This window comes from Echeneis naucrates, chromosome 8, assembly GCF_900963305.1.
Source record: "Echeneis naucrates chromosome 8, fEcheNa1.1, whole genome shotgun sequence".
NCBI lineage: Eukaryota > Metazoa > Chordata > Actinopteri > Carangiformes > Echeneidae > Echeneis > Echeneis naucrates.
In genome coordinates this window covers 19,332,222-19,476,400 of record NC_042518.1, presented here as the reverse complement: position 1 = coordinate 19,476,400, position 144,179 = coordinate 19,332,222, and the positions used below count along the sequence as shown (strand labels likewise).

Here is a 144,179-nt window from a genome sequence, read left to right as displayed (position 1 = left end):
AAAAAGTAGACTCCATGTCACAGTTTAATGTGACTTTCACAACACAATACCGTTATATAATGGCCGTGAAATACAAGCTAATCTTTTATTTAATTTAGTTTACTGGCCTCAGCCCAAGCTCCCCCTTCCCCACCATCGGCGAGCACGCGCCGACACTGTGATGGAGGAACAAACGTTTGTCTCAACGGTGAGTAATCAACCAAGGAGTTTTGTTTAAAGTTGCTGCATTTAGTTTTCACAATTAAATTGTACTCGAGTAACATTTTTACTCAAGTAGCAACAGAATACAGCTTTTGTAACGTGACGCATTTCAGAAGAAAAATCAGCTGTTTTTGTGTTGTCACATTTCAAAACATAGTGTGCTGTCTCATCTTTCTTATTTTAATTTGGCGTTATTTCCATCTGTCAATGTGTTTTGAGCACAATGGCCGGTGTTTTGCTAATCCCAATTTAACCGGCTCTCACCGAGGCTCTCCATTAACGTTACATTAATTACATTCAGGTGGCACGAACGGCCTTTCTTGGTTTTTTCCTCAGTTTTCAAGCACGTGTAAATTTTGATTGTTTAAGTTACTGCTAATATGTTCCTTGTTGTGTGTGTGTTTGTTAATTAAATACTGATATGAATTTATTTCCAGATACATGAAGAATCTGAGTAAACCTTCCTCTTGTGATCGCTTTCTGTTACCATCTCTTATGTTAACGGGTCGGTTTTGACCCGTGTCTTAAATCAGCTGTAAAATACACTAAAAACAATTAGCTATCATCCAATTTGTTTCTCATCTCTTGGTTACCTTGTTAGGCTTCCATATCCATGAAAATATTGGTTTTAACATTTTTGGTGTGGGCCTCTGGACCTTTTTTTTGTCAGTATACGCCTCGATTTCAATTTTAAAAAATGGTAAAATGAACCTCAACAGAATCATATAAATAAATAAAAGGTTGTTGTGTTACCTGACTATTACTAAGCGCTATTAGAACACATCTCTTAAATAAATTTGTTTTATTTATTTTTTCATTTTAATATTATTAACTATAGTAACATCTATGGTGTTACGGGTCATTTTCGACCCATATATATTTACTTCAAGAAAAAGGCAAAAAAGCATTTTTTTCAGCAATAGAACTTTAATATAAACACAAAATGAAAAGCAGAACAGGTCATAGCACAAAATATAGATTTGCAAGGTCAAACAAACAACAACCAATCCAGCAAATCAAACCAAAATACGAAATCAGAGTAAAAGTCTCTGTGTGCAAGAACATGCATGTGTGTGTGTGTGTGTGTTTAGCTGCATGTGTGGCAAAAGGTGACACTTTTAGTGTGTTCTTTGCAGAGATATTTCTTGCACTTGAAGCACAATACGTTTGTCTTTCTGTCCTTACTGCTTGGGCAGACTTGACACCTCTTTCTTTTAGAATCAGGTGGCCTGAGTGGGGTTGTGGCTGTGGCTGTGGCTGTTCTGGTTGGTGTTGAGGCAGGGCTGGCTGAGGAGGATGCTGTTGCGGATGCTCTTTGTGTTGCTGATGGCATGGATGGAGTGCAAGGTGAGCTCTGCAGCTGTCTGACCAAGGCGGCAGCGTCTGGGTCTCTGGGCAACTTTTCCTTCGCTCAATGTGTGGCTTGACAAGTTTCCCAGCTCCTCAAGAAACATTCTCCGCTTGGCTTTTTTGATTGAGTTCCACCCTTGGTGGATGTGGGTCCACAACACAAATGCGTTACATGCAGACACATCAAGGATGTTGTAAAACACAACCATTGGCCATCTCCTGGTCATTCGCTGGCAAGTGTAGGTGGCAGTCAGCTTGTCCAGGTTGTCCACTCCTCCTTTGTTTTTGTTGTAGTCGAGGATGATTGTGGGCTTTTTGTCACTTCCTGATGACACAGCTGCATCTTTGTGAAGAGTCGACATAAGTATCACATTCCGTTTTCTTTTTGGACAATATGAGACAACAGAGGTGGTGTCTGTAAAAGCAAACTTTGAGGAAAGTGGAGCCCTATCCTTCACCTGCAAGATTTCAGCAGGTAGCTCAGGTTTATTTTTCTTCACTGTGCCCACCATGGTAAGTTTCCTCCTGAGAAGTTCTTGTCCAAGGTCATAGCTGGTAAAAAAATTGTCACAAGTGATATTGTGACCCTGCAGTCCAGCAGTCATATCGAGGACCACACGTTTTCCTTGGTTCTTCTCAGGGATGCCACTCGCAGCTTTGCCTGTGTAGATCTGTAGTTTCCAGGCATAGCTGGTTTTTGCATCGCAGGCTGCCCAGATTTTTATGCCGTACTTCCCTGGCTTACTGGGTATGTATTGCCAGAAGGGGCATTTTCCTCGGAAAGGGACAAGACGTTCATCCACTGTCACCTCTGGCCCTGGGTTGAACATCAGTGGAAGGAGCTGCGTCCATCTCTCCCAGACATCCCTGATGGGGGCAAGCTTGTCAGATCTTGCTCTGGTATCTCTGTTGTCAAATCTGAGGACTCTTGATATCATGCGAAAGGTCTGAAGTGACATTGTTGCTCGGAAAATATTTCTGCCTGTCGATGAGTCCCAAAGACTATCAGTGGCCTCATTGCAGGATCTGTACACTCCAGCAAGAAGAAGAACACCAATATAGGCATCCAGGTATTCCTCATCAATGTCTTTCCACATGTCGCCATGGACTTTTTTTCCTTCCAGGTTTGTCATAGCAATGATGACTCTTTTTAGTGACAATGGCATAAATAGCTCAAAACATGTCTTGATGTCACTGACTCTTGTCACAGCAAACCTTGTGATTCCAGGGGTCATTTTGATGACATTTGCAGCAGCTGCCCTGCCATGTTCATCATGAGGTACTGAGCTCCAAAAGATCTTACCATTTTTGGACTTGAATCTTTCAGCGGGAGCAGCTTCACCACCGGTGACCTCCTCATCAGACTCATCAGATGTGTCTGTGTCTTCTGGATGATACTCCACATTGTCTTCCTCCTCAGAAACCTGCTCATCCGTATCGCTATGCTGCTCTGTGTCCTCTCCCTCATTTTCACCAAAAAGACTATCCAGAACTTGGGTCACTGTAAGTCTTCTTCTCATTTTTGCATGCTGCAAATTGGAGATGTGCACTCTGTAAGTCAAATGACCACTCAAATGAGTGAATTGACGTAACATGTCTGGACATGCCCATCTTTGTTTTGTTTTTGTGCAGGCATACTGGAAAACAAGGCAAAATGAGAACCCCCTAAAGCTCACATGATTGGGAGAGGAGCTGGCTGTCAGTGTTTTGGCTGACAGTGCACTTATGATTTAAGTTTTGGTTCTAATTATTGCTTTATAATCTTGCTTTTATAACTGGGTCGAAAACCGACCCAAACAACACAAAGGTCATAATTTCAACCAGAGCATTTTATAATTTAGTGAAAAAAATTTTTTTTTGTTTTATTTTGTTGAAATAGAGGTTCTTGACAAAGTCAAAAAGCCTTGACGCAATAAACTAATTTACGTGTTTTTTAATGCATTTAAAACTTGAAAACGGGTCGGTGCCAACCCGAACACCAGAGAAAGGTAAAAGTTCTGAACAGGTATGTATCACATCTACATTATGCGTAATATACCATATGCTGTGATGCCATATTTCACATACAGTACATGTTTTATAAAGGTTTGTACACCATTTGTATTGCAGTAGAAAATGATAACTATTTTTCTATCAACTACAGTTTAAATTGTTAGTGATGTTCAAAACCTGTAGTTATAACCTGAATTTGAGATTAAAGCAGCAGAAAATATAGAAATACTGATCACAGATTTCTCATACAGTTAAGTTAAGTTAATGGTTCGTACATACTTTTCCACACCTGTAACACTAATTAATCATGTTTTCATGATTGTAATAATGTGACAGCAAAAAAGTTTATTGTGGACATTCTTAAAGGAATAGTTCAGTTTTTTTAGAGCAGTACATTGCAAAGCATCTGTGCCAGTATAACTGTCTGTTTCTCCACAGTGGGGACACGAAGATCGCAATCTACTGCACGTAAAACACTAACTATGGATAAATACCTCATACAGTCCCACTTAAAAAAATGTAACTATCCCTTTAAGATGTCAGACAAAAATATGAAACAAAATTTAAGGTAATATGCACATCAACAAATGCCAAACAATAAATATTAAGACCAAAGGTGCCCAGTCTTTTACATTTAATGGTATATATATAGGGCTGAACGATTTTCAAAAAAATTATCTAATTGTGATTATGTTTTCAGTGATATTGCAATTGCGATATGATTTGCAGTGTCAGAGGGAATTATAATTTTGTATCATTGTTCTAATTTTCATTGAAAAACATTAAAATGATTATGGTATGATTTTTGCAGGGATCTGTAACAATATGATGTGTAGGCCAGGACATCTCTGCAGCATAACATTTAATTTAAAATTATTTTTGACACTATTGTGCCTCCTGTCATTTGAAAAAAACAGTAGGCTGTATTGCGATTTTGATAATATTTTGAGTACATTATTTAATTACTAGATCTATTCGTGGTGTAGGCTACTAGTTATATACTAAGTAAAACAGACCTTTTTTTCTTATTACCTTAGGTTCTGGCCTATGGGATTGCAGTGCAAAATCTGAAAGTTTTTGTCCGCTACAAAGGGGAATCTATTAAAACATTACAGACTACAACATGCAACATTTGGTTGTGGGCAAACCCAGCCATGTCTATATGACAGTTGCCCTTGCACATTTAAAACACAGGGTGCCCTTCGCACACATTTGTGCAGGTATCATACAGTTAAAAGCAGAGACGATTCCTGGCTGTAGACTGTCTTCAAGTGTTTAGTTTGCGGTACTAGTTGTTCTACAGAGAAGGACTACTTTCAGCATATTGGAAATCATCTGAAGAGCCACAAAACTGTCTTTTGTGTATTTGAAGGATGCAGTTTTCGGACAAATATATACAATACATTTCTGAAACACAAAGTAGAAGACACAAATCCTATTCTTCGAGTGATTTTAAGCAGGCGTGTATGAGAGTCACCACAATCAGACTGTTGACCATTCTGATTTATTAGAGGCCAGTGATGATGAGGGCACTAGTTTAGATTGTGATAAGGAAAGTGCATCATACATCAAAGAATCGGCTTACTTCTGCTGAAGCTAGAAAGTGTCTATAATGCCTCAGTGAAGTGCATTGATGCCTTGGTTGAAGACCTTCAGTTCATTTCATCTTCAGCATCTGTTGAAGTTGTTAGAAATGTACTTGATTCAACATTGAAGTTAAATAAGTGCATTCTTGACCAGGCCATCGTAACTTGGCAGAACAGTCGTGCAACTTCCATCCCATTAGTACAGCACTTGCTGCAGGTGGTCCACTTGGTTCAGCTTTTAACAGAAGAAGGTATTTTAAGGAACATTTCCAGTGTGTTTATCCTGTTGAATATATCCTTGATTCCCAAAAGAACAAGACCTTTCAATATGTGCCTATTCTCGGGACTTTGCAGAAAGTCTTGAAGAACAAAGACATTGCAGAGGGAATCTCATCCAGACATTCAAACAGTGCTGGAGAGGAGACAAGACTCTATAAAATCCTTTATGTCGATGACTTTGAGGTGTGCAACCCACTAGGAACTTCAAGAAAAAAACACAAAATCACAGCCGTTTATTGGATTTTGGCATATGTACCGTTCCAGTTGCAATCTGCATTAACATCAATATACTTAGCTTTACATTGCAAATCTGTTGATGTCAAACAGTTTGAATACAAAGCAGTTTTGGAACCCCTCTTGAAAGATCTTGCCACTCTAGAACAGGACGGGATTTTCATTTCCAGTGTTAGAAAAAGTGTTAAAGGAACTGTACACTGTTGTAGCCGATAATCTCATTCTCATTCTCATCACATTCGATCAGTGGACTAGTTGAAAGTTTCACGGGGCCGTACATCTGTAGATTTTGTCTTGGACGTTCTTCAGAGTACCAGACACATGAAGTGCGGACTGGAGTGTTTCCACCTCGGACAAAGAAGGACCATAGTTTGCATGTGCAAACTGTGAGAGAATATCCAAATTTAACCCATTGCTTTGGTGTTAAGTGGTCGTGTCCATTGACTGATAAAATGAATCACTTTCATTGTGTATTTGGGTACCAGATGCACTACATGACCTTTTTGAAGGCATAGTCCCAAGAGAACTAGCATTGTGTTTTCAGACTTTCACCAAGAAGAAGTACTTTAATTTGACTGAACTCAATGAGTTAATCACTATAAGGGCTCAGACAAAGCCAACAGCCCTCAAGCAGTCCCTCAAAACTATGTTCATTGCAGAACTATAGGTGGTAATGCCCATGAAAATTGGACCTGAGGATTGGTGGTTGCCCCTGTTCATACAGTTGAAAGTATTGCATACCTTGACTTTAAAATATCTGAGCATCGTGACAGATTCAGAACATTACCCTGCATTGATTGAAGAGTACTGTGGAGGAGCTGCAAACTATTGTGAAGGAGACCTTTTTGGATTTTTTTTTAGTTCGGTCTTCAGTATTTGGACTTGGAATTTGAAGATTACTTTACTCTTCACAACAGTGACGTTATCAAACACAAAGACATCATAAAGGTTGTTTGCACTGCTCCAATTCTTCTGAACTTGTATCCAGTTGATGAAAGTTTGAACAGTTCCTTTGTTCAACAGTCAACTGACTGTGACTCTGCATTTAATGCAGTTGACTCTGGATTTGATGCAGTTGACTACGCAAACGATGCAGAGTTATCTGCTGGAACATCTTCTTCACAGGACATTATACTGTCTAGGCGAAGTACCACAGAACGTTGTCAGCCACGGCCAAAACAGTTCCCCATTCCACAGTTTGTATACGAAACTGAGATGTACCTTTAAAGAGCCAATGAGGACTCCAAGAAGAATGGAACACTTCTGACTACCTCTAAGACCAAGCCAGACATACTTGAGAAGCTGGCTGAAACTGTATATGTATATACAGCCTATCCATCAGGTTCACAGATAAGTGATGTTGCTGAAGCACTTGTCAATAAATATCCTTGTCTCAAGCCAGCATGGAGGACATCAAAGCCAGATGGCCCGCTCTATTTGAGACATCTCATGTGAGTTACTAGTGCATGCTAATTAGCCCGAATCGATTGTGAAGGATTGCACTTGTTATTTTCTATTTAGCTCTTAGATACAAAATGTGTTATGTTACTGTCATCTATTTTCTAGATCAAATTTTAGAATTATATAGTTTTTGTTGCATTACATGGTTATACAGTTTCTAATAGGAATCATTTTAAATAATAGAGGAACTACTTATTTTAGTTAGTAATCTAACCCAAATATTTTATTAAAAGGGTCATATTATACCCAGTTTGATATTGTCATATCTGTGATATATTTACAAACAGCATGTTTTTATGATCAAAAAGCTCCTAGTTACAGCTGAACAAGCCATGGATACAGGCCCTCTGTCTCACTGAGCCTGAAGCCCCCCCTTCCAAAAAGCTCACTCTGCTGTGATTGGCCAGCTTCTTAGAGAGTGTCGGAAGTGTCACACTTCTTACCATAATCAGAGTTCAGCTACCTAGCAAGCCATGGCATGGAGAAAGATGCAGCCGCAGTGACAAATTTTATGAAGCCCCTTGTGACATTAAATGGAGCCACAAATCTGAATGGCTCTGTTAACCACATGAGTACAGAGCAATCAGCCCACATTAAACTGACAGTTGCAATTTCAGGAGGCATATCAGAGACCCAAATAAAAAAAGTTTTTTTGTTTTTTTTTTTTTCATAATATGACCCATTTAACATGCTGTAGAGTCTAACCCAGAAGGTAAACAATTGACTAACATGGAGGTTGTAAAATGATGTGGAAATGATGGTCTGAAGTAGGTTGCTTCTTCCTTTTGAAAAATGTAAGAACAGTATGTACGTTTGTAATATTTGAGGCTTTAAAACTGGTTTCATGATTTGTCTTTCAGATCCAGGATGAGTTTCACAGAATCACAATGGTGCATCTTGAATCGAAGTTCATGTTTAAATTTAAATTTGTCAGTAGTTTAAGTAATCTTTTTCCTAAGAATGCTTTACCTAACAGCTGTATTTTTAGTCTTATGTTTTTTTTAAAGTCTTTATAATTTGTCCCTAAAAGCTAGCTAAGAAATGTTGGCATGCTTTGTGAATACAAAGACATTTTTACAGAGAGACTGAGGCAACTTCTTAAATAAGCAAAGGAGAGCAGAGTTGAACCAGTTGCTGTGGAAGACTTCAAGCTACAGTACAGTACGGATCGGTATGGTAATGGTTCAGATCGGAAACATAGCTTTGTGGTTTCACTGTATAGGGGACCCTTACAGTAGTAGGTGGAGTGTGGACTACTGAAGAGGTACAGGCACTGTGCCATCGAGCTCCTGCTGCACGATGATACAGAGCAGTGCCTGTACCTCTTCAGCAGTCCACACTCCGTTGTTAGCAGGTTCCAATATTTTCCTCTTGAGAAAATACAAACAGAAGATAGAAGCGGCAGGTACCCCAACCAAAAGGGCTACAAATATGGTAATGTGTTACCATGAAAAGGTAATCGTTCCATGGTAATGGAAACACTAAAATAAGCGTGGTTATAGAGGTTGGTTGACAGGTGACCAGCCTGTCCTAGCAAATGTAGAATAAGATATTCAGTGACAGAAAGAAATTATGTAGTAATGGATTGATTTCTCTTCAGAAATTTCATTTACAACTGTAACTCTGTTCAGCCCATCATCATGTGATTGAATTGTTTTGATTTGTTGGTGAACTGATTGGATCATTTTCAATTTACCTGGTGTGAAAATATGCTTTCATGTACCTTTTTTTTTTTTTTTTGTAAGTTTTCTCTCAAATTTGTCTAAAACACTGACATAAATAGAGTGCATTACAAGCAACGGTTATGACAAACTCCATATTCTTTTGTCCTAACAGTTGGAAGCAATTTGGGAAATCGGACCTTCTCTTTTGGCTGCACTGTTAGATATGCACAATGTTCTTGCTATTACAGGATGCTGATGAAGACTGTGTGTCGCAAGACCTTGCTGTTCAAAGCCTGAAGATCTACAAATTCAAAGCTAACACGTCAGAGGATCCAGACAACATCGGTATTGTTTTTTTCTGTGTTGTAAAAAGCTTCCATGCCATTGGATGGCATCACCCATTCAAGAACCACCCTTTCTAAAGGACAGACCCATTGTTGTCATATGTGGTAATGTGGCCTGTTACATGGCTTTGCATCTGTTAAGGTTGAGGTACATTCGTGTCTGTCACAAGACCCTTGTTGTGACATTTTGTGGACGGTCCATGCAGGCTTCACCACTGAAGGGTGAAGATCTGCAGGCTGCAAAACTTTGGTGTGTTATAATATATCATTTGCACTTCATATAATCTGTTTTTTGTTGAGTTGTGTCTTTCAACTTATTGTTAGAATAGGAAAATAAGCGTCATGGAGTCAAGGGCCCCAATACAGCAACATCATGTAGCATAAAAATACAACAAAAGAAAATAGAAGTTTTTAATGCAACATGGGTCTTGCCCGTCTCTCACATTTTGTCATGCAGAATGGCTGAGGTGTTTTCCCCAGTTAATCTTACATGCATACCTGTTCTGTGCTCTGCGTGCCTTTTAAACATAAAGTGTACTTTTATATGATTGATAAAAATTGTTGAAGCATTCTTAACTGAGTCCCAGTTAATTGTTGTTCATGTGATTGTTCTAAAAAAATCACATTAACCACACTTTGAGCGGAGTGGCATCATGTTTTTGACTTGATACTGATATATATTGCCCCTTCTCTGTTTTATTGTTGTATGTTGGCATTTTGCACATGCCGGGTGCTGGATAAACATGTTTTAAAAAGTTGCACAAATAAATGTTTATCTGCTGCTGTTTTATGCATTGTAATCTGTTGATGTTTCTTGATGCCACAGTTTACTCAAGTTTGGTCAGGATATTGGATAAATTAGACACAGAAAAATTATGGCAACAAAGTGATATTCAATATTATTGAATAGATTTAAAGTCCTGTGATGCAAACTAAAACTTAAAATTAAACAATTATTTTAGGTACTGATAAATAAGAACAACAGTGTAAATGTGTTGAATTAAGCAACAATGTGCTAGAATATGAGTTGATATAATTTATTTTATTTACTTAATGCAATAATTTTTATGCAGATATTTATGAAAATCAATTTCACACATATAATTAATAAATGGAAGTCAATTTCACAGAGAATATCAGTAAATATTAATTAGTTTCCCCTAGATATTTAGTAAATCTCAATTATTTTTGCTCAGATATAAATCAGCTTTGCTTGTGAAATTGACTACGATTCACTAAATATTTTTTGGCAATATAACTCATCATTTGGCGTGCTATTACTAAATCCAACACATTTCAACTGTTGCTTTTATTAACATGTACTTATTTTTTTTTTTTTTTGTAGTTAAGTTAATGTATTCAATACTTTTTAATCAAAATTGTAGAACTTAAAATCTATTAAGTTATTATGTTATGTTATTATAACATAATATAACATATTATGTTATTCAACTATTCAATGATATTATGTTTCACTTTGTTGCCACAATTTTTTTAAGTAACCATTGGTCATATTTTTCTCAGTGTACATACTGTACACACCACATGGCACTTTACTGCTTATTTCACACATAGTTAGATGCTAAACTGCATTTTGTTTGTCCGGTATTGGTCATTTTAGGTTACTCTAGTCATGTAAGAAACAAGATTCAGGATTGATGACTAATATCTCTAGCTAGCACCACAGTATCATATTGAACCTGATATATATTTTTTTCTAACTCTCAGACATAAATATTGTTTGCTAGCTATCTTTTTTGTCTGGCTTTTATGTAGTGTCTTACTATTATGAATTTATGGCTATCACTCACTCACTCACTCACTCATCTTCATCCACTTTATCTGTATCTGGGTTGCGGGGCTGCTGGAGCCAATCCCACCACACATCGGTACACCCTGGACAGGTTGCCAGTCCATTGCAGGGCCAACACACAAGAGCAAACAGAGACAAACAACCACTCACTCTCGTATTCACACCTACGGTCAATTTAGAGCCTCCAGTTAACCTATACATGCATGTCTTTGGCCCGTGGGAGGAAACCCACATAAGACACGGGGAGAACATGCAAATGTCCACACAGAAAGGACCCAGGCCGGGAACGGAACCCGCAACCTTATTGTGTGTTGACAGCGCTAAGCACTACACCGCTGTGCTGTATGGCTATCACTTTATACTTATTCTATTTATTAATTTAGCCATGTTGAATCCCATTCATTTATGCTAACAACAAATGAACATGCAAGTCTTCAGCTTTCACTGCCTTCTTTCCTCATTTAGGCTAATGGATGTGCCTCTTCGCTGTGGTCTGTGTGCATCTCACTCATGGATATATAAGATCTCACTTTGATGTTGACATCTAAATTACTTTCATTGCAAAGTAGCTAGCTTTGCAAAACTGTTTGAAAAGTCAGAGCTCTGCTCTCTGTGCACATACACAGTATTTTAATAGAGCTGAATTCCTAATGAAGTTTTTCTCATTCACATATTTTCTGTTTCTGCTGTCAGACAATGGAGCAAGTATGAAATACTGAGTGAAACGTGGCCCAGTAAGACTACCTGTTACCCATCGCTAACTCGAACCTCTTGTCATGGTCGCTGCAGCTCTACTGAAACCAGAGATGTATTTCATCTCAGAGCACACAGCCAAAAGTGATGGCACTCCCACTACAGCTCTCTGCTGCTCCTCAGACAGAGAGAGGGAGAAAAACCTAACATTCGATATACAGCGATATAGCAACACTCTTGAACTGAAAGTCGCTAGTTTTGGCGCTTCTTTGGAGAAAATGCTCTAAGGGAATATGCAATTTGATTGGCTGGTAGCGTCACATGGGGCTGGCTAGAAGCAGAGATGAAGCAGGGAAGTGCTACAGCTCAATGTTGCCAATTAAAGGCAGTTGAAAAAGACATACATTCACCCACAAGGCAGAGAGAAGTAGAGGGAGGAAAATTAATTTTCCAGGATAACTCCAGCTTATCCAGCACCTTTAATTTTTTTCTCATTTCCCATGTGTTTTCCATAACTGAAAAAAATGGTCAATCATTTTCCAGGTTTTCCAGGATGTCCTCTGCTTTCAGTCAGCCCCTTGGACTTGGTCTCTCTTGCACACACACGCATGTAACGATAGCGCGGGAACATTAATAAATGCTAAGCTGCTAAACAGCTAATAGACCATTTTCACAGTGAAGTCAGACAACTGAAGTTCTGAAGTGAAGCAGGGTATCGCTACATCCAGTTTGAGCCTTTTAAACTGAAACCCTCCTCTATGTCTCTTGGGAAAGGGTGCATTGGCCATGCTAACATTAGCCAGAAAAAAAAACAAAGCTAAACTAAGTTAACAACCTACATTCTGTACCATAATACTGGTTCTGGCAATAAAACACTATAAATTTTGAAGGTGTGACTGTTCGTGTAGTTACTAACTGTTCATAGTCACCATGTAACAGGTCAGCAAGTAAATAGGTTTGTTAAAATTAGCATGCAACAATTTGTCAGCCCACTTCATAATTAGCTTAACTCGCAAAGACAAGCAAAAACAAATTAACATTACCTTTGAATACCGTGACTGTTGTAGGATCCATACCTGAGAAATCCCTTCCATCTTCATCCATGGTGACATGAGTTTGGAGGATTTGCAAAGGCCAGACAGCAAGGTGGAGGTCAGCGAAAGCTCGTCTAGGCGGCAACTGCAACTGAACTGACTGAACTGATTGTGGCGCATTCCCATTTGGAAGGTACCATGTCATAAAATGGGGGTGGCATACTTGTTGTAAATATTATACAAATGGAGAATATGACTGACATAATCATCATTTGAAATTCGTACAGCATATTCAAAGCTTTATCACTGCAACCGGTCACTCCTATAGAGGCCATTATAAATACTAATTTTAAAAAATCTTAATTCATAAAACGCCCATATTTTTGTAGCTAATGTGAATAAGTACATCAGCAATACCACTTTACTTTCTCCTCGTCCTTTTCAGAGACTACAGAAGAAACTACACTTGTGTATATACGTTTTGAATATAACTTTGTTAATTTTTAATGATTTGGCGGTGTGTTCTCTGCTTCGTTTTCATTACTTTTTCGTTGAAGCTCTTATTGAGCCACATCAATCGAATGCACAGCCGCAGTCCTGATTTCAGATTGCTGTGTGGCATTGACGGATGTACTGAGGTATATCGAGTGTATAACTCATTCTATCATCACGTAAAGAGAAGACACTCCAAACGTCTTCTTCAAAGCACCAGACCAGGAGATGGTAACCATGTAAATGAACCGCTGCAGGAACCGGTGAGTAACTGGTACAATTAGCCCTATTTTCATCCATGATGTTCTGTTAGCTTTAGCAAAGATACTCTTTGGCTTTAGGACCCTCTGACTGACTGATAACACATTTTATTTTTCCAGTGGGCAAAACTAACAGAGGGATCATTTACGATCGGAAGTTTGTCCGGTGTGTTCTATTTTGAAATTTACCGGATGCCCTGTGCGCTCGCCTTCCTGTGTTGGGCGATCTGGGCCGCGTGGAGTCAAACACACAGAGCATTTTCAAAATAAAACACAATGGAAAAGCTTCCGATCATATCATGACTTGTCAACATTAGTTTTACTTGCTGTCACAAACAACCATTGAAATGTTGTCTGGGGGTCCTACAGGTAACAGGACGTCATGAATGGAGAAAAATGTATTATAAATATGCTTGACTTCTATGAAAATATGCTGTTTGGTTTGTGTGAAAATATAAAATTATATTATATTTACATTATTTTATATTAATATAAAAATGAATGATATATACCAGTGAAATTAAGTAAAATGCCAAGTCTTTTTTTTTTTGTGTGGCACAGTACAACATTAAACCTGATTAACTTTCACAGGACTGCATCATCACCAGCTCTCCACTGCTCTGTACAACTGACAAGGATGAAGGGCAAATGGACATTAACCAAGAAAGAGCTGCCATAGTACAACCAGTAAGTCACTCTCCTGGTGAGAGTATACTGAAATTGGCCCTCACAGAATCACAATGAATACTGAGTCCAATAAATTCTCTGCTATTGCATATCAGGTTGAGATCCCACATGTCTGTATTGTTTGTATCAGCATATTATTTGATACCTCATATATGAACAAAAAGACAAAATGTTATGACTGCTTACGGCATCTAGCACGTTTTAGCGAAGATAATTTAACATTTAAAGGAATATGGGCTAATTACACTGTGAATAACATTGTGCTTAAAATGTCACTATGAATGTGGAAATCACATCCCTTCTTTTCAGATAACCCAAATGCATTGCAAATTGTTCTGTAAACAGATGAAATAAAGATTTGTAATCCACTAGGATCCTTCAAAAAATAAGCTGTTGATGGTGTATTACAGGTATCCCTCAGCACTGATTGGAGCATCTTCCACAGCTTAGTTCTAGAAGAAGCCACAACAAATATCATTGATTATATTAACTTTTGTGTATAATGTGGTGGAAAAAAATTAAATCCTACATTTCTCCAATAATAGTCTAACTCTATATAACCAAGGAAATTAAATCATGTATTAATGGAAAAAAAATAGCTTTCAAAAACAGAGAATGAGCAGCTCTTGTGGTGGCTGAGAGAGAGCTCAATCACATGCTGAGGAAAGCAAAGGATAAACACAACACATATGTTGGACACTTGGGTGAAGAGAGGAGTGGCGCCGTCTACTGATCACCATCTGGTGGTGAGTTGGGTTAGGTGGTGGGGGAAGACTCAGGACAGACCTGGCAAGCCCAAACGTGTAGTGAGGGTGAACTGTGAACATCTAGAGGAGGCCTCTGTCCAACAGACCTTGAACTCCCACCTCCGGCTGAGCTTTTCTGGTATCCCTCAAGTGGCGGTAACCCTTGGACACTGTGGTGGTCAACGGTGGTCAGGGAAGCCGTCCAACTGAAGAAGGAGGCCTTCCAGGATATGTTAGCCCGGGAGACTCGTGAGGTGGTAACAAGGTACCGACAGGCCCAATGGGCTGCAGCCTCAGTGGTGAGGGAGGCAAAGCAGCGGGTTCGGGAGGAGTTTTCTGCATCTCAGGAGGGGAAAACGGGGGACCATCCAAGCCATTTATGGTAAGGGTGGGTCACTGTTGACCTCGACTGAGTAGGTAGTCGGACAGTGGAAAGAGCGCTTTGAGGTTCTCCTGAATCCAACTTGCACGTCCCCTGGGATGGAGACAGAGCTGGAGGATGATGGAGGATCAGTGTTGATCTCCCGGGAGGAGGTCACTGAGGTAGTAGAACAACTCCACAGTGGCAAAGCCCCAGGGATTGATGAGATCCGTCCTGAAGGCTCTGGGTGTTGAGGGGCTGTTGTGGTTGACACGCCCCTTCAACATTGCGTGGAAGTCTGGAAAACTGCCAAAGGAGTAACAGACCGGGGTGGTGGTTCCCTTGTTCAACAAGGGGGATGTCTGCCAATTACTGGGGCATCACACTGCTCCACCTCCCTGGGAAAGTCTACTCCAAGGGGCTGGAAAGGAGGTGCTGGAAAGGAGAGTCTGGCCGATTGTTGAACTTCAGATTGAAGAGGAGCAATGCGGATTTGGTCCTGGTCGCGGAACAACAGACCAGATCTTTACTCTTGCACGTATCCTGGAGGGGGTCTGGGAGTATGCCCATCCAGCCTACATATGTTTACGTGCTGGTCGGGGCAGCGAGGTAACTGATGCATTTTATAAATTGTGCTTGGGACTTAAAATATGGTCGTATGGTGTGATGTGATTATACTGTATTAATTATGCTATTTTTCTGAAACTTTTAATGTAGCTTGCAATGATAGATTTGTTTAATACGATTTGATGCTTTTTCTAATTCCAGAAGTGCCAGCCTGGGGAACCTTGCAGGTCCAGAGGTTCACCTCAGCCCAGAATGGCTCAGCAGCAGGATTTTTGTTTTAAATAATAATAACATTCCTTTTGGGATTATCTATCATTCTTTGAATTGTGTTTGAGACGGGACAGATTTTAACCTGTGTTTTTTTTTTTTCAGGAGGAGTGCTTCCCCCTGCTGAACACCCTCCGGTTCAGCAGCTCATACTTGTGTGTGGACCTGAAGTCTTCTCCTGAGCTCAAGACGGTAAGTTACCTGATTCATATTTTATCTGTATAGCACTGAACATTTGCAGCTCTCTCATTTACAAAATACACAGCGAAATTGTTCACAGTTTAATACACTGTTTCATCTCTATGTTATGAGCTGGTTGGATCACCTCTGACCAGATTTTCCTGTGGTTCGCATGAGCCAGAAACCCCCTTCTATTCCCCGCCTGCCAAAGGAGGTTGGAATCCCCTTCAGTAACATGCATCTTCTCACTTCAAGTCTTCCTCTTACTAAAATGTTGCTGTTACAACCTGGCTCTCAGGGGAAAGGGAAGTAACACAAAGAACCCAGGTGTTAGTGGGTATGATGTTGTTTATTGTGACTCAAATTGGAAACTGGTTAACAGGCAAACAAAAGAAACCAAGGAATGGGCCAGTGGGTGCTGCTTTAAATCAAAAACAGAGTCTAACCAAAAGAGGACTCTCTAAGAGCTAAACAGTACCATTACGACTAGTTTCAACATAAAAGGAAAACAAAGACTGGCTACAGCTAGCCAGAAACCAAATTACACAAAACGAGCACCCCTGAGCCTAAAGTACAGAATAAGCCCAATGGCTACAATGGAGACAATTAGCAGGACAGTCAATAACTAAACTAAACCTGGCCTCAACTTCCAAGGTTTCAAATATCAAGTTTCCCACAATCCACACAAGCTATAACGAGGTCTGCTAAGTTGGTTTTTATGAACCACAAACGGAGGGTGGAGCCATCTGGGCAGGCAACTTGGCAACTGAAAAACATTCTCACACACAAGTGGGCAGAGTGGTGCATATGTAACAGCATAAAACATTTAAAATGATGATAATAATAATTGTGATGATAATTGATGGTAGTAATAATGATGAAACTGTCAGTTATAAGAGCAATAAGGCAACAAAATGAAAATGCAAAAGAAAAAAAAACTTACAACATTCCTTCATAAAATAATTTCAGGATTCCTTCATGGTACCAGGCCAGCGCATTCCATTCATGAGGGCAAGTCATTCCCAGGCAGACAACAGATATGGAGATTTTTCTCGTAACAGTCAATGGCATGGCTCTCACTTTTCTGGCCTACCACAATGAAGGGTTGCATCTCGACACAATCTCTCTTGACAGACTGCTTGAACAGAGAAATGCACTCTATGTAGGTATTAAACAGCAGCTTTTGTTGGACAACAAATTCCAAATAGACCATTTAACCTTAGAAGAGATGCCTAAGCAGGTATTCACAGAGAGAAATGTTTACACTGTAAAACATGAACGCGTCAGATCTGATGGTAGGTGACAGAAGACAGTGGTCTATTGTCCCTTGCCAAGAACCTGGAGTGCCTTTCACAAGACGTCTGCCATGCTGTGCTCATAGTAACTCCAGAGTGCTTTGCAGTTTTCCGAGAAAGATATGGACGCTATGGCTTCTTTGATTCGCACTCTAGATCTGAGACAGGTTTGCCTCACCCCAGAGCAACAGCCATTATGCTGACTTTCAGTGACCTGACTGACATGGCCTTGCATGAACTTTTCAAAGAACATGGTCCACATACAAACTATGAGTTGATGCCCGTTTCCTTTGAAAGTGAACATGTTTCCAGACAGACCCCTGGGTGAATGTGAATGTGGATGCCAATGTCCCTATTAGAAAAACAGATGACAGACAACCAGAGAAATTGTACATCAAACAGGCAGTCAAGATCACCCATCATGCTACAACAGCAATTCAAGATTTTTTCAAACTGAGGAAGGAAAGGCGAAAAGCAAGTGTACCACCTTAGGATGATAACACAAGAAGCAGCGAAATTTGGCTGAAAAAAATGCAGGCCAGTAAAATCAAGACTTTCATCATCGAAAAGAAAAGAATACAGGAAGAAACAAAAAGAATACATCACCAGACAATATAACACTGAACCAGCTTTTAAGAGCAGGCAGAAAATGTACCTGTGGGAGATGTACAGCACCGACCAAGACTTTCAGAGCAAGCAGAAAACAATGATGAAAAAGTACCTCAAGGAGAAGTACAGCACTGATCCTGCTATTCAGAGCAGGCAGAAAATTAGAGTAGAGATTAGAAATTAGAGTAGAAAGAGTAGAAATTATCACCACATCCCAGAATACAGGCTGCATCATACACGACGTTGCACTCAAAGCAAAAAGGATAGACTGGCTACAAAAGTTGCTCTTCGCATTTGCAAGTTGCAGTGTGCAGGGAGAATAAAGAGGAAATATAGAGACATTGCAAGCCACTGCCTGGAAACTCCACTGCCTGTGGTTAACCATTCAATGCAAGCTGCTATCACTTCATTTCAGGAAAGGATTCGACATGGGCCCACATGTTTGCACAGTGCGGCACAGAGCTCTCTTCCTGGATCAGGTAAAGTATTGCAAGAGAGACAAATAAATAGCCATTAATTATTACTTTGTTTGTGTGTGGGTGTTTTATTTGGAGTGAATTATCTTGATTGTCAATCAAGAGAAGCATTTACAGTAAGAATTTCCTCCCGTTTGCCGTGCCCCACCTGTCATGTCTCCGTTCCCCACCGGTGGGTCGTGCCCCACACTTTGAGAAGCTGAGAAGCACTGATCTAAAGGATGACGTCGAAATGGCCAAACTCGTCAATTTCATTGACCGTTACATCAGCTGCCAGATGCCTGATGGGAAATCTGACCCTGAACTCCACAAAATAGTATTGGGGGTTCAAGTCCAGAGCTGAAACCACTCAAAAACTTGCAGTAAAATAAAAGGGAAAGTAGATTTGGCTTTCCGAAGCTCCCTGTGGAGAAAACAAGAATCACCACTCCGCCATGGGGTGACTCCATAGTTGAAGATGACGAAGACAAAGATGATGACCAGAAAAAAACAAGCAGATGCATAAGGAATAGATGATGTCAAGAAAAAGAAATGTGGGGAAAGAACCAAACGCAAGTCCAATAAGAAATTTGTTGGAAAGAAACAAAAAGGGGCTAAGGAAAATTTAAAAGCACTGAGAGACTCTCTCATGGATCCAAATGAATCGTTCCAGGATTTGTCCGATTTGCTGGAGAAATGTAAGATGACCCATGAAGAATACGAAGGATATGTCGATGACCTCTCCTGCAGAATGGTCATCATGATGAAGTGTGATCCTAAGGACAGCTGGGTAAATGGATACAACCCTGATCTACTGCTAGCCTGGAATTCCAACATGGACATAATGTAATTTACAACTACAGATGCATCATGTATATGATGTCATAGGTGTCAAAGCCGGAGCATGAGATGAGTACCTCATCATGGTCATTCGCCACATGAAGACATCCAAATTGAAATGAAGCAGATCATGCAAGCTTACGCTAAACACGGGGAGGTCAGCGCTCAGGAAGCAGTGGCACGCGTATGCAGCCTGTCACTTGAAAAGTGCACAGGGTCAGTCATGTTCATACAGACGGACGAAGATGGTATGAAAATGAGTCTCCCAATGAGTAAATTGATGAACATGAATCCAGACAATGAGGACGTGTGGATGCATGAATTTCAATTCATGTGCCTTGCTGAATTTGTGTCGCAGAACAGGCTTCTCTATGGCCTGCAAGTTCTAGGACTAAATGCCATTTACCTTCAGAATGATAAAGGATTTATTCAGAAGAGAACGTCAGTGAAAGCTGCCATTGTCCGATTTACTCAGTACTCAGAAGAGAATCAATCGGAAAAGTGTTATAGATGCCTGCTGAAGCTCTGTTACCTGCACAGAAAAGATGATGAGCCCACATCTTATCTGATCAATGTATCAGGAGTTCTACAAATGCGGCCATAAAGGCTCAGTGCCAGTAAAACGCATTGTACACAAGAAGCATTGCAAAGGACAAGGGAAAAAAATGGCGAAAGCGCTGAAAAAAATTCAAGAGGAAAGACCAATGAACAATGCATGGAACACTTTTGCACAAGAGGTTGAAGTGGATCGTTTCGAGTGCATCACTGAACTCAAAGACATCAACCCCCATGATGCCGGAGAAGAAGACCAGGTTTTCCACATCCAGGGTGATTGCAGCGGAGCGATACACCAGCCACTGAGGTACCGATGCCGACGCCTTATCCCCTGGTGTAGTTGAACACATACCCCCAGGCACTGCCGTCCGACAATTTCCACTCTCTGTGGAGAGCCTTGGGTGCTGGAGTCTGAATCCGACACAAATATGTCACCTACTTCTTCGGAGCTCCTCGTAATTCACACACTCGGGGCAGCAGACTCTGATTTCATGTTGTTTTCAGCCATTTTTCTTACTCTCACAAAAAACAAACCAAAAAACCTCAACCTTTTTTCCTTTCACAACAGCAGTAACACGTCCTAACGCTTCGCTGGTCACCCTCTATATGAATTTGGCGCCATTCTGCTCATATCCGCCGTAAAATGATCTGATTGGTTGTGACCTCATCGCTAGGGGGTGTGGACACACTAGGGGGGTGGTTAAGAGCGGGGAAACCTACCTCTTCTCCAGTCAACCCTGATTTGCAAAGACCCTTCGTAGAGAGAAACACTCTCTTTCCATTTTCTCATGTGAAAATCGTCAATATTCTCTCCTTTCATTACAACAGAGGTTTGAACAACGGACGAAACCTACTTCTTTTCCACTCAGCCCTGATTTACAAAGACTCTACTTTACATTTACAACTTTCAGATTATTTAAAACTCTTTTTTTCTATCGTGTTGTGTGAATATCATTGTATTGTGAATATCCTCCCTCTTCGTAGAGAGAGAGAAACACTCTGTGAATATCATCAATTTTTTTTAAATATATACTCAAGATATAATTCTTACTCTCGCAAAAAACAATCCTCAACACTTTAAGTTTTTCTTTTTCCTTTCAGTGCAACACACATCCAAACTCTTTGCCCGTCGCCCTCTATATGAATCGAGCGCTATTCTGCTCGTCCCTGCCCTCAAATGATCTGATTGGTTGTAACCTCAGAGTATATATATATGTATATATATATGTATTGTACACAACTAAGATAAATGTTCCATAATACATTTTAAGACACGCTTATGATATTCAATAAGTGTAACACAGAAACAAAAAGATTTTTATTTCTGAACACTATAGATACTGCCTTGGACACAGTATATAACTCAACAATGTAGTAAAATGCGGATATAGGCCAACATCTTGAGGATAGCAGGGTGACTTCTTTTTTTTTTTCTATATTTTAGTTCAGCTTTAAACACACTTCAGACACATCTTTTAATTCAGAAACTGAAACAACTTGCTGTCAGCCCCTCAGTTATAAGATTGTATCATTCCTTTTCAACAAACAGAACTAATCTAGTTAAGGTCAATAATGGTGTGTTTCTTAGGTAAAAACCATAAGCATGGGAGCTCCACAGGGGTGGGTCAGCTCACTAGTTCTGTTCACACTGTTCACAAATGAGTGCTCAGCAAGTCACTCACAGAATAATATTTTCAAATACTCTGATGACTCTGCAGGACTGAGCTTACTTTGGGTACATGGCAACACCAATTTATCATTCTGAAGTGAAAAGGTTGAGTGGTGTCAATGATACCAAAAGACGGAGGAGATTATTTTTGATCCCAAGGCAGTCAATGATCACAGCAAAGTTGTCATCCATAAGCAGTCCACAAGTCCAGTCCCATATTCTAAACTCACAGTATGAACTGTTCCCATCAATCAGGCGATACTGAGCTCAGCGGTCCAGATTGTACCGGTACAAGAACTCCTTCGTGCCTCCGTAAGTTGGTGTTCTGCATTGGAGTTTAAACTAGCACTACAACTTCTATGATCTTATTGTGTTTTTTGTAATCATTGTGTGCTTTCTAGTACGTTTTTTATGTGTATGTGGGTATGTGGCTGATAGGTCTGGCATGTCCAGCTGTGCAATGTGCATGTGCAATGTTGCACCATCTCCATAACCAAAATGCTCTTTTCCTCTTGCAGTCGCATTGTTAACATCACTTGGTCGTACAATCTCTTCTTGATCATGATTTTTCTGAACACAATAACAGTAAAATTAAAACCACCCACAAACCTAATGAATATTAAAATGCTTAATTTGCTATTAGAATTATTTATTTCAGTATACTCTTAAGTAGAAGAACTCAAAATAACTTCTTAAGAAGCTTGACAAAACTGCCATACCATTCCATTAAATATGTTCTCCACAACAGCCACATCAATTGGTGCAGAGTCTGGTACTTGTCAATTGTACCTCTGCATCTCCTGAAGAAGCAGTTTTTGTCTTCTACCAGCTTCCTTCGATGGCGGTGGCGAAGCTTGCTGCTGTCTACAGAGACATTAAGAGCAAAAACACAATCTAGATTATCATAATCTAAATGGCAGTTTAAATAATGGACAGTTACAATTCATGAATTGTAAGTACATGCATTTGCATTGTTAAACCCTCTACCATCAGAATGCAATGTTTCTGTTGCCTGACACTAAGGTAAAGTCCCACAATGGACTACTGAAGCTTGGTCTCTGTGGTGCCTTCAGTGGTATGAGGTGTGTTTGATGTCTCTATAGAAATAAAAGTTACAGTAAATTCAATATAAATTTTTGTGGTGACAAAAATAGATATTTTTAGTGGACATCATTCACAGCGTAGCATTATCCACCTCCAACTGAGTGTCCAATAACAGCACGGCTGAGCTCCACAGACTCTCATGCAATTGTTTTAGATTTTCATAATTTTCCTCCTGGTTTTGTGGCTTTGGAGCAAGTCGTGGTTAAACATTATTATCCATGGAAGAACATGGAAGATAGCCTACAGACAACTACATTACATTCAATGATGTTTCCAAAAATCTTGATGATTTTACCTAATTTCAAAACTTTTCTAGAGCTGGAAATTACATTTTAAAATTCCGTGACTTTTCCAGGTTTTCCATGACTGTGGCAATCCTGTCCATAATACGATTTTATTTTTTTTTTTTCTACTGTATGTTTGTATGAAGCTGTTGGCACCATGCACTTTAGGGAGATCGATTGAGTGAAGTTTGAGTTGTGCTTGCATCTACTCATTTGCTATGCTGACATAAACCATTGCTTACCTATAACACAAATGTCAGGATCTGTATTAATTTTATTGTCATTTCCTGTTTTATTTTTAAGTCTTGGTTCTGTTGTGTTGCTGTTTGGTTAACTTCCTGGCTTTTCCTTCCTGTTGATTGTGTTCCCTGCCCTAATGTGGTTCACCTGTGTCTTGTCTAGTTGACTGTGTATTTAGGTCCTGGTTTCGGTTTTGTCTGTGTCAGATCCTTGTCATCTCTCCGATGTCTTTTTTTGGGTTTTTTCGTTAAAAGAATTATTTGTCACCTCAACCTGGTTCTGCGTCTGGTGCATTTGGGTCCTCACACTCCCATACCACCTTGTGACAACAAGACTATCTTTCCCCGCACCTACTAAGTAAAAACCCTATGTGAAACAAATGTAAACAAAAATACATTAATAAACCTACCTCCCTAAACTAAACAAAAACAGGAAGAAAACAGTCAAAAGCAGCTCACTGTAACTTCTCCGTGTTGATATATACAAGTGAAAATGAATCATGTAGATGATATACAACACAGGCAATAAGGCACGGGCAAGTTAGAGGCTAGCTAGGAGGACGATGACAGCTGTCAGACGACACTCCTGGAGTTTGACAGCTTCCAACGCACCCCCTCCGAAGCTCCCAATCAGCACAGGCCAGCACCTGGAGGAACCCGCCAATCGGAGACAGATATATGACATAGGGCAGGCATTCCAAATATGGCCAGAGCCGTAACACTGCAACTTTGGGCAGGTGTTGTCATCATTCCTGCTTGAAAATTCATCAGCAGTTCTCAATGAATGAATGCATGAATCTCTCTCCAACCAGACAAAAAAAGACATCAAAGAAAAGATTGTTAATGATAATAATGATAATTATTATTTTATAGCACTTACACCGTTGCAAAGTGCTTCCCACAACAACAACAACAACAACAAAAAACAAAACATTAACCTGTTCATGCAGAGGCAGTTTTTGGCCTGAGTTTGTATCACTGCAATTAAAGTTTTATTACTACAAAAGTATTAATCCCACAACTCTGGCTGATGGCTTACATGAAAGAAAACATTTGTCCCTTTACATCTGTGGACTTCAAATATTGAATCCAGTTGTTCCATAAAAAATAGGGCTCATGAAAATACAATATTTTTGGGAAAATTAAAAAACTTTTGTGTGAAAACAGTTATATTTCTAAACAGGCTGAACATTTATGGTTCGCACACTCCCTGTCCACTCCCTTGTGTACCAAATTTTAGGTTGATATGTAAAACTACTGAGGAACTATAGAGTTTTTACCAAACAGTACCTCTTGGCAATCTCCAGTCTGCCAAACCTATCCAAAATGGTCCAATTTGGCTAAAATGCACACTTTCTGTGAGATTTTATTTATTTATTTTTTTTAACCAGATAACCTTTTGGGGCCAATCACAAACCTGACTGCTTTTAGGAACACCAGTTACATACGTAAAATCCCCTTTAAAGCATTTATGAGGATGAATATATAGTGTCCAAAACCTATCCAAGCACAAATTTGACCAAATTTTGCCTGTTTTATATTGTTATTTTGAAGTTTAAATGGCTTAAATTAACAAAGAACTTGGAAATATGAATTTATGAAATTTATCTGTCTTTATTTGTTTGATTTATTTGTCTTTTATTATTTTGTTTCATTATTACATTAAAGCTTGAGGGAGTAAAAACACACTTTTTGTGGAGATACCTATTGTTGTACTTGTTGACACCAGGAGGAGAGGCAACAAAGGGACCAGCTGGGTGTAGGTTGTTGTCGTCCTTTTCATCCTCACTTGCCAACACGTTGGTGCAAAAAATGGTAAACTTCCCCATGACAATCACTAAAACGACGGTAAATAGCAATTAAAATCCAAGTAAAAGAGAAATTCTGGCCGACAGCATTGAATGTGTGCATCGACTGCGTGTGTGTCTCATGCACCTCAACCCCGGCAACCCCGGTAGAAAAATTTGCCCAAATCGAGATTGTTATACATCAGAGGATACCTTAGGGTCTCTACTATTTGATGAAAAACCTGTCACCAACAGGAGACCCTACCTGCGCATAGTAGATGCAAAGTTTGACGGACCTTTAAATTAGCATTAGCACAGAGGGGAAAGATGACAAAACGTCCGATTAACTGGACACGATGGATAAAATTGAACCATGGGTTATTGTTGGGCACATCTTCAGCTTTAAAATGAGCTTGTGAATTTATTCAATGTTTTGGTAGGGATTTGATCGAGGGATGTTCGTATTCCAATAGAATGCGTATTCCAATTGCAAAATTTTTGGTGAGCAGGCTTGTTGAAAACTTTATTAGGATACAAACTACATTTTTGTTCTTTGTTTTTGTTTCTATGACAGTATAAATTTTTTTGGTGGAGAAAGAAACGATGTAAAGATGGTACAAATGTTTACACTCCCTTTGTTTTTGACGTGACATCGCTTGTGGGCTTGCCATCGTCTTCTATTGTTCGAGACATTTTCAGTTCTATGATAAACCTAGAAACTTGTGAAACCTAGAAAAATCTTGTGCATGTTGCTGAAAGTGTCTAAAAATGTCTGCGTTGAAATTGTCGTTAAGTCATGCCTACTTTCATTGTACAAAGGACGCCGTTCATACAGTATGTTAATTAGTTTGGGATGGCGGCATCCCAACCACTAGGGGGACTGAGTGAACAGGTTAACCCTCCGGTCGTGTTCACCTCCCGCCCATTACTTTAGTGTTCCCGGTCAAAATTGACCGGTCTGTTTTAACTGCTCTTAAATTAGCACAAAAACCATTTTCCTTTTTAGTCAGCATTCTTTAGCTGTGAACAATATCTCAAAGTAGTGTTTAGCACGAGTTTATAGAATTAGACATAAAATAACTGCAGTGAAAATACAAATAGGCACTGAAAATGTATTACAAAATGAACATTTAATGTAAAAACTAAAAACCAAAGACCAAACTCAACATGAAGTCGGGTGTGTGTGTGTGCGTACGTGTGAATTCATGCACGAGTGGCATGTGACACTCAGGTCAGAGTGGGCCTTGCAAACATAGGCATCACATTTGCAGCATCTCAGGCTCGTTTTGTTGTCTCTAGGGGCACAGAGCTCACAGCGCTTCCTTTTCTGCCCATGTCCTTGTTGGGGGAGAGCAGCCAGGGCAGTGGCTGGGGCTGGGGCTTGCACACTCCTAACTAGACTGGCAGATGCTGGTGTGCGGGGAATGTGTTGGTGCCTTTGAATAAGAGGAGTCACCAAAGCTTTCCCCAGCTCTGTTAGGAAAAGTCTCCTCTTGTCGAGAAAGACAAACAGGGCAGATACTTGATACTTAAAGGCTCCCTAGCGGGTTAAAACATCATGAAGATTTCCTCTAACTAGTGATTTTTCGTTTTTAATGTTTTATAGCTCAGTCTGGTTAGTCTAAGGTTTTCAGAGCCACCGTTTAGTTTCCTCCTTTGGAGTGAATTTTCGTCTTTGTTTATTTTCCCTAGATTAGTTGGCCTCCACCATTGAGGAGTGATTTTTAGTTTAGCTTTATCATATTAGATTAGGTTTTCCTCTGATTGTAGCGTCTTTTGTTTGGTCAGTCAGTTACATAGTTTCCAGCAATTAGGACTGATTTTTAGTTTAGCCTTTTAGATTAGGTTTCCTCCGATTGGAGCGTCTTTTGTTTGGTCAGTCAGTTATGTAGTTTTAGAAAAAATGAATTTAGGCCCAAAATTGATACAAATGATAAAGATACTCTATCTCAATGCATCAGCAATGATGCGAACAAATGCTGACATCTCATCCCCTTTCCCCTTGGCACGCGGCACCTGCCAGGGCTGTCCTCTGCCCCCCCTTCTCTTTTCATTGACGGTAAAGCCGCTCGCAATTGCTATCAGGACCTGTAATAGAGGGCGTTATGGTCGGAGATGAGAAGCACATCATTTCACTTTATGCTGACGACATTTTGCTGTATCTGACTAACGTGGAGACGCCGCTCCCCGCCCTCTGTAGCCTGCTAGAGGAGTATAGCTGTATCTCTGGATATAAGATAAATAAACAGGAAAGGTTGACAATGCCTCTTAACTCAGCTGCTCAAGGTTAACGAGAGTAAACATCACCTTTCATTGGGACCCCAGTAAGCTTTGTTATCTAGGTCTGCAAATACCCAACCAGCTTCATCAGATTTACGCTCTAAATTATGAATCGCTATTTAAAAAAGTCTCACCCTATATCTCTAATTGGAAGAATAAATTGTATTAAAATGAACATTTTACCCAAATTTCTTTACTTGTTTCAAGTACTGTCAACACCAATTCCGAAAACGTTCTTTAAAAACCTGGACAGACTGATATCTAGATTAACCCTAAACCCTCTGTCGACCCACTGAACAGGGAATGCTAAATTTACTTTGACTTTCAGCTATTCTATCTGGCAGCTCAATCGAGAGCTGTCTGGTTACCTGGGACACCCCCCAGCCTGGAAACAGATAGAACAGTCCCACACAGCAGCGCTGTCTAGCATTCCTTTTATTTACTCCTATCACAAGCAAAAAGATGCAACTCTAAATCCAATAATTAAGCATACATCGAAAATCTGGGACAAAATCAGAGCCAAATTCCACAGTGTCCGTGCATTGTACAGCTCCACTCCATTTCATTTTAACCCTGTTCTGCCTGGAGCATTAAGAGATGGCATAACTAGAGACTGGTACGAGAGAGGCATATGCAGTATATGAGCATAATAATCTGAGATCCTTTGAGCAACTGACGCTATCTTTGCCTCAGAGGCTCCCCTCTGCACATTTCTTTAAATATTTACAAGTGAGAGACTATATTAGGGTACAGCAAGGTGGTAAACTTACCCCCTTAGAGGATTTTGAGTTAGATAGTATGATACGAGACAAGCATAACTTGAAAGGTTTCTTATCCTATGCTTACAACAGACTAATGAACCTGGCAGAAAATAAAGCCTTCAATGCAAAACTTAAATGGGAAACAGACACTGATTCTCTCTTCAATGACTCTGAATGGAAGCAGATTTGCAGTAGCTATCAATCATTCTCCTATAACAGCCAGACAAACTATTGCAGTTTAATCTTATACACAGGGTTTACTTGACTCCCCATCGTCTCCATAAGATAAGTAGTAACTACTCTGAATACTATTCTAGGCGTAAGACTGACCCAGGATCCCTCCTCCACATGTTTTAGACGTGTAGATGCTTTAAAGAGTACTGGAGCACTATTTTGGATATTGTTAAAGGAATTGTGTAGCGGGAAATCCCAGTCAATCTATGGCTGACACTTTTGGTAGATTTATTAGTTTTACCAGAGAAAACAAGAATCAACACCCACTTCATCAGATTAGCCCTGATTGCAGCTAATAAATGTATAGCTATCAACTGGAAGAACGAGGACCCCCCGGTGTCTCTCTGTGGCTTTAAGAGCTGTCATCATACTTGCCATCAGAAAAGATCATGTTTAATTTGAGGAAAAAAGCGTCGGTTTTTCACAAATGTTGGGGAGGATTTGTAACTTTTCTTCAGAAAAGAGCTGCTCCTGTGGTTTATGAACAGAACTGAAACAGGACATATAAATATCTATACAGGAAATAGAAGTGTGAGTGAGTACCAGACACTGTTTTTTTATTTGTTTTATTGTTATCCTATTATATTTATTTAATTAATTTTTCTCTCCTGTACACGTGTGCACATATATATATATTTTTTTTTTGTTTGTTTTTTTACTTATTTTTTTTTCTCTCCCACTATAGCCCATGGGAGGGGTGGGGTTCAATACTTAATGTCAACTGTATCAACCCTGAATAGTTGTATGTTGGATTGAAAAATACCAATAAATAAAGTGTTAAAAATATATATGTATACTATTATTTAAAAATGATGTGTTAACAATGTTGCAATAACACTCTCTGATATGATAAACTCAAATGATTGTTGTAGGCCTATGTTTTCCTGTTGAATGTACAATGTGAATTTGGTCTTTTTAATGGGTGTAACATGGGTGAAGAGCCCAAGACAGATTTCCCACTTTGTGGGGCAATAAAGTTAATCTTATCTTTATTCACTGTGTTTTGACAATAACACATCTATAGTTTTCTTTTGCATTAAGTGCTTCGTGTCGGCCTGAACAATGCCCCTTAACTGTGATATAATGAGCACATACCACACATGTTGCTTCAGACAAAATGATACACTGCAAAATTTTTCGCTGTGTATTTACAATAAATAAATGGATAGGTTTTGCAGGACTTTCACAGTAAGGATTACAGCAATATGCTGTGAATTTTCTCACGACAATTTACTGTAATTTCAGATCTGTAATATTACAATTCCTTGTTGTAAAAGCACAACTGAAAAATGTAACTTCAATGACAAAACAATTACTGTGATATTACAGTACATTACTGGGGAATTACAACCTTTTGCTGTATATCATTACAACATAGCCCTGTACTTTCAAAGTGTGTACTGTGAAAGTAATGTACAAAGTGGCCAGTTATTTACTGTGAAAGTAACACAGATTTTCCTTTTACTGTGAATTTGCCATCATTGTACAATTAAAATCAACCCCCCCTACTTCCCGCACCAACACACAACTCGGAGTATAAGTCAATGTTATCTCAATGGCATATTTATTCACAAATAAAATTTACACAACATACACGCAAGAAATTTTAGAATCCAACTTCCTACTCATAACATTTTCAAAAACAACTTAAAATGCAGAAAAATTGTGCAGAAACTTGCAAACTACTCAGCTGTGTCATAATAACATTATGAGGATGAGGCCTACATAGCAAAATAAGAGAGGAAGGGAGAGAGCAATAAAGTGATGTCGTGAAGGGGTTAGGCGCAAACACTGTAAAATCCAAATGCAAATTTAGTAGTGCAAAGTTGTCTTAAAACAAAGTAAAAAAAGAAAACCGAACCTGACAACTGCTGCAGCGAAAATGATGATGCCCACTATGATGCCCACTCAAAATCAATTAATTTCTTCAGAAGTTTGCATACACAAGGGTTCATTGTTGTCCTCCTCCTGTTGGACTTTGAGCTTTACGATTCATGCCCAAGAAGCATGAATCGTCAAGGTGTTCACCTGTACCTTTTCTCATATCACACCTTAATAGACTTATAATCCAAACTTGTTGGATCTTCCTCTCACCATGAAATTATTTTTAGCCAGTCATAGCCAGGGTGCCTCAGGTTACGTTTGCCTTAGGCAAAGTGGTCTGGGCATCGTTAGTTGATTTTCTAACATGAGGGGCTGTATCAACATGTATTTAGGATCTCGTTCAAATGCTTCTTCACACAGTTGGCATTTTCATACATTAAACCAAACCCTGGGAACTGTTTTGTTTGTTTGTTTGTTTTTTTTTTGCTTTTAAAGAAAATCTGTGCTCTACTTCATTCAATGCATTTGCATTTCACAAGACATTTCAAATTGACATAGCCCGCCCCAAAACAAAATAAACAGCTGTGATTGGACTGGTAGGTATTTGTTGGACCGCAGTCAGTGTAACATGCAGATACCCAGACTGCAGAGCAAAATTTAATGATTTTGCAAATCAGGATGGTCTCACCACGCTCAGGTACCTTCTTTGTCAGACTTTTAGACTTCAAGACAATCATTAAGTTGAAGCCTATACTACATGTAATTTACAAGATTAAATTTGATCTTTACACAATACGTTTGAACTCGACGATCCAGCGGCAGGATACTCAAGGTTGAAGATGTAACAGCTGCTGAAGAAAGAAGCTACTTCATGTAAAAACAAAGTGTGTGGGCCCATTACAACATGTCCCTGGATGGATATAAGCCACCCAGAGGGCTTCATCATGTTACCTGAAATGAACAGATACCACACAACGTGTTATGAGCACTTTAAGATCCATTTCTGATGTAAAGTGCCATATAAATGTGATTATTATTATAATTATTTATTGTGGCCATGTAGATTCCTAGAATCAAAACAAAATACTGAGTCAGAAATGGTGATACAAGATTCAAGTAACATTACCTTGAATGATCAAGCAGGGGGTTCTGGGGAGTTCTGCAGTATTAACAGCCAAAGCAGTGGCACAAGGCTGTAGCATAGTAACTCACTATAGCATAGATTTAACGTTAAAGGATAAATATCATTCATTGGTCAGAGGTAAATCAGGTATCAAGGTAATGAATGGCATCTAATTTAATCACTCATTTGGCATTTTAAATATTAAAAAAAAAAAAAAATCTTCCGTCAACTTCAAGCATCATACTCTCCTTCGGCTCTTTAAAGTACAACATTAGGAGCAGCAGGATGCAGGCAGCCATGTCAGAGGCTGAATCATAGCAGGCCAGAACATTGCAGATTCAGATTATGATTATGAGCATGTTGTAAAAGAACATGAAATCTGTACATATTTTCTGTCTATCGCTAGCTAGCTAAGCTAGCTGCCTGGATAGCTGAAAAAGACTGCTATCACTATTGGCAAATACTGTGAGAGAATGTTTCAGGCACTCGCTAACAAAATATGAAGTGTGCCATGTGATAAACGTTCATTTTAAGTAAATATTAATATCACTTAAAATAACAATAACTCACCTTCTCCATTCAGCCCAGAAGAGAAGTTACAACAACTTACTGTAAAATAACACTACTAATTATTGTGAAATGCTGGTAATTTTTAACAGTGTACTGTTATGCTGTTTATACTGTTTCTTGATTTACGGTAATTCAATGTATTTTTTACATTGATATACTATTTTTGATTTTACTATATTTTACTGTTGCTATTTGAAAGTTTTTTACCATAATTGTTAGGGACATTTTTTACAGTGTATCTGATGGTTACAATGCTGTATTCAGTTGTTGTCAAGGTTTAGAAATTCAATAAAACTTCCAATTGAAATACATTAGTTTGGAAAATGTTCTGGCTAGCACTAAAAAATGTGCTGACACACACGAAACAATAGATTAAAAAACATTACAGTTTTGTGATTTCCTGTGAGACTGGGTTGACCTATATATTTAATTGCAAGTCAGTAATACATTGGTGAGTTTTCTGGTTAGGATGCTCAGGTGGCCAGAGATTAAGCACAGTGACAAGGCCACTCATGGACCCTCTGGACAGGTAGATGAGGCAGGCATTGGTAAAACCAGTGGGTAGGGCGATATGGCAACAACTCCTTGATCCTCTTGACAAAATGTTGATGCAACCACTGGTGGGTCCTGTGCATAAGACACTCATATGTTAACTGATTGGCTCTCTGGGCAGGGTGACCAAGTAACCACTGGTGAGCCATGTGGACAGGATGGTGAAATTACCACTGTTGGCATGGAATCATGGCCACCATTAGGTTTGTGATAACTGAGGGTTAACTTGGATGTACAGCATTTCCACTGAATTAGGATCTGAGCGCTCCTGTAACCCTCTATTACTTTTTTTTGTTTTGTTTGTTTGTTTTTTTGTTTTTGTTTTTTTTTGGGGGCCGGGGGGGGGGGGGGGGGGGGGGGGGGTGCAGGGTTGTGGATTTGCTGAAGTGTTTTGGATCAGCAACCTGTAACCTAAACCACTAACTACCAACTAATGATCAATATCAACGTAGTGTATTGATAAATCTTTTGTTCATTAGGAGAGAAAAGTTGTGGAGAGAGAGAAACCTTCATTCTTGTAAGTCCTCTGTTGGACTCTGGTAAGACCAGTGCTAAATGCTAAAAGAATAAATGTACATAAAATGATTATCACAGTATTGCTCTACTTTTACTAACCCTGCAAGAATGCAGAAACTTGTGTTTTTCTTACAGGAACTGAGATCATACCTGCGGAGATAAGCAACGACCTTCGAAGGGGAACATGAAACCAGGCTGAAACCAGATTACTTTGGTTATGAACTAGCTCCTCAATGTGTTCGTGTGTCATGTTTCAGAGGATGAGGATATGATTATTCAACAAGTATCTATTCATCTACTACGTTGCAGCTGTGTATTTCCCCGCCCTTTAGAGCTGCAACGTCCTGTAACTAGGGACCACCCTAAGGAAATAAAGAGGGGAGAATGGAAGAGATACGTCAGAGCAGTTGGATAGTGTAACTGAACATATCTGTCTGTTCTCCTTGCAAGTAAAATGAGTGCTGTTGTCCCTTGTCTTTCTTCCCTGTGTGTTTAATAATGTTCTAGGTGGCTTAAACCTGACATTAACTTGGTCCTTCGAGCCGGATCCCAACAGACCGGAGGGTTCCGGCAGGCGGGTGGATTCCAGGAAAACCGTGGCCACGACAGACTCCATAAACAGTGAGTCCGGAAATAAACCCTTTCCGGGACTGAGTATCGACCCGCCAGCTGGGATCCAAAGGTTGACGGGAGTCCGAGAGAATCTAGGAAAAGGAGTCTTCGAGCAGCTCTTCTTCTTCTTCTTCATCTTCTTCCTCTGCCACCAACAGAAGAAATCGTAAGTCTTTTTTTTTTTTAACTCTTTTTTTAACTTTGTTTTTTTCACATCTAAAACATCTGCCAGTATTTCAAACTGTGTACCTGCATTAACAGGGAAACAGCGAAGCTGCTTCAACTGTGTATAACGCCGTGGGAAATATATATATATATATATTTTTATTTATTTTTTTTTTAGACCATAGGAAGGAGAAGAGGAGATGGCGATACAGAAGAGATAGATCACCATCCTACAGGAGATCACCTTACAGGACTTTTTCACCATACTGCTCGTACACCCGCCGGAGGATTCCGTGCAGACGCCTCGATAGATTCCTTAACAGGTTGTGTGCACTGGCGTATGAGGATGGAATATTCAGGGAGGTCACTGGTGACAAGGAGGAGGAGGAGTCAGGGAGCAAGAAGCATCTGTGTTACATGCAGCCTTTACAGGCAGACACGGATCATAACCAGAAAATAGTCTTTTATGATTTTGAAACCTTCACGAACGAGCAGGGTGTGCACGTGCCATATCTGGTGTGCACAAAAACCGTAGACAGCGTTAGATGGAATGCCCACGGCGTGACATGCGCATTAGAATTTGTCAAACATTTCAGAACGACCTCTTATAAGAAAACCGTCCTTATAGCTCATAATTCTAAAGGTTTTGACAGCTACTTGGTCCTCAACGCCATGATAGAGTTAGGCATAAAGCCATCCGGGGTCATGCAGGATAGCAAAGTGATTTGTTTTTCAGAAAGCGATTATGGTCATAAGTACATAGATTCCCTGACTTTTCTGACCATGCCTCTCTCTGCCATGCCCAAAGCTTTAAGTTTTGCTGATGAAACCAAAGTCTATTTTCTTCACGGTTTTAGCTCTGAGCAGCGTTTGAAATACGTAGGTCCTTACCCTCGGGCTGAGGACTACTGCACCGAGCGCATGACAGCCGCGGGTAAGAACGAGTTTGAGGCGTGGTACGAAAAGGTCAGGGGCGGAGTCTTTAACTTTGAAAAAGAAGCGCTGTTTTATTGTCAAAACAACGTGGACATTCTCTCTGAGGCTTGTACCGTTTTCAGAAACAGTTACATCCAGGAAACGGGTGTGGATCCTTTCAGCAGGTCGACCATAACCTCGGCCTGCATGAAAGTATTTCTCACCAATTTTCTCAGGCCCAGAACCTTAGCCATTCCTCCTCCCGATCATTACACACGTCGGTTTAAATCTTATTCGCACAACAGCATACAGTGGTTAGAATGGGTTTCTAACACCCGCGGCATCTTTATACAGCACGCTTTGAACGCTGGTGAAAAACAGCTGGGAAACTACTTTGTAGATGGTTACGCTGAAGCAGGAGGCATTAAGTACTTCTGGGAGTATCTTGGTTGTTTTTATCATGGTTGCCCTGTGTGTTTTCAGCCTCAAGAACACCGTCCTCTAACGGGGACATCATTTGAGGAGCTCCACTCTAGCACCATGAGGAGACTAGAGAGGTTACGTTCGGTGCACGGTGTAACACGGGTCGTCATGAGGGAGCACAGGTGGGCGGAGATGAAAAAAAACACACGAGGGAGTGAAAGATTTTCTCAGACGTTACGACGCTCCTCAGCATCTGTCACCCCGCGAGGCGTTGTACAGAGGCAGGACATGTGCCGTGAAGCTGAGACACACGGCAGAGCCTGACGAGACCGTCCGCTACGTGGACGTGACCTCCCTGTATCCCTATGTAAATTGCAGTTTCCCTTATCCTCTGGGTCACCCTGAAATAATCATTAAAGATTTTGAACACCCCAGCAGCTACTTTGGGCTAATCAAAGCTGATTAGATGCAGGACAGAGTTCTTTACTTTGACACAGACAACTTCATTTACACCACTAGAAAGGGCCAAAACACACTGCCTCTGGGCAACTACCTGGGAGATTTGACTGATGAATTAGACGGGGACAGCATAGAGGAATTTGCTGCAGCCAGTCCTAAAAACTACGCTTATCAGACCAGGAACAAGAAAAAAGCAGTGCTCAAAGTCAAAGGTATTACGCAGACACACAACAGCTGTCAAAGAGTCAGCTTTGACAGTATCAAACGATTGGTGGAGGGCTATGTGAGACAGCGCAGTGAGAGTGGGGAGGGGAAAGAGTCACACCTTGTTGAAGAAATTGACTTTGATCCTAGATTGGTCCTGCCTTTTTCATGCCAGATTGTGGGACCCAACAGTTGTGGAAAAACTTTTTTTGTAAAAAATGTATTGGAAAATTGTCAACATGTGATGAACCATGTACCTAGAATATTGTATGGATTTATACTTCATATCAAAGCATGTACGAAAAACTGCAAAAGAAAAATAAATATATTACATTTGTCGAAGGACTGCTGGATTCTTTTGAAGACGCTCAATTATTTCCCCCTCAAGAAAACCATCTCATTATATTAGACAACGTGTTATTACAAGCGGCGGATCATCCAGACATGGTAAGAATTTTCACGCAATACAGACAGCATAAAAATATGAGTGTGATGCTGCTGACCCAAAATGTATTTTAAAAAGGTAAATACAGTTGCACCATCAGCTTAAACAGTAATTACCTGGTGCTGTTTAAAAACCCACGGGATAAATTGCAAATCAACATATTGGCTCAACAAATATGTCCAGATAAAAAAACTAGTCTGAAGAGAAAACGAGAGGTTTTGATGAAACAGACCGGAGGTTTTCTTTTGCCTCTGCTCTCTGCCGTGGTACCTATGTTCAGTCAGCTTCTCGGCGATCTGATTCACAAAAACTAAGTCATGAGTCAGAGAGCGAGCCAAAAGATGTTTCTGCTGAACCCTCAACAGCTGAGCTGACAGACGCAGACATCAGGCCCGACGATCATCCTGGGTACGGAAAGTCTGGCTCAAACCATGAGACATGCAGCCGAAAGTGATTTGGATGAAAAAATGAGGGCTGTATTAAACAAGGCAGGTCTAACCCCTTATGAGAAAATTTTAAAATATAACGCCCTGTTGCAAAGATATGTCACCCTCGTCAAACAAGATGACAGAGAGAGAGCAGTGAAGAGACAACCTACAGCTGATGCCGCTGCAGAAGAAGAAGAAGCGGAGCCATTGCTACAACAACAACAACAGCACCAAAAACAGGACGACATGGTCTCTGAAGTACTGCAAAACCTCGCTCCTCGCAATCGTAAAAATGCCTCCTATATCATGAAGAAATTAAGCAAGAGCAACGGTGGATGGACTCCAAACGGTGAATTTGTGTATAAGGTGGTGCTGGTTTTGAAACCGTTCGGAAGAAAATCATCCTATCCCCACGATGGAGCATGCCCTCCAAAGAGAGAAGAGATGATGATGATGAAGAAGAAGAAACACCCCCGGTCGAGAAAAGATATAAATGGATGAAGAAACCTCCGTGGATTGAATTTTAATAAAGTTTATATTTGAAAAGAAAAAAAACACAGGCTTGAGACCGTTTTCTTTTTTGTGTGTGCGTCTTTTATTTCTTATCCAACTTGTGACAATCTTTAAACATTTGTAAAGAGCTGACGGTGTAGTGAGAGTCTTTATGACTCCATGTACAGCTTTGATATTTTTTCACAAAACGAGTCACCGTATCATCATTTTTTAATGCCTCGTCTTCATCATCGTACAAAGATAAAACAATTTCAAAAGTTAAACCGCATAATCTGTGACATAAATAATAAACACAATGCTGGCTGCAGGCCGTAGACAAGGTGTGTTACAGCTGTCTGCCGTGATATGACATGGTTTTGCATGACAGTTTGGCTCAACATGACAGTGCATGCACTGTCATGCACCATTTATTTATTTTTTATTTTTTTTGCGTCAGTTTGACTTGTTTTGTAGTAATCCACCAACACTTGTCACTTGGAATAGATTTCCAAAATAGATTTGTAGCAAGCGTAAACGATCAGGGCGGTGGTATGAGATAACGGTACCCTGAATCTCATTTCCAGCCATAAATTTCCGTTGGAAACAGGGGAGAAGGCGTTGGCGGCCTCGGCGGCATTGAGGTTTAAAAACAAACAGAGAGTAGCCCTGCTCAAATTCTACCCTGTTGATGCTTAGAGGTAAATCTTTCAAGTGTCTCCCTGGGGCGGTAAACATGTTGTAAAACTCTCTGACGGACACACCTCGGTTAAATTGAGGTTGAAAAGCTTTGCCCGGAAATTGTCTCCCATCACGACACAGAGCCAGGTATTCCACGTCGTTGTGGATAAAATTGAACGGAGACAAGTCTCTTCTACCTGTGAAAGCTTTGTGGTGCACCATAGCCAAAACAACATATTTGGGCAAGGTCCCCAGAAATATATTCTCTTGGTTACATATTCGAGAATTCTCCGGGATGGAATAAGGAGGTGTTGGAGGGAAGGGTGATGTAAAAACCCTCGCTATCCGTTCTGTTCATGATTTTTTTTTTGTACAAACGGTACGAGGGAGAAAATGAAGTGTGTACACAGGTGGCTCGTGGGATTTGTTTTATACACTTTTTAGATTGTCGGCTCTGATCCAACTGTTGAATTTTTCAGGCCAATTTTTCCATCGCACCAAGGCTTGCTTTTCACCCCCTACCACCCTCCTGGCTGACACTGTAAATAGCTTGTCTGTAAAGCTTGTATTTTTTCTCAAACTTTCCCCTCAGTCGGGACATTCTCACCATGTCCCCCTGTTTCAAATTCATCTTGAACCTGGCTTTGTATCTGAGAGGAAAAGAACCGTAAAGGTTTTGAAAAACTTCTGGGAGGTATTTTCCTCAGTCACTTGCTGAGGGGTAATTTTTATACTTTTATGGTAGCTGTTGTTATAACTTTTCACCAAATCCTGTAAAACATCCAAGTATCTGTGGGTGTTTTTAGTGGTAAAATACCTCTACATTCTAGTTTTCAGCATACGGTTAAATCTTTCCACCACCGAAGCTTTCAGATTGCTGGCCATGGCAAAATGTTTTAAAAATGTGTTTCTTCATCAGCCTCTGGAAATTCTTGTTGAAAAATTCTTGACCAGAGTCCGTTTATAACTTTTCGGGGGTCCGGCTCTCTTTAAAAACAGATTCAAAAGCCTTTGCAGTCTCTGAGGCGCTTTCATTCTTTAAAACTCTCACGTAAGCCTTTTTGGAAAATACATCTATGACCGTGAAGAGATAACGATAACCGTCATTGAGCTCGGCCAAGGCCTGCATATCGCAGAGATCGGCCTGAAATTGAACCAGCAGTTGTGGCACAAACACTCTATTCCTAGGAAATTTTACTCCGACCGGCTTATGCAGAGTATAAGCATCCTGCTCCGAAGGAACTTCTTTAACTTTTTCCATATTTACTTTTTTACCCGTTTCACCTTGCAAGACCCTGCGGAGTCTGTCCGCTCCTCCAAAGCTGCCTGGGTGAACCGGGTTATAATATGGTTTTTTCATGACACTTTTCTCAGACATGTTAACACCCGCACCTCTCCAGAGTTTATGAAAAATCAGCTCTCGACTCTACTTTTTTTAATACGACTTTTATTTAGCATCAGAAATACATTTAAAATATATTGAAAATATATGATGGTTCAAAATACATTGAAAATATATGAAGGTTCAAAATACATGATGGATTAACACAGACTATAACACATTATAGTATTTAAACATTAAGGCGTACAGGGCAGTCCTCATCACTGAGGCTCCAATGGTGGTTCTAATAACGCAATGCAGCTTCAGCAATTCACTCGAGACATGTGTAGGCACATTGTTTTGTACACGTCGATTTATGACATCTACAATCAAAGCATATATCATAAATAGATGATCCACATTGTCATAATTCATCTCTTATCATTTCATCAAATGCCTCGGGTAATGACCGTTCGTCCGTGAATTGCGAGGCAACCGTGATGAGTAAACCCCACAAGGGTCCTGCGTGACTACGAATTGAGTCCAACCACTTTCTCATTTCATTGACACGATTATCATTTGTTGTGTTTTCAATCATCCCTTGTAAAATAAAGACTAACCAGCCTGTAGTCCAGTGATCCTCCAAATGCGCCATCAATTTTCCACAATAATCCCCCATTTCTTCAACTCTTCTCCGCCGTTCCATAGGGTGAAGGCTTCTTCGATGCTTTTCAACTTGGTGGCATTTTCTTTTTCGACCAGTTTATCATACAGGTCGGCGATTTTCTCCTTCACGCGTCTTGAATTTCAGATCTTCGGGAAAGGCTTCTGCCAGACCTTAGATCCTCTCACCTGACACATGGATGGAGCGATTTTTCAAGGCCGTGGCGATGGCGGGAATAAATGTATCCATCCAAAGTCTCTCGTTCACCTACTCAAAGTACTTCAGGTAGAAGTAGTCCAGCGCGTCCTCCAGACACTCGTGCTCCTTCTGACTGGGGTGGCAGGTGATACAGCCGTAGCAGATTTCCGAACGAAAAACGGAGATGACGTGGTTCAGCAGATGAGACACCACAGCTTTCACCGTGTTCAAAAGAACAGCGGACAGCCGTCCGTCGGTCACATCCTCTCTCTCCAGTGTACTTTCCATTGAAGATTGGCTCGGGCTAACCTGTGGGGAAGGGGGTGTGTCAGGAGAAATCTGCGTAGCTGTCGTGGAGTTTGGCGGCGTTGCAAGATATCCGCTCGACGGATAAGGAGCAATCCGAGTCAGATATCTTTTCCTGCAAGACTGCAAAGTCAGTGGCCTAGGAGGACGAGGACTGAGCCGTTATGGGTATGAAAGACATGATTTTATCTTCTTGTTCTCGTCGTTCTTTTCTATCTTTTTTAAAGTACGGCTGAGAGGAGGCGAAGTTACTCGCACACCAATGTAACAGAACTTTTTCTTCAAGCATGTTGGAATTGGTTGGGAGGAGGAGGAGGACGCAAACAGAGTCTTAATTTTCTCCGCATATTCCTCCATCACTGTCAACCAGTTCTTGAACGGAATGTTGCAAACATCTCTGAAACATTCCACAGTCATTGTTGAAATAGTTCAACACAAACTCGTCCTCACACCCTTCACTCACCCAACAGGTGGCTCTGTAGTACCATCAACCCGACGGGGTGCTCTTGGTCTCCCACACAATGCTGGCTACAATTCTTTTTTTCGGAATTCCTGATGATCCCTCTTCTTCTTCGTCTTTTTTCACACCATTCACTCTTAAATTTGTTACACCCACCAACGTCAGTGCCGACCAGTCTGTTGAGGTGAGTGTCGCTCTTGATCCCGTCGGGCTGTAAACCTGATCTTTTTCCAACTGGTAAAAACACATCTCTTGAGAGGTGTAGTTGAACACATACCCCCAGGCACTGCCGTCCGACAGTTTCCACTCTCTGTGGAGAGCCTTGGGTGCTGGAGTCTGAATCCAACACAAATATGTCACCTACTTCTTCGGAGCTCCTCGTAATTCATGATAACTCGTTACAGGAGTCTCGCCGATCACCACACTAGGGGCAGCAGACTCTGATTTCATGTTGTTTTCAGCCATTTTCTTACTCTCGCAAAAAACAAACCAAAAAACCTCATCCTTTTTTCCTTTCACCGCAGCAGTAACACGTCCTAACGCTTCGCTGGTCACCCTCTATATGAATTTGGCGACATTCTGCTCATATCCGCCGTCAAATGATCTGATTGGTTGTGACCTCATCGCTAGGGGGTGTGGACATACTAGGGGGGTGGTTAAGAGCGGGGAAACCTACCTCTTCTCCAGTCAACCCTGATTTGCAAAGACCCTTCGTAGAGAGAAACACTCTCTTTCCATTTTGTCATGTGAAAATCGTCAATACCCTCTCCTTTCATTACAACAGAGGTTTGAACAACGGACGAAACCTACTTCTTTTCCACTCAGCCCTGATTTACAAAGACCCTACTTTACACTTACAACTTTCAGATTATTTAAAACTCTTTTTTTCTATCATGTTGTGTGAATATCCTCCCTCTTCGTAGAGAGAGAGAAACACTCATGTGAATATCATCGATTTTTTTAAATATATACTCAATATACTCTCACAACCAATCAACCTCTTTGCCTGTCAGCCTGAATTTGGCGCCATTCTGCTCATACTAGGGGGCGTGGACACACTAGGGGAGTGGTTAGGGGCGGAGAAACGCGCTCATTGGTCGAGAGGGGAGGGCTCAAAAGGTCAACTAAGATCAAAGGACCTGTCAAGTTTGACGAGAAGGTGTACATATGACTCTCTCCTGCTGAAGCCATTGCTAGCGGTTCACAGCTGCAGGGGATGAATTTTTGTGCATGAATGTTACCAGCAAACTGCCCAGAGTAGTGCATGTGCATGGGACAGCTACAGCAACGCCATTTGAACAAGAGGTATGCATGAGGGCAAATTATGGAATTCTCTAGCGCAAATGTACTTTACTTTGTTACTGTCCACCACTGATAGGCACAAGAAGGAAAATTTTCTCCAGTTTTTCACGCCCCACCTGTCATATCTTTATGCCCCACCAGTGGGGCGTGCCCCACACTTTGAGTCATAGAGGATGATTTTAAGCCTGACCTTGAAAGCTGCAAGAGAGTCTACCCCTTCAGACTGATAGTGGGAGTTGGTTCCGTACTTAGGTAAATTTAGTTATTTACTGTCTACCACTGTTCAACACTATTAATAATTTCCGGTTGTCGCTTCTTCTGCTAAAAACCTGTTAATATTTCCTAATTCACATTTAGTAATAATTGAAATTAATCACTTTTAGAAAGTGCAGTGCTACACTACAGTTAACGTAGGAGGAAACAAAGGATAGACAAACATGGCAGGATGAACAGGGGAAAGGGAGCAGGCAGTGCTAGTAGTAAATAGTGGGGTGAAGGTTGCTGTATGGGTGTCCAGAGAATTTGTCTGTTGATACTTGGGGAAGTGGGAGTCCAGATAGGAGAAAGTGTCCCAACACAGGAATTAAGTCAAAGAAGAGTAGACAACTTAGCCCATTTTGGCATATTCATCATCATCACACTTTTCTTTCTCCCTCTTTTTCTCTCAACCCAATTGGTCAACGCATATGGCTCCACCCCACCCTTGCCAGTGTCGACAAGTGCTTGCTTGTGGAGGGATTTCCTAGGTCTCTTTAAATAACTCTATAAAGAGGGTAGTCTGGACCTGCTCTATGCATAGTGTCTTGATGTAACTCTTATGATTTGGCACTATGTAAATGATTTGGATTTGATTATTGAGTCTAACCTGTTATGTGTCTGTGATAGTAAAACATATTTTGATGCATTTAAGAGATCAAAATTGACACATCACAATGAATCATTAAATTTAATTTTTCTGATATAAAGGGTTTCAGCTACATTTTACTTGAATATATATTTATCATAAGCTATACAAACGAAGGTATTAATATCGTTTATTTTGCACATGCACACACACGCACAAACAAAAGACTCAAATTTGTCAAGTCATTGATAGGTTTACACAATGAACAATGAACATAGCATGGTATTTTAATATAAAAAAAACCCTATCTGTTTATCTGTTATACCTTTTATATGTGTGTGCACATATTTAAATGGGACATATGTGTGGTGTATTTCAAATAGTTGGAAATAACAATGGCCCAGTACACAGATTTTTTTTCCTGTATGGTGATAAAGTGATTGAAAAAGTATTATGATTGAGGACTGTTCAAATTCTGCAGAGTTAGAGTGGCGTTATCATTGTCTCAGTTCGTGCTTTAGATTTACATCGCAGACTAGACCAGTAATTCACAAACTGTTAGCCACCAGCAAAACAGGGCCCGTAATGTACTTGCTTTTTATCAACGATTTCGTCATTTTCCAGAGCTTAATGACAGAATGGTCTCTGGGATACTTCTGCATTTTTCATTCCTTTCTCACCTTAGAAATGTGGGGCTGTCCAGCACTCTATGAACTTCCCCACTAAAGCATAATGCTATTATTATGTAATCCTACAAGCCAGATTCTATTTGAGCTGGTTATTTCAACATATTCTTATTAGATCAGTGGTTGATCAACTATCAAACCAAACAAAAAACAAAAAGTAATAGTAATAGCGAAAGTGAGGAAAAACTACTACTTGCATCAAAGACATGGTTTTGAGAGACTTTGTGAGAAAGTAAAAATGAGCTGTGTGTATGGAGGGGGTGTTCATTCAGTTGACCAGTTAGACTTTATTTCATGAATAAATGTATAACTAAATGAAAAAATTTCACAAACAAGAATACAACTCAAGAGATAATATTGGGCAGCCATGGAGTGCTCTGGAGCTCCTATTAATGCTTATTGTTAGCATTTCATAATTGTAATGGTTAGCTCTTAAGAATGCTAATATTTTACCCTTGTAGCAGGGATATCTCATGGAGAAGTGGTGTTAAAGGTTGCAGGTGTCATGTTTCCTCTGCTACTGAGGTCTAACTGCAAACAGTGGATGCTGAAGTAGAACAACTTCAGAACAGAGATTGTTTTTATTAAGACATACCTTAAGGTAATCATTGTTTCAGGAAACAGCAGGTATAACTGGCTACTTTGTTTTTTGCTTCATATTTACTGTCCCATAGAAACGGTAAGGAGGGCTGGAAAATGAGGTGGACACTGGCCATGGGTCAACTAGCCCCTTGATTCCAGAGACCTGCAGGAGGACACACAAGATTCTTCTATGAGAGTCCACAACAAATTGCCTGTCTGACTAATTTTCTCTGTATGTACAGGGTTCTGTACTTGAATGAATCCTTTATATATGCTTCTTTTAGGCAATATTATCAGGAAGGAGTGCATCAATTTACACTCTTACGTACATGATACCAAATTATACTGAATATACTCATCACGTCAATGAAGCCAAATGAAACTAATTAGCTAGTCAGACATCCAGCATCCCTTATAAATACCCTGATGATCTGGAATGTTTCACATATAAAATAAAAAACCCTTAAGTTATGTCCTTGGACCTCGAAGTCAGAGAAACATTATCAAATCATCATATCTAACTACCCTGGATGGCATTATCTTAGCCTCCAGTTCCACTCTTAGGAATCTTGGAGTAATTATTGAGTGGGACATTTCCTCTGTTCATCACATAAAGCAAGTCCTTAGGACAGCCTTCCTTCACCTAAACAATATTGCGAAAATCAGAAACATCCTGTCGCAACAAAATGTATTACCGCTTGATTGAACAGGTGTAATTAATTACTTTCTGGATGGCCCGACAATCCTCTGAAAGCCTTCAGAATACTGCTGCACTGATTTTAGCAGGAACGAAAAACGATCACATTTTTTCTGTGCAACTGACTCCCTGTCTAGCTAACTTTTTGATATTATATTTTCTTTATGATGATTTTGATATAAGCCAGTAAGACTTATAAATCACTATCTCTCTGATTGTATGACTTATATGTCATCTGGATGTGGATTCCTACAGGTCCTGAAACTCAATTTGACAACACATGAACTGCAAATAGGCAGCATGGCAGCATGGTGGTTAGCACTGTTGACTCACAAAAAGAAGGTCAGGCCTGGGGCTTTTCTGTGCAGACTTTGCATGTTCTCTCTGTGCTTGTGTAGGTTTCTTTCCACCATCCAAAGACATGCATGTTTAGGGTAATTGGAGACTCTAAATTGCCCATATGTGTGAGTTTGAATGGTTGTTTGTCTTTGTTTCACACTGGTTGTTCATTCAGTGTTTCTTTAGCATATGGTTTATTTTTCTGAAAACTGTTTTTAAATGGGGCATTACTGCAGTATAGTGGTTAGCGCTGTTGCCCCGCAATAAAGCGGTTGCGGGTTCGGTTCTGGGCCTGGGGCCTTTCTGTGTGGAGTTTGCATGTTCTCCCTGTGTCTGCTGTGTACTCTGGTTTACTCTGGTTTCCTTCCACCATTCAAAGACATGCATATTTAGGTTAATTGGTGACTCTAAATTGTCCGTAGGTCTACGTGTGAGTTGTTGTTTGTCTCTGTATGTTGGCCCTGTGGGTGTACCCCACCCTTGCCCATTGTGAGCTGGGATTGGCTCCAGCACCACTGCGACCCAGAAACAGATAAGTGGTTGAAGATGAATGAATATTTTTAATTACATTTTAATATATGTTAAATGCTCTATTTTTTTTTTTTTGAAAATGTACTGCAGGCATCTTTTGTACCCATGAAAAATGAAATTTGCAAGTTGAACTTGTAAAAACATACATTGATCAGCCATCAACCAGTGACCAGTACATTAATAACATTGATTATCTGATGGCCATGGCACCTGTCAGTGGGTGGAGGTGAATCCTGAAGTTGATGTGTTAAAGCAGGAAAAATCAAGTGTTTGGATAAGAGCAAGCTTTGACCAGAGTCAACTGTAATGGCTGGCTGGGTAAGAGCATCTCAAAAACTGCAGCTCGATGGAATATTTCAGATCTGAAGTGTAGAACAGATGGCTGTAAAGTAAATGCTGCACCGTTTGGTCTGATCCAACAGGAGGAGCAGGGGGAACATCAAAGCAGATGACTGATGCTGATGTCAGAGCTGGAGCAGGGAACAAATCAACGTAGGTCAACTGCTTTGACCTAGCCATGGTTCTAGTCCAACTGTTTGACAATACAGTTAGGATAATTGTATGTGTTCTACATGGTGAGCCACAGAGATGGCCCTTTATAAACAACACCTATTGTGGTATTTACAGCTCATGTGTTGTCAACCAAATAAACGTGTTCTAAATATTTGCCCTCTTTATGTTCCTGCTTTATTTAGTTGTTAGTTTTCTTTGGGTTTGACTTCTTTATGTTTTTGTTTACTTCAGTTAAAATGTGATAATTACAGACTATCAAAATAATTTCTTATCTTTCTATTGTCACCAGCCACTTGCTCTTGGAGGGATGTGTTGGGTCTCTTTAACAACTCCATTTTGGGTTGGGTACGGTTTGGTCTTGACCTGCTCTATATGTCAAGTCCCTTGATATAACTTTATTAAGTTATATCAAGGGACTTGACATTAAGTTGATTAACTTAATTTGGTGCTATAGAAAAAGATTTGGTTTGATTTGGTTTGACAATAGAACTTTAAGAGTAGGAAATTCAGGAATAGAGGTGAATTTGTTGCCAACTAACGAGCAGTCTCACGAGTAGCTGGTTTGCTGCTGTCGTCTCCGGGCACTCCTCATCTTCTCAAAACGGGCCTCCATTTCCTCCAGAACCTTCGGAGTATAACGGACCACCAGTTTGACTGAACCCTGGGCAGCCTTCAGCAACTCCACAGCCTTCTCATGGTGCTCCCCCTCAACGCTCTGCATGGGCACCAACACAACAGGAGTCTAAGACTGCATGCAGAGAGGAGCCAGTCACTTCTATGATGACCACACCTACAGCCATAGAGGAGAATTGAGCACCCCATGTTCATGTTAAGTTCAAGTCCACGTTTCTCTCAAATGGCATCTGACATTGAAAATAATAAATTAAAGCTTTCCTCAATATGCTCTGAGTATTAGGAGGTTTTTAGGAATCAAACCACCACACTATTTTTCTGTTGGATTGAACAAGGTATTTCATACATACAACACATCTGATCCATTAATTGGACCAGATGTATTTCACTTGCAGGTGCAGTTCCTCTCAGTAGGTTATCCAGGGCCTGACCCTCTTACCACGCCATTGACTGAAAGCAGTTGGTCTCCTCTCTTTAGCCCTCCTTGGCGGTCAGCCACTCCACCAGGGATCACTCTGGAAATATAGATGGGGGAGTTCTGCTCTTTTCCCCCCATGATGTTAAAGCCCAAGCCCTCTTCTGTCTTGGGCAGCTCAACGACCCTTGGGTGGGCATGGCCTTCGCTGGCTGCAAAGGCTGCCACTGTGGCCTGGTGAGGAAAGAAACTGAAGATAAGTAAATTTCCCCAATGAATCTCACCAAGATTAGAATTGGGCCTATTATAATGTGGCCAAAGCTCCAGTGGCAGGCTGGTATATATTTTCTGTCGGGGCTCGACAGCCTGAAGATGAGAACCTACCTCCAGGAGAAGGTTCAGCCCAAGAGACAGCTAAAGAAGCAGTTGGCATCTTGGTTGAAATTGGTCTGTTAGTCTCAGTCACGGGACTAACAGACTCATGCTCTGTTTCTGCCTTTCTCACAAGGGGAACTTTAATCTTTCTGAATAGTTAGGTACTTTCTGTTTGGGACAAAATGCACAGTCCTTGATTTTTTTGTGGAAGTGCCATGTAAGGTCTTCGTCAAAGCAGAATTAAAGTTCAGTGTTGTTGCCAGTGAAAGTAAGAATTTGACTAAACTAATTTATTTAATCAACTCTGTGGATTTAAATCTGCATCAGGACAACAATTTATTATATCTGAAGCAGGGGGTCAGCCAATTAGTCTGTTTGGATCTATGGATGATTATTAGTGGCTTTACTCTCAGCAGATCAATCAGAGAAAAATCTCATCATCTTACAAAAGGTCAAAGGACCTACAATTAGCAATAATCTACTATCAATTACAGCATTTTTTAATGAGCTGCAAGACCTGTTGTGTATTTGGAATTTTTTTCACCTTTAAATCTATCTGAGCTAGTTTCTATAGTTTCATCATCTAAATCACGAGTCAAACTCAAAGCCCAGTTCCAAATTCAGCCTGTGGGACAATTTTGTTTGGCCCATGAGGTAATGTCTTATGTCTATTATAGCTGGTTCGTCCATACGATCCCACTGAAAATCTAAATCCCAAAATGGACTGCAAATGCATTGCAATTGAGGCCATCAAGTAGGAGCTGTCATACAAAAGGAGCCATCTGTTGTCACACCTGAGATTAAACTTCCTCAAACATGTCAAAGCGAAAGGTGGATTCTGAAAACAGGAACTTTCAAGACAGGCAGAGTAGATGTTTGAGAACTTTGGCAAACCTGTCTGTCTTTGTGTGCAGAGCCGATGTGGCTTTAACTTAAGTGTACAACTTAAGACGAGACTATGAAACGAAATATCTGGACATAAAACACAAGCCCTGAAGGTAGAAAAGTTAAAAAATTATATGGCAATATGCAAACACTGCTGAACACCACAATATGGAACTCAACCTTGCTTTTCACAATTTCAATTCAAAAATAAAAATGGAAAGTCGAAATCTGACTCATATTTTAAAGACCCCAAAATGGATCCAGACAAGAACTATGAACAAAAAATCACAACCTCTGTATCATAAAACATAACAACAACAACAACCAAGCAATAATGTGGCTACATTCATAAAGGGTCTAAAGTCTAGTGTGACAACAGCCACTGTCCATTGGTGCCCCAACCTGGTACTGTTGTCGTGGTACTCTACTCTAGTCTCTGGGTCCCTTGGAGGCAACGCAGGGATCACATGTCTGGAAAAAGGTTTCCACATCACGCCTGCAGACGTTCCAATAGAGTCCCTGTCACATTCTCTTCAATGTTTTGTTTACACCAAAGTGCCCCATCCCCTTCTGGATGCTGGCTCCTTCCAATGTCTCCATAGTACTCCATCTCACACTGCACCAGGCCCTCCCACTGTGACCAAAGGCCCCTCAAGGATGGGCCGGATGCAGCAATCTCTGGCCAATCTGGACGTTTGTTGGCCTCCAGCCACTCTAACTGTGTCCTCAACTCAGGATCCCCAGCTCCTCTCTGGCCCTGTATCATCTAGCCACAGGGCCATACAGAGCTCTGTTTGCTATTCACCGCCTCGCTGTCCCTCACCTCAGCGTGCCCACAGTGCACACAATCGGCTCCACATGGGTGGAACTTGCAACCTGCCCTTCTGGCTCTCGGAATGACATCAACCATCTGAGGAAGGTATGGCCCCAGGCCATCATTGCTTCCATCTATGTCCAACACATACTGTCCCTCCAGATCTGGGGTCGTCAAATCCAGGCCTGATTTCAGTGCATCAAATGCTTGCTGCTGCTCAGGCCCCCCTCAAACCACACATTCTTTCTTTTTAGCTGGTTTAGAAGTGCAGTCACAGTCGAGAACATGGCAATGAAGCGGCAGTAATAAAAGGCTAACCCCAGGAAGGAGTGCACCTCAGAAGTATTCTTTTGAAATGGCCAATTCCGGACTGCGATGATCTTTTTCTCCTCTGTGCTCAACCCCTGCGCACTCAATTTGTGGCCCAGGAAAGTCAGTTCATTCTACATCAGTCTGGATTTCTCAGAGTTCAACTTTAAACCTGCCTGTTGGATCTTGGAGCAGGTCAAGAAAGAGAGAACCTGCAAGGCAGTGTCTGGCTCATGAATCAGAACATCATCAAGATGGACTTGCTTGTCTTCTGATGAAACATCAGAAGACAAGGAGTAACCTTCTTCACCTTTGCTCTCCACCCCGTTTCCCAACAATAGCCTGAAACAATGGTTGTGTCTTTGTTTGTTTGTTTTGCAGTCTAAATAAAATATATAGAAATAATGAAATATGACAGCTTGGTGGCATAGTGGTTAGCGCTGTTGCCCCACAATAAGAAGGTCGCACGTTCGGTTCCCAGCCTGGTGCCTTTCTGTGTTCTCCCTGTGTCTTTGTGGGTACTTTGGTATCCTCCCACTGTCCAAAGACACGCATGTTAGGGTTAACTGGTGACTCTAAATTGTCCGTAGGTCTGAATGTGAGCATGAGTGACCTTCTTATTGTGGGGTGACTAACCAAGCACTAACCACTATGCTGCGGTGCTGCCCGCTGCTTAATATGTTCAAGGTTATGTTTAATGTGGTGTAGATTGGTTAAGGACCACATTGCAGCATTGTCTTCATTGACTTTGTGTTGAATGACTTTGTGGTAAGATAATATTTCATTCCGAGTGAAAAGTATAATAGACAAAAGGAAAATACATAGTTAAAAATGTAAACATTTTGTTAAATGCTAAAACTTGACTAAAAATTCATGAAATTAGATTTGACTTTCTTCCATTTAAAAGGTGGTTAATTCATTTAAAATGTCAATTTAATTGTTAACATTTGTTTCTCTGTCACCAAACGTTTACAACCTAATTTGCTGAACAGCCCAATCAACTGACAAAGTCAAGAAAAAAAAAGTGATTGAATTGGAAATTTTAGTTGTGGAGGAAGAGGAGGACTTGACAAACTGTATACTGAACTTTCTCACTGACAGTTCCCAGTCTGTACGTGTGTGAAGAAACACATCCAGATGAGCCAGCTGCTCTTCACCCTGATGACCCACAACTGCACCTGAATGTTGACAAGACAAAAGACTTATTGTTGACTTTTCCATCTGGTATGACCGCTGCACTGCCTCAAACCGTAAGGCCCTGCAGAGAGTGGTGAAAGCTGCTGAAAGGGTCATCGGCACTCCTCTCAAACCTATCAAGGAGACTGCTCACAGCCACTACCCGTCAAAAGCCACCAAAACCATTGCAGACCCCACCCACCCCAAACAGGGACTGTTCACCTTCCTGCCCTTAGGCAGACAGTACCACTCTGCTCGTAGCAGAACATCCAGTTTCTGCAACAGCTTCTTCCCCACTGCAATAAGACTTTTGAATTCCTAATAACCCCACCCTCCACACTCCTCTCCCCCCGAAAGAAGGAATGTTTACCTGCACTACTGTTAACATCTTTAAAAAACACTTAAAAAAACAAAAAACAAAAAACGGTCAGTGACTGAAAATATTCGGTAAACGTGACCCCTGATTACATAAAAGGGTTTTCAATTCAGTTTTTGTGTAGGAGCCAGTGGCAACGAACATGTACTGCACTCCAGAGGACTGGATACCTTAGCTGTTGCCTGTGCTCGCACCTCTGGTCCTCCAACAATGTCCAGGGTGTCATACAGCTGTTCATACACCTGCAGGAAAACATAAAAGATAAGTGGAGTGAAATGATGGGCACAAAGGACACATAGGAGATAAAAGTGGCATTAGACACTCAAAAACCCAAAACATGGAAGAAACTGTTTTAACATTCCAGTAATTAACCTGTTGTCTATTGCCAGGGGGACCTGGCAGTGCTGTGGTTTGACCTTTCCAATGCATATGTATCAATGCTGGTGGAGCTAACCCTGGATCTACCAACATGGCATCCTGCCTTGTCTCCTGTGGCCACTGCTGATCTATGAAGTCCTAATCACCACTGTAGCACCAGTAGCACCAGTGGTGGTGCTACTGGTGCTAACTGTCCCCTTGAAAGATCGGATGGAGGAAGCTGATGAGCAAAAGGCCAAGTAAGCTGACATAGTGGCTGAGTGTTGGAGGAGTGGATGGCCCACTGAAAGCCCATTGAAGTGGGTTGCGGGGGCTTCGCAGGCCAGTTCCCACATCGAGTCCTGGGACTCCTCAGGATGTGAAGACTGCACAGATGCAGAGCCATGAAGAACACCATGGAAACTGCTGAAAAGGCTTCACATTGGCTCTGTTTGAGGAGGGGGGATGTGTGGCGTAGTACACTACCTGGACACAAGTTGGGGCCTGATCCACCCCGACTGGGTCAACTGGGTGAGGGTGTCTAAGACCTGAAAAACCCCATGACCCAGGTTACATCACTGAAGATGTGTACAGGTTGGACCACAAAGTGTATATCAGTATTTAATTAAGGTGGAAGGTATACATCCTGGTAATGGGACAAGGACACTGATAATTTAAGATTTAATAGCAATTGACAAGACTTCAGCTTGTGCGATTTAATTATTATTATTATTATTTTTTACCTTGTAAATAGCACAGAGGTCAGGACATCTTCTTTGAGAAGGTATTTCAGTGGTATAGTCAAATACTTCAGAAATCTATTATTAAAACGATGCCACACTGGGCTGAACAGTACTGTCATCTGCCTCATGCCACCTTATGACCAGCACAGTTTGGCTCAAAAAGGTTTTTCTAACAGAGACACATTCAGATTTAGTGGTCCAGAAGACTGAAACATTTCTATTAAACCCTTACCTATATCACGCTGAACTTCTGTTCAGTCACTACATAATTTAAAAAAATCAGACCAATTGAAGTTTATGCATAACATTTACAGTCCAAGACTAATACCCTACTGTGTCCCTGTACCTCTCTGATGGCTGCACAGAATTTACTCTGGAGGACTCTCTGCAGGGCCTGCAGTTTGGGAGGTGGCAGCTCACCGCTCCGCTGCAGACGGTCCAGCAGTTCAATTACCCTGCATACATCTGACACACACAAAAAACACAACAGGCTAGATTATTAACTGTATTCCAATCCTCAGAGGGCTATGATCTCTTTTTAAGTTAATAACTGTGAAAAAAAATTATTAATTTGGGTACACCAACAACACATTAATGAATATCTGAAGCAGTTAAAGATGGTGCCTACATGAATATGAGGCCACATCCCATTGTGGGGCCCCACATTAACAAAAGTCAATTAATTTCTTTAAATGGATGTGATAACATTTTAGAAAGTAACTTCCTCTGACTAACTACTAATGCACATTTAGTGAAAGCAGTCATTATTACTCTGTAAATGTTTATGTGGGCAGCACAGCTGCATAGCTAGTGCCTCACAACAAGAAGGACGTGGGTTTACTTCCCAGGACTGGGTTTGCATGTTCTCCCCATGCTTGTGTGGGTTTCCTCCCACCATCAATAGACATGCATGTTTAGCTTAACTGGTGACCATAAATTGCCCGTAGTTAAGAGTGTGAGTGGTTGTTCATCTTGGGGTTAGGGTTAGTTTTTTTTGTATGTTTGTTACATGTCTACTGCATGCCCTGCGATAGTCCAATGTAAAATGGGACTGGCTTCAGCACTCTTCAGCATGTTTTTTCTTGCATTTTTGTGTTCTCTTTCCTCCTGCTCTTGTTCTCACTCCATCCCTCCCTCTCTCTCTGCTTCTCCAATGTGATAGAGCTTACTGATATTTTGCACAAAATTTGTTTGTGTTGGCTTGTTATTTCAAATACAGGAAAATGGTGATAATATTGTTATCTTGCAAATGAGATACCACTGCTATACATGCAGGTTAAGCAGACATGCCAGGGCATGCACCTGCCACTTTCATGCTAACGTTAATGCTTGGTTAAGTCTTTGGACACAGTAAATAAATGGTAATGTAAATGAATTTAACTCTGAAGCTGTTTGAGTTGAGTTATAATGGTTTCTGTTGTTAAAAGAACAACCCAGGCGTCGGATATCATTAGCAAACAGCGGCAGCATAAAGACCAGCAAGGCTGGAGGTTAGCCCATCGGTTAAACGGAAAAAAAAAAAAATAATAATTCCATAATTTCCATTATTATTTATGTCTCTTAATTAAAGTCTTAAAATAACACTGACACACATGTTACTCTTTTGTTTCTGCAATTAATGTTGTCTATTTTGATTTGTAGCACGAGCAATCAGCAATCAGCTCTTATGGTCCTTCAGGTAAGGGAAGTTGGGGAGAAAATGTAAGGTTAAAACTTTCTACAATGTTCATTTATATATATTTTTGATACAGTAATTTTTGAAGTGATTATTTCATGTAAATTTTAACTGTTAATGCCAGTGGTCCATATACCCTCTATCAGCAGCACAGTGAATACTAGCTAAGTAAAAATTTTACATCAATGTCACTGGTCATAACATCATAGTGTTGATTGTTGTTAAGTAACACTGCCCCAGTTCCTACTACATCAAAATGTGTCACAATTTTACACTATTAGAGTTTGAAGTAACACTATTGCATTGTTAATTAATATAAGTTTATCCATATTGGTGTCAATATTTTGCACTATTTTAGTGTTTGAAGAAATACTGTTGTTGTACTAACTAATTTAAATGGATAAATGGACTCGATCACTTCACTCTCTGGGCCAGAGCAAGTAACATCCATGTCATGGATGTCATATCTGAAATTGCTGGCGAAGGATAAGCATAAATATGGTAAAATTGTTATTCATGTCAGCAGTAACGACACCCGATTTCAGCAGTTGCTAGAATGATGTTGGACGCTGTAGTTTTCTCCAGCCCCCTCCCCAAACAGACCTAGTGATGACATGTCGTCATTTAACTGCTGGCTGTCAAGATGGTATCCTGAAAACAATGTTGGCTACTTGGAATACTTTCTGGGGGAGACGTAGTCTGACTAGGAGAGATGATGTCCATCTCACCCTGGGTGGTGCTGCTCTCATATCTAGGAATATGGCCAAGTTTATTAGAAAGCCAAAACCTTAACAACCCCAAGTTGAGACCAGGAGGCAGAGCAGTTTAACACGCTCCTCTGCACCTCAGTCAGAGCAGTTACCTGCTGAGAATAGTATAGTCTCTGTCTATGTTTAGGTCTATAGAAACTGTGTCTGTCCCCCGACCACCAAAATATAGAAAAGTTACTAAACCTAAATTATACAGAAAAGGAGCTAAAAACAAAAACTTAACTGAAATCAAAACAGCCACAAAGTCGGTCTGAAATAACACTGCAATTGAATGTAGATCACTATAATCAAAATCTCTATTGGTTAATGATCTCATAGCTGATCATCATTATGATTTATTTTGTATCACTGAAACCTAGCAGGATGAGTGTGTTAGTCTTAATGAAGCTACACCCGGCACTCATGTTAATTTCCATGGCCCTCGTACCACAGGTGGCTGCGATATTTCAGTCAAGCCTATTAATCAACCCTAGACAAAAATCTGGCTGTAAGGCAGTGATCCCCTTAGCGCTCATTAGTGATTTTATGGGCTTTTTTACAGATAAAATTACATCAGAGAAAGAATTCATCAGCTCTTACCTACATTAGACAATAATCTTCTACTGAATACAGCAACTCCTGAATAAACTGCAACGCCTATTGTACATCTGGAATCATTCTCATCTCTGAAATCTCTCAGACCTAGCTTCTTTTGTCTCAAAATTGACCGGTCTGTTTTAACTGCTCTTAAATTAGCACAAAAACCATTTTTCACCACCAAATTTTTATTCAACATTCTTTAGCTGTGAATAATGTCTCAAAGTTTAACATGAATTTATAGAGTTAGACATAAAATAAAATACAAATAGGCACTGAAAATGTATTACAAAATGAACATGTAATATAAAAACTAAACGGAAAGCCAAAGACCAAACTCAACATGAAGACACTCAGGTCAGAGTGGGCCTTGCAAACATAGGCATCACATTTGCAGCATCTCAGGCTTGTTTTGTTGTCACTAGGGGTACAGAGATCAGAGCACTTCCTTTTCTGCCAATGTCCTTGTTGGGGGAGAGCAGCCAGGGCAGTGGCTGGGGCTGGGGTTTGCACACTCCTAGCCAGACTGGCAGAGGCTGGTGTGCGGGGAATGTGCTGGTGCCTTTGAATAAGAGGAGTCACCAAAGCTTTCCCCAGCTCTGCTAGGAAAAGTCTCCTCTTGAAACTTTTCCCCTAATTCCAGGTTGGGTTGATGGCTGTCCACACCACATATGCGTTGAAAGCAGACACATCAAGGATGTTGTGGAACAGGGCCACAGGCCAAGCAGCCTGCCTTTTGCTTGCAGGTGTATGTACCAGTAAGCTGCAATAAAAGGAACAATAAATAAGAGATTGGGAACAATATTGAATCTGTCATACACAAAATGCTATGATTTACATAAATAAATAGAAAATAAAATGCATGATGGATGAAACTTTACATTACCTTATCAAGGCAGTCAACGCCTCCTTTGTTCCTGTTGTAGTCCTGGAACATAAGGGGCTTCCTGTCCTCTGTGGTGCTGACAGCGGCGTCTTTGTGTAGCGAGCTCATCAGGATGACATTTCTATTCTTCTTGGGAACATATCACATAAGAGTGTGTGTGACAGTGAAAGCAAATTTTGATGAGAGTGCCTCTCTTCCTTTGGTCGATACCAGTGCAGGGGGAAGTTCAGGCTTGTTCTTCCTCACTGTCCCTACAATGGTGAGCTTTCTTTTCAGCAGCTCCTGACCAAGAGCATATGATGATGCCCTTGGAGACTGGTTGTCATGTCGGGCACAACACGCATGCCCTGGTTTTTTTCGGCCCTTCCAGTACTGGGTTTCCTCATATATACCTGCATATTCCAGGCATAGCTGCTCCTGGCGTCACATGCTGCCCAGATCTTTATTCCATATTTCCCTGGTTTGCTTGGAATGTACAGCTTGAAGGAACAGATACCTCTGAAAGGAACCAGGCGCTCATCGACTGTCACGTCAGGGCCTGGATTGTACATAAGTGGTAGGCGCTCCACCCACCTGTCCCAAATGTTCCTGATGGCAGCCAGTTTGTCATTTCGCCAGCGGACGGGTCATGTATCTCTATTATCAAATCGAAAAATTCTTGAAAGGACATGCCCAGAATATAGGCCTCCCAGACTCTGCATCCTACAGACTTTTTGTAGCCTCATTGTTTGAGCGATATACTTCAGCTAAAATCAACAGACCTATGTAGGCTTGGAGGTCTACCAGGTCGATTTCTCTCCAGGTGTCCCCAAACACACGCTTCCCCTCCAGGTTTGTCATCTCGAGTATAATTCCCTCAATGGACTCTGGTAAAAAGAGTTGGTATGCGACATCTCGTGTGGATGACATCAAGTCCAGCTTCCGTGTTGGCCCTGGCATCATCTTTATGGTGTTTGATGTCAGTCTCTTCAAAGTCTGGATCAAAATCTAGGTTGTCTTCCACTTCCAAGACATCCCCCTTTATCTCTGGTTCAATTTCAGTGCCCTCTTGATCATGTCCAAAAAGCTGGACCAGAATCTCTTTGACAGAGAACCGCTTGGTCAATGGCCTACTCATTGTGCTCAGAGTAAAAGGAGTGCAAGGCAAACATCATATATATGGGGTCTGTGTGAAGATGATACATTGATTAGTCTGGAAGGTGCGGTTCACGTGGCGGATAGGCACAAAAGCGTGGGAAAGAGATGGGTTCACATAACAGACAACTGTCTAGTCTGTGTGAAGATATGATACATTGTTTCATCAGGAAGTTGGTTCACATGGGAGGATCGGCACATAAGCGCAGGAAAGAGATGTGTACCCGCAAAAGACATTGTTCAGTCTGAAATGTGTGTATGAGTGAGTGAGTGAGTTGGGGTGGTGAGTATGGTGATGTTTTCTGTCTGATAAATGAATATAGTCTGGATACTCATTAATTTCCTATGGCGGTCACTTTTGACTGGTAACACCACAGGTGTAACAAGTTAAAACACTCAAAATTCAATGAAAGAATTTGAGTGTGCATAGTGTGGAGGATATCATAAGGCCTTGAGGCAATCAGATGTAAAACACAATATTTATGAGTGTTTTAAGTTGTAAATCAGTCACATTTGACCCAAACACAACAGGAGGGTTAATTTGACGTTATTTTTGGATTATGTACCTCAGACTCTTTTTTTTTTTTTTTTGTGATAAATTTTTGATTGGCCATTTTTATTTTTTTAGACATGAAACACAAAAAAACAAACATAAATACTAGACATCAGCATATACACACACCAAACCCCCTTCCCTTCCCCTAACCCTCACAGGACCCATAACTACCCCTGCAACAGCAAAAACAAAATCTGCTCACCCAAACACAAAGAATAGCTTATGAAAAGACTCACAGAAATGACTATTAAGAAAAGACACGCCACATTTCTACAGGTTCAGCACCCGCTTGCATGGCATCAATAAATAAATTCCATGAGCTAACATTTAAACCTTCAGCACCATGCATATGGGCTACTCTCTATGTTAGCCAAGTCCACTGCTGAGGAAGCCCATTTTGAAAAGGACAAGATGTGAGTAGCTTTCCATCTTTGGCCTCGCTGCTGTAAAAAGAATGGTAGCTCAACCAATAACCAGCACCGTTGCCTCATGGACAAATTCAACCCAGAAAAATCATTTACTAACAAAATAACAGGAGAAACAGAAACAGCGATCTCCAACACCATTGACAATCTCCTAGCAACCCTTTCCCAGGGTTAGGGTTAGAGCATTCCCAGACCATATGAAGAAAGGTGCCAGGGGTTCCCAAGGAACACAAATCACAGTTGGGATTTTGAGATAGTTTCATGAGAAAATGTTTCCGGGAAATGCATTATAATCTGTGTTCATAATTACGATTTATTTTTTAATGATTGGAGTTCCTGGAAGACAGAGAAATATTATTTCAGAAGGAATAGAAAGATCTTGACACCAACAATGATGAACTTCAAGGGGTTTATTTGCAGTGTTATTAATAAGTAAAAACTAGAAACTAAGCCCTTAGTGGCTTTAACCATACAAATTTTAAAAGGAGGGCTATTGTCTGTCTTAAGGATTCTGGGGATCCCAAACATAGAAAAGACTTTGTCCATAGCAGGTATGACTGTGTTGGCAGAAGTTGACTTCACAGCCTCAACTACTGGGTTGCGTGTGTATTCATCCACAATGGCGAGCAAATATTATGGGAACTCAGACATCTGTAGTGGCTCTGAATGACTAGCTGGTGTGTTCGTCTGGCATGCTAAACAGTTTTTGACAACAGCCTCCGGTTGCTGGTCTATATTTGGAAACCAGACTTTTGTCCTGAGAAGTGTCTTTGTTTTGACAATGCCCTGGTGTCCCTCGTGTGCAAGCTGTAGGGCTGAAGGAATGACAATTCTTGTGTTTCTTAGTATGATGTTGTTAGTAGATGAGACTGTTAGTTGACTGCTGATTAGTTTGAACTGTTTCAAAATGGGGTCATGTTGTGACTTTGTAGTGTTGTTTCTGATGTGTTCACTGACTTTGTTGTAGGATAGGATCTTTTACAGTCTCCCTACTGAGCTGTGTGAGAGTCATTGCTTTGGGTGTGGCATGATGCGACATGAAGTTGACATATTCTTCTACTACTTTTGGTGCCCGCACAGGATGACGGGATATGTAGTCGGCCGGGTTTGTCAGATCCTTTTCTGTACTCAACTCTGAAGTTGTATTGCTGAAGCCTCAGTCCCCATCTTTCAATTCTGGCAGGTGGTTTGGATCTCGGATTGTTCCAGATTATTTCAAGGGTCTTGTGATAGGTCACTTGTGTGAATGAATGTCCATAGATATACTGTCTGTGAATAACGCCTTTCTACATTGCTGAGAGCATGGCTGACTTATGCAATGGTGCGTCTCTCACCCTTTTCCTTTTTATATAGGATGGAACCGAGTCCCACAGGGCTTGCATCAACGATCATGTCTAGGATCAAAGTATGCCATGCAAGTATGTAAGTATGCAAAGTATACGTAGGATCAAAGTATGACATGGTGGCGTCACTTGTTAGGCCGTCCTTGATGGCTTGTAGTGCTGCTGACGGTTCTGGACCCCACTCCCTCTGTGTGTCTTTCCTTGTGAGCATGCGCAGTGGTGCAGAGATAGAGGCAAAGTCTTTGATGAATCGAGAACAGTAGTTGGCCATCCCAAGCAGACTCCTGATTTCACCAGCATCCTGCAGGTCACTGGCCTGCTGTATTGCTGCTACCGTTTTTGGATCTGCTGAGATCCTGTCAGTAGAGAAGATGAATCCAAAGAATTCCGGCATGGATTTGTTGAATTTGCATATGTTTCTGTTGAGTGTGAGGCCGCTGTCTTTGATCCTCTGGAACACTGCTCCGAGGTTGCCATCATGCTCAGACCGGGAGATGCCATAGACAATGATGTCATTACTCAAATTCTTTACTCCTCTAAGGCCTTGGCGAGTCTGACAGATTGTGTTTTGAAACACTTCTGCAGCTGATGAGATACCAAAGTTCAGATGTCTGTATCGCCTCAAACCAAGGTGAGTAGTGAATGTAGTTACGTATCTGCTGTCAGGGTGGAGTTCTAGCTGGTGATATCCTGCTGTCAAGTCCAGTTTAGAGAACACAGTGGCCCTGTTTAGTTCATGTATGACATCATCTATGGTGGGTGCGATGTGACGTTCACTTTCAATTGCAGTATTTGCTTGGCGCATTACTACACAGACTCTTACTTTATCCGGGTCTTTGGCTTGGGGGGTGTCACAATAGGGGAGACCCATGGTGTGGGGCCTGACACAGTCTCAACTATGTCATCTGTTTCCAGTTTCTGCAATTCACCTTCCACTTTTTTTCTCATGTGGAACGGTACACATCTGTGCGATTGGCATGTGGGTTGGAAATTTTGCCTTTATGTGGAGCTTTACCTGGAAGTTCTTAAGCTTGCCAATCCCTTCAAATAGCTCTGGGTGGCTACTGACAAGTTCATCCACGACAGTCCTGGTGGTTTGTACAAGTGATAGGGAGGTCACTATCTTGATCAGTCCTAACTCTGTGGAGGTATCATAGCTCAGTATAGAGAAGCTGTCCTCTTGAATAACATAAAACTTGGCTTGGGCATGTTTGTCTCCTTTTCTGCTTGTCCATAAACAACAGGCAGAGGGATTTTTGGAGCGGTATGGGTATATTTTTGTCATCGTTGGTCTGAGTTGTGGGCATGCCTCCAGTTTCTTGTAGATTGCTCTGCTGATGATGTTTGCTGTGGCAAATCAGGGCTGGTACACTGAGGTTGTTTATTTTGATATTAGTCTGTGGCAGCTTTGCAGTCTCTGTGTTAACTACAAACACATATGCATCATCACTGCTAGATGACTCTGGCCTGTTGCTTTCGCTGGGTGTAGTGCTGGTTACATGGTGTACTGTTGCTGTCTATTGTCTCTGTAATGTTTAGTGTATTTACCTTTGCATGTTGAGCGACACTGCCTTGCAAAGTGACTTTGTTTGCCACATGCCTTGCATGTCTTGCCCTTAGCTGGGCAGTCCTCATCATGCGGGTATTTGCCTACACAATTCCTGCACTGGTTGTTCGGTTGACCTCTCGTTGTGTATTTATTTCCAGCTTTTCCAGCTTATTTTGTGCTCCCCTGTGTACTGCATTTACTTTAGCAACTGCACCCTGCTCTATGCCTGTAGCTTGCATTTCAGCCAGTTCAAGTGTTCTCCCGTGATCTAGAAGTCCTTTTAATGTCATGTCGGGCTCTCTCAGTGCTTTCCTGCACAGCCTGGATGATGTGCAGCTTTGAATCAGTTTGCTTTGATCTCAGAATCAGTGTTGGTAAAATCACAGTTCTTTCCTAGCATGTGTAGTCTGGTATGATAGCTATCCAGATCTTCTCCTGGTTGCTGTACTGCTTTTCTGAATATGTAGACTTCATACTGCACATTCTTTTAAGGTGAAGAGTATCCTGTGAGTAGTTTCTGTTTAGTATCTGCATACTTGTCTGCCTCTGCTGCCATGGTATCATAGATATCATGCACTCTTTCCCCTGCCACGTGCAACATCAATGCTTTTAGCCTAGCATCTCCGGTAGTATTCATGGCTGTGGTGTAGTTTTCAAACCTTTGTATCCATTTTGTCCAACGTGATCCAATAGAACTGAGATCACTTTCAGGGTAGAAGGGGGTGAGGGCAACACTACCAGTGAGCGACATGATGGCATTTCTCTGGAGGTTGGCTTGTATACTCTTAGCTTAGCTTAGCAACTCACTCGTGTTTTCCTCTTCTGTATTTTTTTTTTCTTTCTGTGGACTCGTCCTTCTGCTTGTGGGTTTAATCCTTTTTGCCAGTGTGATGTTTCATGCTCTTGATGACATCAAAAAACTGATAGACAACAACTGTGTCGAAACGTAGCTTTACTGAAGCTTTGCAGAGGGTACACATACATGGTAGACCGCTTACTGACTGAACTCCTACATGTGACAACTTTGCTGGTGCATATACCATTCTACCAGCAAAGGGCGTAAAACAGACTATAACGCAGTCATAAAGACCATGCCTTACAATGGTCTGATTATGGACATTACAGGATGGGTCTTAAATTCCTCTCTCCAGGGGACCCCATATGCACGTAAAGCACTGCGAAGTTGCAAATAAAAAAAGAAAGCTGCCAGGTAGGTTATGAGAGAGATCCTGGAATGCCCGAATTCCTATTATCCTCCACAATGTCAGAGAGAGTGTGAATGCCTTTATCACTCCATTGATGGAAGGAAATAGGATGATTGAAGAAAATAATGGTATATGAGGATGAAGTGGTGAAGTGGTAAGGTGAGAAATTATAGGTCGAAATTTAGATTTACCAGTCCAGAGTCCAGAAGAATGTTAGAATAAATCACATCTTGAAGCCTGCGAGGACTCACTAACTCCTCCACTGAATGCCAAGACACCTGGGCCTCTGGGTTAAGCCAGGTATGAAGAGCCATAAGTGTAAAGGACCAGAAATAAAATTTAAAATTAGGAATGCCTAGGCCACCTGAACTTTTTTGTCTCTGTAAAACAGACATTAAGGTGTGGGGGTTTTCCTTTCCAAAGATATTTTGTAACAAATGTTTTGCTTTTTTTTTTTTGATGCAAAATTGGTACGAGGCAATAATCGAAAACTGAGCTTGAAATTAATTTGAGATAAGTGACCATTTCTCAAGATCTGACTCCACCTGCTTGAGGACTGAGCTACAATTATTTGTGATGGTGAGATGAAGAGAAGGAAATACATTTAAGCCAAGATATTTAAAAGTGTGGACCAATGGTATTGTTGAAGGAAGTGCAGACTTTCTCATGGCATTGTTCAAAGGAAGAGGAGCAGATTTAGCCCATTTGAATTTGTATCCAGAAATATTGCTGAAGTCTTAAAAAATTGAGAAAATATGTGGAGTTGACTGTGCTGCATCTCCTAGAAAAAGCAATATGTCATCTGCATAAAGAGAAACATAATGATCAATGCTATGTGCTTTAGGAGGGAGTAGGAGGAGACTGGCGCACTGCCTGGGCCAGAGGTTCTAGGAAAAATGCAAATAACAAAGGAAACAAAACACAGCATTGTCCAGAACTTCTGAAAACTGGAAAGGAGGAAAAACATAAGTTCCCGGTCAACACCATTGCCGTAGAAGAGGAATATAAAGTTTGAACCATTTTAATAAACTGAGCTCCAAGCCCAATGTGTCGCAGGACTGACTATAAATAATGCCATTTTAGATGATCAAAAGCTTTCTCTGCATCAAAGAAGAGTACAGCACATGAGGTTTGGCTGCCAGAGGCAGCGTTGATAATATGTAAGAGTCTACAAATATTGTCTGATAATGAGCGGGATTTTATAAAGCCAGTTTGATCAGGGTTTATCATCTTATGCATAAAAGGCTCCAGTCGAAGCGCTAACACAAATAATTTCACATCCGCATTCAAAAGGGAGAGAGGGCAATAATTGGCACAATTACTTGGGTCTACCCCCTTTTTAAGAGGTAAAGTGATAGCTTTGTAGCTTTGTTAACATCTCTAGAAAAAGAACCAGCATTTAATGTGTAGTTAATCATATTAAAAATTAAATGACAAGGTTGAGGCCGGAAAGTTAATAAAAACTTAATAAAAAAAGTTAATAAAAATCCCATGAAATCCTGGTGATTTTCCTTTGTTCATGCTACATAATGCAGCTTCTAACTTATCCAATGTTAGAAGGTCCAAAACATGTATCAGATTTGGAAGAATCATATGCAACCTCTGAGTTATATAACTTTGAGAAAAGCATGTGAAAAGTGGAATTAATTGGTACAGGATCAGACACTAATTCTCCTTGGGGTGTTTTAATAGAAGAAATATTTGCAAAGTTCTTGCAGGCCCAGAGGCTCAAGGCAAGTGATCTACTAAGAAGTTCAGATAGAACTTTTCACTACATCCCATAGGACTCTAGGATCGTCTACAGCAGGGGTGTCAAACTCATTTTAGCTCAGCGGCCACACGGAGGAAAATATATTCTCAAGTGGGCCGGACCCGTAAAATCATGGCAAAAAAACTTGAAAATAACGACAACTTCAGATTGTTTTCTTTGTTTCCTTTGGTCCAAAACAGTACAAGCATATTCTGAAAATGTACACATCACAAACAATCCTCTTGACACAATGATGCTTCAAGTTGGCTAAAAAGCCACTGCAATTTCATTAGCTATAATGTAGCTAGCTTTACTGCAGAATCACTGATTTCTCAGCTACGAGTAAACACAGACTGATGTTTCTTCAGATCCGCCAACAATTCATTCACCTTCTCTCTTCTTTGTTGTCCTTGAAGGTTGTTGTATTTGTCAGCAGGAAGAGTCTCATAGTGGCAACGAACGTCTATATTCTTTCAGCACTGAAACATGCTGTGAGCAAACCAAACACACATCTATCCCATTCACTTCTGTGAATAAATAGGAGGATGACCATTTTTCTTGGAAAACTGCACTCTGCGTTCACTTCTCTTTTTTGAAAGAGACCTTTTGGAGCAATAAGGGTGCCAAAGCATGTAATATTCAAATCGGTCTGGCAGAAAGACAAGCCAGCTCCGGACTTGTTCAGCCCTGGTATAAACAGTTTGCTTGCTTAACACAATTTCTATTGCGACATCCAGTGGACACATTTAGAACAGCAGTTTCATTCATTGAAAAATTGCAGCTAATTTTTATGCTTTGAAAAATCATCTTGCGGGCCATACGTTTGACATCACTGGTCTACAGAATGTTCATTAAATGAGATAAATTCAGCAAAAGCGATTGAAATTGATTAATACAATTACTGTCTTGTAAAAGGGAAGTGTGAATGTGCCAGCGAGGTGCACGGTTAATTTGAGGAGTCAAATTAGCCCAACAAATTATGGCTTTATGGTCTGACAGAACAAGCGGGATCATGTCAATATGAATATTATCAAGATTTCTTGAGGAAAAAATAAAATCAATTCTGAAAAAAAGAATGATGTCCGGATGAAAAAAAAGAAAAATCCTTGACCGATGGATTAAAAATAAGCCATAGGTCGATCACTGCAATATCATCCGCCCATTTCCTCAAAGCTGTGGATACTGCCTTCTGGGCACTGCTCTCTGCAGAAGCCTTCCTATCTAATGAATGTTCCCATACAGCATTAAAATCACCACTAATAATTAAAAAAATATTCTACCAAATTAAGCATCATTTGGGTTAATTGTGTATAGAAATTAATGTCAAATGTGTTAGGGGCATATATGGATCCAAAAGCTATTTCTTATTGGCTATAATGGTTTGAATAAAAGTAATTCTACCCTCTGAATCTCCCCTGTACCTAAATGTCTAAAGTGGAGGTTACGACGAGCTATAATAAGTACACCTTTTGTTTTATTGGAAGAGGAAGAGGATGACACGATAAAGTTTATTCTGCAATCTATGCACATCCTTCTGTACCAAATGGGATTCACTAACCATGGCTACATCCACTTTCTGAGTTACCTGAGCTACCTCATAAATACGCTAGTTTCTTGGATGCTCTTAGTAGGGAGACTCATCAAACCCAGGCTTAAAAAGCAGAATCTTGATACTGATGTTTTGGATAATTACAGATCCATATCGGACCTTCCGTTCATCTCTAAAATCATTGAGAGAGCAGTAACAAACCTATTGCATGACCATCTACATAGGAATGGTTTGCTTGAAAATTTCAGTCAGGATTTAGAGCCCATTACAGTACAGATACAGCACTGGTTAAAGTCTCCAACAATATTCTAATGGCAGAGAATGGATCAGCCTCCGTACTTCTCCCCTTAGATCTCAGTGTTGCATTCGACACCATAGATAATAATATTTTATTACAGAGACTGGAACATGAAACTGGCATGAAAGGAACTTCACTAAGGTGGTTCAAAGCCAGTTATGGAGTCCCACAGGGTTCGGTACTTGGACAATCCTCTTCGCTCTTTATCTGCTTCCTTTAGGCAACATTATCACGAAACACAGCATAAATTTTCACTGTTATGCAGACAATACTCAGCTGTATTTATCAATGAAGCCTAATGAAGTCACTCAGATAGTCAGACTGCAGACGTGTTGAAGACAAAAATTTTGGGTCATCCAAACTTTTATGACTCCTTAATTCTGACAAAACGGAAATTATTGTACTCAGCCCTAAGCACCTTAGAGAAACACTATCTAATCATCAGTCTACTATTACTTTGGCTTCCAGTTCCACTGTAAGAAACTTTGGAGTAACTTTTGACCAGGACATGTTAAAACAAGTCCGCAGGGCAGCTTTCTTCCACCTGAGAAACTTTTGAAAAATCTGAAAGACCCTTGCTCAAGAGGATGCAGAAAAACCAGTCCATTCATCCGTAACTTCTAGACTGGACTATTGTAACTCATTACTATATGGATGTTCAAACAAATCTCTGAAAGGCCTTCAGTTGATTCAGAATGCTGCCGGATGAATATTAAGAAGAACTAGGAAATTCCAGGGAAATTTTGAAGTGCCACGGGGCCTGTTGCCCAGATGAGTAACCCATGTCCCGTTCTGTGTTCAAAAGTTACCCCGATCACATTTTGGTTTGGAGAACTGATTGCATTCGATTCAATTGTTTGCAAGATATGACTCTGACCTGGATGAATGAGAATATGCACAGCATGAAAAAAATGAGTGAATAAATGAGTCTGCTGAACCTACTAGTATGTTTAGTACGGCCCTCCTAGCCCATATATTTGGAACAGACGTTTGATGATCGGTGTTGCCAACTCCTCAGTAAGGAAAGTCAATAAATTTGTATAATTTATTGATGATAGGCATGTCATTGTAATAGACACTGTAGGAGAGAGTCTAACGTTGTGGGAGAGACAAAAAGTGAGTAAAAAACATCTTAAATGTGTTTAGAACTTTAAATAAACCTTCTGTTGATTCTTTCTTATTTTTTGGCAGTGAAACAGGCCATCAGTTTTCTGAATAACTTCATGACATTTATTATTTTGTCCCTTATTGTATAATACGGAGCTATATATAGAGCAACCAAATGTCTTTTCACGGGGAAACTTTGCATTTACATCCAGGGTGGGATCAGATTTGATTCATATGCAGTTTAATCGCTAATGGGGGGGAGCCCCTGAGCACTGTGAGGGCCTTGGGACTTGACTCACTCAACACCTGCTGCTGCTGCTTGTTCAGAGCTGCCGAGCGATGTTTGCTTTCATGTCAGTATGCACCAGAAAAGTCATCAGAAAATTGTTAAATGTAGTGACAAAGACACTAAGTTGGCAACACTGGTGACGCCGATTGTTGAGCTCAGGTTACGGCTTCAGCGGGCGTCTTCACCATGGCAATGGGTCATGTGTAGGCTAATGTAGCCTTCTGCAAGGCTCAAAAATATGATCAATTAATTAATCAATCGATTCAATTCTTTTCTGATAATGAGATACAGATGGTGGTGCGGGACGTTAGCAGGACACTTTTTTAAAATTGACAGTGAGGAAAACGCTTACAGGTATCAGGTCCTCTCCAGTCTACCCATTGACGTGCCTGATAAAATTAAAATAAAGAAATAAAAACAAGGATTTCAACTCGTGATTAAACATTGTATAATGTAGCAGTTACGATTAAAAATGAGTAAGAAATGCAGATAAAAACAATACAGCTTGTGTGCTTACAGAAAGAAAGATACACACATATACATCTTTCTCTTTAGAGTTGGGGGTGGGGGGGTGATGATCTCCTCTCTGCTCTGACTGCCTTTGAGAGGAGGGCTTTGTAACAGGGCTCACAACAGCTGCAGTGCTGCAGAGGTATGTGCAGTTTCGCGTTTATACCATAAAAGTTTCCAATAACACCAGATTCAGTCGATAAATTTATGGACAAAGGCACGAGTTGCCAACATAGACCCACAAAGCACATACACACACACTGACACAGGCTGTGACATCATTTTAATTTCTGAGAAGGGCTCTCATTTCTAGAAACTGTGTACTGTACTGTGATTGTGCAATAACCGTTGTAGCTATCACAAACCTCTGTCTCTGTTTGTGTATATATGCATCTGTTTGTTTGTTTGTGTCTGTATGTGTGTTTCTGTGTGTGTGCGTTTGTATATTTCTCGCTGTGTGTGTGTGAGTGCATCTGTATATTTGTCTCTGTGTGTGTGTTCTGCAGTCTGACAGAAATGTCAGTAGTAACAGTTGATCAGCGGCTCTCATATCATAGGAGTCAGATGACATCATTGCTTAGAGTGGCTGATTACATAATTGATTGCAGCTGTGTGTCAGAGTGAGCGGCTCACCGAAAGAAATTGACCTGTTATCTAACAGGCCTCTGAGAAGGATGATGCATTCCAAACTCAGAGGCAATTTGTGACAAAATTGTAACTCCTATCAGAAAATGGAGCAGTTGCTAGGCGCCACAATAAGGGTGTGAAGCTATGTGTGCATTTTAAAAACCAAAATATCATATTTTACCCAGAAAAACGATAGCGCACCATTTGCAATCAATCCGCACATTTTGACATATACATTGTTGGGCTTTTGAGACGAGTTATGAGTTAAATAATATATATAATAAGTAAGGAAAAGATTAAGTAGATTAAGTAACACTATTTCTGCAGCTATTCTAGCTGTAGAAGTTGTGCTTCTGTGCTGAAGCTCATGGCACTAAACTAGGAAAAGAGACCACATCTCTCCTGTTTTAGCTGCTCTTCACTGGCTGCCAGTAAAATCCAGAATAGAATTTAATCCTTCTGTTAACATATATAGCTCTTAATGACCAAGCTCCATCATATCTCAGAGAGCTCATACTTCCTTACTGTCCTAGTAGGCCAAGTGCTTGCTCATTGAGAGAGCTGTTGGGTCTCTTTAAATTATTTGGTCTTGTTTGGTCTAGACCTGCTCTATATGTAAAGTGCCTTGATGTAACTCTGTTATGATTTGGCGCTATACAAATAAATCTGATTTAATTTGATGTGGATATCCAAGAGTAAATCGGGAGGCAGATCTTTCAGCCATCAGACTTAATTTCTATGGAACTTACTTCCCAGTATTGGTCTGGAGCGATGGACTCCAGGAAAGAAAAACAGTAATGAAACCTCAAGACTTTAACTGCAGGCTTTGTCATAAAGGAAGGTTTTAAGCCTATTCTTGAAAGCTGCTACAGTTATGCTGCTATAGGGCTAAACTGACCCTAACCCTAAGTGCTGGGGGTTGCACTGACCATCTCTCTTTCTGGCTCTCTCTCTGCTATTCATATTGTTTGTTTATTCCCGCAGTATATGTTTTGTACTTCTATATTTACTAATTCACATTTAATGCTACCAGGTTGCAATCACTGTATGTTTTCCGTATGTTTTGTTAGTAGAGAGATGGAGAAAATGCCATGGAAAACACAGAGTACCCCCTCCTCTGCTTAATGCTTGCTATTACTGTCTCTCTCTCCCTCTCTCAACCCAACCAATTCAGGCAGATGGCTGCCCTCCCTGAGCCTGGTTTTCCCTGAGGTTTCTGCCTTTTAAAAGAAGTTTAGTCTAGACCTGCTCTGTGTGTAAAGTGCCTTGATGTAGCTTTGTTATGATTTGGTGCTATATAAATAAATTTGATTACATGATTTGATATGGGACCTTTGACACAAAGCTGAATTTTGCAACAAACTGTGTGTATTTGTATGCATATTTATTACAACTGATGAAAAGAGTAAGCGTAATCTGTGCTATATGTTGAATTTGTATATGTAAGGCAAAGTACCAGCAAAATCACTTTCCTTCCTACCTAAGATCTGAGCTGCCCTTGTGAAATATCATTCAGATGCTATCTGGTCAGCAGTGGGACACTTTCAACTAACACTGGGAGTGTTTGTATAAATACCTTTTCATTTGATGTTTTTTCTTAATTTTTTATTATTTTCTACATTGTAGATTAATATTGAAGACATCAAAGCTATGAAGGAAAACATATGGAATTTAAAAAAAACAGAATATGCTTTATAGTTTAGATTCTTCTAGTAGTTTGAGAGAATGCCAAGAGTGTGCAAAGCTGTGATCAAAGCAATCAGCTTCATGAGGTCACCTGGAATGGTTTTACAACAGTATTTAAGGAGTACCTTGAGCTATTGAACACTAGTTCAAATCAAAGCAAATTTATTTATGCAATGCCAAATGATAAAGTTATGATTCTCTATAACTCTTATGGAGTTGTTAAAGAGACTCAGCATATCCCTCCAAGAGCAGTGATATGGCGACAGATGCAAGGAAAAACTTCGTATAAGAGGCAGAAACAGGCTGGGGGTGGGGGCAGTCATCTGCCTATACTGGTTGGATTGAGAGAGATACAGTGAGAGCAAGCACGAAGGAGAGGAAAGGCCAGGGGTCTTCACTCTGCTGTTAACCATCTGACATAAACCCTGTTGAGAGGGTTAGGGATGAGTTGGAGTGTTGCATCAGATGACCTGGCCTTCACAATCACTCTCCTTCTTGGTCAGACAGCCCTTACAGAGAATTGAAGTGTGTGGGGTCATTGTCCTATTGAGAAATAAATAATGGTTCCACTAAGCACAAACCAGATGGTATAGCATTTCACTGCAGAATGCTCTGGGAGCCATGCTGATTGAGAGTGGTTTGAATTTTCAATGAATCACCAACTGTGTCACCAGCAAAGTCTTCTCTGACATTAAACTGGTCCGTGGCGCAACAAGGGTTGGAGGCCACTGAAGCAGCAGACGCATCTAGACATTAACTGTTCAGACGATATTTCCATGGACCGGCCTTTAAGGTATGGCAGATAAATGCAACAAAATAAAATGATACGATCGTGATAAAAACTGTGCTACTTTCTATATTCCATAATAAACGTGAATCCACTGTGCACACATCGCGCCAACAACACAACATGAGTAACAGCCTCTCTGCCTCCTAACCTAAATGCAGCTTTCTTTTTCATGGAAGTCGCAGGCTCTTCTTCTGTCTCTTCACTGGGCCTTTTCCCCTTCACAAAGAAACTTTCCTTTTTTAATCATTTCGCTAGCTTGTGGGTTTAATTTTAGCGGTAACATAGCACATGACTGAGACAAGAGTGAGTCATAGATGGATGTAACTGAGAGAATCAGGTAATTTTCTCAAATAAAACAGTTCAGATAGTAAATAAAACAAATAATGTAGTTATTTATTCTTTCTGTGTGGCCTGGTTCAAAAGACCCACGGACCGGTACCAGTCTGCAGCCCAGGGGTTGGGGACCGCAGTGCTACTTGAACAATCACTTTTACACACAGGGCCATGTAGTTTTGGATTTTTTTTTTTTTTTTTTTTGTTTAAAAAAATATTCATTTGCAAACTGCATTTTGTGTCATCTTTGTCTAGCATTTCAATTTGTTTAATTAGCTGAAACATTTGTGACAAACATGTGGGGGGGAATCAGGAAGGGGGCAAACTCTTTTTCAACACCACTGTATGGGCTCAGATCTGAGGTGCTGTTAGTTTGCCATGTCTGAGGCTGGTAACTTGAACGGACTTATGCTGTGCGGCAGAAGTAACTGTTCCTTTCGTGGGGTGGTCCTCATGAGAGCCAGTTTCATCATAGCGTTTGAATTCTAAGGTGCAGTTTAGCCCTCAAAGTTCAGGACATTTTTTGGATCTTCAAATCTGAAAGTATGTGAGGGGTTTGTGCAATAATATGGATTAGTAGGTGAACAGGGCTATTCACTCTATAAAAATTGTGTACCAAGCCTACCTCTGCATGACACAACTGATTGTCTCAAACGCATTAAGGGGGCAAGAAATTCTACAAATTAACGCTTTACCAGGCACACCTGTTAATTGAAAACCATTCCAGGTGACTAGCTCATGAAGCTGACTGAGAATGCTAGAAGTGTGCAAAGATGTCATCAAAGGCTTACTTTGAAGAAGAATAAAGAAAATAAAAAGAATATAAAGCATATCCTGGTTTAACATAATTCCAGATTCGTTCTTAGATTGGATGTCGTCAGTGTCGATCTGCAATGTAGAAATTGATAATGTAAAACTATGAATGATAAGGTATGTCCAAACTGTGTTCGTATAAATGCGTCTCTATAGATGTGTGCTCACTGTGAATTCACTTGCTACTGCTTTGCGAGTAGATGAATGACGAGCTGGTTTTTATCGGTGCCGCCCTTGCTTATGCCGCAGTAGCATGAGACTTGTAACATGGTGTTATAGCTTAGAGATAAAACGTATATAACTCATGAAACACATCAAGGGTAAAAACAGCCATGTCGGTCCCACACAGGGAGAGTTCGCATCTGACAGGCTAAAGCACTAATAACTGCGACATTTACATCACTTTAGCATTGTCAAAACAAGACCGTTTTTATTCTGACCAATACGAGATTCTGCGGCCCCGGACAAACACATTGTGTGCCCAGGTGCTCGGGAGCAGCGGTTGATGGTCGGAACGATTTACCTCTCTCCAGGCAGAGTGGCTCGGTTATGGCTGTCATATCTGCTTCCTTGGTTGGGTGATAGTAAGAAGACATCATGATGGCTTCCGCGGCTAAATGACTGCTAATCTAAGCAGGAAATCCGGTTCACGGAGGTGCGGGATCCATCCCCTACAACATGTCTACAGGCTGAAGACAATAGTCGGTATGTAGACTTAGGTGAAGGGTGGACAATTTGGAGCTCCTGCTGCTGCTGCTTCCCCGGCTCCGAGTCGACGCCTGGTCTCAGCGCCTACGGAGGTTTAAAGCGCAGCTGTGCATAGTAGCCACAAACGGAGCAGGACATCACAAGGTCTAGTTACGTCCACGGGGACTGGCTCTTAACTGTGCCCCGATAAGGACCAAAAGAAACAAACCCCCCACCAAAAAAAAAAAAAAAAAAAAACACCACCTCAGGTTTCGTGAAATCGGGAGAATTTTTTTTTTCATATATCTATCTAACAATGATCTGCGCTGTTGTACTTTAAAGACCCCACGGGTGTTTTTGTTTCATTCAACTCTATTTACTGAAGAGCACGCTGTTTATGAAACCTTTGGCACTGTTAAGATAGAACCAAGACTTAAAAGAAAAAAAAAATATATGTATTTCTACCTTTAACATTGCCACTCAGGATGTGAGGGACAGTAAAATGTATCAACTCCAACTTGAGACACATTTTTATTAAAATGACCCTGCAAAACTAACATACAAACAGCAGATACACACGCGCACACAAAAAAAAAAATATCTGGAATCAATTACCAGCCCTCCATCGTCACAACACATTACGTTTAACTGCAAACATTGAGCAAAATGGTCACCGTCTCCAAATAAGCTCAGTGTCACTGCTTCTTGAATATGTAAAAAGAATAACCACACTAGTTCCTTTAGAGTTCATTTCACCCAGGCCAAGGGAAGATTACCAACCCCCCCACAAAGAAAATCTGGTAGCATTTAGTGGCACGGATTAATTGGGCAATGCAGGGAAGATACAAGTTTAAGTGAGACTGGGCAACAACATCAAGGGGAATATTTTAACAGGAAGTAGGTTAACTGAGGGGCTTCTGACCTCATCTAGACCTTGTGCTCTAGTAGGAAGTTCACATAGTTAAGTGTGGGTCTGCTTGGAGAACCATTGTCTCAGTACTCATCTCCTGGAGCTTCCATCTTGTAGCCATTCTCACTGGACCCATAGCCATCAGCTGATGGCACTGACTGCTGGTCCATCATTATCCCATCTTGACTGTACTCTTCCATGTGTGGTGGAGCTCCTCCCTCCTCCTCAGTACCCATGTCATCCTGGAGGCCAATATCATCTCGTAGAGAACCATGGCGCTCTTCCCTGCGGTCTCCTCTCTCTCTATCCCCCCTCTCCCTTTTGTGTTCCCTGTCTCTTTCTCCTCTTCGTCGGTCTCTGTCCCTGTGGCTACGCCTCCGATCCCTGTCCCTTTCTCTGTCCCTGTCTCTACGCTCCTCCATGCCTTCACCCATTTCTCCTTCGTTTTCCTCCTGCATCCGCTCCCCAACCTCAGGGGCACCGTCTCCCTGACCAACCTCCTCTCCATCCAGACCCTTGCCTCTTTCCCTGTCCCTCTTACGATCACGGCTTCTGCTCCTTCTTTTCCGGTCACGGCTCCTCTCCCTGCTCCTGCTGTCTCCTCCTGCTGCACCCCCCCGCTCCCTCTCTCGCTCTCGACGGCGATTACTGCCACTGCCATCTTCTGCCCCTCCAACCGGCCTGTCCCTTTCCCTCTCCCTCTCCCTGGACCGGGTACGTCGACGCCGTTCACGGGAACGAGACCGTCTGCGGTCTCTGTCCTTGTCACGTTCCCGTTCACGGCTGCGCTCTCTCCTCTCTCCACGGTCTCGTTCACTGTAAGAAGTCAGTAAAAAGTGAAAAACATTATACACAATATTTTTGTGCCAAATAACGATTATTCTCTTAGAGAACTCACCTGCCCAGAGGGCGATCATCATAACGTGATGCATCATCTCGACCGGAGTGTTTAATGTTGACGTCAGCTCCACCTCTCCTTGTACCACCCAATCCACCACCTGGTTCAGAGAACATGAAATAACAAAAGTCAACTGGGCATTTCTGGTCACTGGTTTGGGAAGACAGACATCAATGAACCATATGACTTGCAGTTAAACAGTTCAGAGAGACAGAGACAGACACACATACACCAGAAATTCACAAATGTGGACTGTTGACAGCATAGCATTTACAGGTGACCTACAGCCTATATTCTGTTGATTGTTCATTGTTCACAGAAGTGTAAACATTTAATAAAAAAAAAACATTAAGATGAAGTGAGAATGGAAAAAGATGTCAGCTGACCCAGCCTACGAGGGTGCCATCCTTTGACTGTGCGCCCTCTCTCCACATCCACCAGCACCCGCCTGCCATCAATTTTCTTCCCATCTGCATGTTTGTAGGCAGCTGCAGGAGAAGAACGGGGAGAGGAAAGACAGAGGTGAGATGGGGTACTATTGTGTCATTGTGGCCAAGGAAACAAACAGTGCATTATGATACTGACCAGGAGCAGGCGGGGCCGAGATGGCTGCTCTCTGGGTAAAAGCCGAAGGAAAATGGTAGAAGACTTCCCTCCACCCGATGAGTGATATGTTACACCTAACAACCAGCTTCAGTTGTGTCACTTTCTAACAGGTGTCTAACAGTTCAGGTGTCAGGGGTGACTACATGGTTTAATGACTGAAGAGCATGGTTAAACCTCATTAAATGCTCTCACTCAATTAGGGCTGATGATAGTTTGGGGGATCAAAAGGTCAAATCAGAGCTTTGATTTACCCTGCACTGCTGAGAAACTGATCATCTATCCTTAACCGCACTGCAGCTGTCATCAAGTGTATACAATGTATTCAATCACTTACCTGTCACTAACACCTAAGCTCTGTCCTAGCAGACCAGATCACTGAGCTATCAAATCTGACCTTTAACATCTTCTGATTCATCATTCGTCAGCGATTGTGCACACAACAGTTCAGTGTCAAATAAGAGGTTAATTGATTTGAATCAAATTTGTTGATTGTTACAGTAGATTTAATCTTCACAATGTCGAGGAGCTTGAATCAACATTTATTTAAGCGTCACATATGTTCCCACATCTCACACTTAAACAACAAGCCAGGGTCAGTCCGCAGTGTATGATGCAAGGTAAAATCCAGATGATTCATCCTGGCTGCTACACTGGTCTGATGTGTAGCACTTCCCCGAGGGCCTTACCAGAACCCATCAGTTACACCAGTCCCCCCCCCAAGGACCTTGACATATCACCTGCCTGACGTCAGTCTGTCCCCATTTCAGGGCTTTACCAAACAACACCTCTGTCAGGGGCCTTACCAGAACCCCAGCACTTCACTGAGGACACCATCCCATCCACTGATAGGGCCTTACCAAACCCCTACTAGTCCTACCAGACCTGACCAACTGAAAACAATTACAGACATGGGGCTACATCCTCACATTGGTCTGATCACAACAGTTTTTGAACTAAGAAGTGAGTGAACTCTTGTGACTGACTCAGACCTGTGTTGGATCTACACTGACTTCAACCTGTGTCTGAGCCTATTAAAGCACATGAAGCTCTACCAGCTTTGTCTGTAACAGTCTGATCATAAATTTATCTACAATTTTTAGAGTGAAGAAATCATCAATCAACTAATTTAAACATTTACCAACAGAATTCCCCTCGTCTGCCTTTTCTGTTAAAGCCGGCACAGGAATGGACAATGACGTTAATGTAGAGCTTCATCTGGGTGCTTTTTGACCAACACTGCCATTCAGCTTAGCACCCGAGTCTAACAGAGACCAAGTCACATGATTCATCACTGAACAAAGTGAAGTCACAAAACTAATGAACTTCTATACTATCACTTCTGTGCTTTCACTGTATCTACCTGAAGAATGCATCAGTGTCTGAACCCCTACAGACTATGTCTGGTAGAGGAGCAGCTGAAAGACTGAAAGCTGTCTAACAATACATCTAAATTTCTGATCTGTTATCCCTCCATACAGCTGAGTCAACAGTAACCTGAGGTGGCTTTAACATAAAGGGCAGAGTCACTGGGTGACAGTGAATACATTATTGGGCAGGGTGCGTTCAATGGTCAAAGCCTGAGACCCCAGTAAAAATAGTTGCACTGATGCTGCTATGGGCATTAAAAATGCTTTACCCATTGAACGTAGCTCCTCTTCCCTATATTGGAGATGGAGGGTGGAAAGAAATCTTACCCATCATACAAACCCATTATACCAACCATATACTGAGCTGTGGTAGTAGGGTGTAGATGTATCATAACCATCATCATCTGCCAGCCAGCTCTGGCCAATAGCCATCACAGATTGGCGGCTGCAGTGGCAATGAGAACAACACACAGTTAATACACCGTTGAGTCCCACATCCTCCCACTCCCCCTGCTGTCACTACAAAGCTGTGATTCAACAACTCTGGTCTTGAAGAGCTAATGGACTGATGACCCAGAACAGTATTACTGAGTCTGATTCTGGTCTAATGAAACTGAGGTGGCGTTTACTGTGGCATCACCACCCACTTTAAATGCCTCACTCATATGTTGACGCTGGACTAATCTCACCATGACCAGGGTTGAAGACCACCAGTAAAACTGTGACAAACGAGCTCAGAACCTGGTTGTCGTAGTAGTTGGTAAAACTGGTTCACTGGCGACGGTCTGACCATGTGCTTACCATTAGTCCCCCAGGAGAGCTGCTCTTCCACAGCACTTAAAACACAATGAGCTCTTTGACAGGGTTACAGAGGAAACACACTTCTACCACCTGGTTCTTTCCCATGATGCCCCACTGAATGAAGCCACTCCTCTCTTCAGCCAGACTATTAATCAACTGACAACACACATCAAACACGAACACACACATCACACAACCACAGGATGTTGATTCTGTCATGCAGCACATTGGTCAGTTCAGTTTGACTTGAAATTTTGTCATTAGGTGGTGGTCACCTGCGCAGGTGTTACAGAGCTGCCCCATCACTACATCCATTACAGGTAGGAGGTGGTCAGCTGAGGACCCACCCCGCAGGTCATAGTCCTCATTAACATGTGATCACACACAGATAAATGGGCTGAGGGTTCTACATTAGTACTCACAGTGCATGTCACGCTCATGTTCATACTCAATGAAGGCGTAGCCCCGAGGCTTCCCGGTCCGCTTGTTGTACACAATGTAAATCTGGAACAAAGATGGTAGTTGAAGAACACAGACCTTAAACAGTTGAGTGTATTTGACAGCATCAACCACATGTTAAATCCAGCATCATTACGACCCATCAACTGCAGCTTGGGAGCACCTATTACACCATACAAGCATTGGCTTAACATGTATTAGTCATTATTCTGTTGTATTTACAAGTTGGACTACAATGATAACACCTCCAATTTGGACATTTAAAGCAAGTAGATTGTGTTTTGTTGCTTGGACATCTGGTTCTGAAGATTAATGTAACTGTGAACTGACTTACCCGTTTGATGGGGCCATAGACTTCAAACTCACGCCGGAGCTTGGACTCTGTCGTATCATAGTTCTACAACAGACACAGTGCTCTTTTATGCATCAACTATGATAACAATCACAACACAATGACTGTAATTTTAAGACTCACCACTCGGGCCACAAACAAAGTCTTGAAGGCGTCCCCTTGTGCATTAGGGTCGTTATGCGGGTCCCCTGACACAAGACAAAGAGGGCATTTGAGTCAGATTAAACCAGACTATATTCAGGACAAGATAAAATGTAGTGGATGTCAACATGGTGACTTACACAGCTTGAGTTCTGTTTCCACAACTGCTTGTCTCCGCTCAATTTTCTCTCTTCTCTGAAAATCAGCAAAATGGGGAGGGAAAAAAAATAATCTAAGAGTGAGCAGAGTGGGTGCTAACTGCGGCAACACAGTTATTTAACATCTTGAGCCAGAGGCACAAAGCTTAATTTTTTACTTTGTTGACTTCACCCTTAGGCCCCTAATCGATGGGGTTCCTGGAAAAGAACTAACCTTTCTCTCCAGTCGTTCCTCACGGGTCTCTGCCCTGGTTGGTGGGGGGGCATCCCTGGGGTCCTGAGAATAAATACAGTGGAAATTTGCACAGAGAAAGAAGGACATACACCAGAACATTCACAGTATTACACCGGTCCATGGTCACCTCGAAGTGCCGAATGAACGGGGCAATGCCGCTGTACGGCTGGTTGTGATGCTTCTCATGTGGCAACTTCTCCAGCTGAGGCAGGAACGGTATGGGGTCCCGCGGTGCAAAGAGGGCCAGCAGGTTCGGGGGGAGAAATTGGGTCATCTTTCACCTGAACAAATTGTAATGTGTGTAAGTATAGTCCATCACTCTGCACAGGTCAGCCGGTACACGACGGGCCAGAGCCCGCAGTGGAGAAACAATCGCCATCGTGTTCCAAGATCCATCCGTGACGGCGCCGCCATGTATTCGCTGTGAATGCATTTAAACTGGCCAACTATTTTTACAAAGTCACACTGTGTCAAATTCATCAACAACAGTCTTGAGCACTCTGGGTTTTGTTTCTTAAAAGTCCCATAGTCTATTGCTCAACCTTAGCAAGCCAGCTAACTATGCTAACAGGGAGCCTCGAGTCCGACACTTACCGCCTCTCCTCCAATGTCTCAGAAAAGTCACAGCATGGACCGGCAGAAGACGCGTCCGGGAGCTGTAGGTCTCGTAAACCAACTCCTTATTAAATAGGGGATAGATGGCCCAGAAGTGATCCCTGGACGACACACGCGTTATGGCCACAGATTAGCTCAACGAACGCGGGTCCTGTTCTTTTAGGAGCAAAATGGCGGGCTGCCGAAAATGTACGACGATGTCGTAAAGCCCAGCAGATGGCGAGTGACAGACTAGATTTCCGTTCAGTAACTGGAGTGAGGCATAGACATATATACGTAGACGCCGTATTGAGCGTGTAGAGATGTACCTAAAGCGCTGCCGTCTTGGTACTCCACAATCTCAAAGTAAAATTAGTCACTGAAATCTTGACAGATTTCCAAACGGTTTGATTTGTTAAAAACGCCACACACGTAGCTATGACACAGGATGGTTGGATATTTTAAAAAATTTCGGTTTTACCACCCAAATACAAATTTTGCTGTTTTCAGCAGACAATCCTTGACAATCCCGACGAGAAGATGCCTGACTTTTGCCGCTTATGGTTGTTCTAATGAGCGGAACATAAATACCAGGTTCCATGGAATCACTTTTCACAGGTAAGTAAGTAATGTAAGTATTATATCGCGTGAGCAGGTTTTTAAATAGTGAAATAAACTCTGACAGGACATAATATAACCAGCTCACTTTATGTTTCCCCGTGTATTGCATCTTAAAGACAAAATTTTGGTTAAAATGCTATGTTATTTCATCTATAAGCTGCCTCTGGTATGAAAAAAAAAAAAACAGACCTTAGACTGCAGTGACACCAGTTAGAAGATCAATGATAGATATTGGATGTATATGTACAGTACATGTATTATGTACTTAACCTCAATGTGAAGGATGAAAATTCTTTTTGGTGTAGAAAATTATTTACATCTCTGGCTACTTCTCTCACATTTTTAAGGTTTACTAAAGATAATATTTTTAGGAGACAATGGGAACTGGCAGTGAAATGGCAAGTGAGAGGTCCTTGCACTGCAGTGAGCATTTTAAGAATTTTGACAGGACAGCTCAGATTATCCAGCTGAGACATGGAGTCAAAGTGTCTGTCTTTAACTACATTTACAAAAGGTATATGTGGCATTTGGCTAAAGGATTCATGTATTCATGTCCATGATTCATATGTCTGTAAGCATTTGAAACAACTTAATGATGCACTTTTCTTAACATTTTTTCTGTCTGCATGGAATAAAGTACAGTATACTTTCTGATGCTTAAAACTTTTTTTTAATCTTGTGTTATATTTCTTACATTTTAGCAAGTACCATCAAGGACCATACAAACTTTGAAGAAAGCTCAAGAGAGCCTGCTAGTGGACTTGCCTCAACTTTTCCATGAAGCTGAACCTCAGTGTAATGTTGTAAGTATCTGCATGTAATATTTCCCAAACACATCAGAGCATCAAGGCTCTGATCATATTAAAACCTCTGTCGCAGTTGCTCTCTGCAACTCATTTTAGACACATTCAAAGTATACGAGCATACGTTGAAGCAAACTGTAGTTGTTGCACATGTGTCCCTGACACTAAGACACTCATATGGGGCCACGTACATCTGTTAGTGATGAGTTATAAACATCACTCAATATTTCCATCCCTCTTTCCGCTAGGACCACAGTTACGCTTTGCCTGCTTCTCCCACTGCTCTAAAGGCTAGACTTTGAAGCTCTGGCTAGAGGGGAGAGTCTGGAGCACGAGAAGAGGAATTGTTTGATCCGGGAGCGAAGGGCAAAGAAGAATGTACACGCTCTTCTTGAGGATTTGAGGGAGAAAAACCTCATAAATGAAGAGCTGAAAGACAGGCTTGAATTCTAATCGGGTAAAATGGCAACACTAATTTGAATATTTTATATAGGTAGCCTTCTTAAAGTTCACACTCTGTGTTACACTCATCCTTCCTTATTATTTAAAGGGGTCTTACTAATTAGTTTGTGCTAACTTAATTTCAGAACTTCAGGTAGACCTCTTGGCCATAAAGGGCCATGAGTATACTAGAGAGCAGAGAGAATTTGCCCTCACGCAAAGCTTATTACCTGAGTTACCTGAGGGAGTGTCAACATCTTCCCCTCCCGCATCCCCATATATCGCAACAGTATTTTTCATGTTGCCTAATTGTTAAATACATTACCCACATTAGTCCTACAAATTATGCTTTGTGACAGAGAAAATTACTGATCTAAAAGCTCACATCAAATCATCACATAATGCATTCTGGTACATTTTGAGCTTTCACATATGCTATTTCCTCTGTTTAATTTTTTCTATAAGGGTTAAAGTGTTTAAATTACTACTTTTTATTTTTTACAAAGGTGGCTGACGTTGGATGATGCTAAAGCCTGGTCTAAATAAGATGATGCTGGACATGCTGGGAAGAAGATGGACTGGACTAAATATGGATGGGTGACACTGATGCTGGATGCCATAGCCATAAAAAAAAACAAACAAAAAAAAAAAAACATGTGTAATACAATCCCCAAACTGAAACAATGGCAAGGTTTGTGGATATGGGGGATGGATTTAACGAAACAGATGTTGCCACCAAGGCTCTTGTGTTTATGGTAGTTGGCATACAAGGGCATCAGAAAGCTCCAATTGCTCACTATCTGGCCAGTGCTCTCTCACCAGAAACACTGAAGGTCTTAGTTGTTCATGCATTGGAAGAACTTAATGCTTGTGGTCTGTGAGTGGCGTGCATGACAATGGATGGACATAATGATAGTAGCAATAATAGTATTCAAATGAAACAATTATCTAAATAAAGACTTGAACACGTTCTATTTATCTTTTATCTCTGTCCCCCATGTCTGACGTTTGTAACAACCCACATGAACATATGCTGACATGTTGATACTATGCTTCATTACTGTTGAGCAATTTATGATCACTTAAATAGTGCAAACACATCACCCCTCTATAGATGTAAAGCACGAGCGAGGGGCACTGTACCAAGATAGCCGCCATGTAGGCACGTTGCTCCAATTGGCAGCAGCAGTCAACGCAGCGTCGATGTATACATGTCTATGGAGTGAGGAACGCGTTTCAGGTAAGAGTCCTCCACTTCTGTTAACGATCAATAGTTCGGTGTGGAAGATGGTGATTCGGAGCATACAAATAAGAATTCTACATAAACCGCCTGACATAATTTGTGGCTTAATGTTCAGTAAGTCTTGCCCAGTGAACTCTGAATTTTGCACATTTTCCTATTCCTACCGCACTTAAATCACAAATTTAAAAATCTGTGATTGTTTTTTTAAATGTTATAAACAAGTCTGACTTGTAGTGCTTGCTTTGCTTATTCTTTATGTTAACTGTTATAAACCAAATCACCTATATAAATTATAATTAGCAATAGACCATATTGATCTGATCAGTCCAGCGCAGGAACATCATCTGAGTGTCAGCTGCATTCATCCAGACAGGATGCAAGCACAGAAAACCAATAAAACCACTCCACTCTGCTGGTTTTAAAGCAACATGTATATTTTGTAAAGAGATTTAGTAATTTTCTCAACCTCAGTGACACATGCAAACAATACTCAGACAGTAGAGCGAAAGAACTGGTCGCCAGGTCCAGCAGTCCAGCTCAGTTTCACATTGTCTGCAGACTCAGAAACCAAAGGGGTCTAACTCTCCCTTTAAGTTATACAATATATTTTGATGTGATTATTACACCTCCTATCACCTGGGATTTTAATAAAAATGTGGGTGGTAGGACCAACCAGACCACCTACTCAAATTCTGCTGAAAAACACTCATCAGTATCTTTGCTGTGAAGAGATTGAAAACACTATGCTGCCCACCCACCCCTCCCAAAAAAGAAAAAGAAAAATCAGGTGTGCATGATACCAGCCAACTCAACATTTTACATGTGATACATTTTATAAATGGGACATATTTACAATGAGATCAGAAGGGGTGAAGACTTCCTTAAGATCACATAAAAACAGACAAGGAGGCCATGAAAACAATAAAAATATTACACAAAAACAATCAGTGGATGGCCCAGGTCTTGAGCAGAACAGATGCAGAGTCTTTTCTCAGGCAGATGAGTGCAGTGCTCCTGCCTCCCGGTCATCCCTTTCCTCCTCATCCATTTTTCGTCCATGTTTCCGGAAGTACTTATAGCGTTGCACATAGAGCTTCACAAGGTTGCTGACTTTGACTGGGTTGATCTCTCCAGTGCGGCTGTGGCAGATCTGATTAATGACAACAGCACATCTTTTTCATGTGATTAAGAAGAGTAGGATCTAACACTGTGTCACTGTTTCAGTTGTACTACTGGAAGCGTAAAAACAAATACACCAAGTTAGACACAATAAACTAGGGGTGTAACGATTAATCGATTTATATTCCTGTGATCAAACTGCATTGATCTGTGCTGGGCAAACTGGCATTGGACAACATATCAATTAAAATCATTTGAAATGTTAAAGAATCGATTTTCATCAATATTTGGAAACTGCACATTGGATTTAAGAACAAAAATTGTATGGATGTGTGTTTGTTTTTTTGCACTTAAGACACATTAAAAATGGTACTCGAATTCAGTCTGCCTGTCTCTGGCACGCGCCAACAGAAGTGTGAAACTCAGAATGACAACAAAACGCAGCATGGTGGAGGAGACAGCGAGAAAGAAATTTACAAGCCACCTTTTCGATCCTGTGTGTGGAAACATTTTGGCTTTTGCAAAGACGCGGGTGTTCTAAATAAGTCAGTCGCCGTTTGTATAATATGTAGAAGCCAAATAAAAAAACCGCAAAGAATCTTTCAAATCATTTACTAAGGGGCCATGGGATTAAACAAAATGCAGGCAGTCCAGGCACCTCTCCTGAAGAAATGTTGGTTGAACTTCACTTTTGAGATTTAAACAGTATTATTTTTATGTTGAAAACAACAACAGAAGTAGCAAGTAAACCTCTTGTTAATGCAACCTAAATATATGTCTGTTGCACTTTATTGTGTACTGTTTATATTGAAAATGAGAGCAGAAGGTTAACCTTCTGGTTGCACTTCATTCAAATAAAAGGTTAATACATTTGTCATTAATTGTTGTCTGCTTGTTTATAATATCCATAATTAATTTAAACCTGATTTCATTACAAGATACAACAGAAACGCTGAAACTTTGCCTGCACTGTCCAGTACCCAGGTATGTATTTCAGAGTCATACTGGTTGAATTTTTGGCTAAAAATTTAATGAATCGATTTCAAGTCACTGTGTGGATCAAATATTGAATTGTTCTAAATGAACCAAGATCGTCCTTGAATCGAATCAGCAACCATGAATCGTGATTCGAATCGAATTGTTGTTGAAGTGAATCGTTCCACCCCTAAAATAAGCTGCTTAATGTTTGAATTTTGAACTTGTGTTGTATGTTGAGACATATTTCAGTGTGTCTATAGAAGTGAACTAGCAAGGAGTGAGGAAAGAAAAAGATTCGTAATGATGAGTAAGAAAACTGTCTATTTGAACTAATAGTACAAATCATTGTGTTGCCCTAATCTGTATCGACTTGAATGGTGCATTCATCATGCCATGATGAACACCCTTAACTTTATCAGTTAAGACGGATCAGCAACTATAGCTATGACTCACAAATCATTCAGTGTGATTCTGGTATGAGGGTCCCACTGTCATGTCCGGGAAGAAGTCCATGAACATGTTTTTATTGGTGATTGATCCATTGATCCACCAATCTACTTCTACCCTGAGTTTCACTCATGTCGGTCAGATGTACACTGAGGTATACACACCTTTGACTAACCAGTAAGCTATATAATGAAGTACATAAACATTTATGCAGCATAGCAGCATGGTGGTTAGCGCTATCGCCTCACAATAAGAAGGTTGCAGGTTTGCGCTTTCTGTGCCGCGTTTGCATGTTCTCCTTGTGTATGTGTAGGTTTCCTCCCAGTGTCGAAAAACATACATGTCTAGGTTAACTTGGCGACTCTAAATTGTCCGTAGGTCTGAGTGTGAGGGGTTGTTTGTCTGTCTGTCTCTGTGTGTTGGCCCTGCGATGGACCCTGTCCCGTGTGTACCCCGCTCTCGCCCAGAGTGAGCTGGGATTAGTTCCAGCACCCCCCCAAACGACCCAGAAACAGAAAAGCGGTAAAAGATGGATGGATAAACATTGAACTCAGTCTATTCTACTAGTCTCTACTACTCATACCTATTCTACATACATTATTGAATATGTGAACTGACCTTATGCACAGCTTTCCTGAGGATGTCTTTGTACTCATTCTTGTTGATGTCTTTGCGTTGATAGTAAGGTTTAATGGCAAGCTTTACCTCCTCCACTGCTCGTTCCTGGGTGTGCAGCTTCTTGAGGTACTGGGTAATGCATGGAACAGACATGATAAATAATTTATACAAAAAACTAAATAAAACAGAAAAAAGGACAATTTTTTCTTTGTTTCCTAAGTTACGCCAATTTCAGCACATTTCGATCACAATAAAGCACAGGCCCAATAACACTTTCTATTTTAAATAAATTTAAAAAGCAAGTTCATAAAGTCATTTGGCTTGCATTTAAAAAAAAAAATCTAAAAAAAAAAAAAAAAATTTTAATTAGGTCTGTTAATTTTTTTTATTTAACAGATCTAATTAAACATTACACTTATTACTTTGATACTTGTAAGAAAAACAGCCTAAGGCTTAAATAAAATATTGGAAAGGCGAGAGAAAACAAATCGTAAAACATTGTGAGAAGATATGAGCAGTTTAGTGTCATCACCAGAGTTCTGTTAAAGTTTGAATACTTGAAAAATATGAATGTTTGGTGCAATAAAATCTGCACTTGGGACCATAAAATTTTTTGCAATATTTAAAAGTTTCTCTTATCACTTTATATTTTTCACATACTTATATTCCTTGTTTCTATTCTTGTATTTTTTTGAATATATGCAGTTGCTGCTGTAACGACAAATTTCCCATACACGCTATCTTCAATTACTGTTCCTGAGATGAATCTGAATTAGGTAAAATTAAGTTCTTAATTAAGTTTCTTTCTATGCAGTAACTGCCACAATGGGTTGAATCACAAAAACTGTACCTTATCAGGATCTTTGTTTTCACTGTCCCATACAGTAACACCAGAGGCCCCAGTCACTCCTGACAGTCCCACTGGCATGATGGAGGGAGGAGTCTGTGCACAGACACCACTTTTGGAGGGATGCAGGTGAGAAGGTGGCGTTTGGGTGCAGGCAACCAACGGGAGGGAGCTGTGGAGGATGAATTGGGCTGGGCTCAGACTAGGAGGCGGAGGGAGAGAAGGGGGGGGGGGGATCTGTGAGGAGGAGGAGGAGGCAGAGGCTGAGGAGAGGGGGGGTTGCTGCTGGGGCTGGCTCTGATTGGCCTTGGAGAGAATCTGCATGAGAGACAAAGTATAAGACACGCTCAGACTAAGTGTGTATCAACATTGTCATCTCTTAAAACTAATTCCTTCAATTAGACCCATCCTTTGCTTTTGTTCAACCTGGAGTCTATTCCAGAAAACACCCAATTCTAGGCTTTCAGCTCCAGAAACTCAGAACTCTTAACTCATGAATCATGAGCTGCTGTCATTTATACACTCTACACAAAAGTTCAAACTGGATTCAAACACTTTGTTGGGCTGGACAGCAAATGTTAAGATTTTGTCAGAGGAATGTAGGTTACAACAATTAGGTAAACACTGAACCAGAGACCTGTGTGATAGGAATAGGAAACTGGATTCCTTTCACTGAATCAAGTTTCTATTAATCACTTAGCAAAGTGTATTAGTCATTTCAGTCACTGAGTCAGTGCGCACACAAGCTCAAACCAGTCCCGGTCCCCACTGATTTCATACTGTTAAAACCACAAATTTGAAATGGGAAAATCATGTTCTTCATGCAGACATTTTCCATTTGGCGCACTAATTACCTATGCGAGACAAACATAATCTCCTGTTTTAATTTGAATGTCTGTGTGAGAATGCATGTGTGTGCATGGATGGTGATGTGGCCTGGATGGGGGATAGTTTTTTTTTTTTTTGTGTGTGTAAAGTAGGGCTGCAGCTATTGAGTATTTTAGTAATCGAGTATTCTCCTGAAAATTCCATTGATTACTCAAGTAATTGGATAAAGTGTAATTATATACATGAGAAAATAAGACATTTCACTTAATAATTGGGTTCCTTTTTTTTTTTTTGACAATGAAGGTTCATCTTCGCTTTCATTGTCATCAGGTCTTTCCTCCATCTTCCCACTGCTAGGTGTCTTGTCACTCTCCGTGTGCCAGAAAACAAACAAATGCCCAAAAGCTGCTGTGTGGTATGCTGCACTATTAACAGGGTAAAAAAAAACCTTGTACAAAATTTTTATAAGCTGCCAAACAGAAAAAAATTGCGGATACCACACAGCAGCTTTTGGGCATTTGTTTGTGTTTGCTGGACACGGAGAGTGACAAGAGACACCTTCACACAATAAAAAGTCAATGGAGAGCTCTTGAAATCCAGGCGAAATACCATGCTCTGTAAAAACTAAGCAATTCCTTGAGGCAGAGGAAATTCCTCGACAATTTTTTGTAATCAAGGTACTCAAATTATTTAAGGAATGGTTTCAGCCCTAGTGTAAAGCACTTTTTGTAACATTGATCTGAACAGGGCACTGAGCTGGTGAGGGACGGCTCATAGCTGGGAGGAAAGGGGAGTGAAACAACAAACCAGAGATTCTGTTTTTCCTCGCAATATAGTGATTAACTTTAATCCCTGCAGTCACAGTTGCACAACAGTGAAACATTTTCTGGTCTCCTCTTTCGGCAGCTCATTTGTTTTGAACAATTTGTTCAGGAATCACAGCAGCGTAATGGTTAGCACTGTTGTTCCACAATAAGTAGGTCGTGGGTTTCAGTCCCTAGCCTGGGGCCTTTCTGTGTTGAGTACACATTTTCCCCGTGTCTGCATGGTTTTCCTCCCACCGTCCAAAGACACGCACATTTAGAGTCACGGTTAACTGGTGACTCTAAATTGTCTGTAGGTCTGAGTATGAGTGGTTGTTCATCTTTGTGTGTTGGCCCTGTGATGGACTGGTGACCTTTCGAGGGTGTACCCCGCCCTCGCCCAGAACGTTGGCTGGGATTGGCTTCAGAACCCCCCCACAACCCAGAAATGGCAAAGCGGTAGAAGAAGGATGGATGGATGGATGGATGTATGTTCAGGAATCACATCACTATCGTGTGACCCCCTTATTACCCCGACAGTGCGCACAAACGCACACACTTCACCTGGCTAGTTGCCTGAATGAACTCTTGTGCTTTGGCTCTGCTGGCAATGTTGGCCTCCTCCATTTTGAAGAGCAAAGCCGTCACTGAGAATATGAAGAACAGAGACAACATTTCAGAGAAAGGCCAACATAGGCAAGGGGTCATATTACACATTCTCTTCCTGTTTTGGAATGATATTGGATACAACAACCTTGCTCAGTGTTTAGTCCTACAATAGTTTAATGTGGTTACAACAAACTAAGACTCAAAATATGCAGAACTAAGGTCTGATCTGTACAGAACACAATACAAAACAATAAAGTGGCATTATGCTGTAGTAACTGATGACAGTGGAGGCGATATATAACATCAGTACAAAGCTTAGTCTGGTGGAGGTATGTTATGCTGAGCTCAGTGATTTACTGATTGCATATCATTGTCCTGCAGACCAGAATGAAAAGTACACAAGGTTCAGCCAATGGGTCACCACACATGACTAACAACATTCGTAAGACTGAACTAATCCATTAGTGAAAATGAAACTAAAGCAGTGGGCTGCTGCAATTCAGTGCATATAAGTAAAAGTTTGCAGTGTTTCAACACATCAGTAAAGTGTAAAAGCAACAAGATAGGGGCCTCCCTGTCGCAGAAGGCTGAACTTGCAACAGGGCAGATTTCTGTGCAACCACTAAGTGAACTCACACGCAAGGACTCCTCCTGTTGTGCAGTCTACCCCAGTCTGCAGACTCCAGGGGAGTCCAGGCGCTGCTGGGGGTGGCAGTGGAGGGGGAGGCTTACTGGGAGATGATGATGATACAGAGGAGGAGGGGTCTGATGTAGACTGAGGCAGAGACAGGGATGTGAGACCACAGCCAGCTGAGGAAGAGGAGGAGGAGGAGCAGGGAGGAGAAGCCAGAGATTTAGGTGCATCATCTGCAGGGGGAGGCTTAGCTGTGGGTGTAGACAAGGTGATGCTGAGGCTGGCTCCTTGGAGGGTGGAGAGACTGGATGGACTGGACATCTGCCGTGGGGGGCTGGTCTGAGTTGGACAGTCCTCTGCGAGAAAAGAAGGGTCTGGAGTCTTACAGCTGCTGTCCACAGTCTGAGAGTCTGGTGAAGAATCCCTGGTGTCCCGCAAAGAAGCCATAGAGGGGGGAGGTGTATGTAGTGGAGAAGTGGAAGGTGGGAGCACACTGGTGGACGAAGAAGATGAAGATGAGGAAGAACAGGGGGCAGGGCCTGCTGGACAAGTGTGTGGACTGACCGACTGGATCCCATCTGCACTGGCTAATGGAACTTTTACAGAAGATCCACCCCAGCCTTCAGATGTGGCTTTCGCTTGACAGCCATCTCCAACTGTTAACCCAACTGCTCCACCCTTTTCTCTTGTCTTCTTGGTTAGCCGTCTGCGGCGCTTGGCTGCCAGAGACGACGAGGGGGACGAGGCAGAAGAAGAGGTGGAAGTGATAGAGCTGGCTTTAGTTTTCTTGGATTTTAATCCTCCAGGACTGGATAAAGAGGATGGTGGTGCAGCCAGGCAGCTTCGCTTTCCTGTACTGGCCAGATCTTTATTGCGGCTGCTCAGCGACAGTGGCTCTGAGCAAGGTTTGAGGAATGGAGACCTGCTCTCATTGTCCCTGCAGAAAACAACTGCAATGGAGCCACCCACCACTGAGCCCCCAGTACCAGTCCCTGTACTTCCTGGTCCCAAGAGGTCCATGTCCAACTTACCAGAGCCAACTGAAGACCCTGTGGTGCTACTCACACCCTCACGAACCAAAACAGACACTTTGGACTGAAGTTTTCCTTTCCGACTACTGCTGCTCTCTTTTTTGGATTTACCAGAGCGACCCACATTCTTTCTGCTTCTTTTGTCCCGTTCTTTGTCCTTTCCTACTTTCTTAGCTCGCTTAGCTGATGAGAGACCAGATGAGACTGGAACAGAGCCTGAGGTGATTGTCAGTGACGAGAGGCATTTGCTTTTGGTTCTAATGGAAGATGAAGAGGAGGATTCAGACTGGCCAGCTTTCTTTATTGTGCGAGATTTCTTTTTGGGGTGATGTCGTCCAGTCTTTTGGGCAGTCTTAATTTTGGGACTGGAGGCAGGTGGTTCTGGGGGCAGGGCAGAAGGAGGTGTATCCTCCAGGGAAGGGTAGTCCGAGTCTAAAGCCTCACCATCCAAAGACAGCACATCAATCTCCATTTTGTCTGAATATCGGTCTGATTCATAACTGTGGTACCTTGGAGGTGAGACGGACTGAGATCTGCTAAGACAACCTTCTCGCTCTTGTGCCTCCCCTGCAGAATGCCGTTTCCTTTTCTTTTTCCACTTGTTTTGCTTGTTAGAGTCCTGCACAGGCCGACATGGGGAAGCTGGAGGGAGTCTTGGAGAGCCAGGTACAGTGGTGGTGGTAGTGGTGGTAGTGACTGTAATGGTTCGCTTAATGGCAAAAAGGTCTGAGCCATTGAGGTCTTGGATAGAGGGTGGGACAACAGGACGACCATTGCGTCTTCGTTCCCTGTCGTGCTGCCTTTTCCTGTCACCATCCCTCTTCTCGCTGCTCTTTTTGGACCGCTTTGAAATGCCCCGCTCTTTGTTGATTGAATTTTGTCTTTCCTTTCTTTCCCGTTCCCTTTTTCTCGAGCTTGAACCTGTGTCACTTTCATCTCTTTTATGGCTATTTTTCGCATTTTGTTCACTCTCTCTGCCCCTGACTCTTTCTCTTTCTCTCCCTCTCTCCCTCTCTCCATCTCTACTTCTGTTCCTGTCACTGTCTCTTTCTCTATATCTTTCTTCAGATAGGCCTGAAAATGAGCATATCTTGTGGCTCCCTCTGCCTGAGGAGTTACAGGATCGCAAGGCCTCTGGGCTGCTGTGCTTTCTCTTCTTCCTCTTTCGGCTGCTGCTCCTGCTACTTCTTCCTTTGACATCCTTTCCAATTTTGTACCCTTGCTCCTTTTCTTTGTTCCTCTCCACACCACCCTCCCTGTCTTTCCTCCTCTTCTTTCTTCTCTCTTCCTTTTCTCCTGTCTTCCTGTCCTTGCTTTTCTGTTGGTCTCTGTCCTTGGAATTTTTGGAGGATTTCTTGCTGACTGGCTCTACAGGAGCTGTGAGGGGGGTAGAGGGTGCAGGCACAGGAGGATGGGATGGAGGAGGTGGTGGTGGGTGAGAAGAGATGGGGGAGGTGGCAGGAAAGGAACGATATCGTTCCTTTCTTCTGCTGACCAGCTTCCGTCTTAGATCCTCCACTCCCACCACAGGTTTATCCTCAGAGTCCCTGTCCACCTCCCAGCTGCCCTCTGCACACACAGACACAAAACCATCTCCATCCACCACCCGGAGAATGCGTTCTGGCTTTGAACTAAAGAAGGAGACTTTGGAAGAGTTCGGAGAGAATATTTCTCCAGCTGCTTTCTTATTGCTTCCATCTCTGTCAATAGCCCCAACAATCTCCCCCTCCTCTATCTCAGAGTGATCAGAATCTGTGCTCTCTCTCTGTTCTCTGGACTTGGTGGTGTTACAGCCCACTCTCCTCCTCAGATGAAGCTGGGTAACCTGTAAGGGACTTTGCAGATCATTCAAAGTGGCCGTGGAATCGGGGGGGTCTTCCTCTCTCTTCTCATCTCCTCTCTCAGTCTTTCTCTTCGCCAACCTTGGTATCCCACTCCCCTCATCAGTGTCTGATGCTGGGGAACCAGTGGGGTCAAAGGGGTCGTATTTCTCCCCTTCTACTTCCTCCACCATTACTCCCCCCTCCTTGTCTCCCTCAGTGGGATGGAAAGGATCATACATCTCCCTTTTTCTTTCTTCTTCCGCACAACCCAGACTGGGCTGCACAAAGGTATGAAAGCAGAAGTCAAGAGGGATGGTGCTGGGTGTAGATGTGGAGAGACACTGTGTTGCTAGAGAGGCAGATGTGGACAACACCCTGGCCACCTCTGTGCCCTGAATATGACCATTTACATGGTTCTGATACAGGGACAAATTGGCATAGACTGAGGAGGACGTAGACAAGGGTGATGATGAATCAGATGAAGAAGACGACAGAGACAAGGCTGGTGAACAGAGAGGAGGGCTCCTGGCAATCTCTCTAATGCCACATGGGGAAGAGGAAGCAGGAGGCCTCCGTTTGCAGACAGTTGCTGGTGTCAAGTCCATGGGCCAGGAAAACTGGTGGTACAGAAGTCAGACAGTGGACCACGTCAGAGAACCAAAATCCAAGTGGAAGCCTTAAAAAAAAAAAAAGAAAAAAAAAGAACAGGACACATCTTACAAGAACTATCGGCTTGAAAGTCAAACTTCAGATGGTCACATAACCATGTGAAGTAAATCAACAAGTAAAAATGTCAATAAACTAGACATTGTGCTAAATGTTAGACCCCTCATTAATAAGATAAGCTGCTTGTTTATGGTGAACAAGTAATGAAAGAAAACAGAGGGAGAGAGCACAGAGACTGAGAATGTGTCAGGGAATAGAAAAGCCATGGAGAGGCATACAGTCTGTGATTAATGCTATGAAGTCAGGTGTGTCAGAGCAACAGGGACCCAGAAGGAGTATGACATCAAACTTCAGAAAAAATAAAATCTCCATTGGCACTGAGGTATTAGCTTCATTATAAGATCCCACTCGGCCAGTAAGCATGGAGCAGGTCTTCCTTCTCATGTTAAAGGACACTGGCTCCAGCTATTGTACTCTCCGGTTCTGCTGATTCACTCTGGCTTCCACCACCTTATCAGACTAAACTGAAGTAATGTAAGGTGGTGGACAAATGGCATCCTACATAATACCAATTTACCTGGTTTCTCTGTGTGTCGTCCATGATGGCCTGCACCGAGTATTAACATAGTTCTGATAGTTCGGTGCTCTTTGTTGCCTCTGTCTCTTGGTGACACAAGGAAACTTTCCTGTGGCTCTCACTTTCTCATTCTTCGGTGCTAGCATTGCCACGAACGTCGATTATCACAATAACTAACTCATTGGCCGTTACATTGTTTGAGACCCGAGATTGATATACATATTACAATAACCCCCCTGGAAGGACGTGTAAGGATATCTCGTGTGTGTAAAGATATGTCGACAGTATGCATTCAGCTGGCTAGCAATCTCACTTAGCCTGCAGTAGCTAAGTAGCTAAAGGCATCAGACGGCGCCGTTTGTAAATGTGTTACCTTCAGTCCTGTCCGGAAGTCTCTAGTCGTGGGTCAGAGCCCCCGTCTGGGATTTTGTTCCTTCTCTTCCGGAGACATTAAACCGGACGCGATGGACCATATTAACAGCCCCTTTTGTCGTTTTAAAAGAGCCACAGTCGTTCGACCCTACCAACCGCAGCCATCTTCCTTCTTTTCAGACGCGACAACGAAGGATCATGGGAAACGTAGGCGTCTTTGTCACTGTCGCTCCGTAACAGTTGCAGGCGATTCCTTCCACCACAAGTTGTTCATTAGTGCCGTAACCATTATTCATGGTTACGTTTCGTGGTTACGTTTCTTATTTTTGCCTCGGGGTCCTGCATAGAGTCAAGGACCTCTAAAGCTTGTTCACATTTCAGGCTCTAGAATTCACCAAAAGTCACACGCAGCTTGTTATAGCGATCACCTTCTGGTGAGTTTTCTGATAGGATTTGCCGTTTTTGTCATACACAGCACCAGTTGGAAGGTTCCACCGCGCCAAAAATCGGGTTGTCTTGGGACCTCTGCCTCTGCTCTCAGGCAGTTGTCACAGCAACCCTGGAGCTACAGGTGCCAGCCATGATTTAATTGCTGTCTAGATGACTTTGGAGCAGAAACACACACACACAGTCATATAGAAGCGGACAATGAAAGACAGATACTTATACACAAAATATGCACTCACGCAGACACCAACTGACATATATAGACATGCACATGGAAATACACAATTAATTACATAAACCCCATACAGAGACAGACAAACAAATAAATAAATAAATAAATAAAGTCATGGAAAAATTATTAGACCACCCTTGTTTTCTTAAATTTATTGTTCATTTTAATGCCTGGTACAACTAAAGGTACATTTGTTTAGACAAATATAATGCTAACAAAAATAGCTCATAAGAGTTTAATTTAAGAGCTGATATCTAGCATCAATACCTATGGCACTGTACTGCCAAAAAGAGTGCTTTTAGGCATTCTATGTTTTCTTTTCTGCCTCTTTTAGTCACATGATACACACAGGAGTTAGTACTTGATTGCATAACCATTGTTTTGCAGCCATGCATCTTGACCTGCTCTCCACCAACTTCTGGCATTGTTCTGCTGTCACAGCAGCCCATTCCTGTTGCACAAATTCAAACAAATTTGCTTTGTTTTTGGGCTTGTGGTTCTCCATTTTGAGTTTGATGATTTACCACAGGTTTTCCATTGGATTCAGATCTGGTGATTGAGCAGGCCAAGGCATGGTTCGAATGTTCTGGTTCTCCATCCAGGCTTTAACTGACCTTGCCATGTGGCAAGGGGCATTGTCTTGTTGGAAAATCCATTAATTTCAGGCAGTAGAGAGTTTTCTAGCTGGTGGAAGAAGACTGTTTTCAAGAGTAGCCCTGTACATGACCTGGTTCATTCACCCTTCACACAATTGCATTTGCCCTGTGCCACCCATACTGAAACAACCCCAGATCATCACTGATCCACCCCATGTTTTACTGTAGGGGAAAGACAGTCTGGTTTGTAGGCTTCTCCAGGCTTCCTCCTAACCAGTAAGTTGGCTGGAGTGAGCATCAACTCAAAATTGGTTTCATCACTGAAGAGAACCTTAGCCCAGTCATCAACGGTCCAATCCTTGTGATCCCTAGCAAAGAGTAACCGGGCCTTCTGCTGCCTTTCATTGATGTAGGGCTTCTTCCGTACCCCGTGTGACTTTAGACCAGCTTCAAGAAGTTGGTTTCGAACTGTCCTTGCCGAACAAGTCACATCTTGACAGTGCCCACTGATTTTTAAGGTCCCTGGAAGTCTGGTGGTAGTACCATGTTCGGCTTGTTTTTTCTTGGTGTAATGAACGGCTGTCTTGGAGATCTTCAGTTTTTTGGCTACCTGTCTCTCACTCATGCCAATTTCCAGCAGTGCCAAGATGGTTGCCTTTGTGGCTTCACATAATTCTTTTGTTTTAGGCATTATGTGAGAGCTGACAACTTCTGAGTTGTGCCGCAGCTTGAATGTAAGCAGGAAACCACTCCAGGCCTTTGCATGTGCAATGCTGCTGATGACATGAAATGGCCTCTTATATACCCTGGGAATACAATTCACCTTAAGCATCTCAAATAGGACAAAGTATTTTGTTAATCAGCTGCATTTTAGTCATGTTCATTGTATTCTTCAGGTAGTATACCTTTAGTGATACCACGCATTAAAATAAACAAGAAATTGAAGAAAACAAGGGTGGTCTAATAATTTTTTCCATTATATATATATATATATATATATATACACACACACACACACACACACACACACACACATACATTCATTCACAAGCACAGGCAGGATTGAAGTCCATGCAATTCCCTTTGTTCCTTAATCACTGTGGGGGTAACCCACAGATACATCCCTCCCCCGGAATCAGCCCTCCCTACTCTCAAAACATTTTTTTTTTTTTTAGAACTGTTATGGCGAACTAGCAGCACGGTGGCACATAGGTTAATGCTGTTGCCCCACAATAAGATCATAGGTTTGGTTCCTGGCATGGGCCTCTTCTGTGCAGTGTCTGCATGTTCTGGCCATGCTTGCGTGGGTTTCCTCTGGGTACTCAGGCTTCCCTCCCACCGCCTAAAGACATACATCTTTAGGATAATTGGTGACTGTAAATTGTTCCTAGGTGCGAGTGATTGTTCTTCTCTGTTTGTATCTATGTGTTGGACTGCCAAAATGCCCAGGTTGAACCCCGCTATCACCCAAAAGAAGGAGAGAGGTTGATGATGCTGGGAATATAATTTTAATCCATAATGCTCAGTTCCATTAACAGCATCTAGCTGAATATGATCACTTTAGTCTCTTTCAGTGATGATAAATATTTAATTAATTCAATTTGTCTAATTTCCCTTCAGATTTGTGCTTAGCTTCACTTTTTAAGATGCAGAAAAAATAAATTCTAATTAATTTACTACAGTAAAATACTCTACTCTATAGTTTCACTTTCATGGAACAGAAAACATTGGCTGGAAATTCCAATAAGTGGGCTAAGTATTGTCATTCAGGATGAAGTTGTTTTTATTTTAAAGATTGAAAAAAATCCAAATACAAAAAAGTAGAATGTTTGTAATCATAAATATTTTGCAGTTTACCACGATTCAATCTCCAGATGCTTCAACATTACCAAAGCTTCTCTTTCTTTTTTTGTGTTTTGTGTTGCTGAAGTTACAGCATGATTTCTTGCTTGTACAAGTTATCCTTATTTGTGTGATAAGGCATATTCATAGGTTTTTCTAGGTATGAAAGTGGTGTGGACAAAAGTGCTCAGAGCTGTATTTGATAAATGCTTGTCTGAACAGCAGACAATGACTTGTATACTGTTTAATGCAACATTGATCTCTGTCTGATAAAACACTTCTCTAATTGCAGTCCAATGTCCAGAGCAAATACTTATTCTGTAAATTTCTTTAAATTTTATTCTGTCACCACCACTGACTTTACACAGATAAAAAGTAGAAAATCAAAGCAAATTCAAATCACCTTTCAAGGTCCTTTGTTTACCTGTGTATTTGTGTATGGGCATAAACCACGATGTCTGCCAACAATTAATAAAAAGGCATTTCTATTCTATTCTATTTTACGATTTTATGACTTCAAATAAACTCTGATGATCATGAATTGATGTGTTTTTATCTGACTGTCACATCTAATCACAAAATATGCAACACACCAACTCCCTGTAGGCCCAAAGGAACACATAGATATTGTTCTGTATGAAAATACTCAGCTTCAAAGCAAAGCCTTTGACCACACAAGCAGCTACTGTGAACACAACAGGTTAAAGCTGTTGCTAGAAGAAAACACAACGAAACAAACAAACAAACAAAAAAACTAAACAAAACAATAAATAAACAATCAGTGCTGCATCAACAGTCACAGACAATCTGTGGCGCAGATTGCTTGAGCTTGTGTGCTTGAAGTTGTGGTGTGCTTCCTGCGTGCCACTGTTCAGTGTCATAAAGCACCCCACTGTCTGGTGTATCATCACCTGTGTAGCTGATATTTCTTACTAATAAGATGGCACATCACCACCTCTAAGGTGCAACCTAGCTTGCTTAGTTAGCTACAATGTGCAAACTCTTTTGACAAAATCTTTTTAACAGCAATTGGGTATTTTAATTTATGCAGGTAATACAAGATGATTGAGCACTTTTCCACTGGCAAGTTTAATTTTCTATTAACACTGAGGATGCACAACTGTATGGAGTTGCATCATCATATGCACTTACTGAGGAGACGTACACGATATAGTGGAGGGAGAGTTGTACTGATATGACAGCTCACATTCTCATCTGCTTTTAACACCTTGTTCTTGTTAACATATGGACCTGGTACAGAGCAGGATAGTGATGAGTCTGTAAGAGGCTTCTAAAACGTAAAAAAAAAACTGTTTCATCTGAGAGATGTACACGCTACTGAGCAGAGTAACTGTTTCAGTAGTGAAACATTGGTCTGTAAAAAATAAAAGCTAATCTATCTATCCTTGTTCCAGCTTCCACGGCAGAAACAGCAGACACCGTGAAATTTCGACAGAAAGAAACTGGAGGACATACACATGAGCCAGACTAAGGATGTTGGACGTTGGGTGGGGCAGGTCAAACCAAAACCTTTGTTTGAACAGTCAAAGAAGCTCTCACTTTCTATCTCTTTTAAACTCAGGCCTCCAGGATCAGGGGGGAGGGGAGCAGCTGGACCAAGCAGGGGGACCTCCTGCTTCAGACCAGCCCAGCATCTTTGGCCATGCTGTGAAAGGCTCCTCTCTTGGTGATGAGATGAGAGGGGGTGTCAAATTCTGCTATTTCACCTCTGTCCAACACCAGGACCCTGCAGGAGACACAAGGTTCATTAAAATCATTCTGTTCCAAGTGGCATGAAGATGAACCAGTACCACTCGTTTGAGAAGGGCTGCTGTTTGTTTTTCTACAATAACATGCCTTCCATCTGCTACTACCAAAGCCTCAGTTCTGCCTCATGCACCTCTTGTGTTGAGTTTCACAATCAAGTTACCAGAAGATGACAAAAAACTGTTGTGTCATAGTTGATGACATCAGAATCAAACATAACAAGGTGAGATTGACCTATTTATCAGATGAGTGATGTTGGCATGTGTGTATATTACCTGTTGTAGTCCATTATGGTGTTGAGACGATGAGCTATTGTCAGGACAGTGCAGTCTTCAAACTGAGATCTGATAGTGGACTGGATTAGTTTGTCTGTCTCAGGATCTACAGCTGCTGTGGCCTCATCTAAAACCAGGATCTTGGTTTTCCTAAGCAGAGCTCTGGCTAGGCACAGCAACTGTCTTTGACCCACACTGAATGGAGAACACACAAGTCTAAAAACAAAGCTCATATCAAAGTGTCAAATGTAAATGAGTTGATGGAGCCAGACAGACAGGGAGAGCGCAAATACTTTGGCTTCATGATGAAGCAGTGTTAAGAGTAATCAGACTGTGCTTGAGAACACCAGTTCACTTTAATATGCTGATTGTTCTGACAGCAGAATGGCTATTTCGTGAACTACTCATCCTCTCCTTAACCAGAAAGCATAGTCTGGTCTGGTTCTTGTTTCCAAGTCCAACCACACAAACCCTTTGCAGCCACACTGTTACGGTTAAACAACAAGCAGCAATAGACAAAAATGTCTATTTCTGAATCTAAACCAGACTGAATGAACAGTGTCAGCTGTAGTTTCACTTTCCATATAGGTTCACTATGGATGTGAGTGCGCCAGTTGATCTCTCTGTTAACTATTGTCTCGTCTCTCTGCTGTCTGTTTTCTGACTCCTCTCTCCCAACTCCCAACTCCTGTATGTATGGACATTTGTGCAGTAGTGTTACCTGAGGTTTTCTCCTCCCTCACTACACTCATGGCTGAGTCCATCAGGTAACCCAGACACAAAGGTCTTGAGGTGGGAAAGTTCAAGAGCGCGCCATACATCATCATCATCGTAGTTGTCAAAAGGATCCAGATTCATCCTCAGAGAGCCTGAAAATAGCACTGGGTCCTGCAAGGGGGTATGCCATAACACTGTTCAACTCTATTGGACGCTGCCGAACTCAAATAAAAACTCCCCCATCCCCTCTTCACCCACCCACACCCATGTACTCTGGCCTTTGTTTAATACTCACAGAGTATTGTTTGCATATTATTGCTGTGCAATAAAACATATTTTAATACTGTACAGTAACATACTTTTGCACAATTTTTATGTTAATACCTGCTGGTAGCTCTATCTATAATGTTATTTAACACCTGCTGCGATTTTTTGCCAGAGCAACAAAATTTTGCTCTGATGAACATTGCAATAATGTAAGTATGAATGACAAATAAAGACAGTCTAGTCTAGAACCATCATGACAATGACTGCTTCCTGTGTGAACTTAGTCAGAGGTGCTAAGGATACAGCCTCTCACCATACAATTCCACACAGACCCATGAAAGCATCATCATAGTGGATTAATATAATGTACCCTGTCCTCTGCGCCCTGACCTGTGGAATAATGGTGATCCTGGAGCGGAGATCATGGAGGCCCAGCTGAGCAATGTCCACTCCATCGATGAAGATGTGGCCTTCAGCTCCCTCAATGATCCGGAACAGTCCAAGTGTTAGCGAAGATTTCCCTGCTCCGGTGCGCCCCACAATCCCAACCTAGACGACAGATGCAGCAGACCACACACAGGATGATGTAACACAAACACACAAAATCACATCCAGTAGAGCTACAATCTGCTTCATTGTGATTTCCAGACCTTCTCTCCCCCGTTAATTTTAATGGTCATGTTGCGAATGGCCAGGTCCAGGTCATGGCGGTAGCGCAAGCCAAAACCTCTGATGTCAATGCAGCCGTTGGTTGGCCACCTGGGGGGTATTGGGGGGCATTTGTGTTTCCACTCAGCCTGGTGGCCAGAAGACACGCAGTTAAATCAACATGTCAACAAAGAACCTTTGTTGAGTAATGCTCAAGCTACACTAAAATTTGTTTGATATTTTGTGGAACGTTAGCTGAAACTGAAACTGAATTCTATTCTGCACCATTGATAATGAGCAGTCCAGACCTAGCACCAAAATTAGGGAAACCCTACTTCCCAACCCCAAAGGGTTCAACCCCCTGGACATTTGTCTTTGTACCTCTTTCTCTGTGTCAGTGTACTCCTTCACTCGCTCTACAGCCACAATGTTCGTCTCAATGTCAGAGGACATCCTTACCAGCCAGGTCAGGGAAGCAGTCAGCTGCACATTGGAAAGAACAGGTATCTATAATTTACGGAAACATCTATTTCTCCTCACTTCTAGTTGCATTCATTCAGATGTTCTGCCTGAACATACAGCGAGCAACATGACATGAAAAAACAGAGTCTGGACAATCACCTTTACCTTTAATCAGATTACTTCTCCTCAAAGGAGTCACACATGATAATCAACAGGATGATATGTAGAAAAAACTAATTTATCAAACCTCCCTGCAGTAAATTTCCATCAGCTCAGTTCACTTTTCAGTTAGTTACACCTGTGCTGCACGTGTTCAGCCCTTTAATGTGCTACCATTAACTTTTCTGCAGCAGCCTTCAAAAGGTCAGTTCTCACCTGTACAAACCCCCTTGCAGGACAGAGTGGAATGTAACCCATGAAACGGTGGGAAAGTACTGGTGTTTACCTGGAGGGCATAGGAGATGGACAGACCCATAATGCCTGGGCTAAGACTCTCTCGAGCAATGACGGCAAACAAAGCAGCAAATGACACAATGCAGTTTCCAACAAACTCCAGACGAACTGCCAGCCACCTGCACAGACAGAGAGAACACATCTGCTCTCAAGTCTGATCTTTACTAGCACATGGTAGTGACGTTGACACTCACCTGTTGGCCACTATACCAGGGTAGTAGGCCTTTTGGTTGTGGTCCACCCTCCGGTCACTCTCATAGATGAAGCGTGCCTGTTCACCAAAAGCTCGAATAACTGAGGTTCCCAGTAGTGTCTCATTGAAGTGGCTGTAGATGGGTGAGCGGCTAACAGACTCAAGACGTTTCAGCTGACGAGATGATGCCACATAAAACCTCTGGGCAAAAATCAAATAAAATATCATAAAGTTACCTCAAGGCTCTTTCCATATAGAGCATGTCTAGACCAAATACTTGCGGACATTCATTCATTCATCTTCTACTGCTTATCCATTTCTGAATCACCGTAAAGCTGAATAACTAAGGGAAAACTATAACTAAGGTATGATTCAGGGTTTAAAAGAAGAATGTTTTAAGTCTGATCTTGAATGTAGAGAGGGTGTATGCTTCCCAGAACAACATTGGGAATTGGTTACTAAGCAGAGAGACCTGATAGCTGAAAGATTTGCTTCCTGATATACTCGTGGAGACTTTTGGCACCACAGGTGAACCTTCATCTAGAGAGTGAAGTGACCTGAGAGAATAAGGAACCATGAGGGCTGCCAGATACGATGGAGCTTGGTCAACAATAGCTTTCTATATTAAGAGAAAGAGTTTAGATTCTATTCTGAATTTAGCCAGGAACCAATGAAGAGAAGATTACACAGAAGAAATGTGCTTGAATGTTCTCCTTCTTGTTAATACTAATGCAGCAGTGCCAAAATCCAACAGGATGAGTATGGAAGCCAATCTGTTTTCTAAAGCCATTAGAAAATCAGTAGTAACTTTCACTTGTGGCATTTATGTGCTATGTTGTACTGTAAATCCTGAATGAAAATCTTTAAGACAACCCATTCCAATGCAGATGTTTGTGTAATTGGTTTTGCAAAGACTTGTTCAAGGATTTCAGAAGGGGTGGGATGTTGATCACTACTGGCTTGCAATGGGCATCATCAAATCCATTTCCAAACTGTTCACCATATCAAGAGAACCAACAGATTCAGAAAACATCCAACCAACCTGCACAAAAAAGTAGAGCAGGCCAAGAAAAGGGATTATGATGGCAACCAGTGGTGTCGCAATGAGGATGACAACACAGGCACCCAACACATTGAACATGGAGCCAATGAACATCTTGATAATGCTGGGTATCACTGAATCGATGGTGTCCATCTCCTTGGCAAAGCGGTTGACCAAGTTTCCACTGGGGGTTCGCTCAAAGAAGGACATAGGTGAGCGGAGAATGTCATACAACATAGACTGGTGGAGCACACGAGATGCCAGGATTCCCCCGATCGACACAGAGAGTGAGTAACCAAAGACTGCCACACCTGCAGGGAGGTGTGAAGACAAAGCATCATAAATACAAGGTCCAGGATGTTTGAGAGTAGTTTGGGTAGTTACCTTATTTTATCTTTGTACTAAACCTCCTCTCACCCTGGGAAAGGCCAAGACCACTGTACACCCCCAGTCTCATCAATCTGTCTGGCTGGGTACCGTTTACCACAGGGTCGTCGGTCCACAGGCTCAGCCAGTAGTTTGAGAAAAGGGAGAGCAAGTGATGGGTGAGGAAAAGCAGCAGACTGATGCAGGACAAAAAAAACCCAACTGCTTTCAGGTAGGCCCAGAACACAGACAGCTGGACCTGGAGAGGGAGAAGAAGCCACCTCAGACCAGGTTCTATTTTGGACTGTGACATATACTACATGGATATGAAGTTGTTGCTACCTACCCGTCCCACGTTGGCCTTGTCAGCTTCCATCAGCTTTCCAACCTCAGGGTTTTCGGTCTTCAACCTTACATTCTGGCCTTCCTTGTTGGGCTGAGAGAGCTTGGACAAATTCCTGACACCTGGAATGCTGCTTTCTCATAGAGCAACAAAAAGAACGAAGATGCAAATTTTAATTTTGAAGTGGCCTAAATAGCTTCTGAAGACACTGTTAATCAGTAGAAATGTTTGGTTTGGTCACTTTAGTGATTGAGTGGTTAGAGAACAGGGTCCTGGGTTCTAATCTGGCTAGGGACCTATAGTACATGCCACCCCCCAGGTTCCTGTTGGCCTCTATGTCAATTACTTACGAAAATGAAGGCATAACAAGCCCCAATAAATAAAACAAAAAAGCAGACATATTCTATTTAGTAGATACTTATCCTCGTGGCTACCAGTTTACTGGGAGTTTTTAAAAGAAGATTTTGAATATATCGAAGAAAATTTGACCTGACAGTAGAGAATCCATCACTGTTACATATAAAAGCACATTTTTTTTCCACTTGCGGGAAAGATCATTAAATTGTTTCCAAAAACTAAAAAGTGCATTAGAGAGCAATATTTCACAGGGCCAGGGAACACAGTCACATCAAAAGTTATCTAGAAATCCCTCATCCCTGCAGCACTCTACAGATCACATCTGCTGTCTGGTTGCACTCACCCAAATAGAGCAGTCGTGCTGCCACTATCTGTTGCTTTGGTTTCACTCTTTGGCAGAATTTCTAACAGTAGGAAGGAGAGGTTAACTTTTAAGACAGAGGACTGAGGCTAAAACATTGTTTGCAGAAAACAACTGACTCCTAAATCACATCTGCGGTTGACAGAGTAGTACACTGAATAAACAGTGAAATAAAATAATAACGTTCTGTTGTGATAGTTTATAGTGTGCCATACCATTATTACCAGTGTAGTCGACAGCAGTGTATGTCCGGAGGAATTCAGAGAACGCACCCTCTGTGGCCATGAGCTGTTGGTATGAGCCCATTTCTGTCACCTCTCCCTGACTCATGACCAGGATCAGGTCCACCTGTGGCAGGTAGTTGAATCCATTGGTAACCAGCACACGGGTCTGCACACAGCCAGATATTTAACGTTTATGTGTGGAAGGTCAGTCGAGTGAGATGTTAGCATGTCTTACTAGGACACATATCAAAGACCTTTTCAAACTTTTAAAGTACAGTTCAAATATATTTAAAGCTTCAGTGTTTCAATAGACAGGCATCATAAACATTTAAAGCTGCTGATACAAACGCCTTGATCCCTGAGAGTGAAAGAAAGAGCCAAAGAGCCTTTAACTGAATTGTTTCCTCTTCAGAGTAGTTCTAATAAAACACTTTCAGACAGGTTCTAACAGAAACATTTCAGACAAGTTCTTACAGATTCATTTGATCAGGCTGCTTCTGACAGAATTATTTTGTCAGAACAAATCTAACGGAACCACACACGAATTGTTCAACCTTTCTTAGTAGGTACCTACTGATCAAAGCAACATTGCTTTATGTGACCGAAGAGAAAAAATTATTAAACTGAAAACTTGAGGTTTGTCTCACAGGGGATATCCATAAGGTGTTTTAAAGTGGTTTACACACCTTGTCCTTCAGTAGTCCCTGTGGGCCAATGACTTGATCGAAGATGTGTTTTCCTACGTGGGCATCAACAGCAGACAGTGGGTCATCCAGCAGGTACACAGCTCTCTCACAGTACACAGCCCTAGCCAGGCTCACCCTCTGCTTCTGGCCTCCAGACAAATTTACTCCCTTACAAAGGAGACACACAGGTAAAGACAACAGCACAAATAGAATAAAGCAGAGGGCCAAACACTCTGTGCTGATTGTGTTGTGCAGAAAGTAATTTGACACCTTTTCTCCAATCTCTGTCTTGTCTCCAGCAGGAAGGATCTCAAGATCAGGTTGAAGGGCACAGGCCTCCACCACAAGCTGATACCAAGCCTCTCTCCTCTCCTGACCGAACATTATGTTGTCTCTCAGAGTAGAGTTCTGAATCCAGGCCTGTTGTGGAACGTAGGCCACTGAACCCTGCAAAGAGATGCAACATTTGATGTTCTCTTATGAACACGGGGTGCAAACTCAAGCAAAAATGTGGAATCAACCCACCCCACTTCATTATCTGGGATACACAAGCAGCATACAGCGACTGCACTGTGATGTCAAGTGTTTGGCCTGAACTAGTCTTGGTGTATTTTCATGATAAAATGACAAAAATGTTACCCACCCGTGTTCAGTTGGCTGTGGATTCACTGGCTACTGAGAGCAGAGACTAATTTAACCACCAACAGGATTACTTCAGGAGCCTGAGGTGTCTTGAGCTTGGAGCTCTAGAAATCTCATATGATTAATTGCTATAAAAAGAGTCATCGTTGTCACTGTGTCAGTAGGAGTCACTGTGTTAAAGTGAGAGCAGCCACCTTGACAGCCACAGTTCCTTCCAGTTTGTCCATCTCTCCAAGTAGCGCAGAGAGCAGTGAGGACTTTCCTGAACCCACATGTCCCACGACAGCCACCAGAGAGCCTTCTGGGATACAAACATTCAGTCTGTACACACACAGGCAGGCAGACACACATGCATACACATACATGTTCAGAATAATTATGTCTTTTGTTAAGGAAAATGTCATAGCATATGGTTCAATATGCCCCCCCCCCGCAAAAAAAATAAAAAAAAATAAAAAAAACACCTCTTCAGTGTTGGTGGCTCAGTTCTGGACCAGCTGAAAAATCCATTCACTATGGAGACACTGTGTAGGGCTGAGGGATGACAAAAAACATTAGTATACTTCCATTTGCACGTACATAAAGATTATGTGGTATCATAAAAGAGATGGTAGATGAGGAGACTAACAACCAGCTGCTGCTTGGTGCTCTACACTGTCCTCCTGCAGCTCCTCATGAGAGAGAAAGACTCTCAGCCTTCTCAGGGACACACTGGCCTGAAGACACACAAACCCCAAAAGGTTGACATGGATATTCACTGTCAATCTGTGCACACTTTAGGCTTCATGTTTTTTTTTTTTTGTTTTGTTTTGTTTTTTTTTTTTCAAAAACTGAAATTACCAAACAATACGAACATCATTTATAAAGGCTTCTGTAATTCTGACCAACAATGTCTACTAATGTTGGCTCACAGCTAATATAAAATAACATATACGAGAAAACTACCATGACTTGTCACTGTTTCTCCCAATAGACAATTCTGTTTTAACAGAGCCAGGTGCTGTGATATCTGTCTCTCAGACCTTTGCCTCCCAACTAGTATTTACAGTACATCACATATTTTCTTATGATGATATTGCTGGTAGAAAGCAAAATGCTGAGATGTCTTAAATGTTGTGGCAGCAATCAGCATTTTCTCCTTTCTTGTTGTAAAGACTGAGTGTTTCTTATTCTAAAGGAGAATAAATGGTAAGCATTGTAGCTCCTTTATCTATACAGAAATGGACCAGCACTAAACATAGATTCCCAAAAAGTGCAGGTCATTGCAGTCTGTTGTCAGTTTGAAAAGCTTCGAGAGAAAAAAAGAAAGAAAGATGACGAAGAAAAAAAAAAAAACAACAACTTTTCAACTGGAGTGCAGGCTGTATTTGACTTAACACACACCAACCTGCACCATACTACTAATGACCATTGGCAGCATGTTGAGAGGAAAACGCAGGATGTTGAAGAGTGCCAGTGACACAAAGGCCTTCTGAGCATCGAGCACGTTGTTTTTGTTGATCAGGATATACACAGTGAAGGTGGAAAGAGCAACCTGTACATGAGAGAAGAAGCTGTCTAGGTAATTTTATACTCACACTTCATTCCTGAAGAATTAAATTAACAAGTATTTGGAAGTATAAATCATTTGTTTATCACACTGTGGTAGTAATAGCCATTGTGCTATGGGGCTGCAGATGTTTAGGGTTGAGGCTTTCGCTCTTTTTATGCCATGAAGATCTACCCATTTTCTAGGCTTTAAGGTACTGTTAATTATGATGAATATAACATACCTACAGTCAGAGAATGGTATGTTCAATGGTGATTTAGATGTTTGTAGAGAACAACTGTCTGTGACAGGAGCTTCCCCACAGGAAAATTACTACTATTGTCTTCCACTATTATCTGTGCATTCTGTACAAAGGCTGATAGAGGTGTAAGTGTACTGAAGTCATTGTGAAAGAACGAGTTTCTGGTTTCTGTGGTTCATGTCCGTCTGTCTGCTCTACACTCACCAGGAAAGGTGCGCAGACCCAGGTGAAGGTTGACACAGCTCCAAGGTAGGCAGCCTTCTTCAGGACTCGTAGCTCACTCTCACGAATCTCTGAAACCTTATCCTTGAAAGCCAGTTCCCAGGCATAAAGCTTCAGCACCTTGATGCCATTTAGCATCTCGTTCATCAGCTTAATACGAGTGTCCTTACTTTTCATCTGGGCCACCTGCACCACACACATGAACACAATCTATGACATTTGACAACTTACAGGTGAAGTGAATAACCTTGATTATCAGATAATCAACCATGGAATCTGTCAGTGGGTAAGATACATTAGGAAAAGAGTTAACATTTGGTCCTCAAGTTGGTGTTTAAGAAGAAAAATTGTCAGGATGTGAGAGACATTCACAAATCAAACTGCAATGACTACAAGTCTACAGCTTTGTAGGATGTTCCCATTCTTGAGTGATTAGTACCAGGACAGGAATTTAATATTGGCCTTCTAACTCATAACTCTCTGTTCCAGTTGCATAATTCCCCTCTTGCTCTCGTTTCTGCAAATCCAGAAACCATGGGGGTAGGGGAGGTGGGGGGATTACTATATTATATGTGGTTCTCATGTTGGCCCAATACTCAGCTCAGAGTATTGAAGACAGTAAGACAATTACTTGGCTTTACTGATCCACAACAGCTCAGTTGCAGCATGGTCTAGAATTAAAAGTAGATCTGTCAGTTATGCAATCACTCTTTCAATGCTACTGAGGCATGATAACAGAAATTAGTTTCAAGATTATACAAAATTCATTATTTATGTAAAGAAAATCCAAAATTGTTCATTGGTGGATTCCAGGCCTTGACAGGTTAGGTGTTATGGTGGCAAATAACATTAGCCAGGTAGTCATTATATTTTGGTCGATTGATGTATGTGTCATCCCACCTGGTAGGTTTTCGTTTTCATAGCGATAACTGCATTAACAGGAACCATCAGGACCATTACAGCCACTCCAGCCAGCACAGACGGACCCAGGTTCTACAAAAGGTGAAAACATTTGTATAAAACTGTGTTCATATTGTAGCAATTCCCAAAGTCTGGGGTGCTCAGTTGGCAGGAGCAGAGAAACTATTCATCTGATAAAGAATCTACCTGAGCACATACAGAAAATATTTTTTTTGAAAGAGAAGGGGGATATAAATTAAGGGGTCAATTAAAGAGTCGTAGCATACATACAATGAAAAAGAGTTGTATTTCAATTCATGGTGTAAAACTATGGAACAAGGTAAATGAGGCGTTAAAACAAAGCCAAAATTGAATGTAAAAGGAAATATAAGGTTATTTTTACAAGATACAGAAATATGGGTGGGTCAAAATACGAAAGTGTATATGTAAACTTAGGTATTTCTGTATATATGTGGATGTATGTATATATGTATATGTATGTGTGCGTGTGCGTGAGGAGTTCTTTTATTTTGATATATTTTTAGGTCCTTTAGGTTTATCTATTTATTCTTTGGCCATGGAAACATATATAAATCAAATAAAGAAAGATATATTTTTTAATGTGTGTTCCCTCAGCGGTCCACATTTGGTGCCCCTTGGTGGCAGGATGGTGACAGGACTCTGAGAGTCCTTATGGTTGCTGGGAGGTTTGCAAGGGCATTACACTGGCATGGGTGCCCTTGGTGGCGATGCTTAGGGATTGGCTTGGGTGCCTCTCGTCACTCTTCATTGCTGCCGGGATGTCTCTCTGGGATGGCGGGGTCTGCTTGTGCTGGGTTGGGTGGGCACCCCCAATCTGCCCCAGGGGTCACAGGGGGGCTCCCATTGTGGGGTAGGGAGGTCTCAGTGGCTGGCAGGGGGAGGCGGGGAGTTCCTAGGCTGGCTCTCAGGTGTTGCTGCCTGGGGGTACTGGTGTTGCTGTGGTGTCTTGCGCTGGCCAATCGGGACGGAGGACTTCCTGGTTCTGTTCTCATTCTGTCATATATATACATATATATATATATATATATATATATGTGTGTGTGTGTGCGTGTGGACACACGTGTGCACTCGTGTGTATATAAATAGTATAGTAATAAATAGGTTTGTATAATAAGTAATAAGAATGCTTATGAATGTATATCTTTGTTTAAAGGTGAATATAGGTGCACAGGTTAAATAGCATTTATATACAGTGGCATATATCAAAACATGGCAATAATAACTCAGGTATCTGCTAATTTATACTCAGGTATACTATTACACATATACACTTATACTGGGTAAAAAACTTAGATATCTTAACCCCAGAAATGATAACGAGGGTCCATCTGAAAAACGTAGTATTGAGTTCAAGGGGTAGAAGTTCATGTTTTTTTGTTTGTTTTTTTTTTTGTTTTTTTTTTTTACTTCTTCCTACTCCTTTTCAAGCAAGTTAAGATTACTGCTGAAATTTGTTGTTTTATGTTGTATTTCTTGTTTAAATATGTTTCAGCACATCCGGTATTTTATACTACCATCATGTTCAATATAAAGACTTCCGAAATTAAAACTGAATTGAATTATGTAAGAAGACCGCAAAATATTTTTTTTTTTTTGTGATTTCAAAATTTCAAATCAAAAATATTGATTTTATGGTAGCGTTTTCGCAAAATTTTTGAGGTATTTAGTGATTTTCTCTCTCTTGGTAAACCCTATCAAAGGTGTAAATAGGCTTAAGACACAAAAATGAATGGAATATATTGGGCCATATTGAACCCAATACATCATACCGCGATCCAAAGAAATTCAGGAGCAGATAAGAACAAAAGTAATTGACATGTCTGAGTCTGGAAAAGGTTACAAAGCCATTTCCAAATCTTTGGGACTCCATCGAACCATGGTGAGAGCCATTATCCACAAATGGAGAAAGCATGGTACAGTGGTGAACCTTCCCAGGAGTGGCCAGCCTACTAAAAATACCCCAAGAGCACAGCGGCGAGCTATTTAGAAAGGAATGGCTTAATAGATACTTCAGTACAGAAGGCAGGAAAACCAGGTCTCGCGGGGTGTCTAACCCATTGTTAATTTAGTAAGAGCATATTTCCAGGATCTCAGACTATGCTTAAATCCAGCAGGCTGGATTTAAGGTTGGCAGGCTGGCAGGTTGACAGAGGCTAGAAGTAGGTATTATGGTGGGGTATACAATTTCTCCATTAGCATTCACAATGGCAATGGAGGTAATTATTAGAGCTTATAGGTGTGTTGTAGGTGGAGAGAGGTGGGAGGATGGGATCCGCCTTACACCAATTAGGGCACACATGGATGATATGCCATTGATAACTACAATGGTGCCATGTATGAAAAGAGTACTTGAGAGACTTAATAAAAACATAAAGTGGGCTAGTATGAAAATCAAGCCTAGTAAGCCTAGAAGTATCTCAATAAACAGACAGAGATTAAGTGATCACAAGTTTGTAATAGATGAAGAGGAAATTCCAATAATTAGGGGGAAAACTGTAAAGAGTCTATGTAGGTGGTACAAGGCAGATTTGCATGATGGAGAACAGGTAGTGCAGTTTTTTGAAGGATGTTCCTGAGCGACTGGATTAGACAAATTAGGACTTCCAGGAATGTTTGCAGTTACGAATTGAGATTATTGAGATTATTTCCCAAGCTGATGTGGCCACTGTCAGTGTAGGACATTCAGAAATCTGCTACAGAGAAAATGGAAAAGACTAGTAAACTTTTACATTAGGAAGTGGCTAGGTGTTCCGAGATGTTTAAGCACTGTGGCACTGTATGGGAAAGGCATACTTCAGCTCCCAGTATCTAGTCTAGTGGAGGAGTTTAAATATACCAAGGTTAGGACAGATCTCCTGTTATCTGGGAGTGTAGATGTGGTATTTAGTAAGATGGTTCCAAGCGAAAGCAACTCTTAGTCATACAGAGATTGTGGGTAATGTACAAGTAGGCTGGGGAGGCTTGGGGATTGGCCCAGGCAAACCAGTGTGGAGTAGAACAGGTACCAAAGAGAAGAGGAAGTGAGGTGTAGAGCAGTTTCACAGACAGGATTTAATATTAAGGAGTGCGAGGGCAGTGTCTCAGGCTAAGCAGGGCCAGTGGTTGAACCGGGAAGGTGTAGAGAAGAAAGCTTAGAAAGCCTAGTAGAAAAAGCTTCCAAAAGCTTAGTTGGAAAGAGCTGTGGAGTATGGAGGAAAGTAGTATTAGGTTTTTAATAGGGTCAACATATTATGTATTGCCAACTCCCCAGAACCTAAAACTCTGGGTAAATGTACGTTGTGATCAGGTACTGCAGCTCTTAAGCACAGCTTGTCAGGTTGTAAGGTTAGTCTGTCACAAGGATGGTATACGTGGCGACATAACCAAGTTTTAAAAAGCTTAGCTGCAGGCATTGAAAATATACGGAGGCAGGCAAATTTAGGAGGGTCTAAGACAGAGAGAGTTGCAATTCAGTTTGTTCAAGAAGGAGCGAAAATTAATAAACTAACAAGGAGGCAAGGCAGCTTAGAGGATGCTAGTGATTGGGAGGCACAGGTGGTTTTAGGAAAAACCTAGGAAAACCTTAGGAAAGCTTGTAGTTCCCGAGGAAATAGCCTGTACAAAGCGAAAGCCTGATATAATTTTGTGGTCCAGGAGTAGAATGAGAGTATATTTCATAGAGCTGACTGTGCCATGGGAGGATTCAGTTGAAGAAGCATAAAAAAGGAAAAAGCTCAGGTATGCAGATCTAGGTAAGGATGCTGAGCAGCAAGGATGGAAGGTTAGGATTTGTCCAGTAGAAGTAGGTTGTAGAGGGTTTGTAACAAGATCTGTTGTTGCTTTGTTGAGGGAGTTAGGAGGAAGGGGACAGAGGGTGAGGAAAATAGTGAAGGAAATGTCTTGATGTGAGGAGTGGAGATGGCTGGCAGGCGCGAGTGACTCTGTGACGCCAGTGATCACTGTCTAGCCTCCTGGAGGTGTTGTGGGCCTAACTAGATGAAACAACGGTGAAATTAGGATCCCACCTGATGACCCCAAGGACTTGTTAGCTATCACTGCTCACTGGCCTAGTTAGATATTATCTTTATGGCACATAGGGCAGGGCGAAAGTTTGTTGTTAGGGAGTTAATGAGTTTGGTCCATTTTTTTGTCATGCAAGTTTCTTCAGATTACCTTAATATCAAAGCAAAATCTTTGTAATGTTATATATAAGTATTCCCAACTAACTGAGTCAAATGCCTTTTAGGCATTGAGGCTGAGAACAATGGATATATCTTTATTTTTGCTCATATGCTACATTAAATGTAAAGCACGTTTTATATAATCTTGTGTCTGTATGGTTTTAAGGAACCCTGTCTGATCTTCATCTATCCGGAATCCGGATATATATTTTCTCATCTCATCTTCAGTGTATAGTCTCACTTTAACATTGAGCTGTCTGTATGAACTACACTCAGACTTATCTTTGCCCACCTTAGGAGAGATGATGGCCAAGTGGCTTGTGTTTCGCCTCCTTGGAAGTGTAGGGTTAGATGTTTTATACCATTCTGTGGAGTATCTGTCCTCACCTGGCATTTTATTTGTTTTAAATCTCAAGATAGCATTATCTAGCTTTTTGTTATTTCATTCATCATTTTATTCTGTTCTGATCCAATGAATGGTAGATCCAATGAGTTAAGAAAATGTGTAACACTCAAAGAACCAGCTTCTTTTGTTTGTATGTACAAATCTTTATAGTAACTTTCAAAGGAGTTGTATTTCTTTCTTTTGTATTTATAACATATTTTTCCAGATTGTGTATCCTTGATTTTATGGATGGATCTTTCCTCCTGTTGCCTTCTTAGCCTCCAGGCTAACAGTGTTTTAGGCTATAGGTCCATTATATAGTACCTTTGTTTGATAAACTTGGCTTTTATCTCCTTATGACTGTCATGTAGATTGTTTAAGTTTTTTTTAATGAGTTTTATCTCATCTAATCGTTTAGGAATCCATGTGTCTCATTTCTAGGTTTTTTAGTTCCAAGTAACAAGTCTTTCATTTATTTCTGTTTCTCCTCTTTTTAACTGAGGACCACACTATAAGATACTATATAATTTTCCCCTTATTGCTGACTTGGCAGCATCCCATAGAATACTTGGGGACACTTCATCAGTGTCATTTTGTTCTAAATATTCTTTATGAAATTCCTTTTGAATGCGTTGATTGCACAAAGGGTTTTTTAACCCATTTACGCAGAGACCCTTTTTGGCAATTTCTGCCTGTTTTGGTATCACTACAAATAAACCTTTTAACTTCAGATGTACTAATCCCAGAACTATGGCTGATGGCTTAAATTAAAGAAGACATCTGTACCTTAACATCCATTGACTTAAAATATTGAATTGTCATTCCCTAAAAAATAGGGCCATTGAATAAACTATATTTTTTGAAAAATAAAATCGGGTTAGAATTTTTTTGTGAAAACAGTGATATCTCAAAATATTCACTATGAAACAGGTTGAATTTTACATATATGGTTTACACACTCCCTGTCCAGACGTTGATAGGTAAAGCTACTACTGAGGAACTACTACTCAGTTTACTCCGTAGTTTACTACTGAGTTTTTATCAAACGGTGCCCCTTGGCCCGTGCCAAACCTATCCCAAATTGTCCGATTTTGCTAAAATTCACCAAGATTTCAGTGATATATAAATTTTTTTAACAGATAACTTTTGGGGCCAATCACAGACATTATTGCTGACTTGTTGACACAGAGAGGAGAGCCAACAAAGGGACTAGCTGGCTGCAGGCGGCCGTCGTCAATGTCCTTTTCGTCCTTACTGTACAACATTTGCAGCAACTCCGTCGGTGTAAACACCATATTCCCCATGATGGTGTAAAAAAGTGTCAAACTTCTCCACGAGAAGCTTGACCTCAGTCTCATTTATCTGTTTTGAGATCTGGAATGTAATTTTGTTAGTGATTAAGATTATGACTCTCTTTGTCCATGTTTGTAAGATGAGAGTTATATGCATTTTTAAAGTCCAAGTGTTTAAACTTTTTATGGTCTTTATCAGTAGGGTGAGTCTCCTGTCAAAAAATGTTGTTTTTCTAATTTCCTTTTTGAAATCCGCTTGCTCCTTTTGATAGGATTTAGCAGACCATTAACATTTTAAGTAATTATTTTATACTCCTGGCTTGACATTCAATCTCGCAATGCAAATGCACATATTTTCTCACCCTGTGGGCCCACCACTTGCAGGGTGGCAGTCACCTCGCTGTGGGGGAAGGAGCCAGAGCTGGTGCAGGAGATGGAGCGCTACCAGTTGAATCTGGTGGGGCTTACATCCATGCACAGCTGAGGCTCTTGAAGCATGCTCCTTGATAGGGGTTGGACCACTGACGGTTGGGGGGGGGGGGGGGCTCCCCCTAAGCCCCCCCAAGCAAAAACAATAATACTGTAAGCTGCATACACAATCGACTGCTGCGTTGCTATGCCGTTGCTGGAAGAGCTGTCAAAGCTGTAACATGTGTATCAAACCAATCAAATCACACATTACGAAAAAGTTTCTTAGGAGGCAATTCGAACTGCTTTGATTTGCTTGCTGGCCTGACCTTGTTTGCAACAACTGGTAGCAAACAGATCAGCTAGCACTGAGTGCACAGATTAGGCTAACTGAATTGAAAAAAATCATTCTGCAGTGACAGTGACAGTGAGCAGGCTATGAGCTTTTATTGATATAAGATGTAGGCATACTGTTGTCAATATGAAATGTTTGTCTAAGCGATCCTACCGACATCATTTAGCCTGTGTATGAATGTGGGAGATGGTTCAGTGTTGGATGAATTCTACTAGCCTATATTTTATAACTGTAGTAGGTCTATTCTTCGGCGAGTGAAAATTGTTCATGTTGCAGTGTGTGCGCATTTTTCTTGTGTTGAACTGCGGTTCATTTACTGTGATAGTTACATCCTCTCTTAAGATGATGTAGAAAAACTAGTCCATGCTGGACTATTGTAAATCATTACTTTCTGGATGTTCAAACAAATGTCTGAAAGGCCTTCAGTTGATTCAGAATCAGAATTCTGTACTTCACTGGTAGATCAGTCAGATCTGACTGACTGATTCCAATGTAGAGAGAATTACATTAATCAAGGTGAGATGAAATGAAGGGAGAGGGAGAGGGCGGGAGAGAGTTTGTGTTTGGAAAGTTTGTGGTCCCCAACCCCCCGGGCCGCGGAACGGTACCACACAGAAAGACTAAATAACATTATTATTATAACATTATTTATGTTTTATTTGTTATCTGAATCTGAACTATGTTTTATTTTGAAAAATGACCGGATTCTCTCTGTTACAGCTGTCTATGACTCACTCTTGGCACATGTAAAGACGCTTGTCTTGTTACTGCTAAAATTAAACCCACATGATACGGAAATTATTAAAAAAGGACAGTTTCTTTGTGAAGGAGAAAAGGCCCAGTGAGGAGACAGAAAAAGAGCCTGTGACTTTCATGAAAAAGAAAGCTGCATTTAGGTTCCGGGTTAGGGGGCAGAGAGGATGTTACTCATATGTTGTTGGCGCGATGTTATGAGGACGCTGCTAATAAAGTTGCATACAAGTGCACGGTGGATTCACATTTATTGTGAAATTTAGAAAATAGTTTTTATGCCGATCGTATCATTTTATTTTGTTGCAATTATCCGCCACACCTTAAAGGCTAGTCCGTGGAAATATTGTCTGACATTAAACCGATCTGTGGCACGAAAAAGGTTGGGGACTGCTGCCTTAGGGCCACTACTATTTGATGAAAAAAAACTCCTGTTTGACAGGAGACCCTACCTGCGTGTGAAAGTTTCACACTCTGATGAACCTTTAAATTAGCATTAGCACAAAGGGGAAAGATGACAAAACGTAAAGTACTTGGGGTGAAAATTAGGACCTCAGTTTTATTTTCATTTAATTGCAGGAAGCTTTTTGACATCCAGGATTTTTGATCCTTGAGGTAATTCTGAAGGGAGTTTATACTGGATGGATCATCCGGTTTCAATGCGAGGTACAACTGGGTGTCGTCAGCATAGCAATGAAAGGAGATATTATATTTAATTTAAATAGACCCCAGAGGAAGCATATATAGTGTTACAGTATACAATATTTGGCCTAAAATAGAGCCACAGGAGATGAGTGAAGATGAAGAGGAAATATTCTGAATTCTGACAGAGGCAGATCGGTCTTGGAGGTAAGAGTCAAACCACTAAATAGCCTGGCCCTGGATGTCAACTACATGGTTCAAGTGGTCCAAGAGGAAGGGAGAGGAGGTCAACTGTGTCAAAGCATGCTGAGACATCTAAAAGAATTAAGATACAACGATTTCTGGAAACTAGGGACAATAACATGTAATTTGTCACATGAGAGGGGGTAAGTGCCTAAAGAGCATGTACTAGGGTTAATGTGTGATATGATATGTGTCAAAGTGAAGAGAGATGGACTTTTAATTAATGATTTTGCAACTGATCAGATATTGTATTTCTAATTGAAACATGGTTGGACATAAATAATAGTGGAGTGGTACTTATTGCATCAGCTCCTCCTAATTTTAACTTTCTGAGTGAGGTGAGCATTAACAAGACTAGCTCTGAAGTGGCTTCCCTTTATAACAGTGCTCTACAATACAAGCAGACATCTTTTAGAAAGTTTCCCCCCACCCTTGTGCTTCTCATTATTAACTTCTTAAATGTATTGACTTGTGCACAATTGTCCTTGATGTTGTCTACATGAAAGTTTAAATCATTAAAAATGATCAAAGAGTCAGAGAACAAAGAGCTTCATGCAGCAGTTTTTGGGTCATTCAGAAAACATCAGTGTCCACTCATTGCAAGGGCCACACACTGAACTTAATTATGTCAAAGGCCTTGATAGCGGCAGCATTGGTGGTGGTTTGAGTGTGAGTTTACAGTGCACATGCCAAATTATTGCAGTGTCCCGAGTTCGACTTCAACCTGAGGACCTATGCTCTTGCTCTCTCTCTCCCAACTTCTCTTGCACTTATTGTTGTCGGAGTAAATGCATACCTCCGCCCCCCCCCCCCCAAAAAAAAAAAAAAAATTAACAAGACATTATATTGAATAGATATATTGCGCTAAGGGGCAGCACGGGGGGCATAGTAGTTAGCGTTGTTGCCCCACTATAAGAAGGTTGCAGGTTTGGTTCCCTGGCCTGGGGCCTTTCTGTGTGCAGGGCTTAAAGTAAGAAAAAAAACTCCTGAATTTTTTCCAGGGGGGAATGATTTAGAAATTAAAGATGATAATGTTAAATGTGAAACTCACTCACTCACACATCTTCATCTGCTTTATCCATATCCGGGTCGCGGGGCTGCTGGAGCCAATCCCAGCTCACATCAGGCGAGGGGCAGGGTACACCCTGGACAGGTCGCAGGGCCAACACACAAGGCGAGAAACAACTACTCGCGCTCACATTCACACCTACGTTCAATTTAACGTGGCCAGTTAACCTATAGATTCATGTCTTTGGACGGTGGGAGGAAACCCACACAGACATGGGGAGAACATGCAAACTCTGCACAGAAAGGACCCAGGCCTTATTGTGGGGTGACAGCGCTTACCACTAAGCCGCTGTGCTGCCCCCATGTGAAACTCAGTCAAGATGATTAATTTGAGGAATTATCTGATTAGCAACCATTTAATTCAGTAAAGGACAATTTTTCCAAAACTATTTGCAAACAGTTACAGTGCATCAGTAAACAATTTTATTCTTTTAGGCTTATTGTCTCTAACCCTCTCTTCTATCCACATCTTCTAAGTCCTTTGTCTGTTGTTGGACATCTTCCCCTGGCGTCACAAACTTTCTCTCCATCATCTCAAACAGTGCCTTCAATGAAAAAAATGGATGCTGTGTTAACAGAAACTCAGAACCGAGGTTTCTATGTTACAACTTGAAAATTTCTGACTTCCGAGATCACAGCGTTCACGACACAGGTTTAATTGGAGGAGAAAATATACGGTTGTCATTTTTCCTCAATTTTCTGAATGCTAATATATATTTGCAGCAGCCATTTATGTTTATTTTGGAAGCAGTAATTTCCAAGTTTGACAACTCTGTGCAAATATTCCCATTTTTTTCCCAAGTTGTTCAGAATGCAGTGGCACTTCAACAGTGTTCCAAGACCCACCCCCACCCTACCTCTGATTGGCTGGTGTTACTCATTGGTAGGCGAACTCAATTGGCTGCTCAAACCTGACAAAATTCCGCATCAACACGTTTTTTTTTTGTTTTGCTTTGATTTTTATGTTGATTGTTTATTTAATCGCAGTCCAACAACACTTGCCAGAGATCCAGCATGATGCCAGAGTACTTTAAGCCCTGTGTGTGGTGTTTACATGATCTCCCCTTGCCTTCGTGGGTTTCCTCCCACCATTCAAAGACATGCGTATTTGGGTTCATTTGTGACTCTAAATTGTCTGTAGTGTGAGTGGTTCTTTGTCTCTGTCTGTGTGTTGGCCCTGTGATGGACTGGCAACCTGTCCAGGGTGTACACTGCCCTCGCCCAGTGTGAGCTGGAATTGGCTCCAGCAGCCCTGCGACCCAGAAATGGATAAAGAGGTTTAAGATGAATTAATTAATGAATTGATATTGTGATCACTGGCTTCCAGTGAATGAAAGAATTGAATTCAAGATTATGGCACACTTTTAACAAGAAATTAATGGGGCAGGACAAAAAAATATTCACGGTGGTATGAAACCTATTAGATTCCTGAGGTATTTATATTTTGGTTTGCTTTGTTGGGAAAGTTTTTTTTTAATCTGTAGTCCTACCTGCCAGAGGAAGTAAAGGGCCAGCACCACTTGCAGGGGGGCAGACCATATCATGTTGATGTAAGTGATGAGGTCCATAAAGCGCTGAGCATCCACTGACATCAAATTTACCATCTCCCCAACTGTGGAGGTTCGCCGTGCTGTACTGCTGATAACCAGGGCCTGAAAGAAAAAAATCAAATCAAATCAGATTTATTTGTATAGCGCTAAAATCATAACAAAGTTACATCAAGGCACTTTATATATAGAGCAGGTCTAGACCAAACTCTTTATAAAATTATTTAAAGAGACCCAACAGATCCCCCGATGAGCAAGCACTTGGCGACAGTGGCAAGGAAAAACTTCCTCTAAGAGGCAGAAACCTCGAGCAGAACCAGGCTCGGGGGGGGGGCGGCCATCTGCCTTGACCGATTGGGTTGAGAGTGGGAGGGAGAGAGAGAGAGAGAGAGACAGAGAGTGAGACAGGCATTGAAGGGGGGGGGGTGTAGGCAGGAACATGTTGCTGCATGAAGTTCATGGAGTTGAGCTGAAATAGAGAATTCATGAAATATGGGACCAGCAGGTGTTGCAGGAACATGGGATGGCGATGAGTCACCACCTGCAGGATGAGGAGAGGGAGAGAGAGAAGAGGAACTGGGAGAGACAGAGACTTTGGCAGAACATGGTTAGTAAATGCAGTATAAATGCGTAGAACTGGGTGAAACAGTTTTTTAAGAAGGATGGTTCTTATCAGCGCATACAAGGGGGGAGGAAGGGAGAGCAAGTGAGAGGGAGGGAGAGAGAAAGAGGGAGGGGGTGACAGGGAGAGACAGAGAGAGAGAGAGGGGGAGGGAGAGAGAGAGAGAGAGAGAGAGAGAGAGAGAGAATCTCAGTCCTTCCACCAGTACCCTAGGCCTACAGCAGCAAAGCTAAAGAGTAGAGGACTTTAACTTTTTAACTATAAGCTCTGTCATACAGGAAAGTTACTGATACTGGAAGTTGGTTCCATAGAAGAGGAGCCTGATAACTGAAAGATCTGCCTCCAGATTTACTCTAGGAACCACAAGTAAACCTCCATCTACTAGGACAGGAAGGAACTATAAGCTCTCTCAGATATGATGGAGCTTGGCCATTAAGAGCTGTATATGTTAAAAGAAGGATTTTGAATTCTACTCTATATTTTACTGGCAGCCAATGAAGAGCAGCTAACACAGGAGAGACATGATCTCTGTTCCTAGTTCCTGTTAATATTCGTGCAGCAGCTTTCTGAATCTACGCCTTTTAGAGATTTGTTTGGACATCCAGATAGTAATGAGTTACAGTAGTCCAGCCTAGAAGTTACAATTGTATGGACTAGTTTTTCTGCATCATCCCGAGAAAGGATATTTCTGATTTTCGTAATGTTTCTCATGGGGAAGAAAGCTGTGCGACTAACTTGTTTTATGTGAGGGACAAAGGACATATCCTGGTTGTCAAAAATTGTCAAAAATTACTCCAAGGTTTCTTACAGTGGAGTTGGAAGCCAAAGTGATGCCGTCCAGACTGATGAGATGATTAGATAGTATTTTTCTGAGGTGCTTAGGGCCAAGTACAATTACTTCTGTTTTGTCAGAGTTGAGAAGTAAAAAATTTTTAGTCATCCAGACTTTTATGTCTTCAAGACATGTCTGCAGTCTGACTAGCTGAGTGACTTCATTTGGCTTCATTGATAGGTACAGCTGAGTGTCATCTGCATAGCAGTTGATGCTGTGTTCCAGATATCCAGATGGCTGTGTAGTTGTGTAGGGTTAGGTTAGGGTGTTAGGGTTCTCAATGATTTTAGAAATAAATGGAAGGTTCGATATGGGTCTATAGTTTGCCAAAACATCTGGATCAAGATTAGGCTTTTTAAGCTGAGGTTTGATGACCGCGGTCTTAAGTGCTTGAGGTACATAACCCAGAAATAAAGTCATATCTAGAATGAACAGCTCAATTAAAATAAAAGATCTCTTTAAAGAGGCTAGTTAGTACTGGGTCTAATAGACAGGTTGACGTTGAGGTTTTTTTTTTTTTGGGGGGGTGGGGACAGAGGTCAAAGAGTAGAGTCTGAGCCACAACCAGACATTTTCTGTGATCACTGCCGGTACCTTACGGTAGACAGCTCCAATGATGGCAGTGCGTAGCCTCATGCCTGATACAAAGCAGACATGGAAGTACTTCTGGAGGATGAGAGACTGCACTGAGGTACAGCTGAAAAGTAGGGCAGTGTAGAAATAGCCATGCCAGGTGGGGGCACTGGAGTTGATCACAAAATCAATCAGCAGCCTAGACAGAATCAATTGAATAAGGTCAATATTACCATTAAAGTGAGCCTCAGAACCAGACTCCAAGGCCCAATTCCCCCTTACCCCCAAGAAATGACATTTCTCAGAACAAGGTGACAGGTTTGCACCCTTGTATGAGATTCGTAGGATGTAGTCAAATAACTGAGTCTCAGCTTTTAACTGTGGCTAACATCTGGCCAACTGTACCCACAAAGACAACAAGTTTGAATGATGTGCAAATGCATTGTGAAGCTTTGTGACACATTAAGCAGTCTGGACACTTGAGGAAAGCTTGGGCTTCTCACCGGAGGATCTCAGGCCCAACAAACATCAGGATGTCTTGGATGATCTTATAGAAACAGGAGACCAGGAAGTAGGGCCCAAAAGTTAGACACAGAGCCAAAAAGAGCGACGGCTCCTTGGTTTTCAGTGGGGTTTTTACAATCAGGATTTCAGACTCCACTGCTTGAGCATTTTTGCATTCGCTGTGCTGGGCTGTCTTTGGGGAGTACAAAGTCTTCTGCTCTGTCCTGGAAGAGAGAGAGCAGAGTGACAGATGTACAGGTACATGTTCTACATAAAACAGAATGTTGAGAGTCAAATATGATCTTAAATCTGAACCCACTGTTAGAGAATATATACAGAATGTTTTACAACTATGATGCCAAAGAAAAGCTGAATCCTGCTCTTCCCACTGGTACACCACGTAAGTTTAGGCTAACTAGCTGCATCACGTAGCATTAGAGCTATAGCAAGCTTCTGACCTTATGACCTTTTGGCATTCTGCTTTCCAGCGATGCACCAGCTGGGGAACGACTCTTTGTGAACAGTCTTCTGGATTGAGGGACCACAAGTCCTTTTCCTCCAAGGGGCATTTGTAACCTTCTACCATTATCCTGTAAAGGGAGATTAGAAGCATTTAGACCAAAGTCCTAAATGAGGAAAGACTAGACATGAAAACTTCCTCATAATAGCAGAGTTCCATTACATTATCAGGTAAGTAATTGATCATAGTTAAAAGTTACAATTCTCTCAATAATTGAGTTAATAATTAAATTAGGGTATTGTAAAAAGTAACTCGTTACCAGGGAAAGTATCTAATGTTAATGTTTTTCCCTTTCATGCACCAGCATTTAAAAAACTAAATTCTGTTCATGGAACTTCATCACAATTTATTGAAATGTTTATAAAAAATGAAATTAACCCCTAATAGACTAAACTACCAACAGAAATCATTGTAATGTCTGTACTTCGAGTTTGCAAGCTACTTTTTAAATCTCTGTACTCCCTATTGCAGTTGTGAGTGTGTGTGTGTGTGAAATCCCGCCAAATGCCTCTGATTAGTTGACCATGAAATACTACCTTTTTTGCTAATTATCATAATAGCAGTAGTGGTAGTAGTTACATAGAGCTAATCAACTCCTATTCTTACTTATTCTGCTATTTTCACCTACTGATAATGCTCGTGGTCATGTCATGGTACCAGGGTTCAGTACAACTGTTTCAGGCAGATGGCTGCCCTCCCTGAGCCTGGTTCTGGCTCAAGGAGTATTTGGAGTATTTACAGCAATACAACCCTAAGATCCCAAATTTTACTAATATGTATGGACCTATGTCCATATTAGCTAAATAAGTTGCTAGAAACTGCAATAAACCACCAAAAAAAAAAAAAGAAACCCACGCAGACACGGGGAAAACATGCAAACTCTGCACAGAAAGGACCCAAGCCAGGAACCAAACCCTTCTTATTGTGGGGCGATAGCGCTAACCACTTCGCTGCCGTGCTGCCCTTTAAAAACACATATTTTCCCAAATACAGAAATGGTATAGCTGTATTCCTCAAAATTGTAAATGTAAAAAAGTTGCACAAACTCCTTTCAAACCAAAGAAAAGCTATTTTGAGTGTGTTCATTGCTTAAATTCATTCAACATTTTGCACAATATGCAAAAAGATAGCATGTTCACTAAAACAAACAATTTACAATAGTGCAAACCAGTATTTAAATGTGTCAGATACATGTCTTTGTACAAGACCATGTTTATCCATGAAAAGTGCAATAAACAACAAATATTGAAAATAATAATAAATAATAATGCTAATAATAATGCATCCGCAACCAATAAATGTGTGTGGGGGAATGTTTATGGAGTATTCGATGAGCGTGTGGTGTTTTTGTGAAAGAGTAAAAGATTAGAGAGTGAGAGAGTAACTGCAGGCTGTGTTTATCACTGAAAACAACTAGGAAAATTGCATCACTTCCTGTCATAATACAAGCAGTGTGGCAAGAAGTGACACACGGGAAAATCATGTGATGGTTCATGTTTACAACAAGATGGCAAATATTCCATCGTCAGAAGTGCTGCAGAACAGCTACAATATCTGGGACGCATTGAATGCCTGGTATTAGTATTCGAGGAGTGTCAATCCCCTGGTTTCATATGAAAATAAATAAATAAATAGCTCTATCTAATTGGGTTGAATTCTGCCGGCATTTAAAAATAGATGCGCAAATGGGAGCGCCTGCACTCCCGCCAGTTTTAAAGGGTTAACTCCAGAAAGATTTGGTCTTTAAATTGATTTGGTTTCATATAAATAATATTTTAAGTAGTAGCACTGTTGCCTCACAGCAAGAAGGTCATGGGTTCGTTTCCCAAGCCTGAGGCTTGTCTGTGTGGAATTTGCATGTTCACCCCGGTTTATTTTGGGCACTCTGGTTTCCTCCCACAGTCTGCAGACATTCATGTCTAGATTGATGGGAGACTTTAATTTGCCATAGGTATGAGCGTGAGTGCGAGTAGATGTTCGTCTGTGTCAGTCTCTGCAATGGACTGGCAACCTGTCCAGTCCCTGTCCTGCTAATCCCAGCGCATTGGCTGGGATTAGCTCCTGCGCCACTTCTCTGCAGAAAGAGTTCTATCTTGACCGCCTTTGCTACTCTTAACTCTCCACATGGTAATGACGTGAGGTCCTGCCCAAGATTTCTAAGGGTGGACAAGCTGAACGCAAGGAGACTTGACACGACGTCTTCCTGCTGTTTCCTGAAAGCTACGAGCCTAAAGTTAGCACCGTCTGCTAACTTACACCAATACAACACAACCAATCAAAGAACTGAGGAATTCAACCACTCAGACATGTAGCTCTGGGCTCTGGACTGGGGCAAAGCTTTTTAATTGCTTGTCCAAGAACTGGGTAATGCTCACTGTGCCAACCTAGCATAAACAAGCACAGCTAAGAACAGTACTGTTTCCTGTACTGTGCTAACCTTTGTATACAGTAGGGATGCAACAATATTCAATATCTTATTCAACTGTTAAATACCTCCTGTTTGGTTCAATACAAAAAAGCAAACAACGGTATTTCTGTACATTTTGGCCTGTCACAAAACTATCACAACTTGATACAGCGCATGCTGTGCGATTAGCAGACACAGTAGAGAGAGTAGCACTGCTCTGTTCATGCTGCCTTCAGAGCCAATCAGAAGTCCCTGAATTTCCCAGGAGCCAATCAGCGCTCAGCATGCAAATGCTGGAAAAGAGAGTGGAGAGTAAACCTTGAACAAACATGGAGCATGAACGGGACTCAGAAAAAAGAAAATTTGGAGATTAGCCATTCTGCAGTGCGGGATATTTTGGATTTAGCGCCGATTACGATGACAACAGAAAAACTACAGTCAACAAAGTACAGTGTGCAAGTATTGCTTTGCAGTTGTTTAACTATTTTGAATTGATGCTGCACTTTCACATTTGTTGATTGTATTTCTAACAGTCAAGTAGTTTCTATGAGTGAGTTAAAATTGTTTATCTTTATTCAATACTACACTTTCTATTTCATATTGTCTATTTTTTGATAAAGAACAAGTGCTCCCTTCTTATGATTTTTTTTTTTTTTTTTTAATTGGATACTGCTGTCTTATAGAAGGGTGTTAAATTTTTATAATAGTGGTTTGACTATATCTGTGCTTGCTTTTAATTATTTTTACCTGAAATATATTGCATGTAGTTTCACCGTTACTGTGGCCCAAAAACCATGATGCATACCAAACCGTTGGAAAACTATACCGTTGCATTCCCAGTACACAGAAATGTCTCCGTTGGACATGTACTCACCAGGACTTCACATTGATTTCTGTATGTTCACACATTCTTGAGCACATCACTAGCCCTACATGCAACTAAACCTCACTCCTTCTTAACATGGCACCTTAAAGCTATTTTGTCTGTCCTTAATAAAGGCTCACTGTTATGCGCACACGCGCACACACAGAAAAGCACACAAACATGCCCATATTAGAATATTTCCTGTCTTTCTTTCTTATTTTGTAATAAATATTCTTTAACACAACTTTGGTCTTTTTGATGTTGTACAAGAGAAAATTGTAACTGTAGCTTTAATATGATAATTCGGCTGTAGTTATAAATTTTTAATCCAAATTCTAAATTCCAAATTAATAGCATTTAATGACAACAAATTGGTCATTCCTTCACTAATCTTCTTCCCCCTGGGTTGAGGGGAGCGCTAGAGCCAATCCAAGCTCACATTGGGCGAGGGCCAACACATACAGACAGACAGAGAAACAGCAACTCCCAATATCATTACAATCTCATTTTGACAAATAACACATATTTTGAAAATGGTAATGCTATTGTGGAATATCATTAGCATCAGAATATTGTCCCTTTAACTGTCAAAGTTATGTCATTTCACTTTTTGTTGTGTTTTTAAATATAATTTAAAATAATTGAATTTTGTAAAATAAATGTAGTTTTGTTGTTGATGGAGCAGTAGTGAGTGAGAATGATCAAAGACGCTGTAGAAACTACTAGAAAGAAGATTTTTGTTGGTGATATTTTTGGAATTTTACATTTCTTGTTGAAGATTGTGGACCCGTTTCTTCTTGGTTATGTGCAGCCAGCGAGGCATTTCCTTTGGCGTTTGTTGGACATTTCTTCTACCTTCAATTGTGTGACGTAATTGTGCATTTTACTGTATTTCAAACAGTTGAATGGTGGATTTAATGATGATGGCGTTAATGAAACTGAAGCAATTAAATCAATCAATTAACAAGAATTATATCAACTGGCTTCCCCCATTATCCTTGTTTTAGATAATCAACAAACTGTACTGTCACACACTCATACCTTATCTAATTTCTCAAATTTGATTTAAAATTAGTTTTCATATTAAATTGTATTCAAATGTCAAGCCTTAGGTCCACTAGTAAAACTTTTGGCCACGGCTAAATTTAACTTTTTGAGAGTAACAAATATGAATTTTCACAAAATTTGCTGCCTCAATTTCTATGATGGCATCTTGCATATACCCCAGAATATCATGAGGCATGATCAGATCAATTGCAAATGCAAAGTCTCTCTTTGCACAACAGCATAATGGTTAGTGCTGTTGCCTCTCAACAAAATGGTTGCAAGTTCATTTCCAGGACCCAGGGGCCTTTCTTCATGGAATTTGCATGTTCTACCATGCTAACATGGGTTTCCTCCATGTACTCCGGTTTCCTCCCACCGTCCAAAGACATGCATTTATAGGTTCATCGGTGACTCTAAATTGCTTGTAGGTTTGAGTGTGAGTGCATGTTTGTCTCTGTCTGTCTCCATATGTTGACCCTGTGATGGATAGGGGAACTGTCCAGGGTGTAGCCCTGCCCTCGCCCTATGTAAACTGAGATTGACTCCTACCATTGGTAGAAGATAGATGGATGGATGAAAGCCATGAAAATTAACGTAATCACAAAGAAAATACATTCACTGCATTTCAACCCTGCCACAAAATGACAAGCTGAGTTCAGTGGGCTCACTCACAATTTTGCCTAGGAACAAAGCCATGAATTGAGAATGGCAACAAAACATCCCAGATCAACTTTTCCCTACCACCCAAAAACAGTTTGGTGACTAATGATGTCTTTTTAAGCATGATGGCATACCTTACTATAAGGCAAAGGTGAGTGGCTCAGGGAACAAAACATTTACATTTTGGGTCCATGGCCAGGAAACTCCCCAGACCTTAATCCCATTGAAAGCATCAATCAATCCTCAGGAAGTGGGGAACAAACAGAGCCTCAAATTCTGACAAACTCCAAATATTGGTTATAAAAGATGGGCTGCCATTAGTCAGGATGTGCCACAGAAGCTAACTAACAGCTTGCCCAGGCAAATTGTTGCAGGTCTTGGAAAAGAAAGGCCAACACGGTAAAATAGTTTACATAGTTTAAATAGTTTACATAAAATTTATGCTATTGTCAATAAAAGCCTTTGACACTAATGAAATGCTTGGAATTGTAGTTCACTATAATCATTTAAGTTAATTATTAAGTGAAATGTCTTATTTTCTCATGTATAATTATAACTGCTCTTTAACTAAACAAAAAAATATGTTTTGCCTGATTACCCGATAAATCATTGGAATTTTCAGGTGAATACTCGATTACTAAAATATTTGATAGCTAATTTAGAGTGACCAATTAACCTACAAATGCATGTCTTTGGATTGTGGGAAGAAACCTGTGTACCCAGAGTTAACCCCTGCAAGCATTGGGAGAACATGCAAATTCCAGATAGAAAGACTGGGAATGTAACCCATGACCCTCTGTGAGGCAACAGTGCTAATCACTATGCCACCATGTTGCTGTACCATAGTAACATTTGACAAAAAGATCTAAAAACAACAAGGCCGCAAACTTTGTGAAAACCAATACTTGTGTCATTCTCAAAACTTTTGGGCATAAAGAAAATTTGTAATTCCTTTAACAATTGTGTCCAGCAGGTCACACAGTCAGACTGAGACATGACACTCTTTATTATGTCTTGCAGCATCTGTGTTCAAAAAGTTTCGCCACCTGATGTTTTCGCTTAAAAAACAACAAACAAAAAAAACATTGTCATTTGTGATCGAAGATTATGAGACAGGGCAAATTCTTTTTACCCATGTGAAGAATCCATTAAATCATTAACATGACTGGTACTGATAGCTCACACACCCCAACAGCATAGATCATCATATCCCTCCTCACCTGGTGATCCACCAGAAGCTGATTCTGGACAGGAAGGAGGCTCCTAGCTCAGGACAAGGGTTCTGAAGACAGAAGGTGTTACAGTAAAATCCAAAAAATCCAGAAGCTCAACAGATGATATAAATACATTATGAATCTATTTATAGTAGCATCATCAGGAACTACCATAGTTAAAAGGGCTAAAGCCACTGCCACTCATCAGTCTGCCAACCAGAGCAGGACTAGACATTAAATTTGGCTTTCATTAGCATCTGTAGACAGAATAAATAGCTGAGGGGGGAGCATCTTCTGTCATGTAACTCATTGGACTGAATTAAACCATTCCACAAATAGCTGGCAGATATTGCAATTTCATTTGTGATTTAACTTTGTGCTTTTTGAAGTGCTGGTGAAAAGTCATTTGTGTCATTCCTTGCATTTTGATGCTATTCGTGCCCCAATGGCATACTACGGTACATTTTCTGCTTCTACCATAGAACTAAATGACATGTACAGGATTTATTGAAATTAAAATACTTAATTAAAACCTTCAACTGATAACTGAGTAGCAAAGTTGACAAGATCACAGAATGTTATTGACATAAGATGAGGATTTTCAAAAGAATATTCTGATCTACTAAAATTAGAGATGGCTCCATGAAGTCAGCATGGACATTAGGTATGATGGAACTAAGGGCAGACCGTGTAGAAACGACATCTCATAAATCCATCAATGGAGTAGGACTAGTCATTCTGTTCAACACTAAGCCAATTGAGATATCAGGTGGCACTATTTGTCTAACACTGAAGTAGTGTCCACTGTCGGTGAGAGGAAGAAACACATGTTAACAGACAGGTGTTCCCACCGGATCTTTCACAGCCTGTGAGAAGAGTGGGGGCTGGTCTGTCAGAGAAGACAGGAACAGAGCGACCAGCAGCAGAGTGTAGTAGCAGTAAAAGGTGGTGTAGCGCCATACACTCACTGTCAGAGTCTACAACAAAAAACACAGTGCATTTAAAACATACCCTGCTGCTTTTGCTGTTTGATGCTGTGTCCTCTTAAGTTCATGTGATTACATTGTTTGGACTAACAAACACCTTACAGCTATTACACATACATGTTACATTAATCATATTAAATTCACTAAATCATATCTAGCTCAGCTCTGTTAATTCAGCACTCACCTGGTCAAGGACCTGGAGGATTCTGGACCTGAAGGTGACTGTGGCACACAGGAGAGCCAGCAGCCAGTAAATCAGCATCACTCCAGATGACCGAACCCCCTTCATCCGCTCATACTGGACTAACAAGGCAGCCAGCAACTGGTGCACACATACATTTACAAACATTGGCTTTAACTGTCTGCCAAGAAGCTGCACATAGAGGAAAATTTTAGTTTCTTTTATTTAATTAAAACTAAATTCAAAACATCACCTGATGCTTTGCTTAAGGGACCTGCAACCCCGTCACATCAGTTTAAAACAGTGATGAAAACATTGTACCATTCAGATGGATCCAGACGATCACTGGTCCAAAGACAGATACCAAGCTCCTCTTTGAGACACCTATCTATAAAAACTCACCATCGTGAGGCCCAGTAAGGTTGGACTGACCAGATGGACAGGGGCAAGGACGCTGCTACCATGACTTCTTTCCCAGAAAGAATAAAACACATCTGACCAACAGATTATCCACAGGAGCAGACCAACAGCCTGAAGGAAAGAGAGCGGGAATAGATAAAAGAAAGGTAAAAACAACAAAAATTATAAGACGCAATATGAATGAAGGGGTCTATTTTCATACATAAGGTGCACCGGATTATAAAACCCACTGCCGATTTTTGAGAAAATTTAAGGATTTTAAGTGTGCCTTATAATGCGAAAAATACAGTACATAAATTGCTAGCCCATGCAGGGTTTAAAAAAAAACAAAACAAAAACATTAAAATGGTTTTTAAAGTGGATCCTGAAGCTGACAGGAAACCAGTGAAGAGGTGGCAGAATGGGAGGAATGTGATCTATTTGTCTTTTTCCAGTTGGTGCTGGAGCAACAACACACACATACGCACATACATACACACACATCGAAAGAGATACCAAAAAAAAAAAAAAAAAGGTGGCTCTTTTGTTAAACACGCAAGTGTCACTGCGAAGAGTCTAAATACTTATATTGATGTGATATTTCAGCTTTCCTTCTTTAATTAATTTCCAGAAAAACTGATAATTCTCTCTCTCCCATTCTCAACCCAACCAGTTGAGGCAGATGGGACTCTCTTGAGTCATATTACTCACAGTTTTAGCTTTGTTGAGGTGACTCATACAGATGTAGCCATGGTTGTGGCTGTGGAGGTAGATAAGGTAGATGGGGCCACACACCCAGAGGTAGAGGCATGGAAGCCATACAAGGACTGTGTTCTGGAAACACTGGGTGAAGTCTGGGTTTTCAGTGTACCATGTACGGTTCCAATCCTGGGAGAGAAAACAGCAAGGTGCAAAATAATAATAATAAAAACAACATACCACAGAAAGGCTATGCAAAGAAAGACGCTGAAGGGCTGCTGGAAGAGAGTCTCAGCTCACAATGACATCAGTGTCACATGGTACAACAGAGCTGGGATTAGAGCTGGAACATGTATGCAACATTTGAGTGCAATCGAAACATTTATTTTTAATAATTACTTATTTAGCATCATTTGCCAGTGTGCGGATCATTGCTCTACATGAGGCTTTTCAATCCTCATCATGTTATTCTGAGCTCTGGTAGTAAAAAAAGAGTGAAAAGTATTTAAATATACATTATTCATCACTTTATCCCAATCCCTGTTAGGATCCTGTATAAATGATAAGTTTTCCAGCTACCCGATTGGTGAAGGTCTTTGTTTAATGATTTTGATTTGATCTAGAGTTAGAAGTTCAGCATCCGTTACCAGGGTGATTTATCCCATTAACAAAGAGTAGTTAAACCTTGACAGTTCGATGACCTCAGATGCTGCTTCGGATTACAGTAGGAGTGGGTGAAACTACAAAATGTTGGTATAGATCCGATACCAAGTAAATACAGGGCCAATACCGATAGCAATACATTTTATTCCATCAGAGCTGGTTGGCGGCAGAGGGTAAACGAGCCTGAGCGGTGTGTGAGGAGTGCTGTTTGCAAATTAGGACCGGCAGAAAGGCTGCACTCACCCAGATTCTGTGAGGAAATTCGAGAAATTTGCTGAACGTATAGAGAAACTGCAAAAACAAAATCGTTATAATCACGCTAATATCGATACTATCGAAATTTGGATACATCCCTAGATTACAGGCCTAATAGGACAAGTGTAATGAGGACACAACCCAAAATTAGCTTTAACAGCGGTCGTCGACAGGGACTCCTTGTTCTCTCGTCGTTAGGACGAGGGTCCGAGTACTGCTAGTTTTACAGAACTCAGTTGAGGACATGTGATACTGGTAGCTTACAAGTGCTCGTGTCTCCAGTGAAGTCGGCCAATGTAACATGCTAACGTAATGTTGAGCTGACGTCATAACCATTAACAATAATTGCCCCTGAAATAAAGCAATGACTCACCCAGAACGGGTCGGAACGGTCTGGACTGCAGAACGTATCAAACCCCATTCGCCGAGACTCGGTGAAGTCGGTAGTTTGCGTCTTTTGTAACTTGTGCCTGTGAAGCGGAAGATGCCGCTTTCCTCTTCTTCGACGGTGCCGGTGCGCGTGAATAGAGTGTAAGGAGTATATGCACCCCCCTGCTGCACAGCAGTGGCAATGTAGTAGCGAATGTTGTAATGTGTGGTGCTGTTTCGTTACTTAACTGACAACAAAATAACACATTTTAGCCATTTTTATTTCTGGCAACAGAATCACATATTTTTGCCATTTTCACACACAATACATACAGATATTTGGAGGTGAGCTGGAAGACTGAAGACAGAAGGGATCACTCCACTTTTCCTCCTGACTGTCTGCCCTGTTCTGTCAAAGTTGAAATACTCACTGCACAGTATTGAGGATGAGCTTGCATTGAACCCATCCCACCGGAGAGCTACTTCCCACTATTTATTCCTGTTGCTATCTTTGGGAAACCTATGTAGTATGACAAAAGTTAGCCAAGCAATTAACAACAATCTTACTAAAATCTTTGGGGCAAAATAATAAAACAAGAGTGAAGACTTCATCGTTTGAAGGCAGGTTTGACCATTATTTATGTTCTGAATAAGGGGTAACCTACAAGATTGTTCTTCCTACATCCCTACTATGGATGTGTAAATTGAGTTGTTAAATTCTTAAATGTATATATTTTGATGAAAATATATACTACCCTGAGCAGAATAAATCAAAATAAATAAATGATTGCACGGGAATACCACAATTCCACAACATCGGCAAATTATGCACTCTACCATAAGTAAAAATAGTAAACTTTACCAAAGTAAACTATGGCCAAAAATGGCCAAATACTATCCATCTTCTTCCGCTTTTCTGTTGTACCCCACCCCCGAGCAAGGGGCGGGGTACACCCAGTCCATCACAGGGAATAACACACAGAGACAAACAGAGACAAACAACCACTCACACTCACATTCACACCTAAGGTCAATTTAGAGTCACCAGTTAACCTAGACATGCATATCTTTGGACGGTGGGAGGAAACTGCAGTACCCCGAGGAAACCCACACAGACAACATGCAAACTCCACACAGAAAGGACCAAGGCTGGGAACCAAACCCGTGTCCAAATCTCACAAATGTGTATGGAGTTGACCATGAAGCAGCCATGAAGCAGCAGCGTCAGTGCCACAGACATCCCGCACAAAAGCGCCCATGAAGTAGAACCGCCCTGGATAGAATGAGCCCTCAGGCCAGCCAGATGGTCCTTCCCTACAGAGGAATAGGCTACAGTTAGGGCTTCTGTTAGAATAAATGTACATAAAATGATTATCACTAGAATACCCTAGGTGTTGCAAAGGTCGAACCAAATTATTAAAATGGGGAAGGGTTCGAGTAAAGAAAAACCAAGAGATAAATTGCAGTGTCAAGATTGGAAATTCATAGAACAACAGGATCCATGTAAAAATAAAAAGTTAGACAGATGAATCGTGAAACACAATTTTGACGGAAGATTAAATACACAAAACATAAGTGTATTACAAGAAAGTATTACAAAAAAAACTAAGAAGAATCCAAAAAAAATGAAGCAGGAAGGTTATGAAGAAACAGAGTACTGGATGAAAGTGGCAGGACAAAGTAAAATAAAAAAAAAAAACAAAAACAGAACAGGAACGTAGACAAAAAGATAAAGACGAAGACCGTGAAAAAGACTTAATGTATCAGAGAAAAGAAGACAATGAGACAGGACCTAGCAGACGACCTAGAGACGACCGAGACTTAGGCCAAGGGGCCGAAGGGGGAGCTGCAGGTCCAGCTCCCCCAGGACCAGGATTTTACCCAGACTTAAATGAATTACCACCATATGATGGACCAACAGAAACCTTTAGAAGTACTCGATCTAGGGGAGGAGTAGGAGACTGGTCCAAAATAATGGGAAAAATCTTTTCCCTGGGAGAGAAATCTCCGCCGGTAGTACAGCAGGATGAGGTAGGGACTTATCCAATGATTGAGGTAGCAAATCCAAATGTTGACGATGCCAACAACCCCATTATTCTAGTTTATAGGACATGGACTATAGACGATGTAAAGAAGGCTATAGAAGGAGTAACCTCCCATAAGGAGGATGTCACACAGTTCGTTCAGGATATGGAAAATTTGCGACGTTCTTATCACCTGAACGGACAAGAAGTACAACAGGTTTGGATGCAGGCACTAGGACCAGACTGGCACTATATCAGGGGCTGATGCAATCCTTTGGGCCTAAATGGCCATTCCCTGACTCATGATGACCCAGAGTTGAATAACCATGTACGAGACCTGAATGACAGAGTTATTCTATGGTTTAGACATATAGCTAACTACACCGAGATAGGTAGAGTAAAACAAAAGGAGGATGAACCCTTTGAAGAATACAAGATAAGAATGACAACTAAATTCAAAACCCACAGTGGATTGCAAGATGATGGGAATGTAAATGGGGCATTCCAGCAACAATTAAAAAATGCTCTCCATGCAGGATCAAAAGATGGAATACGTTGCTGGGTTAATAAACATTACATAGGATTCGCTACAGGGACCATGGAGGACTATGTTAACCATGCCCTCCATGCAGAAAAAGTAATTAAGGAGAAGAAAGGTGGAAATGCAGGGGGAGTGTTTTATCAGGAGAAAGAAGAGGAAAAAGAGGTGTTCTACCAAGATAGCGGCAGAGGCCAAGGACGTGGTGGATACAGAGGAAGAGGAGGTTTTAGAGGCAGAGGTTACAGAGTTACAGCGGAGGATATCAACAAAACCCTAGAGAGTGTTGGTGTTGTGGAAGAGAGGGACATATTGCCAGAAGCTGTCCACAAAAAAATCAGGCAATTTGAAATGACTAAGCCAGTCAGACAAAAAAATTGATGAGGAGGACTCATTAGGAGCTGAGGAGATCCTAAATCTCCAAGACCTACTAGCATTAAACACAGCAAAACCAGAGGTAACTTTATATGTGAATGGCAAAAGCATTGTTTTCCTGTGTGATACTGGGGTGTGTAAAACAACGTGCAAAGAAATTATACCCAACTCCAAGCTTAGCGATCAAAGTGTAACCGTGCGATCTGCTAGTGGAAAGTTAACTGAAGTAGCCGAGTCAGAACCATTGTGGTTGAGAGACCCCCAAGGACAGACATGCCAGCTGTCTATTTTGATGTTTCCAGAGTGTCCAGTTAATCTCTTAGGACATAATTTGAGTGCTGGAGGAAGAACAATAGTGGAAGACAGAAAAACCGCTATCCTCCAAGCTCCTAAACCATTAACAAAAAGGCAAATTATGTCATTTTTAGGCCTAACAAATTACTGCAGAAACAGGATGCCAAACTATGCAGACATAACCGCACCTTTAAATAAGCTAATGTATGAAGAAGATTTAAAGATGACCTCGCCTTTATGCTGGACCAGAGAGTCAGAGAAAAACCTGTACGGACACAGTGTCCTTCTGTAAAATAAAACAAGTGTTGGTGTCCAGTACAGCGCTAGCATTACCAGACTATAGTAAACCTTTTATTCAAATGGTGGTATGTAAAGGCCACTTCATGACTTCCGTACTGGTGCAACAGCATGGTGCTAAAATGAAGCCAATTGTATATTTCTCGTCAAAACTAGACAGCGTGGCCTGCGGCTACCGCACTGTGTCAGAGCAGTCATAGCAGCCGTTGCCATATGTAAATGTGCAGCTCACACGACAGGCACAGATGAAGTTTCTCTAGGAAATGCATTTGCAGATAAAATAGCAAAAGCAGCAGCAGCAGGACAGGTTCAAGTACTAACTGTGGAAGAATGTACAACTTTAGAGGACACTAAACTAAAAGACATGCAACAACAAAGTCCTCAATCTGAAAAAGATATATGGTTAAAAAAGGACATGTATGTATGACCAGACAACAAACCTATCCTACCTAAAAATTTATACAAGTGGGCGGCAATATTGAGCCATGGTGTGACACGTCTCAACAGGAGGGATGGTAGGACAGATACATCAGCATGGAACACAAGATTTTTTAAATAAAAAAGGGAGTACAAGACAACGAAAACAAGACGAGTCTGACAACCTACTACTACCTACTATCTCCTACCTACTTCTACTTTTCCACTATTCTGCTGTTTCTATTCTTTCATTACTGACTCACTCACTCATCTCACCAACTCCCTGACAACTCAATGCCGACAACACCCATAGTGTGGCACAAGATTTGAACCGTTTTTATGAGCAATCAATTCACTGGATGAGCCAATGACGTAATCCGTGCAAACTGAGACCTCCTTTGTCATTGGTCTTGTGACTTTCTCCTAAGTAGCACAAGCTTGGAATTGAGGAGCAGATTGAGAAGGTCCTCTAACAGACAGTTATGTAGGCAACTGCTGCTGAAGCCAGACAAGCAGCTGCAGTTTAGTGTGGTGAACACAAACTAAATAGGCAGCAACTTAAAAATACTCCTCAGAGTACAGCAGAGGGTTAAAACACACAAACGAGCACTAAGCTGCCCACTGCCGCTGTCCCCGGAGTGGGTCACATGTGTCGCTCTCTTGAGTGAACCAGTGTGTGTATAAGTTAGTCAGTTTGATCCAGCACTGGGTCCTCCGGTGCTGACGGCGCCATCCTTGTTCTTTGTGCGGGTTTCTTGGTGGGCAGTGATGAAACACAGGATGGTCAACTTAATCAGTAGACAAAGGGGTGTAGAAGTTATCCATGTCTCCTTGAAGAGACTCTTTCTTCCTTCTGCAGGTAATAACTGAGAGGTCAATGGGCTGCAGGCAGCTGACTCTCATAGATCCGAAAAAGTGTTCAGGCAAACAAAGGTCAGGTTTCATCTCCTCCAGCAAGGGTGAAACTCCGAAAAGGAATAAAGGGAATAAATGTGTGTAAACGTCACTATCATCAGTGATCTAGCTGGTTGAAAAGGCAAACCTTCTCCCAAGCAAGAATACCAGAAAGAGGACAAGATAAGTTCCCAGCCCATATTTAAAGGGGGAGAGACGTCATGGCTCTGTTATCTTGGCCCCCTGTGTTGTAGATACGTCTCTGCCAATCAGAGACGAGAACCTGCCACATCCTGGTGAGTTCGCACCCAGGTGTGAACAGCAAGGGATGAAGGGAAATGAAGTCTGTGGATGGATTCTTTTGTTCCTAAAGAACAAAGGGACAGAGATGACCTTGTGGTCAGGCCTCATGGTTTGCATGTAGGCCTTTTTTGTCTGACCTCATGGTGGAGGCCCAACACCGGTCTTAATATAAAAATAATCAGACGTTAAGCACACAATAAATCCCTCTCAGCTAGGTTTACCGGGCAATGAGGGACGATGACAAATGAATGAATGATGCTTGGAACACCAAAGTCTTGGGGGCACAATCACACTCTGGTCACTTACCACTTCATAGGAGTCCCCAAAAGGCCGATGCATATCTTACTTTATTTAATTTTTTTTAAGACAACTGGAGGGCGAGTGTTGCAGATTTTAATATTGTTTCAGTAGATCCAGTATCAGGCCATCCACCAAAGTTTGAACAAAGTATCAGAGTAATATGTACACCTTCTCGTCAAACTTGACAGCTCCTTTGATCTTAGTTGAACTTTTGACCCCTCCGGTCTCGACCAATGAGATCGTTTCCCGCTCGTAACCACTCCCCCATTGTTTTCCATGCCCAGGCGATGAGGTCAGAACCAATCAGATCATTCGAGGGCAGGGTTGAGTAAAATGGCGGCAAATTCATTTCGAGGTAGATGGTCAAAGAGGGAGGACGTGTTTTGCTAGAGTGAAAGTGTGAGTATGTATATAAAATGTATTTCTTTACAAAGAGGGAGTACAAAACAATCATCATGTGTTTTCACCGTGTGAAGGGGTTACTTACTAGGGTCTTTTGTAATTTTCGTCCGTTGCTCAAATTCCGGTTGTAATGAAAGGAGAGGAGGAGGATACAGAGTGTTTCTTTACAAAGAGGGAGTACAAAACAATCATCATCATGTGTTTTCTCCATGTGAAGGGGTTACTTACTAGGGTCTTTTGTAATTTTCGTCCGTTGTTCAAACTTCGGTTGTAATGAAAAAGGAGAGGAGGAGGAGGACACAGAGTGTTTTCTCTTTCTGTACTCAGGATTGACTGGAGAGGACGTAAGTTTTCACCTGCCGATCGGTCCGTAGCCAGCCCCCTAGTGTGTCCACACCCCTGAGGTTGAAACCAATCAGATCATTTGAGGGCGGGGCCGAGCAGAACGGCGGCAAATTCACAGAGTGTTTCTTTCTCTCTCTCTCTCTCTCTACAAAGAGGCAGTACAAAACAACAGTGTTAAATCATCCGAAATTAAAGAAATCAAAGTTGTGAAGAAGCTGTTTTCGCATGACAAGATAGACAGAGTGTTTGTGAAGAGTCGTTTTTAGATTAATCTGAAAGTTGTTATTCTCTTGATGCAAACCTTATAAAGTCTCGCGTCTTTATCGAGATTATATTCACATTATTATTTTTATTTTTACGATATTTATTCCCGGTAGTTTGTGCGCTAGATCTGGAAGAAATCGAGAGAGCTTTCAGAGAAAGTTCTCCCGCGCCAGCAACCGCTACAGCCGTGACCGACCCCATACCAGAGACAGCTCCAGAGGCCGGAGGGCCCCAGAAAGCCACGGCTGAAGAATCGCGACCGTACGGGGATAAACGGCTATTCCAGGCCCCAGAGGTCTCAAGAACGGAGGAAGCTCGAGGAAAATCTAGGAAAAGAGCCAAGGAGTCTTCGACCCGCTCTTCTTCTTCTTCATCTTCTTCCTCTGCCGCTAGCAGAAGAAAATGTAAGTTGTTTTTTTTTCACATCAGCCTGTACTTCAAACTGTGTACCTGCATGAACAGCGAAGCTGTTTCAACTGTGTATAGCTCCGTGGGAAATAATTTTATTTATTTTTTCAGACTATAGGAAGGAGAGGAGGAGGAGGAATTTGCGCTCCAGAAGAAGCAGGTCCCCCTTCAGGAGAGCAAGATTGCTCTCATTCCGGAGACCAAGGTCCTACGAGAGAAGGAGGTCCTCCTCCTATAGATCAACAAAAAGAATTAGATCGCCGTCGCCAAACTGCAGGAGGATACCGTGCAGACACCTCGATAGATTTCTCGACAGGTTGTATGAACTGGCGTACGAGGTTTGAATTCAAAAAGGTTTGACATGGAGCGCAAAGGGAATGCCGATTGTAGGAGTTTTTCAGAGGACCCTTTTCTAGCGATAAACCTCGCCCTGAAACTCTGACAAACGTTGTAAACGATCTTCGTTCTATAACAAACGACCTTTGAAATTGAAATTGACCTTTGAAAATGATTCTGCGACTGAGCCCCCCGTCTCTCCTCATTTCTCTAAGGTTGATTCACCTTCTCCACCGGTTGTTTCACACACAGAGTGTTTGAATGCCATAGACAGGGTTGTGATTAGAAACAGATTCAATAATATAGAAATCAGGCAAATTTTAAATTTTCCGACTCCGTAGCCGTAGCCGATTATGGAGAATTTTACGGTTCTGTGATGGGAGCCGCTCATGACCTGTTTGAAAGAGCATTCTCGCAAGCGCAGCCTCGTGGCGTTGTACAGATGGAGTTGAGGGGGGACAGACTGAGTAGGACCGTGTCCTCAATAGTCAGAGCTGAGAACGCTGACGGGGGTCTCTCCACTTTTCAGAATCTCCTGGACGAGCTGGTTCAGTCCAACATGTCTATCATGACGGACGCCGGTCTTGAATTAGTGGTGCAGTTGATACGCAACCCTCGAGGCGGAGGCAAAAGAAGCGTAGATAAAATGTTGGATGAGGAGGTTTTGAAAAAGAGGAGAAGATTTTTGTACGTGGTGGAAAATCTCTGCAACAAAATGTGTTTTGCTATTAATTTGGCACACCTGCTGCATCCCCATCTCTGCGATAGAGAGGCTGAGAGAAAGGGCAGAGAGTTTGACGGCTGTAGGTTTTGATGATCAGACGGAGGTGACGTTTCAAAGTTTGAGAAGGCCTTGGATTGTAAAATTGTAGTGTTTTAAAGAAAGAAAGGCACACGAGTCCTCTCCAAATTCCTTACCCCTAACCCTAGAAAAGACAAAACTGTGTTTATGTTTTTACACTAGAATCACTATTACAGCATAAAAAATTTACAATCTTTTCTAGGAGCCCGTCACGTGTGTGAGTACTGTTACACGGGGTATGACAGCGTTTGCAGCCACCGCTGTCCAGGGCGGTGCTCCGTGTGTTTGGACGGCTCGTGTTGTAAAGTCAGGTTCGAGCCCGTCCTGTGTGTAGATTGTAACAGACCGTGTCGGTCCGCTTACTGTCTGAGTAAACACAAGGAGCCTGTTGAGAGGGTAGGTGCTGGTTCGTACGCCAGTCAATGTGAGATGTACAAGCAGTGTGAAAAATGTCAGGGAACGGGAACAGCAAACCTCACGTGTGTCAAAAATTCGAATGCAACATATGCGGGGAGGTCACCGGTGAGGAGGAGGAGTCAGGGAGAGGGAAGCATCTGTGTTACATGCAGCCTTTACAAGCAGACGCAGATCATAATCAGAAAATAGTCTTTTACAATTTTGAAACCTTCACGAATGAGCAGGGCATGCACGTGCCGTATCTGGTGTGCACAAAAACCTTAGACGGCGTCAGATGGAACGCCCATGGCGTGACATGCGCACTAGAGTTTGTCAGACATTTCAGAACGGCCTCTTAAACACTTTTTTTGTAAAAAATGTATTGGAAAATTGTCAACATGTGATGAACCGTGTACCTGAGAATATTGTATGGATTTATACTTCTTACCAAAGCATGTACGAAGAACTGCAGAAGAAAAATAAAAATATTAAATTTGTCGAAGGACTGCCGGATTCTTTTGAAGACGCTCAATTATTTCCCCCTCAACAAAACCATCTCATTGTATTAGACGACGTGTTATTACAAACGGCGGATTATCCGGAAGTGGTAAGAATTTTGACGCAATACAGACACCATAAAAATATGAGCGTGATGCTGCTGACCCAAAATGTGTTTTACAAAGGTAAATACAGTCGCACCATCAGCTTAAACAGTAATTACCTGGTGCTGTTTAAAAACCCACGGGATCTATTGCAAATCAACGTATTGGCTCAACAAATATATCCCGGTCAAAAAGATTTTTTTATTCAAAGTTTTGAAGACACTACTGGAGATCCTTTCGGTTATTCATTGGTGGACCTCACACCCACCTGCCCAGAAAGATTCAGACTCAGGTCGGGAATACTACCTCGCCGGTGGCCGGTGGTTTATTTGCCTAAAACAAAGTTAAATCATTTACATATTTAAAAAAAAAAACTAAAAAACAGTATGTCTGCGCGTACAAAAAGGAACGCTCCTCTACTGAGGGCCTTGAGTCGAGCCACGCCGCTGAAACGTAAAGACATTCTCCAGCACTGTTCCACAGACTTTCTTCAGTGTCTCAGCGAGGTCTGTTTAAACGTGCTGAAAGGAAACTAACCCTAACCCTTTTTTAAATACTCTAATGGAGGTCAACATTCCCCTATCCTCCCTGAATAACCCTCAAGCTCGCAAACAATACAACATACTCAGAACAGGGGGTGAGGAAGAGGAAGATAGCGGTGCAAAGAGAGAAGAGACGATGATGATGAAGAAACACCCCTGGCGGAGGAAAGATATAAAGACATGCGGAAACATAGAGATATGCAGAAACGTCCGTGGATTGAATTTTAATAAAGTTTATAGTTGAAAAAATAAAAACGCTCGAGACCGTTTTCTTTTTTTGTGCGTCTTTTATTTCTTATCCAGCTTGTGACAATCTTTAAACATTTGTAAAGAGCAGACGGTGCTCTTTACGGAAGACTCTTTACGGAGTCTTTACGACTCCTTGTACAGCTTTGATATTTTTTCACAAAACGAGTCACCGTGTCATCATTTTTTAATGCCTCGTCTTCACCCCCGTACAAAGATAAAACATTTTCAAAGGTTAAACCGCAGGCTCTGTGACATAAATAATAAACACAATGCTGGCCGCAGGCCATAGACAAGGTGTGTTGCAGCTGTCTGCCGTGATACGACGTGGTTTTGCACCGTTTTTCTAAAAACGTTAAAATGTCTTTAGGGTAGTATATAAAATCAGGAGGGAATCCAAAAGAGTCGAAAAAAGTCCCCGTTCCGTCCTCTTCCAGCGTAAGGGCCAACCAGTGTTCTCCGGGCTTGTGTCCCGGATGTGTGTTCACAATCATGTAGGCGGGGAGTGTGAAAGATGACGTCAGTAAAGGCAACTGATCCGAGGCCCAAACCCCGCAGAAAACATCTCCCAGTAAATGATGCATGAGACTTTCCAGCTGAAGATTATAAATTTTTTATTTTTCTTTTTTTTGCGTCGGTTTGACTTTTAGTAGTAATCCACCAACACTTGTCGCTTGGAGTTGATTTCCAAAATAGATTCGTAGCAAGCGTAAACGATCAGGGTGGTGGTATGAGGTAACGGCACCCTGAATCTCATTTCCAGCCTTAAATTTCCGTTGGAAACAGGGGATAAGGCGTCTGCGTCTTCGGCGGCGTTGAGGTTAAAGACAAACAGAGAGTAGCCCTGCTCAAATTCTACCCTGTTGATGCTTAGAGGTAAATCTTTCAAATGTCTCCCTGTGGCGGTATACATGTTGTAAAACTCTCTGACTGACACGCCTCGGTTAAATTGAGGTTGAAAAGCTTTGCCCGGAATTTGTCGGCTGTCACGACACAAGGCCATGTATTCTACGTCGTTGTGGATAAAACTGAACGGAGACAAGTCTCTTCTCCCCGTGAAAGCCTCGTGGTGCACCATGGCCAAAACAACGTATTTGGGCATGGTCCCCAGAAATAGATTCTCTTGGTTACATATTCGAGAATTCTCTGGGATGGGATAAGTTTTCACGTTCACCCGGGCCAAAGGATAGAGAGCGCTTCCCTTTGTTAAGGCCGCGGCGTGTCCTAAATGCACCGCGGGGGCCACGGTGGCTTTTTTCACAAACAGAGAGGCTCCCAGCACTTTTAAACAATAGGTGGCATCACCGGCGCACATGAGGCTGAAGGCGTCGCTGGCTCTGGTGAGCTTGACTCTCAAATCCACCGCGTTCAAAAGAAGCCTCTCGCTGAAAAATATGTCAGCGTGGAGAGGTCCCAGCAGGTGGACCTCTTTGGACTCGGAGGTAAAAGCGGCCCTCTCACACAGGCCTTTGTTGGGCCCGTTGGTGACCACCACCGAGTCCATAGAACCCGCCGTGTCTTTGTAGAATAACCCGGCGCTGAACTGACTTTTTAAGGCGTCTTCCGAATAGTTTAGTAAGGTTTCTATCACGGCCCTGTACGGGTGAGTGGCGCTGGATTGCGATATCAATCTGTCTCACAGAATAACGTCGCATTGACTAAAAATTGTATTCAACGGGTAATTGATCAGACCAATGCGGGCGTCGTTGGCCAAGTCCGTACCGTCCGCGTTGGTGATTTTTAACCTCAGGTGCAGCAAGGTGTCGTTCAGATCCAGATATTTGTCACCGTCTCCCGGTATAAAAAATTCTATGGGGCCGCCTTCTGTAATCGCGGACAAAGGCAAAACCTCCGTATAGAGTTTTTCATCGATAGATAGCTGGGTCATGGGGGCTGAAAATAAATCCAGCTCCACCATACTGCATTCGCTCGATTTGTGGTGTAATAAGGCCATCCTTTATATTTATTTTCTAATGAAATATATCTCCGGAGCATGAGTTCCTCCCTTTAGGACAGTTTCTTCCGACTGATTTCTTCTGGAGGCCTCCTTTGCGTTTTTTTTACCCTCGGCCTTCGCGAA

The 144,179-nt window shown here is 41.4% G+C and overlaps 4 protein-coding genes, 1 long non-coding RNA gene and 1 pseudogene across 12 annotated transcripts; 1 reads left to right on the top strand and 5 right to left on the bottom strand.

The window, feature by feature from the left end:
* Nucleotides 1–1,421: 1,421 nt before the first annotated feature.
* LOC115047295 (piggyBac transposable element-derived protein 4-like) lies at nucleotides 1,422–3,071 on the bottom strand (annotated as a pseudogene).
* Nucleotides 3,072–42,918: 39,847 nt separating this feature from the next.
* lin7b (lin-7 homolog B (C. elegans)) lies at nucleotides 42,919–72,958 on the bottom strand. 2 transcript variants are annotated; one of them, XM_029507672.1, is made up of 6 exons: nucleotides 72,650–72,958; nucleotides 52,602–52,720; nucleotides 51,326–51,397; nucleotides 47,245–47,454; nucleotides 46,724–46,887; nucleotides 42,919–44,255 (listed from the first exon to the last, which is right to left on the bottom strand). In XM_029507672.1, exons 1-6 carry the CDS (start codon nucleotides 72,723–72,725, stop codon nucleotides 44,234–44,236), a joined length of 663 nt encoding a protein of 220 aa, XP_029363532.1. In that variant the 5' UTR covers nucleotides 72,726–72,958; the 3' UTR covers nucleotides 42,919–44,233. The 2 variants fall into 2 exon arrangements, with proteins under 2 accessions (XP_029363532.1, XP_029363533.1); XM_029507673.1 differs by having other exon boundaries at nucleotides 46,712–46,887; nucleotides 72,650–72,956.
* Nucleotides 72,959–73,325: 367 nt separating this feature from the next.
* On the bottom strand, nucleotides 73,326–79,536 carry snrnp70 (small nuclear ribonucleoprotein 70 (U1)). The gene is made up of 10 exons (XM_029509114.1): nucleotides 79,335–79,536; nucleotides 78,868–79,021; nucleotides 78,720–78,782; nucleotides 78,488–78,542; nucleotides 78,330–78,394; nucleotides 78,189–78,251; nucleotides 77,818–77,899; nucleotides 75,008–75,109; nucleotides 74,622–74,721; nucleotides 73,326–74,539 (listed from the first exon to the last, which is right to left on the bottom strand). The coding sequence occupies exons 2-10, from the start codon at nucleotides 79,012–79,014 to the stop codon at nucleotides 73,807–73,809; spliced, it is 1,410 nt and encodes a 469-aa protein (XP_029364974.1). The 5' UTR covers nucleotides 79,015–79,021; nucleotides 79,335–79,536; the 3' UTR covers nucleotides 73,326–73,806.
* Nucleotides 79,537–79,633: 97 nt separating this feature from the next.
* LOC115047179 (uncharacterized) lies at nucleotides 79,634–81,889 on the top strand. Its single transcript, XR_003841004.1, has 4 exons — nucleotides 79,634–79,952; nucleotides 80,657–80,758; nucleotides 81,007–81,215; nucleotides 81,706–81,889. It is a non-coding gene; the product is annotated as an uncharacterized LOC115047179 (long non-coding RNA).
* Nucleotides 81,890–82,781: 892 nt separating this feature from the next.
* scaf1 (SR-related CTD-associated factor 1) lies at nucleotides 82,782–93,968 on the bottom strand. Of its 2 annotated transcripts, none has more exons than XM_029507967.1 (6): nucleotides 93,796–93,968; nucleotides 89,328–92,796; nucleotides 88,647–88,729; nucleotides 86,455–86,769; nucleotides 85,605–85,733; nucleotides 82,782–83,592 (listed from the first exon to the last, which is right to left on the bottom strand). In XM_029507967.1, exons 2-6 carry the CDS (start codon nucleotides 92,782–92,784, stop codon nucleotides 83,434–83,436), a joined length of 4,143 nt encoding a protein of 1,380 aa, XP_029363827.1. In that variant the 5' UTR covers nucleotides 92,785–92,796; nucleotides 93,796–93,968; the 3' UTR covers nucleotides 82,782–83,433. The 2 variants fall into 2 exon arrangements, with proteins under 2 accessions (XP_029363827.1, XP_029363826.1); XM_029507966.1 differs by having other exon boundaries at nucleotides 82,783–83,592; nucleotides 89,328–92,855.
* Nucleotides 93,969–96,617: 2,649 nt separating this feature from the next.
* On the bottom strand, nucleotides 96,618–132,436 carry abcc1 (ATP binding cassette subfamily C member 1 (ABCC1 blood group)). Of its 6 annotated transcripts, none has more exons than XM_029507960.1 (31): nucleotides 132,319–132,436; nucleotides 131,040–131,216; nucleotides 130,332–130,460; nucleotides 129,933–130,070; nucleotides 129,614–129,739; nucleotides 128,769–128,830; nucleotides 122,508–122,639; nucleotides 122,049–122,273; nucleotides 121,567–121,744; nucleotides 119,462–119,623; nucleotides 108,627–108,719; nucleotides 107,709–107,912; nucleotides 107,102–107,248; nucleotides 106,343–106,430; nucleotides 106,179–106,248; nucleotides 105,909–106,035; nucleotides 105,343–105,519; nucleotides 105,073–105,240; nucleotides 104,378–104,552; nucleotides 104,145–104,205; nucleotides 103,448–103,577; nucleotides 103,153–103,360; nucleotides 102,736–103,046; nucleotides 101,695–101,894; nucleotides 101,493–101,619; nucleotides 100,967–101,068; nucleotides 100,588–100,734; nucleotides 100,328–100,486; nucleotides 99,675–99,841; nucleotides 98,954–99,148; nucleotides 96,618–98,658 (listed from the first exon to the last, which is right to left on the bottom strand). In XM_029507960.1, exons 1-31 carry the CDS (start codon nucleotides 132,364–132,366, stop codon nucleotides 98,550–98,552), a joined length of 4,542 nt encoding a protein of 1,513 aa, XP_029363820.1. In that variant the 5' UTR covers nucleotides 132,367–132,436; the 3' UTR covers nucleotides 96,618–98,549. The 6 variants fall into 6 exon arrangements, with proteins under 6 accessions (XP_029363820.1, XP_029363821.1, XP_029363823.1 ...); XM_029507961.1 differs by having other exon boundaries at nucleotides 103,448–103,574; XM_029507963.1 differs by having other exon boundaries at nucleotides 104,435–104,552.
* Nucleotides 132,437–144,179: the final 11,743 nt, after the last annotated feature.

Bases quoted from the DNA above. Each gene is read 5' to 3' on its own strand.
- lin7b (XM_029507672.1), bottom strand. From the start codon at position 72,725: ATGATGTCTTCTTACTATCACCCAACCAAGGAAGCAGATATGACAGCC. The intron at 47,455-51,325 runs GTATCCAGTCCT...TTTCCTCACCAG, and splicing joins GAGCACAGGCAACAGCTAAG to GCCACAGTGGCAGCCTTTGC. The intron at 46,888-47,244 runs GTAAGAGGGTCA...GTGCCCATGCAG, and splicing joins TGCTTTCAGTCAATGGCGTG to AGCGTTGAGGGGGAGCACCA.
- snrnp70 (XM_029509114.1), bottom strand. From the start codon at position 79,014: ATGACCCAATTTCTCCCCCCGAACCTGCTGGCCCTCTTTGCACCGCGG. The intron at 78,252-78,329 runs GTGAGTCTTAAA...TGTCTGTTGTAG, and splicing joins CTTTGTTTGTGGCCCGAGTG to AACTATGATACGACAGAGTC. The intron at 77,900-78,188 runs GTAAGTCAGTTC...TCTTTGTTCCAG, and splicing joins TCTATGGCCCCATCAAACGG to ATTTACATTGTGTACAACAA.
- scaf1 (XM_029507967.1), bottom strand. From the start codon at position 92,784: ATGGACTTGACACCAGCAACTGTCTGCAAACGGAGGCCTCCTGCTTCC. The intron at 88,730-89,327 runs GTGAGTTCACTT...TCATATTCTCAG, and splicing joins AACAGGAGGAGTCCTTGCGT to TGACGGCTTTGCTCTTCAAA. The intron at 85,734-86,454 runs GTACAGTTTTTG...TGCATTACCCAG, and splicing joins AAAACAAAGATCCTGATAAG to TACCTCAAGAAGCTGCACAC.
- abcc1 (XM_029507960.1), bottom strand. From the start codon at position 132,366: ATGGGGTTTGATACGTTCTGCAGTCCAGACCGTTCCGACCCGTTCTGG. The intron at 105,241-105,342 runs GTGTCAAATTAC...CTCCTTTGTAAG, and splicing joins AGACAGAGATTGGAGAAAAG to GGAGTAAATTTGTCTGGAGG. The intron at 104,206-104,377 runs GTATGGCACACT...TCCTACTGTTAG, and splicing joins CGACTACACTGGTAATAATG to AAATTCTGCCAAAGAGTGAA.